The sequence below is a fragment of the Vipera ursinii genome (assembly GCF_947247035.1).
Source record: "Vipera ursinii genome assembly, chromosome: 1".
Classification (NCBI taxonomy): domain Eukaryota; kingdom Metazoa; phylum Chordata; class Lepidosauria; order Squamata; family Viperidae; genus Vipera; species Vipera ursinii.
Window position 1 is genome coordinate 96,157,136 of NC_139512.1, and position 125,528 is coordinate 96,282,663.

Here is a 125,528-nt window from a genome sequence, read left to right on the forward strand (position 1 = left end):
ACATTGATGAGTAAATCCAGCCCTGCTCTGGTTCCTAGGCGCTATTTCTTCAGGGGCATTCTTCATTTCGCAACAAGACAGCCAGCCTCCCCCTCTCTGCCAAGGAGCCATCTCTCTCACTTCTCCTGCCAGACGTGGCACCAAATCCCAAACTGGTGTTTTGTAGGAATGGCAAGGGAAGTGATGCTGGGCTCTTTAACATTTGTTCTCCCATCTGTGGGATCGCCATCATGAGAAGAAAGAAAGGGCAGGAGTCTCCCAATAGTAACGTTGCCCATCCAGGCCCAGCAGAGTAGGCATGCTAGTGCTTGATCCATGAAGGTAGAAGGGCACTTTTTTTTTTGACACACACCCAGTGATCTTGTGGAATAGGGGTAGGCAATCTCAGCTCTTTTATGACTCATGGACTTCAACTCCCAGAATTCCTGAGTCAGCATACCTGAGTCAGGAATTCTGGGAGTTGAAGTCCACGAGTCATAAAAGAGCCGAGGTTGCCTACCCCTGGAAGATTGATGGATATGTTTATGACATGGGACTAGCAGTCTTCCTTAAACTCAGTGTGTACAGGTAGTCCTTGACTTACGACCACAATTGAGCCCAAAATTTATGTTGCTAAATGAAACATTTGTTAAATGAATTTTGCCCCTTTCTTGCCCCAGTTCTTAAGTGAATCATTGCAGTTGTTAAAGTAGCAACACATACGGACTTTGCTTATCAGAACATTGAAAAAGGGGATCACAGGATCCCGGGACACTGCAACCATCATAAATATGAACCAGTTGCCAAGCATCCAAATTTTGATCAAATGGCTGTGGGGATACTGTGCAACAGTCATTGAGTGTGAAAAATGGTCATCATTTTAATTATTTAATTAGACTTTCCCCAATCTTTATTACTTTATTATTACTCAAGGCAACGAACATACCTAATACTTCTTCCTCCTCCCATTTTTCCCACAACAACCCTGTCAGGTGAGCTGGTCTGAGAAAGAGTGACTGATCCAAAGTCACCCAGCTGGTTTCTTTCATCATCTCCTGGTTTCTAGGCCAGCATCATAGAAAGTTCTAGGGATATGGGTTACAGTACATGGAAAGTTTAAAAAGAATAAGGACTAAGGCAATGGAAAACCACTTTTGTACTTTTGCCAGGAAGGAGTCTGAAGAAGTATTTACCATTTACTGGCAGAGTTTTTATCTAAAAAGATGCATTTATTCATTGGGAAAAAAGAGGAAAGTTTATTCTAATTTTTCCTCAGGAACAGACAACAGCATTTGTAACTTTCCCAAGGATGTGTATAATTTTTTTAAGGGAATTGCTATGCAAAGAACAAACCCAACCACTGTAATTTTATGAGGCCAGTTTCTTTTCAAATGGAATGTACAAAAAAGGCTGACCTTTTTAAAAAAAACAGTCAGGAATTCCTGTAACATAGATCTCTATTTTGAGAACTGGATGGCAAAGAAAAATATCTCATGGGATTCCTCTAAACTTTCCAGAAAACAATCGTAGTTGTCATTGACAATTTTGTAAGCATAGTGCAATTGGGCTGGGCTGCTGTTGTTGTTTTTTAAGTCCACATCACAATCAGCTTTAGAGATGTCTGTTCCTCCTTACTGTTCATTAACACCTTCCTGCTGTGGAACTTTTCCATATCTGTTTGCCTTATTGAGAAATTTAGCTGATTCATTCAATCTAACATGTAAAAATCAGTTTGTTTTTTTAGATTTTTATCCCACCTTTATTACTTTATAAGTAACTCAAGGCAGCAAACATACCTAATACTCCTTCCTACCCTCTTTTCTCCACAACAAGTACAACATTATGAATGGGTTGGGCTAAGACAGAGTGACTGGTCCAAAGTCACCCAGCCAACTTTCATGTCTAAAGTGAGACTAGAATTCACCGTCTCCTGGTTGCTAGGCCAGCACCTTAATCACTAGATTAAACTGGCTCAGGTCTTTCTCTAAAGGCCTGTGGTTCCTTGAGAGCCACTACAGTTGCAGAATTTGTCTGTAATTTTTCCCTTTGTACAACTAACAAGGACAAAAGGGAGAGGATCTTTCAATAATTGAAAGTGAAACAATCTATTTCCTTGGAAATCATCTTTGCAAGTAGGCAGAATAAAACTCAAAAATTGATCTCTAAGGGAGATGGGTAGTTAAGAAGTACAAAGATAGATAGATGATAGATAGATGGATAGATATATATATAGATAGATGATAGATAGATAGATAGATAGATAGATAGATAGATAGATAGATAGAAGATAGATAGATAGATAGATAGATAGATAGATAGATAGATAGATAGAAGATAGATAGATAGATAGATAGATAGATAGATAGATAGATAGATAGATAGATAGATAGATAGATGGATGGATGGATGGACGGACGGATGGATGGGGCTAAAGCTAGCATGGTTTTCTCAATTCTCTTGATTCAGATTACTCACTTCTCCTGATTCAGATGACATCCTAAGTTAAACTAACAGAAAGGTTCATGGAACAGTTGGGCAAAATGTAGCCTGTTAGTTGTGGTTCAGTTTCTGTGCCTACAGCCTCTTTTTTCTTTCTGTCATTGTCCCTGCTTTCATTTTCATTTTGCCCAGCAGAAGAAAGAGAAAGTCATTCTTGTCAGAAATCTGAATTCATTATTTGTGAAGAATGCATGAAGTTAGTCCAAACTCATTGGTTGGCAAAGCTGCCTTGGAGGTACAATGATGGCCTTACTACTGGTTACCCTATTATGAGATTTCACTTGCAGGTCTGCTCTTTCCTTCCAAGGCATCAGCCAACAACTTTTCTTCTAAGATCATTTTAGAACTTGCATTGTCCCACTCATTCCCATTACTCTTGTTTTCATTGCTACTTTGTTCTTGATCTATTCCATTCTATTCCATTTCTTTCATTATGCTGAGAGTTAAATGCAAACTGAAATGACAGGTTAAGACCATACATGCTGATGGTTTCTTTCTTCAAAATGGTTCAAAAATACAGTAGCTATGGGGAGAGATTAAGCGGAGTGAATTATGCTCTCTTTTTCCAAAACCCATTTTATTTTTGTAACAACTTTTTGAGATAGGTAGAGAGATGATGGTTGGCCCAAAATCACTAAATGAGCTACACAGCTGAGAAAAAGTCTTGAAAACCTCCTATTACCTATTTCTAGACTGATACTCTAATCTCTACATCACATGTAATAGTTCATATATCATACTAAGTCATACTTTATTATATAAATTGCAGTTAGCTAGATTTGAACTTCTTACTAAGCCATACATTGTGATTTACATAACATAATGATTTGATATAACAAGCTAAGCACACACACAAAAGCACATTGTGATGTCACGTGTTGTGCAAATTCTGTCATTACCAGCTTGGTTCAAGAAATAAAAGAAGTATGACTGATGGTTCTTTCTCCAATGAAGTGGGTCCCACTTCCACCTGTTCCTGCATGGTACGTTGATTTCAGGGACTTAGGGAAAACATATCTGGGCAACCACAAGTTGGCAGCAATGTGTTTTTTGTATCTTTTCTGACATCTTGTGGTCATTCAGATTTTTCAGCCAAATATGACAAACACTCATTCTTCCATCTGGCCAGCTTAATTTACTCTGAAAAAGTTTGGTGCCTCCTTATTTAAAACAAACAATAACAGTTCTGTGCTCAGGAACATGCTGATGGTCTTCATGTAATATTTTTAGGAGGCACAAGACCTGTAAAGGATAGAATAATTATACAAATTGATAAGGCTACATTTTGAACATGGATGAAGCCAGGATTTCAATAGTATTTCTTTGTCTTACTATTTAATGACATTGGCCTATTCTTAAATTTTTAATTCATTGTTGGCAGGCACAACAGAAACAAAATAGCAAGAGAAAGATACTCAATGATATAGTCCAGGGGTGTTAAACTGCCAGCCCACGGGCCAGATGCATCATAGTGAAACCGCGCCCACCCCATTGCCGGCAATGGCAAAAAAGTCACAATACATCAAGACATGTCACATGACATTGCGAGTTTGACACCCCTGATATAGTCAAAGGAGACCTCACTGGCTGAAAAACCAAGATTAGAAAGGTGAGATCATAGGTAACCTACCTAGTATATCTCAAAAACAATTCTTTCAAAATGAGTACAGATTATTTCTAGGTAATTGATATATATTACAAAAGTAAAAGTATTTCTTTATAGTAACAATGGATTAAACAAACCACTGTCCTTGTGTAAATAAATATCTTTGTAGGGAGGGAAATATCAAATATTTAAAATTTTCTTCTGTTAAGAAAACAGCGATGGTAGTAACTGGAAGTGGGTGGTTGAAAAGCAAATCTCGGAAAAGTAAGCATTTCTTTTTCCTGCTTCCAAGACAAGTAGGCACTGTCCAATCTTGAGACATATGGTAGGTGGCTAAAATCTGGATGACCTTTACAATCATCCTACTACAAGGCAAGCAGGAATTGCCACCAGACCAAGCCAGACACAGTTTTAAATTGTTGTTACTTATTTACATATTTTTAACTCATGAGGAATGCAGAACAAGGTTTTTTTGAACTAATTGTGTATAAATTTCTAAGAAAAGTATTTCATTAATTGTTTCAGTTCCTTTAAATTTAAATTCAGTGTAGCTTAACATACTGTACCTCTGCCATGGTTTTTTTGCAATTGTATACAAATTTGTTAGATGAATTTCTGCAGTGGGGTAGGCTATTTTTCATTTCCTACTTGTGCATGTGCTATTTCCAGACTTTTAGCTGATGCATGCATTTGCATTATTAGACAGAAGCCTTCTTTTAAAATAAAAAAAATCTATAATCAGAGATAATTTGCCACTTTATTTCAGAAATCGTAACAGCAAGATTGAATTGAAGTTATAGGGGTTTTTGGGGGGTGCATGAAAAAAATGAGAGTGTTACATTTAGAAAATTAATGGAAGGATTAGAAAATTCAGTTGTACAAAAGTTGTAGGACAGATACTGTATGTAGTAGTTATCCATTAGTTTACCAAGAGTAAGCTTGACTGATTATATGCCATCAAGTGGACATTGATTTTTTTTAAGGAGCACATAAATAGATTTTCTCCAGGAAATCCTAAATCTGGCCCTTAACAGTCTATCCCCCTATGCTGATCATCCTCTTCTCATACCTTTAATGTTTTCTTAGAATATTACAAATGCTCTTTTTTGCTGCAAAAAGTTACACTTTGTTTTAAGTAGTGCTCAGTATTATTGTGTGGTGTTTAAGTAGTGCTTAGGAAAGGATGTTATCATTCCAGCTCCTCACCCTTCTCTTTCAACCCAGCAGAGAGTGTTGTCAGAAAAATAACATTTTAGGGCTTTCAGAAGATAAACTTAGGACAATCTATGTGGGCTGAGTTCTACCCCAGAATGAAATGGATCTGGAAATAGACAAATGTCTAATTTTATTTCCAGATTGTTTAGCAATGAAGCCTTCTGGGATCTTTGGAACTCAGACAAAATGTTCATTGCAGCTGTGACTCACTTTTATTGACATCTCATTTCAGTAGAATTTTTTTTAAAAAAATGTACCAATGGGAATCACACAGATTGCTGTCTTACACCAGCAGCTGAAACAAAGATGCAGCCTCCATACCATTTCCTTGGAATGTACAAAGCATCTGTGATGTTTGCCCTAATTTTAAAAAGCTGAGCTTTTAAAGACAAACACAATTGTTTAAGAAAAAAACACAATCATTTTTCAGCTCAGTCTAGAAGGCAGCTCTATTTTTCTTTGGAATGTCTTGAGAACAGCCGTTGTAACATAGCATGTCGACCTAGAATGAGTCCTGACAGCTTGCCAGTTTCTGAAGAATCCATTAGCAGAAGGCACAGATGGATGATGCCGTCTATGCACATTGAGAACTTGGCTTCAAGAAAATCACATTGTTTGCCTTTACACTCAACCTCTTTTCAAAAGAGTACTTACCCTTTTAGAAGCCTTGTCACACAAGCATGCAGCTGGGACTTTGTCCAAGTGATTCACAGTAGAGCGGCAAGCCAAGCCAACTCTCTCCAAAGGGAGAGAAGCATGAAAAACATCTATTAATGCATTCTTTTTTCATGGTCAATAGTGACAAGCATTGGTTCATACAAAACAGGAATATATCCAGGAACCTGTATGTTGGATCCACCAACGTATTGCTTTTATGAATCAATTTAGAGTTGGACCTCACTACCTCAAGCTTCCTTTTTTTCTTATGCCCTTTGCTGCCCTCTTCCTTCTCGTCCCCAGTCCTCTAACTTCTTTCCCATTAAAACTATTTTTTCTTGTTGAGTGAGTCAGTTTCCTATGGTTTTTAAAAAATCTTTTTAACCCAATACTGTAAACTTGCTGTAGCTACGATTAAAGTACTGAGAGCATAAAAAGGAGATACATTCACACACAAAAATATTTCACCATCTTCAGTTTGTTGACTAGATATTATTACTCACCATGAATTCTTTGCTTGGTGTGAATGGAACTGGGATAGGTATATGCTGAAAAGGGAAGTTTGTGACATCTGTCATCATTGAAATACAGGGACCCTTTACTGCACCTTTCGTGAAGCGTTGTGCAGACCAATAGGTTTGAAGCATAGGTTTCCCACCCAAAGACCTACTTAGCCGGCTGGACACAACCAGTCTGGGCTGGCTAGCAACCATTACAACACACACGTGAACTAGCACTTCGCAATTGAATGCAAGCAGTTAGCAAGCAGTGCAACAAGAGCAAACACTTACAACATATACAAAAGGCCAATACATTACATCTTGTTTATCCCAAACTACTACTATATATTCCTTACTGAAATCTGTGTAGTTCTTGCTTCTTTGATTATTTTTTATTTATTTATTCATTCATTCATTCATTCATTCATTCATTCATTCATTCATTCATTCATTCATTCATTCATTTATCAAACTTCTTAACTGCCCATTTCCCACATAGAGGGGCTCTTGTCAAGCAATGTAGGGCTTGACAGCTATACAGTATTTATAGTGTATGATATACTTTCAGAAATGTAAAATATTGTTTATCGAGACTTTTCTAGGGAAATTCTCTCTTTGTTATTAGAAAAATAAAAAATCAAGTTTTGAAGCTCTATTTGTTTCAAAAGAGTAATTGCCTTTTGCTGATCTCAGGGTGCTTTTGAAATGTATATGAATAGTCTGGAAACTAGCAAGAACTTAAGAAAAATATATAATAGGTACTTTTGCTATTATTATTATTATTATTATTTAAAAAAAACCTATAAGGGTGGAAGACACCCAGACATTTTATTACTATGAATTGTCCTTGAAGGCTTTGGATCAAATGTGCTTCTTTACCTCCTAATTTTTATATATTTTCCTATTGTTAACTAAACTGATTTAGTTGAATAATGTTACTATATCTGTCTGTCTGTCTGTATTTCTATTTGTCCGTCTGACTAGTACAGAAGAGAGAGCTATTCTGATAGATGTATGTATGTATGTATGTATGCATGCATGCATGCATGTAAGTAAGTAAGCAAGTATTGATTACTTGCATTTTCTATGAATCAAACTCAAGATTCTTTAAAAATCACATTACACTTACTCATCAATGTAACATCATTTTCAAAAGTAGTTGACAATTATTAGTAAATAATTGATCCTATTTCCCAATTTGACCCCTGTATGTATTTCCCAATTTCATTACTCCTCATCCTCCCTAATTTCTAATACCATTATATTCCTCATCAAGATTTAGTACGTCTGTTTCTGTTTCTCATATGTACCTCATATAAGGTAAAGGCACCTACAAATCATGTTTGACACCTAGTGGCAGCATTCTTTTTGCTGTAAGTAGCTTGCCATTGCCTTCTTCCAATTTCTACTTCCCAATCTAAACAACAATCCTATCATTCCCAGTTAATCACTAATCCAAGTACTAACAAGGCTAATCCTGCTTAGTTTCCAGTGTCAGCCCAAGTATTTTCACTTTGGTATTTAGGATAACAGTGCCGTGTAACAGAGTGAGCGCCTGTTACTCGTCCCAGCTTCTGCCAACCTAGCAGTTCGAAAGCACATAAAAATGCAAGTAGAAAAATAGGGACCACTACGGTGGGAAGGTAACAGCGTTCCGTGTGCCTTTGGCGTCTAGTCATGCTGGCCACATGACCACGGAGACGTCCTCGGACAAGCGCTGGCTCTTCGGCTTTGAAACGGAGATGAGCACCGGCCCCTAGAGTTGGAAACGACTACCATGCATGTGCAGGGGAACCTTTACCTTTTATTTATGTATAATTCAGATTGCTGACCTTTGAAAAGCCTCCCACCCACCCATTGCAACATAGCTATTGCTCTGGAAATCATCAGAAAATATAACATAAGCTTGCTTAAAATTATCTATCTATCTATCTATCTATCTATCTATCTATCTATCTATCTATCTATCATCTATCTATCTATCTATCTATCTATCTATCTATCTATCTATCTATCTATCTATCCTATCTATCTATCTATCTATCCATCATCATCATCTCCTAACTGTATATAGTTTATTATGCAGAGATTTCTTTATCACTCGATAACATGATGTCCTATAGAAATTATAATTTTACCATCTGTTTTACAAGGAGGTAATGGGAGACATTATCTTTAAGCTTTGTTATATTTTTAATACTACCATGAGGTGGCAATAGCACACTATGAATTATAGTGACAGCCACGCCGGTAGGCATTTTAGAATATATTTTTCTAATGGTTTTTAATTGTCACACAAGATTCTAAAACACAATTTCCAACATTTAATCTTTGAAGCAAATGGCTACATGTAATAACTAGGCAATTCTAGAACACACACAGAGAGAAGATATTTTTTCCCAAAAGCAAATAACTAACAAATAATCTTAATAGGAAGTCAAGGAAATTACCAAGCCCCATGAAGCTAGCAAGACAAGGAAACAAAAGCAATATGGATTTCAGGAAGATTTGTTTAAATACAGAATGTTCAAGTAAGTTGTAAGTTGAATTTCTCAGCTGTAATTAGATAATTAAGGTGGAATCTCTTAATTTTTTTCCTCGGCCTTTTACTAGCTGGACTGATGCCTCTTTTGAGATAAACATTCAAATGGTTCTTTGCCTGTTTTCACACAATCTTTCATAAAAATACAGCTCAAAAGTTCAGTTTCCATTGATTTGAGCATCCGAAAGATAAAGTTTGTAGAGCATAGTTGTGAGCAAAATGACTAAGTATCAAGTATTTGTCATAGTGCTGAATTCCATTGTTTAGGAACGTAAAGGCAGAAAATCACCCCACACTATTGTGCATTTATGTCATTTGCGTAGTTGTCTGTGACGCAATGGCTCTGAGTCACTTCAACAAAATGTTCATTTAGGAGCAAAATTAATCAATAAGCTGTAAAAGCAAAAGAAAAGTATCTCAAAAGAACATTTTACATAATTCACATGCTAGAGACACATTTTTTAGAACATGGATTGTCCTCAAACATATGAACCACTTTAAAATCAGGGTGGATATATAGGTCTATGCCTAATCCCCCAAAGACCACATGATAAAGCTCTTTGCCAACATTGTTCCATAATGGAGGTAGAGCTTACTAATAAAAACACATATTTTGAGAATCACTCTTCCCACTTCCTTTAATACTGCATTGGAATAGAGCCTCTGTGGAGCAAAAGAAATAAAGTCATATTTAAGATAATTTGCTTTCCCTCTGTTTAGGAAATTCAGTATCTCTCTCTCTCAAGAATAGTTATCCTGTAGCGTTTAAACTGAGTCTCAGCACATCCCTGGATATCAGTTGCATTTGAAAACTGTGGTCTAACCCTGAGATCAAAATGTATCAGGTTAGCAATGTGCCAGACTACGTAACTTTAAACTACTTCCTTGCTTTCCCATTTTGTACCCTGGAATATGTAAGTCTGGATCCTTTGGGCAGCTGCCAACCATGCGTCCCTTACAATAGGAAAATAAGTGAACTATTGCCCAATTAAATACATTTATGCTCTAGAAAAATAGTTTGTAGTATTCTATTGTTCACCTGGTATTCTGAGCAATGTCATCCCAACATCCCTGCATTGCAAAGGTTGGTGAGTGCTGCTAATGAGACACCAGAATCAAGCTTACCTGAGACAGAGGGCATACTTAATTTCTTCCTCCCACTTGGATGTAATAGTGACCTGTGTAGATTTTTTTTATTTCAGTGAATAATCACAAACCAGGAAAAGAAGCCAGTCTGCATTCCAAAGAAGCTATGAAATTGCATTAATATTCTAACAACCCAGTTGTAAAACATAGTTCACTGGTCTGCATTCACAGTTCATTCATACTATTTTTTGTGGGTTTTGTGAGTGGGTGCTATACATTGGATCATACTGTGACAAGATATAGGGAGCACCCAGTGGTGGGATTCAGCCGGTTCGCACCACTTCGGCAAAACCAGTAGATAATTTCTTTGTTGCCCGGCCCCAGAATGGACTTCCGGAAGCGACATCCACATAGAGAACCAGTTGTTCACATATTTGAATCCCACCATTGGGAGCACCTATCTTCCTCAGAATTTTAATATAGGTATGTGTCACTCACCAATTGCAACTACATCATGAACTTTTCCTTCCAACAGCCTTTTCACAATTTGTTCTTTATTTCAGTTTTTATCATTGGAAAGCAATGCCTCATTAGACGTAGCAAATAGCAAGATGTAAAGATAAAAAGGCACTTCTAGAGTTTACTATGAAACATAGGAGTTAAGGGATTTAGTGTCAACAAGTCACTCTAGAAGTTTCTGCAAAATTATAAAACAATCCCACATTGTACTATGAGAGTCCCCTCTATGATCATTATTTTTTATTTTAGAAACTGGAAGACTGTGAGTTTTCCTTACTATTTTAAAGTATCCAGGACATTATATAATTATTTTAAAAATGCATCAAAAAGAGGAATAAGGTGAGTTTTTTTAAGAAAATGTATGAATTGGTAAATGGATGTGGTGGAAATTAGAATCAATCAATCTCTCTATCTTCAGTTATAGACTGGCAAATAAAATTCACAATTCACAATTAATTAGGAAAAAAAACCCCATAATTGTTCTAAAATATCTTAAAAGGATTAGAGTACATACTACGGCAAACTGAATAGACTTTGACTCTGGTCAAAGAAATAAAATCAGATTGATTCAATTAGCAGCTTAAGATAAACACATCATAACAGCCAGCATACTGAGTAAAAATGGAAATCATAATTCCTGGGGGGCATCTTTGTAAAAGTTCAGTACAGAATAATGTGTTCCATTGCTTCTATTATTCCTCCACTCTAAAATGAGCATGGCTGCAGGCATTTTTTCTTCTCATTCTAGGTTGCCACATAGAACAGAGGGAGGGGGTTGCCCAGGAGCTTTGTTAGTCCAAACAATCTTCTGTCTCATGGGAACCAAGGTCATCTGCTGCTCCCAAGACCAGGGACTGGGTATTGCATAAAAAGCCTGCCAAATAAAGTCTATTGGGAAACGTAGTGGCTGCAGCCATTTTTCCCTTCTTATTTCTAGTTGACACATAGCACAGAGGGAGGGAGTTTGCCAGGTGTTGCACTAGACAAAACAGATTTTCTCTCTTGGACTTTCTCTCATAGGAACCAAGGTCATCGGTTGCTCCCAAGACTGCAGGTTGGGCATTTCATGAAAAGCCTGCCAACAAGCTAAGTGGGGAAACATAGTTGCTTGTATAGCCTCGGGGTGGGTGGGTGTGGGGGGTGGATTTCTTAGCTTTGTATTGAGGAATTGTTATGCATATCTTCAGACTTGGTTTCACTTTTGAAGCACCAATACTCCATATCAATAAACGTGTTTGTTTTATTTGTCTCTGTCGATCGGAACCATGACATGTAGTTGCTTGCATAGTTTTGTGGGTGGGATATTATACTTTGTAATTGGGCAATTGTTATTTGTGTATTCAGACTTAGTTTCACTTTTAACCGTGCCAGTACTTTATAACTAATAAACATGTTCTTTCAGGAATTTTTAAGCCTCGGAGTTCTGCTTTATTCATCTCTTGTCTGTCGGAACCATGAGAGATAGTCGTTGTTCAAAGGGAATCATCTGGTATCTTCTTTCAGTAACATTGTTGGGAGGACATTGAATTTGGCTAAGAATAAGATCCTTCTGAATTTTGGAGTCATTGTGCAGCTAAAATAGCTAGCTGGTTGAAGAAGATGTGCCTAATGACTCAAGTGTTTCTGAGCAGAGCTGGAAAGCCTAGTTGCAGTTCTAAGTCAACGGCTTGATATTTAAGATCAGCTAATGCACGTTCATAGCCCATCAAAATGAAAGCTGGTCATGAAAAGCCGTAACATTGTACTTTTCCATGTACTGCCTGGAAGATTGATCACTGTCAACCATAATTAAAGGGGACAAGGAGATGGAAAAAAATAAGAGAAGATGAAAATCCAGGTAGAAATGTCAATTTTAAGTAGGGCAACTTCATGGTGAAAAGACAGTATTCAAAATGCAATGAATTGCTTGAAAATGGTTCTCAAAAATGTGGATTGAACTTTTTCCAGAGGAAGGAATGACCTCTAGGGGCCCAACGTAGTCCTGAAGCAGACCTGGGCTTGGATCTTAGCTGAGAAAACTTTAATTGCTGCAGGTATATGTTGAGCTCCTTTGGAGAAACAGAAGGATACAACACTGGTTTTTGTACATTTAAAATAACATAGTGAGCATGAGAATTACAGTGTGCTGTGGCAGGAAGTTAGAAGAGTTTGCAAGGATGCAAAACATGGAGAAGTATACTGAATGGTATTGATAGAATTAAATTACTTAGTTTGTCTTTTCTAATAGAAGAGAATAAACATCACTCAAGGATGAACTGTGGAGTCTTGGTATTATCTGACCTTGGTTGTCTGCTTGAAGATGTTTCATTACCCATCAGGGCTCCTAACATCTGCAAGTAAACAAGCATGCTCAGAGAGTACCAAGGACTCCACACTTTCTCTTGTTTCTACTCTTAGTTTACTTTCTTCTCTACTCCTCAGTCAGTAATTTTCCGTGTTCTGCATAATGCTGGTTACCACTGAGAAGGAATTGCATGATGGATGTGTATAGATTAAAATGTCGGAATGTTCTGAGCTTTAAATCATAATGGAATTGCCAGAAGCTAGCCCTTTGAGACAAAGAACTGTGCTGCACAAGTGATTAAGGATCAACACTATTGGTTTCCAAACTTGTATAAAAATGTGAGCCACAGTAATTCATTCAGAGGTGTCTTGTGGAGCTGCTAGAACAGACTTTAAAATGGGAAAAAAGATTAGTTGTTTAACAGGAATGACTGCACTCTTTTTTGTATATCTAGAGTACACAGAGTTTTATCAGTGACTTCTGAGTCCTGCCTATTCAGGTTCCTGACCTAAACACCATTTCCCAGAAGCACCAAACATTTCTTTCCCTGCTTTTTGCAGTTCCTGGATCAGTGACAAGGAAATTGTTACCTCACTTGGCTGTGTCAAAATCTGCTGCACGCTATCATATCAAAGCTGAGGTCTTGGCTATGTCGTTCAGAGTTCGTAGAGCATAAGAACAACTCCCAGCTAGCCAGGCCTAACCTGTGAAATGCTGCCTGTTGGAAGCCAACCAATCAATTTTCACATTCCAGAGTTTCTCTTAGACAGATGATTCTTGTTAGGACAGGCAGAACTTCATGGCCACCATTTTGACTTTCTTTGCCACATTCTGTGGACACTCCTGGCTAGGGATCAGGATACTAATAGAGCTCAAAAATATGTGCTTTGCTTTATACTATAAGATACTGTGCAAGCAGACTCAGTCACTTCCTTTTAAGTTGGTAGATGCATATGTTTGGTCTATTTTTATCTAAGTTTTGCTTGTATTTAAATAGCCACCATATATATTCACAAAATCAATCTGTATTATGTAGTAAAGACTTCTTCTATTTTGTGTGTATTCTGGTTGTACTTGGGCAATATTTAAAGCATGTTTTCCTTTAAGTCTTCACCTGTTTGCTAAATTTGATCTTATATAGGTTTTATCAAAGTATGCAGATTACCTACAGTAGTTTGATTCCTCTAAAGCAGACATGTCAAACACAAGGCCCGCGGGCCAGATCCGGCCCATGAAGTGGTTTCATTTGGCCCACGAAGCCATCCTGGAAACAGTGAGGGAACGGCCCCCACTGCCTTGGCCCTGGCCCAGAGACCCTCCTTCTGCCAGAGACCCTCAGATCTGTCCCACTCCTGCCCAGGACCCCATAGGCACCCTTGATGCAAACAATGTAGAGCTGGCCACGCCCACCCAGTAGGCCATACGCACTCAAGCCACGCCCACCCTGGCCATACCCACCCAGCCCCCTGAGGGCAACCGCAATGCTGATGCGGCCCTCAATGAAATTGAGTTTGACACCCCTGCTCTAAAGATATTTTATTATTCAATATATATTTTTCTTCTTACTTGTGAATTAAAATATACTTATGTTTCTGCATCTCCTCTTTCTTCAACCATATCGAAACATTTGGAATATTCTCCTGCTGGAGTTGAGGTTGACCCCTGCACTCCTGCCCTTCCAGAACAGCTTTAAACCTGGTCTCTGTCAGCTGACCTGGTGCCCCAATAGGGACACTCTAGGCTGGGAGTGGCTGATGGATAGAGAGAAGATCCCTATCCCCATGTTACCTGTCCTCATAGTTTTTAGTCTTTATTTAATCTATCTAAATTTTAATCATTTGGTGTTATGTTTTAAAATACTTTTATCATTTTGTAAGCTACCCAAAGTCTCTGTGTCAGATTATTATTATTATTATTATTATTATTATTATTATTATTATTATTAATTATTAATTTATATACCGCCCTTCTCCCGAGGGACTCAGGGCGGTGAACAGGGCACATATAAATAACAAATACAAAAATTAAAAAGAGAATTAAATAATCGCCCAATAAAACAATACAGTATAAAAACCAATTAAAAACCCTAAAATCCCCCCATCAGGCCAGGCCAGCTTGTTCGAATAAGTGGGTCTTCAGACTGCGTCGGAAGGAGCAAAGGTCCGGTGCCGTCCGGAGCTCGACCAGCAGCTGGTTCCATAAGGCCGGAGCGCCCACAGAGAAGGCCCTCCCCCTGGGGGCCGCCAGCCGACATTCTCTGACCGGAGGCACACTGAGGAGGCCCTCTCTGTGGGAATGCACAGGGCGGAGGGAAGTTGACGCCGGCAGCAGGTGGTCCCCAAGGTACTCCGGACCCATGCCATGTAGGGACTTAAAGACCATAACTAGAACCTTGAACCTTGAAAATAAATAAATGTCTAATAAATTAATAGATATTGGCAGTGACCTAGGAGGGAGGTGATTTTTTCCCACATCTTGTCTCTACAGGTTTCTTGGAAACATGAATCATTCTTGCCACACATATATTCATATCATAAGAATTGTTTAAAGTGATCAAAAGCATTGCCACAGTGTGCCTGATTGTGATGGCTTGGAAGGGAGAAGACTACATTTAGACAGACATGCAGTGCTTTTTTTGTAAAAGAAAAAGGTGCCGGAACTCACACATGTCATACAACCCGCCTTGCCTACCCTACAAGGTTCCATTCAAAAAAGGTGCCGGAACTCCGTTCTGAGCGTTCTATGAGAAAAAAAGCCCTGCAGACATGTGTCTTATCATGAATATCTGCTATACCGTAGGGGGATGTATTTTAATTTTGTAAGTTAAATAGACAAACATCCCTTTGGGATTTAGTCTGCATTTATCTCCTCTGGTCTAGAAACTCTGAGTGTAGAAAGCAGGTTAGTGCAGGTCATTCTACCGCATATGCCTTTATTTCTGTCTCTCTCTGTAGATATTTTGTGTAGGAGATAAAAGTGTATAGTTAAGTTGTACTACCAGAGTTTTCAATAAAAGCGTTCTAGGCTGCTTATTTGTGTTTTGGGTGTTGTTCGGTGTGTCAACATTCAGCAGTCATATAACTCTCACCTATTTCCCTGGCTAGGATTTTTGGGGAGTTACTAGGACAACGTGCTTAAATGAATATCTACAAACTGCTCATAAAACGGTTGGTTGAATTTCCAGTACTGCATTTCATAGTTGTTTTGTCCTTATGGTGTTAATGTAGCTGCCATTGTAAAATGGTTTTGTACATCCACTTAGGGATTATATTTTAAATAATGAAAAATGACTCATCTTTTCAATAAGTAACAGATTGTGTTAACATAAAGAGAGGGCACACAGAACAAATCTGTGAAGAACTGGAGTTATTTGCTGAAGATCTATGCTTCATTTATTTCTCTTACAAGACAGACTGCTAAACGTCTGGAAATGTATTTATAAGGATTTGCAGATTGGTTTGGTCAAACAACTTTGCTGATACCACTTCCTCGGATGTTAAGCATCATTGTTTGAACGCTTTCAGTACTGAAGTTAGCAGAAGGAGTGTCTCTGAATAGCAAATTTGGGATAGCCAAAACTAAAATTATACAAGAAACTGAGAACTATGACAAACAAGTTCAAGCTTTAAAGGAAGGTTTTCCTGGATCTTGTGTTCTACAACACTCTGATAATAATTAAACTATGCAATGAATTAAGTGAAAATGATTCAGAATGTGCTGTCACAGGAACTTAAGATTCACTGTCTCTCTTTGCACAAAATACCAAATTATGCTGTTGGAATATAAATCCTGAGATTTGCTGATTTTATCTCATCCAAGGACTAACCAGGCTTGACTCTTCAGCTTTCTGAGATCAGCCAATTAGCTAGGTGCTTTTCTAGCTAAGAAGCCATCAAAGTCTGAGATCTCCTGTTGCATTGCAATTATGTACCAACTGAAATCCCATCGTAGAACTAACATAGTTTGTTCCACCTAAGTAAATTCATGCACTGCCTGGTTATCCATACTTAAAATAGAACTGACATCTTCAGTGCGGTTCTTGAGTATCACAACCAGTACTGGGATTCAACTATGTGAACAACCGGTTCTCTGTTTGGATGCTGCTTCCGGAAGACGTGGGCAACAAAAAATTAGCTACCAGTTCTGCCAAAGTGGTGCGAACCGGCTGAATCCCACCACTGATCACAATGTACCCATCACTACTGTCTTTGTGCCTACTGTCTTGGACCATCAGCCTGGTTCTATTTTTTTTAGAAAAGATATTTTTTTTCACACCAAAATTGAAACTGATATACTAAGAGGTAAATTACCAATCTCCAAGTCAAGTTTCAAGAAACCACTTGGATTTCAAATGGGCACAACAAACCTTCTTAGAAAATAAAACGAGGGCACTTGGAAGGTTTCTGCTTTGTTTAGAAATGGGTACATTTGCTCTTATCCCCACTGTTGTGTAGTGGGTTCTTCGTGCAGGAAAGGAGACGAGGCAAGTGAGTTCAGCAAAGCTCATGGTTTATTGCTTGCAGGATCTGAAATGAGAACTGGGCTGCAGCTTGCAGCAATTTATAGCCAGGCCCCTAGGTGGCAGCCGATAGGTTTAAAGCAACCCATTGCCGCCTAGGGGCAGCCAATAGCAGCACTGGAGAACTGGAGTCTGGGTTGCTGGAGAGCCGTTAGCTGCTCCAGCTTACCACGTGGTGTTACACTTGAGCCCAATACATAACACCCACCCCATGGCAAAAAATAACAGAAATACTAAGGAGTGTACTGCAGATTGTGAGGGAGTGAAATTGGGGAAGATGGTACAGTAGATATAATTTTGGTAAATCTGTTCTTTATTATTGTTTATGTTTTCCATGACAGCTATTTTTGGAGTGTGCTGCAAGATACTGTTATAATTTTATTGTCATAAATCTTAAATGATTTTGGTTTTTTTCTCCACTACAGCAAAAGGCTGTTCAACTAGGTAAGTGTCATTTTGCTTTAACCAAGCTCTTACTACTGTATATTCTTCTCCTGTAAGGAGCGGCAAGAAAGAGAGAGGCAGCTTTTAAGCAGAGAAAACACCACAGGGGAAAAAAAGAAGTCATTTGGACTTCTTAAGATCCCTGAAGCCACATTTTTCCTTTGTAAATAATACAGAAGTTGATTACTGTACCAGTTATCTATTTTTGCAAGTCTTCAACTTCTCAGTCAAGCCCACAACCCTGGTATTCCTGGATGATCTCCTGTTCAAGTACTAACCAGGTCTGGCCCCGCTTGACCTCTGAGCTCAGGCAAGACCAGCCAGGTGCTGTCATCTGTTGAAATGTTGCCAAGAAATCACATGAAATTACCGAGACTGCAGCTTGGCTAGAAAAAGACCTTACTTGCATACATCAGGAAGAAATTGCACTTGGCTGAGTAAAAACAAATTTATAAAGAGGTTACAGACTTGGTAGAGAAAAATCCAACCACCATTTCTAGAAAGTGACTGATTTCGGTTGTTGACATATTGAAACATTCTTTACATAGTTATTGTTTGTTCCTGTGCTAGTTTTGTTCTACAGCCAAGCTTGAATATTGGCTAGGATAGCTACTAAGCTGGGGTTGTTTTCATTGGTTTGCCTGATCACAAGATTTCTTGGGGGGGAGGGGTGGGGGTTGGGAAGGATAGTAATTTATGGATATTTGCTTTAATGTATATAATATGCTCACTTACAAGTTAGGTAACCTTCCTGTTAATCCAGCACATATGTACTATAGGAGAATCAGAAGGCTCCAAGTTCTTTCCAACAGTCATCATGTGAGGCTAAAAAGCTATTATTTGTCTAGTTATTTGTAGAGCTAAAACATTATTTCAGAGCCTTTAATCTAGCAGCCATTATTAATTTACCTGTCTGCCAAGGCTCAATCAAATTCATCCTACAAAGAATTGAGCAACTCCCAGCAGCTTTTAGACTCCACAAAGAAGAGATTGTTGCTCCCATTAGCATCTGCCTCAAATATCATGCAGCCAGAATACAGCATGAAATGCCAATCCTCTTCCAACTATTTTAATGGGTAGAAAATAGATAGATAGGACCCAGATTGTTGGGGGCAATAAGCTGACTTTGTAATAATGCCGCTTGGGGGGGGCGGGCGAAAGCCCTAATAAGCAGGCATATACATAGGATGAAGGCTATTGCTAAGCACGTTGGTTTGTGCTTCTTAGATTGTAAGCCGCCCTGAGTCTTCGGAGAAGGGCGGGATATAAATGGGATTAAAATAAATAAATAAAGAGAGAGAGAGAGAGACAGAGACAGAGAGACAGAGACAGAGATGCCCACTAAGCACCTCTTCTAACCCTTTACAAGAACAGAAAACACGACTAACCTATTTTAAATATTGCTGCCCTTTCATGACACTCAAAATTAGCTGCTGAAGCAGCTGCCTCCCTGTTTACTGGCAGGACTGGCCCTGGGGAAGCAGTGAAAAAGGTTGCTTTTCTGTTTATCTGACAAGGTTTATCAAACCAGGCCAGGGTCAACTTCAATCAATTGATGTGCATTGCTCTTTGGTTCACGCTGTCTCCCTCACTGTGCCAGAAAGAAGTGGAAGGCAGAAAGGAACTAAAATTCCACATAACCAGATAGTTTTAATCGGTTTGGGCTTTCTGCCTTTAAGAAATAAATCTCAAGTCTGCAAACTGAGATGCCTGGCACTTTTGACAAAATGCCAGCAGTTAGCTTTGAGATCATGGGAGACAGTCATCTATAAATACTTCCTGTAAATATCTCTCACTCTCCCACACACCCACACCCATAGAGCCGTACACCACAAATCTTCCTTGTTCTTGAGGTTAGGAAATGGGTGAAGTCAATCTAATACAAATGACCAGAGAAGAAACACTTCTTGCAAACTTTCTGAGTGGCCACATTATGACCAAGATTGTGAATGGAAGCAGTCCATTTGACATGCCACCTTAATTATACTTTTAACTAATCTATGTTCAACACCTGAAAACGGATATTCTGATTGTCCTATCTCTACTTAGTCATGTCTTTTGAGGAAAAGGTGGTTTGTGGTGGGTACACTAAACAAGATGAAACATCTACAAGAAATGCAGAAAATGTGACTATTCTCCTCTAGGTCAAGAACTTATGGTTCTTTGAGTTGCTCAAGTGTTCCAACATTTGAAAAGTTGTTCTTCCTCTTTCTTTGCTTCAATGTTTTTCCACAATTTCCTCATTATTATGTAGGTTGTGCAAAAATGTTATATAAAAAGATTCAGAGAGAATTTTTGGCAGAATTCATGCTGGAAACAAATCTGGGTAAGAAATCAAGGTATTAGGAAGAGAGAATGTTCTGATTTATTCATTTACCACTTTAAAAAGCTGATCAAAGCTTTGCATGATATAACCTATCACACAATGCAATATTTGTTGAACAGGGCAACAGATGGCGGATTTTATGCTGTAATTATTGTAAACTGCCTGGAGTGAAGCTGAGCAATATATGAATGCATGCAAATACAATAAAATACATTTTAAGGTAAAGGTAAAGGTTCCCCCGCACATGCATGCTAGTCGTTTCCAACTCTAGGGGCCGGTGCTCATCTCCGTTTCAAAGCCGAAGAGCCAGCACTTGTCCAAGGACGTCTCCGTGGCCATGTGGCCGGCATGACTAGACGCCAAAGGCACACGGAACATTTTACACTTCACCAAAACAAAGCATTTAATTTGCTGCAGAATTCTGCCACATTTGGCTATGTATTAACATATTTCATCCCACTCATCCTGTGTGTGTTAAACCTGTTTCAGCAGAAAGCAAAACATTCCACAGGGGTCTTCAACCTTGGCCCTTTTATGACTTGTGGCTGGCTGAGGAATTCTGGGAGTTGAAGTCCACAAGTCATAAAAGGGCCAAGGTTGAAGACCCCTGCTATAGGGCAAATAGTAAAGGGGTAAGAAATAATATTTCTCTGTTGTTTCCAACTCTTCAAAACTTGGGTTTTTAAAATTTTCCTTTTAATAGTGAATGAATTTACCACAGTCCCTGAAATCCAGGCGCAACCAAACCAGCCACTCTCATCTTGAATCAATATTTACTTTCCACAGTAGCAAACACAGGAAGATACTGACCCTGCTGCCAGCACATCAAAGTGGGGGCAAACTCCAAGTGTTAAAGCTCTAGGTATGCAAGTGTCCAGCACTAGATCCAAGCCAGATTGTGCTATAAGGTGTGCCCTACCTCACTTTGAGAACAAACCAGCTCTGGCCACAAGCACCACATATCCCTAGGGCTGAATCACTGCCAAAGCACACTTTCATTCTCTCCAGGTAGCACAAGGGCAAGTTCTGGCAGCAACCATACCTTGGGATTGTAATTCCCCTCTCATGTTTGCTCACCCCTGGATTGTAATTCCCCTCTCATGTTTGCTCATGTTTGCCTGGAAAGCCTAACCCAGTTTGATAACTCCTATGTAGAACAGTAAGCAACATGGCAGGACACTGTGCTTGGGCTCCACGTTGCAACCAGCCATCTTTTAAAAAAATACTTGCCACATGTCACTTCACTGGTCTGATCCAAACATCGAGAGGATCATTGAACTTCCTACCCCTTATGCAGGTATACAGCATATTACAGTATGTTTAGTTATGATCCTCCTTGCATTAAACAAAGCTTTGAAATCCAAACTGATTATTTATTGAAAATGGACCACAGTTGTTTACAATTGTTGCTTTATTGTATAGATAGTTCTAGGTTAATGATGCTAATTGGGACCAGAATTTCCACCACTAAGCAATGAGGACATAAAGTGCAATGTTATGGTGGGCAGAGGGGTCTTGAAACACCCTGCAGTTGTAGAGGTGCGTGGATTGCCAAGTACCCAAATTTTCATTTCATGACCGCAGAGGTACTGAAACGGCGGTAACTTTTAAGGACTGGGCCTAAGGAGCATTCCTTTAACACAGTTGTAACTTTTAATACTGCTGAACAAATGGTCATTTAACCACTAGGACTCCCGGTACCACAGGCAGTCCGTGTGACTTGGTTGTATTAGAAATAAACTTTCCATTCTGCTCCCCATATTTCAGTCTGGATAACAGCCAGACGTTATGACACATCAAGTGCAACAGTGTCTGCAGTCTGCACTACCCAACTCTGGTCTCATTATCTGGTGATTCCCGTGGGAAAAACCCACAACTTAATAATTACTGCCAGAACACATACAGTACAATTCCCTCATATTGGATAGTGGCACTGGGCAGAACGCAAAAGTCTCCTGCCTTGACATACAGCGAGCAGATTAATTTTGGACTAGTCACTAACTTAATCCTAGGAAGAAGGCAAGGGTCAGCTGTTATTGAAAAGATTAACTATTTTTAAAATGGTCTTATGTATGGACTTAAAGGAATTTATTAGAGACCATTTTGCAGCAGTAGATAGCACATGCCAATTCCTTTTCTTGGAGCTTAGGCATCAAGGAATCAATCTAACAATCACATGTTAAAGAGTGTTAGTGATGAAACTAGAACTAGGGAAATATAAAGTATCAATAGTGGTGAATGTGAAAGTCTTCCTGAAAGCAAGCTTGCGATTGAAAAATAAATTTTTGTGTACTTCAACTCCCAGAATTCCCCAGCCAACCATGCTGGCTAGGGAATTCTGGGAGTTGAAGTCCACAGGTCTTAAAGTTGCCAAGATTTAGGGGCCTGATCTAGAATCTTATCTGGGAATGTAAGGCTGTGGTTTCCAACTGTAGATCTTTGTGATATCTTTCTGTGCAATTCAGTGTTTAATATTTTATTTGGAAAGAAACCCGTGTGGTTGTTTTTGTTCTTTGTGACTTTCACTTAAAGCCTTGTGCATTTATTTTTTTAATAGGAATATGCTACACTTGGTAAGCTTGCTTCTATCTGCATTGGTTATGTGTGTCTCTTTTCATCACTTGTGTATTCAAAAGCAGATGACACAAACCGGTGTAATTCAGATGTCAGCTGGAAATTAGAGAAGGGTGACACTGCTCTTAAAGAGGAAATAGATTTTTTTAACAGGTCAGGGGGAGGAACAGATATACTGTAGTTTTGCACTATTCAGTAATTGTTAACAGGAGCACAGAAAAGGACTAGGATTTTTCAACCTACAAAACTATTGTAGTATTATTTTTATAGCTTCTTATTGTTGCTGCCTTGCCTCGTTAAAAATCTTAGACCCCAATGCTTTGATAGTTTAAAAGTAAGGCTATAATTAGACATTATGTAAAAATTGCAATATGAAAAATAGTACATGACTTTATCTGTTTCTACCCCACCTGTTTCCTCTTTAAAATCAGTGTCACCCTTCCCTAATTTCCAGGATATGCCTCCAACCTGGTCCTTCAGGTCTTTCAACCCATCCCCATATATCTTGCTACTATGCTTTGTGTTCTTTTCCTTCCACTTTTCCTAGCATTATAAACTTCTCAAGGAAGCTAGTTTTTTGTATAATCTATGTAATATATCTTAAAATATAATTTGAGCTTGGTCATTTGTATCCCAAGTGAGAACTCTGGGTTGATTTATTCAATAATCCATTTGTTTGGGGTTTTTTGGCTACTTGTATTCTTAGCGAGTATTTCCAATACTGAAGGTTAATAAGTGTCTACCATTGTCTTCTTTCATACAATCATCCACCTCCAGCATTTTCCTATATCACTGCTGCCAAATATAGGAATCTATTTGAGATAGCCTTCAACCCTCGGGTGACTGAGTATCTGTTGAACATGCATGTACTGATATTCTTCACTCATTCTTTCAAGGAATGCACCTATCACTGTCACCATGATGAGGAAGTACACAGCAGGACTTGAATAAGCAAATCTAATTAGACATTAACTAAATTAAATTATACATTAGTCTATTAAATCAGACAATACTATCCTACACATGTATTTTAAAAGGTGGATTTGGGGAAGTGATCCAATAAGCAAAGCAATTCAAAATTTGATCAAATATTTGCATATTATAAAGTATCTGATCTCTATTATATGGAGTAAGTTATCTCTGAAAGAATAGGTCCAAGTCTCTTGAACGAGTTGCTGAAAGACAGCACTGACCTTGTTGCATGCTTCTAATATACTATGCAAAAATTAACCATATGTGAAACAGATTTCAATAGTCAGCCCTAGAGACTACAGAAGCATGGATGATAACTGACAGATCTTTCCATTTAAAGCATTGATATCCGACCTTTTGGCTTGCCAGGGCCACACTGAGTGAAGAGGAATTATCTTGGGTCATGTATAAGATATATAAGACAGCTAATGTATATAAATGACATGTTAAACACTAACGATCTTGTGGGCTGCATTACTAGCTGTGCAGGCCTGCATAAAGCCTGAGGTCCAGACATGCCTGATGAAAAGGATACAATCAATATTTCTGGTTCAACGGTTCTCAGAAAAAAAGTATTTTTACCTCTACTTTATTTACAATATAAAAGGCTGTTTATTAAAATTAGATATGACATGAGACATTTACTTTGGTTTAAGCCTGGAACAATACAGCTACTTGAAACATTCAGTGAGATTCCAACTTGGATAAATCCTAATCGATTTAAATTCTTCCATGTTGTGATGGGGTAAAATGGAAAACGTTCCAACCATGAGGAAAAATTGAAATCTGTCAATATGTTATTTGTGTTTTATTCCATGCCCCATTATCCATCCTACAAAAAAAATGGGATTAAAAAAATACCTTAAAGAAAACACACTCTATCTTCTTATAAGCACTCTCCTTATAAGGATAAAAGAATGTTACATCAGAGTTTTGATACATTTTGTAACTGCAGTATTTCCTCACATAGGCAGATGATATGAGTCAGTACATATTAATTGTAGCAACACCACAAAAAGATGTTCATGAAGAAGCAGAAATCTTGGCTGCAGTTTAAGGTAAAACAGAAGATATATCGTGACACAAGCCATTCAAAATTTGCCTTAACTAATGCACAGGTTTCTTTTAAAAAATGTGTTAAGTGGTAATAATTATAGCTAAAATGGGCTGAACACTTGTTTGTAAGTCAGACTTCTATTTATGTGAATGTACTTCTTTAAAAGCATGGTAAAACAATGTTTTAATGAAATTTCAGGCACTCCCTGGATTCAATGACCAATCTCTCTACTTTGTTTTTCCCTTTCAAGGACAGAAAATTGGTAATGTGCTACTTTTATCTTTGTCTCATCTTCAAAAGTTTACAAGTATACCACAAACATTTAAAGCAAAGCAGTAGTATATTTAGTTCTATTTCAGAGCACATGATACTTTCAATTAAGATTTCACATTTAGCTAAAGCCACCTGATAAATGCAACAAAAGCAATATTCAGGAATTGGTTTATTTTTGGTTTACAGACAAAGGCACCCAAATATTCTTTATTAAATAATTATTTAAAATGCTGTTTCTGAAATCTATTCTTATACTAGAGAACTCACACTGTAAAGGAATGCTGTTCTATAGTCCTAATTCTAAATTCTGGCATATTCAAGGGATCTGTTTCATGATGCCTTTTTCTCTCACTTCAAATTTGACAATTTTTTTGAATTTTGAAACTTTCCAGGCTAATATTCAAATTCACAGATTTTTCTTTCAGGTTTGAAACAACTAGTATTGATATTGCTATATTACAAGAATAGCATGACAATATTTAGATACAAAAAAAGCATGAATCAACTAGATGTGTGGAAGGCTGAAAGATTTGTCTCAAAAAATTTTTTATGGAGAGTTGTGTTATTTCTCAGCTGTATTTGTTTTAAGGAAACCTATAATTTATTCCATAAAACAAGATACACAGGAAAAAATGACTACCTAAGTAACATTCAGTTGTCTTACCAATATTTATTAGATCTGTGTACACATGTACACATGTACCCATACTATTGCATGTTAAGTTCCAGACATCTATTCCAATGTGCCAAACTGATATATGGTCATTGAGGAAGAATTTAGGGAGCAACGGTGACAGACAGATATAGTAAGGATGTTGCAAATAAATGGTAAAATGTTACATCACAAAGTTCACTATTTATTGTATTCCACCATTGCAACAGCAGTCTCATAGACTCTTTAAAAGAGTATAGTCCTTGACAATGCAAAATGTTGTATCCCTGTAAATATTATATGCACATTTAACTTTTGTTTTTTAAAAATCATATTTAACTATGAGAAAAATAGTTAAATTTTAACAAGGAAACATTCTTTTTAAAAGTAGAAGCACAATTACATGGAAGATTTTAACAGTGGCATAAAATTTAAATGTGGAATAATAAGTGTAGGACACATATGTCTTGTGCATAACACTTGTATGGTTCATTCACAATTTACTTAAGCATAGAAATAAAAATAGATATAATAGAAGTTGATCGGAGTATCCTATACTACACCTGTAAATGTGGATTATAACAAAAGCATATAAATTAACACAGAATGTAGAACATGTCATGAAATATAAGAATGTAGAACATGTCATGAGATATAAAAAGCATGTTTTAAATGTAGCATAATTCAAATCTACTTTTTATGGGGACAGTTGCAAATGGATGCTCACTCTAAATCAATTTAAACATATAGAAAAAGATATTAGCCCAAGTAGGAATTATTCAACAGTTTCCATGTTCTACATTTTTGTTTCAACTATTTCTACTGAAACTACTGAACTTATTTAGCATAAATATACTGACTCCTAAATGCTAAATAAAGCATTTGGTAATTCATTTTTAAATTATATAGGTAACACGGGGAACAGACTTTTTTCCTATTCAGATCTCAAGTTCCTGATCTGCAGTGAAAGTTTCTCTTGCTGTATCTTAAGGGACAAATTCACTGATTTCACCATTTTCTCTTTTATAGCCACAATTCAAAAAGCTTGAGATAAAACACTGTGTACCAATGGCAGTTTTTTTCTTAAAAGAAATCTGCCTTTTTAGTTGAATGATGGGCTTAAGAAATAGGTGAGGGAAACAAGTATTCTAATGCTTGTGTATAATTGTCAGTAGTGGACAGTTAACCGTTTCCTGTGGATTAAACCGCATGTATAGGTGTACTTGTAACAGCAGTTCCCTCCCGCACCCCTCCCCAAAAAGATTTTTGATTTATTTTAGTAATTTTTGTATAGTTAAGAGCCTTTGGAAAAGAGCTAAGAAGGAAAGATTAACAGAATGCCCAGTTTAAATAATTTACAAGGAATATTTCTCATAAGATTAACCATAAAAATCCACTGTGATTCTCAAATAAATTGCCACCCAAGAGAATAATTTGTTTACCTTATCTAAATGCGCTTATTTGCAATAAAAATTAAGTTTACTATGTTAAGGCAGATTTTAATTGAATGCATTCAAGAATTGCAGTTACACTGGTCCATGGCCTAACATTTTCCTCATACAGATATAAATCTGCTTGGACATTTTACCTACATATTTGCCTAATGAGAGATTGATTCAGATTAGCCATATAATCTTCACAGAAATGCACAATTAAGCATCACATGAACTGTATTTCACAATCCAGATCTAATATTTCATGTTTTTACAAAAGACAAGATGAGTAGGTATATTATACGGCTTTGTGCCATTAGACCACCAAATGCATAGATGTCCTAATGCTGGAATTGTCATCTCTAGTATCTCATAGTGCTGGATGCTCTGAAGTAAGAGAGGAACTTGTAACATAGGCTAACAACAAAATACCAGATGTTTCTTGCCATTTGGGATCTTGCAATGAAAATTCGCCAGATGAGAATTACAAGTACTGTATTGAAGCCATACCGTATGTTCCTTAGCCTAGAGATAAATCAAATCAAGAGAAAGAAAAAAGAAAAGAAAACAAATGTGGGAAACTTAAGAAAACTGGCAAATAAGAATATAACAACTTGAGGATGAAACAAAACATATTCTTTATCGCGTTTCTATTTGATTGGAAAGGGATTTTTATAGTAGTGTAGTGTACAATTTTGTTATTGATAATACAACAGTTTAGTTCTAAAAAATGTGCTGTTCTGCAGTAGAGATTTCATATCATAGAATTCTCCCATCATACATAAAATATTTTTGTGCAATTCATATGCTCTCTTCCTATAGAGTACATATATTAATAATTACAAGATAACTTACATTTGAAAGACTGATACAAACAGTAACATCACTTCCCAGTTTCTCCCCAATTTAAAGGATTATCAAAACCCAAATATGTAATCTTCAGACAAAAGAGATAAGCAAGAAATGTAGGGAGTCTTTATGTAACTCACCTAAATTATTTTACCACACCTGTTTAGCGTTTTTTGAAATGATTACAATATCAGTTGAGTATTTTAATATTTAATGTTTAAATATTAATACAAGAGTTAGTGTGGCATGCCTTCCTACATTTTTGACACTCACAGAATTACATCAATCGCAATAGCAATAGCACTTAGACTTGTATGCTGCTCCATTGTACTTTTCAGCATTCTCTGGGCAGTTTAGAGAGTCAACATACTGCCCCCAACAATCTGGGTCCTCATTTTACTTACTCTGGAAGGCTGAGTCAATCTTTACCCGGTCAGGATCAAACTCCTGGCTATGGGCAGAGTTGGCCTACAATACTGCATTCTAACCAATTTGCCCCCACAGCTCATTTTACATTCAGAATAATTAACATAAATATGTATTAATTTATGAAATAAAGAAGTCAAGTCCACATACTTATTTAAGTGTTTCCGAGCTGCTGGGAGACCAGACATTTCTTCATTCAGTACATACTTCTTTGTTCCCATGCAATAATTTTCCATATATTCTGCCCAATGTAACTGCCGAACGTCAAAATTAAATACCTGGTGTAAAAATTAAACAATGTATCTATTTCTAACAAAATATAGTTTTAAATTCAAATCAGGAGTACAATGGATAAAACATTGTTTCTTAGTAAAAACAAATAAAACATCAGCTACCTACCCAACCTAAGGATTAACTTAACTTCCACTAATGATCCATAATATTGACTCCACAAATAAATTCAGACTCTTGGATCCCTTATAATAATCACAAGCACAATTACATAAGAAGCATATTGATACCAACAGTCTTGCAGGTAGGGATGCTTTACAGGAAACTAACCTGTCTTAATAATCTCTGAAAATATCAGTAAAGAGAAAAACTCTATAGTCATCAATATTTTAAAATCACCTTATTTTAATATTAAATATATTGTTTAAATGACCATTTATAAGTCTACTGTTACTGTTGTGTAGTGGAACATCAAAAAAGTATCAGAACAGTGATCTCTAAAGACCCTTATGAAAGTTTTTTTGCTGCACTTTAGACACTCAATCTGTAACTCAGCTAAAATGTTAAAAACCAACAGCATTTATCTTGCAATATTCTTGGAGTTATTCATAACAGCAATTTACAAATCAACCCAGGACCTTCTGTGTTATTAATATATAAAATTAAATGAGTTTGCATGTGGATCATATGCAAAAAAAGGGAGAAGGATCACTACTAAATAATCTTGTGCTACTTCACAACACATGCTCATAAGCAAATGGTTGCCACATACACAAAGTTATGTTACATAAGCACTGAACAATTACATGCATATATCCAAAATGCAAATAAATAAATAAAGTTGCACAGTATTACTATGAAATACATAGTATATTGTCATTCCAACTATTATGGAAGACATTTGTTTTGAATGAGGTCAAGGGATTTGTTTCAATATCCTTTTGCTTTTGATTGGAAAATTTGAAACTTTTAAATTTTCATTCCAGTTGAAAAGAGCCAATTCAAAGTGTATGGCAGAATGCTTTGAGTTGGGTTGTTTCATTCCTAGCTCAAAACCAGTTTTGAGTAATCAGATCTATCTCTAATTACATTTTAATTTCTATCTTAGACAGACAAGTTATATAAAATATCAACATCCTTAACTAAACTAAAATGCACGTAAATTTGGAACATTACCTGCAGCACATTAATTTGTACTTGATATATCATTCTTAAATGGCTATCAACCTACCTTAATGCTAACACTTTAATATGTATGAGTTTTTATTTTACAACTAAAACTTTTTTTTGTACTCTATGGAAAATATACTACTATATATAGTAACTTTATCTAGGTTTATCAAGGATTCCAATGCAGCACATACAAAGATATATCTGTATTTAATTGCGCTTATTATTAAAATGAGCATACTGAACACATCTGGCATTTTATTGTTGCTTCAGAAAAAACTACAGTAGACCAAAGCTAGGAACTATGGAAGGGGATCATGCTATAGTTTTATCTTTTCATTAGTTTCTTATGTTTTCATTTTGCTCCTTATTTGAAATGCCGTATGTTCTATATTATTAGCAAGCAAAGCAATACAAATTAACTTGCCTTTTTGTCTTCAGGACTCAGCTGGCTCATAAGCATATTGACATTGTCTGTGTTCCATTCCCAAGAATTACTTGTGAAGTACTCTAATAGCACCATAGCTCTGTGAAGACGTGTTATTGTTTTCATCATCCTATAGCCCAGGAAAACATGTTATTAAAGAAAATCATACTCACAACTTAAATATGACTCAACTTTTTAGAAGGAAGGTTCCTCCACGGGATCCTTCAGTTTGCCAATTACACCATTAAAACTTGAACAGAATTTTCAAAAATAGAGTATTTCTGCATAGCATGTTAAATATTTTTTTTTGAAAGGCTGAGGTCCTTTTCTTAGGTAGTGCTGTGAATACAAGAATCTATTTTATGAATTAGGGCTATGCAGATATGAAGGGAACATGTAACATCAGTTGCAGTTCCTTTAAACCAGTGCCTTTTTTGGGGATTACAATGCACTCCAAGTCATCTTTAACCTTTTGAATTTGAAGCTCTGCACAACTCTAATCAACCACACACTATAAATCACAAATAGTTCCGATTTGCATGGAGATACTCCTTTGCCCATTAATTTAGAAATTGAAAAGGTCGTGGAAGAAATGTTTCTTTATAAAACCATCTTTTTTTGAATACTGGTTATAAATGATGCTTTGCATCACACCAGTTCAGATGTTTACTACTTATTATGCAGAAATATTCTATTCGTGTTTATTGCCTGTCAGTCAACAGTAAATATTTTGTTTGAATATAGTGCATTCTATTAGTAGGGTCAACTTGAAAAATAGCTTTAAAATACTAGTATCGCTGAACTTGAATTTAGTAAACTCTGTTGCACTTTTTCTTGGTGCCGCTATATCCAGCAATACAAACCCTAGAACCTTATTTGACAGTTATTCTGACACTGATTCATTTCAAGATTGAACCTTACAATAGAAAGCACTGATCACCAGGAAGATAAAAGGGTGGAGGAGGAAAAGAAAAATCACCATGAAAAAAAGGTTGCTTTAGACATATTTCTTTTGTTCAGTTACGATAACTTGCTTATACTGCGGATAGCCAAATGAGAGTCTATTGAAAATAATAAGTGCATTTCTTAAAAGGAAGACATACATCTGAAATATAAATAACAAGCCTCTGTAAAGATAATTCAGAACAGTGAAACTATATATTATAAGTTTCTAATTTTTCCCCCCAACGGATCTTAACAGCTTCTGGGCTATATTAAGAGAAATTGTACATTTCATCCATGTTATAAAGTAGCTCTCCCCAACCTTTCTGGCACCAAGGACAGGTTTCGTTAGAAAAAATTATCTTCCATAGACTGGGAGGGGAGGGGAGCGGAGGGGAGGGGAGAGAAACTGTTTCAGGTGCAACCTAGATCCCACACATGCACAGATGAAGCTTTGCTTGCTCACCTGCCACTTGCATGGCCTGGTTTCTAACAGGCCATGGTCTGGCACCGCAAGAGGGTTGGTGATCCCTGTTATAAAGTACTTTTTTCAAACATTTATAACCATAACATCTAGCTCAACCAAACGTATTAAAAACAAGAGTCCTTAATGATCTAAAATTCATGAGGAAAATATAACTAGGTTTATGGAAAGGACACTAAGAGGCATCCTAGATTGTTTCTCAAAATAAATGTTGCACTAAGGTCTCAGGTTGAACTCCTCAAGTGTGTGTGTGTGTGTGTGTGTGTGTGTGTGTATGTATGTATATATACACACACACACACACATACACACACACACACACACACACACACACATATACACACACACACACACACACACATATACATACATGAGTATATACATACACATATACATCTTTCCTGGAGAACATTTCATTTTTTAAATCTGATAGGACTTCTCTTTCAACACTGTCACGATTTATTTTTAGAGGTTAGTTTGGTTTCATTTTATTGTCTGATCGCTGGATAGTTGTGATTTTAGTTTATGATACTCTATCTAGCTTCTTCTATTGTTTATTTATTAAAGCACTTTTCTAAATATTATCACTCTGCTTTAAATATTTTCAATCCTTTAAGGACAAGGTTAGGGACAGTTTTTCATGGAAAAAATGTATCTGATTGCTAAAAATCAATTTCAATTCTAAGAAACATAATTCATACAAATTATATAAACAAATAAGCACATTTTTTCTTATTTGTAAACTGCCTCAGGTGATACCCTATTTAGTTATAACTATTATACAAAAGCTAGCAACTATATGAACAAAACATTTCTGTTTTATGGCAATAAATGATTATATTAAGCACATTATGCTGTAATTGCCAAGCAATAACATAAGGGACTTAAGCCAAAAAGGCATCTGCTCTTCTTCTACTCATGTGAATCTATTAAATATTTCTCTTCTCTGAAACATATTCTAACAGCAAAATCATTTCCTAACTTTAGAACATTTTGTAGATATCAGTTTATACCTAAGTAGTACAATTTTCATGAGCTGAAAACACTCACAAACAGCCTTTCTTCAAGGAATGTTCCCCACAGAGCTTTTCTGCTTAAGAACCACTGTACATTTCCATGAATATTCCAATGTTGCAGTCCTTGTGGAATTATTAGTGCCTGAGTTGTTATATATTATTTTTGTCAGACAGATGAATTACATAATACTATTAGACAACCCAGAAAACACTCAAATCTGTCAAATCACAATCCTGCAAAAACTGAAAGACACCATAGAATATATTCAGCCTTTTGCATTCCAAAATGGAAAATCTTTATTAATGAAACAAATTTCTTAATCAGAAAAAAATCCAGCTTGACTGAACTTCCACACATTGCTATTCTCGCAAAAAAAAAATCCAGAATTCTTTGGTGTTCCTTCACAAAAGTTTGTAAACTAAAGACAGGTCACAATGACCTTTCATGTAGTATTTAACATTCATAACATCTAATATCTTAGTTCCATCCCATTATTACAATTTGTTCCAGGTAGAATATTTTGGTATCTCAGCTGATACCAGTTGCTGCACCTAGGCCACGGGTTGGCAACCCGCAGCTCCGGAGCCGCATGTGGCTCTTTCAGCCATCTCCTACGGCTCCCAGTCCTCTGCCATGTGCAGTCCCAAAAAAAAACAAAAACACCTGGGACTAAAAACGCTCAACCAATCAATTCAAACTTCTCATGGAAAAAAAACTTGCGAAGCTTGAATTGATTGGTTGAAGTTCTTTGGCTTGTGGGACTGCCCACAACCCTCTTTTCTTCCTCAGACTGCACATGGCAGCAGCGGAGGAAGAGACAAGAGGACTGCTGGAAAGGTGAGTGGGTCGGTCAGTGAGTGGGTCGGTCACTGCTGGAGGGTGGAGGAGGCTGCCCATGTTCAGCTTTAGCGGAAGCCAACGACATTAGTGGTGGAGGCGGTGGCGAGAGACACGGGAGGTCTGCCAAATCCCTGTGTCCGCTCTCATGGCAGCAGTGAGCCCCAAGGAGCGGGCAATCGCCTGTTGTTTTGCGCATCCTTTGCAGCTCCCAGTTTTTTTCTTTTGTGAGGGAACCGGTTCTGAGTGGCTCTTTCACTGTTTCAGGTTGCTGACCCCTGACCTAGGCTATAGATTAGGACTAATTATAATAGCATGTTATTCCTGAAGCCACTGACAATAACTTACAAACCCTACAGTATATTATTTGGAATCAGGTTATTTGGAACAAAATACTTTCTCTCTTTGAGATGCTTAGGATTTAAAATAATTGAGAATTATTTTTACTTTGATCCTCAGAGTTGTTGGGAGAATAACAGAAGAAAATTGTTGGTGGATGCTTCTAAACTCTGAAACTCCTTACTTTGGCAAGGAGCTCTCTATTAATATAATACATTAAAGTAGTGTATTTTTCCTATGGGTTTGTTCATATTTTTACTGCTGCATTCTATTTTTGTTTTCAGTTTTTTATTGTGTTACACTGTTTCCTATTTTATTATTATTAATTGCTAAATACTATGTCTGATTAAAAGGTAACACAGAAATTATGTAAATAAAATAATCTTTTCTAATACTATTTGACATCTGGAAGATTTTTGCTAAAGGGAAGCTTCTACGTGTTGTTTATGATCAACACAGAACAAGATCAATTTTAATGGATTATACTTCTTGTTTACAATCCCCTCCTTTCCACTATTAGATAGCATAACAACATAAAGTTATTTGATACTGCAGACAAATTGTATTGCAAGTTTAATTATGGATCTGGCCTTGGATTTTTCTATACCCTACATTTCTATGCTCAATTTGTTTTATTTTTAAAAAAATCATATTGTAACATGCAAAACCTCATTTTGTCTCATATACAACTTTGTCAACAATAAAACCTCAAATAGCCAAAAGCCTGAAAGTTGCCAGAAGAAACGACTGCTAGACTAAAAAATAATCTAGTCCCAATTTTCATTATAGAAAACTACACTGGATTTCTTTGCCAGCAAAGAAATGAAAATGTACCATATGAAATGTCCCAACGCTTGACAAAATTACACAATATGCCGTGTAGTGAACAATTAAGCAAGTACTTGAACTAAATTTAATCAAAAGCCACAAACATAGCTTTCCTAAACAGGACAGGGAAGTTATTAAGGTATTGTGATCATAAATTTGTTGATTTCTTAAGAGGGGCAGTCAGGCAACAGCCTATTACAGATATTGCTGAGCTAAAATTCCAAATATTTTCTGGAATGCTGAGAATTATAATTATAATTGAGTAACATTGGGAGTACCAGATCGCTTTTATCCCATTTAGCAGGCAACTAAAAATATATTCGTAATGTTTCTCCGGCCTTTTATTTTACTCTGATAAATGTTAAGATAAACTAATTCAGCATCTTTCATAAATAATAGAAGCAGAAATTGTCTCCTTCTTGGATCTCTAAATTATACGTTAAAACACAATCTCAAAGGAAGTGCTTTTTCCCCATTAATGGCCTATTTAAAACATACTTTGATATTAAAGTTTAAATAATGGTCGAAGCTTATGAACTAACTTGGGTGTACATATTCTACCTGATGTAGATTGTTATTATTACAGATCATTAGACTGTTTTATTAAACCATTTCTCATTCCTCCTAAAATGTACAAATACAGATATGAGGACTGCCATTTGGTCACCAATGATGCTATATGATCCTAATGTTCTGGAGAGATGGTGATTCAGTTTTCTGATTCCATGGTTCTCAGTTCCAAAATGTGTTAAAATTTTAAAATAAAAACTTTTTATCTCATAGAAAATCATTACATCTCAGCTCACTAAAAATAATTCTATATTAGAAGACATTCTGAAAGACAGATACTACCTAATTTATACAATGAACCACGTTTCCTTTCTTTGATAGGATTCCAGTGTAAACAAGACCAGAAACAAACCATTTTATAAGTATATGTGTTCATCATTAAATAGGAATTTAATTTTCTTTTTTAAAATATTTTTTATTAATTTTCTAATTTTACATTTAAGTATTTAAGCAACGTGGTGGCTGGGTTAATCAATAGTTCAGCAACATACAAAATCTTTTAGTACAAATCTCAAACTACAACCTCAAGTATTTCCTCTCTTTTCCCCTTAATATCTACTATCTCATATTTACGCTAATAGAGTTCTTATTATATCAACTAAATAAAAACATCATTATTAAATTTATCAATAAACTTTTAGCTTATACATATCTTAATTACTTTTACACTCAATCAAAGTCCTGTTATTAGTTTTTCCCAATCTTTAACTTCCCATCAATATTCAAATTTAACATTTGATATATTTTCCAGGTTTTAGGTAACCAAAGTTTCCTTTATCTCAATTAATAACAATTTAATGTTCAAAATACACATCTTATCTATTTGGGTATAATCTTGTTCTATTTCCTAAAAGTTATCTATTTATTAAGTAATCTAATTTTCTTGTAGCAGGCAGAGTGTGCAGAGTTTGTGGGATAAATTATCAATTCATGGTGGTATGTTTTTAAAAGATATATCAACCAGTTAGTATGCAAACATGTTTAGGAAATACAAGCTTCGCTGGTAGGAAACTTTTTTAAAAATATTTTAATCCCAAATCCACCTTTCCCATGATAAAAGTCAAGGATCTAAAAATGACCTCAACTTAATATAAGCAAATCCATGTATTTTTCGTGTTAACACTATGGAAGTAGTTTTTCAGGCATATTCTTTTGGCATATTGTTTTTCAACTACCTACAGCTCCTGCCATTTCCTGGTGGTCTTCTATTAAAGAAGGCCTAACCCCTGCTTAGATTCCAAACCAAAACAAAGTCATTCAGGTGATGTAACCTACTAAAGCATGTTTTACAAAGTTCAAATACAGTACATTAAAATGTGAGTTATATCTGAAAGTTGCATTACATAATGGCTGGGGGGAAGGAAAGAGAGAGTAGTGTTTCTGAGGGGAGAGGAAGAAAGAGAAGAGCTTCTGGGAATGGAAAAAAATGTTCTCTTCTTGAGAACTTTCTTCTAGGAATGTAGAGAAGACTACTAAAATGACAACAATGATACTAACAGGTTATCAGTATCCTTTATGGGAAAATTTTTCTGAAGAATAAAGTTGCTGTGTATGGACATGGGAAATATTAGACTCATTCAACTGCCTTTGCTTGCTGCCTATATCAAGGTGCAAATGAAAGCTATTGCCTAAACTGTTATGAAAAAAAAAGTAAGAGCTGTGTCTGCTAAAATTATTTCTATCTCTTGGAACAGGATGTTAATACTGTAAGAGAAATAATGAGTTTCCAAAGTCATAGTTATTTTCTCATAGGTGTGTGTGTGTGTGTGTGTGTGTGTGTGTGTGTGTGTGTGTGTGTGTATATATATATATATATATATATATATATATATATATATATATATATATATATATATATACAGTATATATATTACTATTTCTATACCGCCCTTCTCACACATATATATACATATACAGACACACATAACTACAATCTTTGCCTTTGTATGTGTGTATGTGTACTTATATTTATAGATATAGATATATAGTTTCCTTCTCCTCTCCAAATACTAAACTACTGAAATAATGTAACAACATATCTTCTGTTCTTTCACTTTTGGGGGTGGAGGCTGTGCAGTATGAGCAGCAATTCTGCAAAAGAAAGCTTGAAAAAGTTGCCATTTTTAAATGTTAAGATAGAGAAAAAATATGTAGATTTGAGCAGTAAAAATACACATTTCGCCCACTTAAAAAACTCCTAAACCAAAAGAATTATAAGCCAAATGATGGTGATATAAAATATGTCCTAAATTATCTAAACAATCTATTTAAAAAAACATGTGTACCATAGTTTTAGTATCTCTATCCCCTTTCCCTTCCCATTCATTTTAGCTTATAATTTTCAATAACAGTGCTAGAGTAGGATGATTTGAAGAACATAGTAACTGCATGACATGGACCAAAGACTCTAATAAAGCAAATGTCAACCAGTCACTAAGCCCCCCAAAAAACTTCCAGCTCTTTTACTGTTATTGTTGGTTCCTCCATTAGTAAATCTAAGATAAAAAGCTCATGCCATTGATCTAAACTGCCACCAAGCTTCCATCAGTTTTAGCAGGAAATTAGCCCTTTCTTTCTTACCACGGTTTCTGACCTGTCAACCTGAGAACAACATCGTATAAGAACGCAGGAAGTATGTGACCGACTGTAGTCCAATAATGATGAATAAAGGGGTTGGACTGGATTTTAACATTGGGACGCCTGATTGCTTGTTCTAAAGGATTCCTCTTGAATATCAAATTTAGGTAACATTCTGTAGGAAAAATAAGGGTCAAAATGTTCTGAGTAGCTCTTGTTCAAAAAGTAAATCTAATCATCTCTTAGAGATCCCAATGGGTTAACTACTCCATACTACCCCATTTTCACTGTTGCCGGAAAACAGCAGACTTGGAGTCGAACGCTTCTATGGATTTAACATTCCATTCAACCATAATTACGGAAAAGGGAAAAAAAAGTGTTAATTGTATTAAGCATGGGTTGTAAAAAAACCAGAGGAACACAAAGCAGAACTAGTCACCATTACCTTGGGTTTCTTCCTGTAATCCTGAGGTAGATATCATACAGGAATGCTGGGGCCTTATGGCTTACAGCAATCCAGTAATGATATAAAAGGTGATTGGATGTTAGATTTACATTGGGCCGTCTGAAGGCCTGTTCGAGAGGATTCCTCTTGAAAGTGGATATTACATGGTATTCTAAGAAAGAAAAGTTGTGTAACAGCTTTGATAATAACCATGTAAATTTACTGGACTTCGATGGACATCACAACAGATAGTACTATTCCCATTGATTTAAACCACATTATTTCCTACACATACTTCATTAACTAACAAAGTGAAAGCAATTTATTCAATTAGACTGTAAAATTACAAAACTTTCTTATTGGACTTGTTTGCATACCTAAGGATCACTTTTTAATTTTTCTCCCTTTTTCTTTTTCTTACTTATGAGAACAGAGTTTCATAGGCTTAACTTCCTATAATTTACATAATCATACAAGACCCAGGCATGTTACATTAAAGCAACATTTCAAAATTAAGATATACTGTATAATAAATTCAAGTAAATATTAACAAACTCACTACATAAAATAGATTCTTTTCTTAAGGATCTGAACTGGTGCTTTCTCTACCTTAACCTTTATTAGTAAAGTCAGCCAATTTTTTTTTAAAGAAATAAGTCAATAGAAAAAAATACAAGCTTTCCTTTATCCACCCATAAAATCTAACCGAAGAACTGTAAATGAGAGAGATTACCTCTAGGCTAATGCCTAGATTAGACAATTTCTTAAGTTTCAAATGACTTCTGGGAAATACAAAATCAATATACCACATGGAATCTGAAAAGTTTAGAAACTAAAACAGTAGGCTAAATCTCAAATATTGGATGATGAAATTAGATGTCAGTGATAGTATAAATTTCAGCATAATACAGTGGCACCATATGAGCTAATGGGACAGAAGTAAAATTTGACTTTTTTTTCCTCAGCTTCCTGATATGTAAGGGACATCAGCAAATATTATACAGTCTCAAAACATATTTCTTGTTTTTTAGTATTGTTTTGTAATATGTCCTAATCAGAAATGCTATACAGCCATATATCATAATTCAAATGCTAAGTAAAGCCACAGATATATGAACACTGTTCCAAAAATTGGTCTGTATCAGTGCATTTCTATCAGAAAAATGAAGTTCTATGACTTTTATACAATATGCAAATTTGCTTAGTTTTCTAGACTTTTTAAGGCTATTTTTACTACACCTCTGAAACTGCAGTATGTACACAGGCAAATAAAGCTTGTGTAACCTTGTATTTCCTATTAAAGATGCAGCTATGTGATTTACCCACACTGATGTAATAATGATCAAATATTGAAGTTTTTCACTCTTAAAGTATTCTATTCTATTGAGTATAGTTTAAAATACACATAACAAATTAATGAGAATACAACTCTGATTCAGTTGTGTACATTTTTAAAGAAATGGATCATCTATTCAGCGAAAGAGCAAAAAACAAAAAAAGTCCTTCAGATGTATCCCGATAAAAGGGAAAATATAGCAGAATTAAGGAGAATCACTGCTATTTTAAAAAGTAATTCCAACTGAGTCTAACTTGATCATGGCTATCTATATAAGCTATTTTTAAAATGAACTATGAGAGGGAAAATAAAAGAGGCCTACCAACTTCACCCCAATGAAAGGGATTAGAGCCACCCGTCGTACAGTTGTATACCATAATATTTCTTGGCCTGAAAAAATAAAATTATATTTTTTCTATATCATCAGTATAAAACAATTTAGGCACAGTCAAAAACAAAGAGAAGCAGAACAGCAGAAAACTGGCTGAATAATTATAAAAAGTAGAGCAACAGAAATACAAAGCAGCCGCCAAACAATCAGTTAACACTATATTTACAAAATATTTAAATGGGATTAGGATCCTCAAAGAAAGACAGAATAGAAATTTTGATACATAGCCATCTTTTTAGAAAGGTAAAAGGCCCCCCCGCCTACAGGACTACAGAAAATATATGCCTCTGGGTTTTTTAATTTAAAAACTTAGGGCTTATAAGGAGGCTGTGGTTTTCAACTCATAATTGTAAAGCATATTCTCACAACTTGCTGCAAATTTTGCCAGTTTTACAGGATTGACACTGACTACTTAAAACGTCTTGCCTTCATTTCAATTAAAGAAAATGCTGTGTGTATGTTAAAAAAAGAACTTGGCCAGGGTGTGCAAAACAAACAGAATAGTCTGCCCGTATTTATTTGGCCAGAACTAAAGTAAATCATGGTTTCCCTGAAATCAGATTGTTCTGCTGTCACCAAAACATGCACATTTTATTTGAAATAGTCAGGATCTAGAAGGTAGTACCATCCTTAAATCTGGGACAATATATTCAGATAATAGTGTTGCCAGATATTGTAAGGCCATGTCTTGCTAAAGTAAACAGCTGAAATCCTCTAAAGCAAGTTAACATATAGTATGTTCTGAAAAAAAAATGATTCGTAATGCTGATATTTGTACCAGCATTTGACATTACCTGCTGCCTTTTGGCATTTTAAGTTCTGTACACCAGAGTTCCCCAACCTTTTGGGGTTGGCGGCCCAGAGTAAGGGGGGAAGAGGGAAAAAACAGATGGTTTTGTGGTGGAGTGAATGCATGCACGTGTACAAATACCCATTGCTCGCATGAGTTGGGCTGCAAACTCCCACTACGCTCATGGTGATATTTGTGCAAGTGGGGTTCTGTGCATATGCACACTGACCAGCCACTCACATGACCCTGTAACCAAAAGCCCAGTCTGGTAGTGAGCTCCGGCCCACAGGTTGGGGACCCCTGCTGTACACCATAGTCAATATTTTATTTTTTGGCTTTTAGATTGTTGCAGTTTCTTTTCCAGATTGTCTCTTGACGATATAATTCTTTTAGTGTGTCTTTATTAATGCACAGGTAGACTTTGATTTACAGCCACAATTGGGACCAGAATTTCCATTGCTAAGCAAGGTGGCTGTTAAGTGGGACATGACCAATTTTCCTACTTTTCTGCCACAGTTGTTAAACAATTCACTGTGGTTGCTAATTAAATTATGTGGTCGTTAAACAAATCTGGCTTTCCCAATTGATTTTGTTTTGCTGGAAGTTGGCTGGGAAGCTTACAAATGATGATCATATGACTCCAGAATGCTGCAAACATCATAGATGCATGCTGGCTGCCAAGCACCTAAAGTTTGATCATGTGACCCTGGAGATGCTGCAATGCTTGCTAAGTACAAGGACTGATCATAAGTCACTTTGTTTCAGTGCCACGGTAATTTCAAACAGTTGCTAAATGAGTAAGTTGAGAACTACCTGTATTCTATAAGCTTTCTAGAGCTGCAACAGACTGGGACAGCCCATATATCTCATAAATAACAAATAAATAAAGGTTTGCAAATATCTTCAAAGAAAGAGTGCTGTCAAAAACTCAAGCATATCTGAACAATTACTTATGTTCAGAACAATGAAAGATCATACACTCCCTAACCTTGCATCATAAATTTCAGGCTAAGGATAGTGGATGTGGTGAGTAACTCAGATGAACTGGGCAGAACTGCACTTGTTATTAAAGCCTAGACCTGTCTATAAGTTGAAGGAGCCTAATGGGTGTAAAAACAAACACAAACAACATCAATATTCTGAGAAACTTAATATTATATAACTTATAATTTAATATTATAAAACTATTGCTTAACCTATATAAAAAAAATTGTCACCTGTTATACCTATTAACTCCTGAATACCAAGCAGCAGCTATTGTTGCATTGATGACTACATCTACAGGAATAAGATCAGCAACTGCATTATTTGAGGCTCGCATTGTTCTAAGAATTCCTTTTCCTGCCTTAAAATAAAAAATAAAAATACACATTAAGAAAGCCATTTCAAATAAATTCAGTTTTTAAGAGGAAAAAGACCTTCATTTAACTGTTACTTACAGCTATAAAAAGGCCACTGGGTCCATTAAAGTTATCAATCCATCCCTGTTGAGAAATAACATAATGAACAATGAAATATTTTGTATTAAATTGTGTTTTAATAGAACTAAGTTTTTTTAATCAAATGTCTGAATATCTAATATTATATTACATTCATACCTGAAACATTCCGTATGGTTAAAGAATGTGCTTTTTTAGAAGAGAAATGTGTAGATAAGAAATGACAAATGTTAGTTATGAATACCAACATGTACCGTATTTTTCGGACCATAAGACGCACTTTTCCCCTCCCAAAAGTGGGTGGAAAAACGAGGTGCGTCTTATGGTCCGAAGGTAAGCGAAAACACTTGTCTCCCGTTCAGTCAATGCAGTCCATCAGCTCCATTGGAGAGACGTGATTGAATAAAGACGTGGAATTCTCCACCCGACCCTGTGATTGGTCAGCAGGGGAGGAAATACGGACATGCCTGCCATGCCTTCTGACTGCCCCCCCCTCCCTGCGCGCGCACATTTTCTTTCTTTTACCTTGCTGCTAAAGAAATAGTTTTTGCTAAACTAAACCTCATAGGTGACTTGCCCCAGCAAAGCCGTGAGGAGCTGTCCCTGCAGGTTCCTCTGCGAAGTTTATTGGAAGTGATTTCCCATTTGCAAGATAATACTGCTAATTTTTTGAAATTGCTTCGGCATCTTAGAAAACCTATTCAGGGAAAAGAAACTACCAGTACCTTTCTTTCTTTCTTTCTTTCTTTCTTTCTTTCTTTCTTTCTTTCTTTCTTTCTTTCTTTCTTTCTTTCTTTTTCTTTCTTTTCTTTCTTTCTTTCTGTCTCTCTCTTTCTTCCTTCCTCCCTCCCTCCCTCCCTCCTTCCTTCTCTCTCTCCCCTCCTTCCTTCCTAGTATACCGGTACTATTTGGTTCAGAATATTTTTTTTCTTGTTTTCCTGCTCTAAAAACTGGGTGCGTCTTATGGTCAGGTGCGTCTTATGGTCCGAAAAATACGGTAGTTGTTTTTAAATATTGTTTTATTTTAATTGCTGTATGCTGCCCAAAGTCACTCACTGTTTGTGCAATGGGGCAGCTATATAAATTTGCTAAATAAATAAACATATACATTTTCAAATGGCTTAAGAAATAATGATTTTTTTAGCATAACTATGTTTATAGAGCAGTTTTTGATCCAACAGATAAAAAATCTTATTAGACATGAAAACTGCACTGACTGCTTTATCAATAGGTATCTTCTTCTCCCTCTACTCCCCAGAGCCTCATATATTACATCTTGTTGTTAGCCGCCCTGAGTCCTTCGGGAGATAGGGCAGCATATAAGTCCCAAAAATAAATAAATAAATAAATAAATAATGGTAAACTGGGATTTTGGAAGATCTTATAAATGAACTTTTACCCCAACCTGGTTCTTGAAGCTAGCATGAATAACTCAACAAACCATAAATTGTCTTTTTTAGCATTCTGTTTAAATAGGAATCCTAATCTGTCCCTCCCAACCCTCTCTCATGTTTTCAGTCTAAGAATTAACACAGTTTGAGGATAGAGTTGGAATTCAGAGTTTGAACAATATACAAATATATCACTTTTTGGCTTAATATATTGTACAAACCTAGTCAATAACTCATGGTAACATAAACCATACCTCAATACAACTTGAAAACTTCTTTAATAGAACTATTTCCAGTTCAGTTACTTATAATGGAAGAGCTAACCAGGAACAAGGCAAGCTCCAAGAACTGATACATTTGGGGTATAACCGAAATATCAAGAATCCTGGTTTACCTTGCAAGTCAATATATCCACTGCTTAAAAATATACATCTGTGTGAGTTTAATACAGTTGTGACACTTCAGAAGCACAAATTACAGGAATTATATATCAAAGGAGTCGTCAAATTTTGAATTACTTCAAATTTTATCAGCAAAAATAGGGGGGGCGGAGCCAGCTGTCAGAGCGGGCGGCTGTGTGAACGGAGTTCTCTTCACACACAACCTCTCACCCAGTGTTCGCGGGGGCTTTTCGGAGCTTCAGGAGGTCCTGTAGGGACATCCGAAGTTGCAGGCAGCCCGGAGAACCTTCATGAGCGGCGGTTCGTGTTGGAGATCCGGAGAAAGTCTGATGCGAGCGAACCGGGGAGAAGGAGGCCAGTAATGGCCGACATGAAAGATCTGACAGAGGGACGGAGCTAGCACGAACTCAGCGGGACAACAGTAGAGCGGAGCTGACGGAAAGTATATCCGAATATTTACTTTTGGAAATAATAGGAAGCGCTAAAGAGATACTGGTTTGAAGTGGGTGCCTCACGGAGAGGGTACAAGCGGCGATAGAAGGGCTGAGGGAGGCGTTAGGCGAGAACGGCAAGAAGAGGAAACCGGGAAACCATATGACTGCATTCTAGCTGGGGATATTGCTGTAAATTAATGTAAGCTGTTAATCTGTCGCGAAGCCAGGCGAATCGATAAAATACAACAGGTCAAAGCCTGATCTTGGAGCCTTGGAGACTGAACTCTTGAATATCGGGCGTGGAAAGTGACTAGCCTGGTTTACCCTGGTAAATTTTGAACTTTTGAAACTTTACCCTACTTGTTGCGGGCGGCCATTTGACACAGCAATTTAGTAATTGAGGTCTGTATAGTGGGACACCTACTGGTCTTTGACAGTAGAGGAAGACAAAAAAGGTGTTAATCTCTGTGCCGGAAACGGAAAAAAAAGAACGTGACTTTGAATATATTCAGACATATATATTACAGAATTCTATTATATAATTTGCTTAGTTGGTAATAAGTATCTGGTTGTAACTGTTATACATACTTTTTGTCATAGAGCTAAAAGGTTCATATAAGATTAAGGGTATTACATATTGATAAAACGCGTTTTACAACCGGGAAAAACATGACAAGTATTTTGGGAGTAACTAAGCCTAGCGCTGGCAAAAAGGCGGCAACACAGGGACAAGGGATGTCCTCAAGTCCCTCCAATCAGAAATCCATAGAGGATATGTTGCAAAGGGAAAGATCTAACTCAAATTCTTTTAAAGACCTACATGCCCTTTTGCAAAAGTTACACGAGGCAATGGCCAAAAACCACGAGGAGATGAAGAGAGAAATAGGCCAAATAAGAAACGATACTGGTGAACTTAAGGGGAAAATCCAAGCAATAGATGATAAATTTGAAGGGATTCAACAACAATTAGTTAAAAATGAACAAAGACTTCAAGATATGGAAGCTAGAATGGAAAAAGAGGAGAAGAGAGTAGATGATTTAAATGAAACACTTCTTCAGGCTAATAAGGAGTTAGAGACAACAGTCATTTTTCTGGAAGCAGAAAAGGCTGCTCATTATCTACGCTTCCAAAATGTTCAAGAAAAAAGGGGGGAAGATTTGTTGGTTATGATGGCAGAACTAATGGCAAAGGCACTCGGTGTAGGGAAGGAGGAAATGTTGGCGGAAATTGATGAAACATACAGGGTCCAAACTAATTATGCGAGGAGACACAACCTCCCAAAAGAAGTACATGTAAGACTAGTTAAAAAATCAATTCGGGATGAGCTTTTGCATAGATCTAGAGAGGAACCATTAGAATTTCGGGGTCAACCAATTACTATCCTTAAACAGATACCTAAAAGGATGAGGGATCTGAGACGTGGCTATCAATTTTTAACATCTAAATTAATTAGGGAAAATGTAAACTTTAGATGGCTAACTCCAGAGGGTATTCTAGTCACATGGCAGGATAGAAGGTATAGACTGGACACGATAGAGAAGGCAGAAGATTTTTACAAACTCCACTTTCATAGCCAAGAGGAAGCAGAATCAGAAGATCAAGATGGAAGGGAGGTAAGAGAAAGAGATACAATACGAGTAGCAATGGATGGGAAGGTCTTAGCAATAGAGGATAGAAGGAATAAATCTGGAGAGTTAACAGAGAAACATGGAGCCAGAGACAAGGAAGAGAGAGAGCCCCGAATCACGAGATCTACAAAAACCAGAAATAAGTAAGATGAAGGGAGGTGAGTGTAGTATTATGTCTGTAAATATTAATGGACTGAACTCGCCAGTGAAAAGGCGGAAATTTTTTAATAGGCTTATTCATCAACAATTGGATATCGTTGCAATACAAGAAGTCCACATAAAGGAACAACAAAAATACTTGTTAGTACAACCAAAAATAGGGAATCTATTCGTTTCCTTAGACCGACACAAGAAAAAGAGAGGAGTGGCATTATATGTAAACCCAAAATTGATAGCAAAACAAATCTATAACGATAAAGAGGGTAGAATACTGATAGTTGAGGTTGCAATAAATCATAGGAAGGTCATGATGGTAGAGATATATGCTCCAAATCATAACCAAGAACAGTTTTTCAAAACACTCCACAATAAGATATGTAGCATTGATTATGAGGAGATCTGCTTAATAGGAGATTTTAATGCTATCCTAGATACGAATTTGGATTATATGGGTAAGACGATTAGGAAAAAGAAAAGAAGAACCTTACCGAGATCTTTTCTCAACTTGGCTAATGACCTAAATATTCAAGATGTCTGGAGGGAGAGAAATCATAAGGCAAGACAATATACATACTACTCCAATCGACACAACTCATGGTCTAGAATAGACATGGTATGGATGACAAAAGAAATTAGTTCTGAAATAGACGAGGTGCATATTGTGACAGGTACTTGGGCAGACCACAATCCTATTAAATTTAGCTGGAAAGGCTCCAAAAAAATATCCAGATGGACGTTACAAAGAGCAATCTTAAAAGAAGATGAGTTTAAATCCAAGATGGAGAGAGAACTAAGTCTCTCCTTCAAGGAAAATAAAGCTATAGACACCTCAGTACAAAATAATTGGGACACAGCTAAGGCAATAATGAGAGGGGTAGCGAGGGCATATATGATAAATAAGAACAAGGGGAAAAGACAACAACGGGAAAGGTTAGAAGGGGAATATAAAAGTTTAGAAGTTATACTCCAACAAGACCCACAAAAAGAGAATATTAAACAATCTATTGACTTGATTAAACACAAGCTTAATATCTTAGATAAAGAGAAATTAGCACAACAATTGAGAAGCACGAAACAAAACTTTTTTGAAAATGCAAACAAACCGGGCCGTTGGCTCGCATATAAATTGAAAAAACAAAAGGAAAAAAACTGGATTCGCAAATTACGAGATGAGGAAGGGAGAATATTCCACCAGGAAGAGGAGAAAAAAACTATAGCCCAGGAATTTTATGAGCGTTTATATAAAGAAGATAGTCAGGCAATTGTGGAGAAAGTGGAGGAATGTTTTCAAAAAGCCAAACTACCCAAGGTTACAGAAGATACCAGAAATATGCTAAACGAGGAAATTCGGTTATCTGAGGTGATAAAAGCTATTAATGCACAAAAGAACAATAAAGCATCGGGCCCTGACGGTCTCCCGTCAGAAATCTATAAAGAACAACAAAATATCTTAGCACAACCCCTACTGGAGGTATTTAACGCAGTATTAGAAGGCGCAAGAACGCCTAAATTTTGGTCTGAGGCAAACATAGCTCTCATCCCGAAAGACAATACGGATCATACATTAATCCAAAATTATAGACCCATATCACTTCTTAATTCGGACTATAAGATATTTACATCAATTATAGCGGAACGACTGAAACGATTTCTGAATGATTTCATACACGTAGACCAGAATGGTTTTCTCGCTAAGAGACACACTAAGCACAACATTAGAATAATATTGGATACGTTGGAGTATTATGAACTACATAGTGGACAACAGATGGCATTACTTTTTTTAGACGCCCAAAAGGCATTTGACAATGTTAAATGGTCATTTTTGCATCAACAACTTAGCTTCATGGATATGGGTGAAAAATTTATAAATATAATTAGGGCAATTTATACTAACCAGGAAGCAAAAATAATTATTAATGGGGAAGCATCTAGGAAGTTTCAAATTCAAAAGGGAACACGGCAAGGTTGCCCTCTATCACCATTGCTGTTTATATTGACACTTGAAATATTAACGAGAATTATTAGAAATGACCCACAGATAAAAGGATTAGCTATTAAAAAGGAAACTTTTAAACTTCAAGCATTTGCGGATGATCTGGTTTTTATTATGGAGGATCCATATCAGACAGGACCAAAACTATTGGAAGAACTATCTAAATATGGTGAGGTTGCCGGACTGCGAATAAACAGAAATAAGACCAAGATGATTGTCAAAAATATGACTAATAAACAAAAAGAAAATTTGGCTGGAATCATGGATATAGAAATAGTCAAGAAAATAAAATACCTAGGGATTAATATTACGGCTAGATGCACCTCACTCAAAAAAGATAATTATGATAATGTAGTGAATCAAATAAAAGGTGATCTGGAAAGATGGGGAAATCTGAAACTTTCATTATTGGGGAGAATCGCTGTCATCAAGATGAATATCCTGCCCAAAATTTTGTTTTTGTTCCAAAATATCCCAATACAACTCGACTCTAAGTTTTTCCGAAATTTGAATAAATTATCACTAAATTTTGTTTGGCAGGGGAAAAAATCAAGAATCAAATTGAAATATTTACAGGATACGAAGGAAAACGGGGGTTTTGGATTGCCAGACTGGGAATTATATTACCACGCCGCGGCTTTGAATTGGATTAGAGAATGGGTAATTTTGAAAAATAGAAGACTATTGACTTTAGAGGGTCACGATTTGCAATATGGCTGGCATGCTTTTTTATGGATGGAGAAACAAGGTCTATTTTCACATTTTCAAAAACATCGGATTAGGCAAGCATTACTTAATACCTGGAAAAAAATTAGATCTCACAATTATACTAAAGTACCGGTCTGGCTATCCACCCTCGAAGCGATTGTTTACCCAAATCTATTTGATGTGGGTAACATAATTTCGTATAAGGATATTATGAATGAGGAGGGGGAATTGAAACTTAGAAATGAACTAGAATCACAAGGTATAAAACTCGATTGGTGGGCCTACTTACAGATCCAATCAAGATTTAGGAAGGATTAAAAAAGAATGGGGGATATATACCTCTGAAACAGCATTGGATAAAATATTATTGGGTCCAGATACCAAACAGATAAAGAAATTATACAATTTGCTCTTGGGATACAAGCTGTTTGAAGAGCAAGTGAAGGATTCCATGTTGATTTGGGCTAACAATCTAGGACAGGGGTCGGCAACCTTGGCTCTTTTATGACTCGCGGACTTCAACTCCCAGAATTCCTGAGCCAGCTGGCTCAGGAATTCTGGGAGTTGAAGTCCGCGAGTCATAAAAGAGCCAAGGTTGCCGACCCCTGATCTAGGACATGGCATTGATTTAGATACATGGCAAACACTCTGGGACAGAAATAAAAGAATAACACTGGCCTCATCTTATAAAGAAAATTTATTTAATATGTTCTATCGATGGCATCTTCCCCCAGCCCATTTAGCCAAAATGTATACAACAGCATCTCCCAAATGTTGGAAGTGCTCTGAAGAACTAGGCACATATTTCCATACGTGGTGGTCTTGCAGTAAAACACAAAAATTTTGGAAAATGATTTGGATTTGGCTGAAAGAAATACTAAAACAAGATATTGAGTTTAGTCCAGAATTTTTCTTATTGGGAATTACGAAAGAGAAATATCCTAAAGATGTGCTGTATTTGATGATCCATATTATCACAGCAGCTAGAATGTCATTTGCTCAAAAATGGAAAAGGAATGAGATTCCAGGAGAAAATGAGGTTATTAGGAAAATTTGGGAATGCGCAGAAATGGATAAACTAACTTTGGAACTAAAGAATAAAGATCAATCAGATTACTATAGAATTTGGAACAAATTGTATCTTTGGCGGGAACAAAAGGAAGGTCTCTATTAGGTTTTACAGACTGGCTCACTGTTTTAAATATTGTGTTATTTCACCGATTTGTATCTTAAGTGTATTTAAGTGTATCTTTGATGTACATATATACATGTATATATATATATATATATATATATATATATATATATATATATATATATATATATATATATATATATATATGAACATTGTAGACAAGAAGGCTTGTCAGCCCGCTGGTACTGTGTCCAATGTTTTTAAACAATAAACTTAATAAAAATATAAAAAAAAAATTTATCAGCAAAAATAGGTCTTAGAACAAGGAAATAATTCTGCTTAGTTCTCATTACGATAAAATGAGCAGATACTAAAATTTAAGGATTTGAATTAGTATCTCCTTAAGCTGATACTATTAGTACTAATATGCTATGAATGCAAAAGGCTCTGTAATTACTTTCACATACATATCAAGGCAGTAGGAATGTTTTCAAGAGCTTTTTTAACAAGGTGTTCCAAAGGAACAACTGCAACATGGTGGGAGCGGTAGCTTAAAATATAATGCTAGCATTTCTGAAATATCCTGTTCAACAATGTAATTATTAGTAACATGTTGACCAATCCTTGTTATTGTAATATAATTGAGAAGTATAGGTTCTTGTAGCTGGATATATGAATTCTTTACTAGAGAGAAGCTATAATTTAGAGGCAGGTACTTGCTTTGCATGTAGAAATACCAAAGTTTGATCCCTAGTTTCCTCAAGTACACATTAAAGAAAACCCAAGTGTGAATTTCTGAAGACTCCCAGTTAACAGAGATGAGGTTGACCTTGAAGAATCAATTGTCCAAAATTATGTAAAGCAGTTTTCTATATCCTCTTGTATTTTGGATCAGCAAAGACCCACACAATCACATGCTTTTCCTTCACAAAAGAAATTTAAGGCAGAAAGCACAGGCAGGTCAGCCTACATCCAACTTTTCACATAACTCTTTCCAATGTCTGACCAATAAAGATAGCTCAAGGTTCAACAATAGATACTAATTACAAAATATTGATAAAGAAAAAACACTGACTTACAGGGAAAGGCTCCTTCCAGCTGGCACCCACAATTGATGGCCTCACAATGACAATGTTTAATTTTGTACCTTCTTGCTGTACAATGTATTCTGCTAAGGCTTTTGTATATGTGTAGGTATTGGGTCTATCTCCAATTAATTTTGGTGTAATATCATTTACTAGACTGTCATCCATCCACCTGAAAAATAAAATATAATACGTTAACATATAAAGTATCACCACTTTCAAGTGTCCAACAAGCATAATATATCTTGTAACAACTTTATTTAGAAATTTTATATCACTGCCCAACACAAAACCCAATACTATTTCCTACCAATTAAATTAAGCTACCTTTTTTTTATTTCAGAGCTAAAGCACTTCAAAGATAAAAGCATTTTTTTTGCTAAAAATCTAACACCAGGTCCACTTGTAACTAAGAGTAGTTAAACATGTCTATCTTCTACAGTAGAAAGTCAATTTGAAAGGACATTTTTTTTACTGTAAGAGGCTTAATTAAGTTATTTTAAATTTAAGATTTGTCATTTTCGAGGCATTGGTTTTTAGTTTCATTTTTATATGATGAAAATTTGTATCAAAAAAGTAAATTTGTAGCTGCAATTAGTAATAATTTCATGGAAGGAAAACCTAATTTCTTATACCACTGTTTAAATCAGGGGTTTTCAAACTTGGCAACTTTAAGACTTGTGGATTTCAACTACCAAAGTTCCTCAGCCAGCCATGATGGCTGAGGAATTCTGGGAGCTGAAGTCCACAAGTCTTAAAGTTACCAAGTTTGAAGACCCCTTGTTTAAATCATTAATAGTAAACTTAATTTGTATTAAGAGTGCAATTCTAAAAGTCTGATGAACTTTACAAGTTTATTCCTAAATACACAGAATTGCAGCCTTAGGTGTTCTTCAAATCTACTGAAACCAACCTGAAAAATGTAATTATGTTAACTCACTTCCATTCATTTCAATAACTTACAATGAAGTTATGTCTGGACTTCAGACTTAGAGAATAGCAAATGGGGATAACTAGGAGAAAGGTCACACTAAAAGAAACAGCTAAAAAGCTTAATTTCATTAAGATCTTCCAAATTTAAAAGATAAGATAACCTTGTCATTTTTTTACTGTGGGCACAACGACACACATCAAAAATAAAATTTAGTTGCCCAGTCTCAAAGTGAACAAATACATGACACACACCTAAACATACTATATACAACATATACATACTATATACAATATATGTATAGACCTACACCCCTACATATACACACAAAAGCACGTAGCTCGTTCATTCTAACTGAACAGCTATCACACCCCAGAAGAGTGTATTTATTAACAATTATAATACAATTTACCACCAACATTTCTATCTGAAAACCAGAAAAACAAACTTTGGTTGGATCCAGAATTTCACTCTATATGAGCAGAAAAGAAAAGTGCGATCTTTGCCAATCTTCTCCCTCTGAAATTTCCAACAGCAGTTTTGTATTTTATACAAACCAATATACTGGAGCAGACTTTCAGAGGGTACATTAGTCCTCGAATTATGAACACAATTGGGTAGACCTTCATTTATTAACAAATAAATGAATACATTTCAGTTGCTAAGCAAGATAGTTGATAAGTGAGTTTCTCCTGATTTTACAATCTTTTTTTGCTATGGTTATTAAGCAAATCACTGTAGTTCTCTGGTGAACCAAGCAGTCATTAAGCAAATCTGGCTTCACCCACTGACCCACTGTTTGTCAGAAGTCAGGAGGGAAAGTTGCAAATGATGATCACATGATCCCAGAACACTGCCAACATCATAAATATATACTGGTTGCCAAGTGCCCAAATTCTGATCACGTGACTGTGGGGAAACTGCAATGGTTAAGTGTGAGGACTGGTCATAAATCACTTTTTTCAGTGTCATGGTAACTCTGAATAGTCATTAAACAAATAGGTTGTTAGACAAAGGCTACTAGTATAAGGTCTGAAATGGAAAATCTACAAAAATTATGTTTTACCTTTCTACCTACAGAAATGATCTGCTGGATCAAAAGTACTTCAAAGAACCTTTTCTAACAACGCTAAGATCTAACCCCCTTATATCTAAATATGCAAGTTCATTGTAAAATATTATTGAAAGTACCAAGCAATTATATATGGAGTTAATTCAAACCAAAAATGATCTTAAATTAAAGCCCAACTCTTAATCATCTCCTAATATTCTCAAAAGAAAAAATAGAAAAGGAAAAATGTTAAAGAATTCATACTCTAAGGAATCTATTAATTTCTTAGGATCAACAGGAGGTGGATAAACAACTTCCTCAATATGTTTTCGATTACAGTATGCAAATGCTGTTGAAACATGGAGAAACACATCTAGATTCTTCATTTTCTGAGCCAAGAGGAGAAGCTGTTGTGTTGCAATTACATTGAGCTGAACAGCATCCCTGTTGAAGTAAAAGAAAAAAAACATAAGAGCTAAAGTCTTTGTGCCATAAACAGCAGCCCAAGAAAGAAAATGCCTAGTGTAAAAACAAAGCGTGTAAATTAATAGAGAATTCAATAATTTTTCTGAGACAAACTTAAATTTCAAATTACACATTGTCGTACTCTTTAATTCAATTGTAAATTAAGCAAGTATATTTTTAAGTCTTAAAAACAGTAAAAAGTACAGGTAGTCCCCTTAGTGACCATTTGTTCAGCAACCATTTAAAGTTATGACAGTGCTGAACAAGGAGACTTATGATTGGTCCTCAAAGTTTGGCTATTGCAGATCACTGGTCACATGATTGCAATTCAGGTACTTGACAACCAACATGCATTTACAATGGTTGCAGCATCTTTTGGTCACCATTTGCAACTTTCATAGACAGCTGCCGACAAGTCAACGGGGAAACCAGCAGAAGTTACAAGTTATGCTCATGCGATTTTGCACTTAAATTGATGATTTGCGTAACAAACACAACTGGACTAGCGGAACTGCATTCATAAATCACGTATATGGTCATGTGTTCTTACACTTTATGACTGCATCTCTTAGTGATGGAATTGCTGGTCCCAAATGTGATTGGTGACTGAAGACTACCTATGTAGTAAATGTAAATTAATACATTCATTCTTACTCAGAGCCAAGACATTATGGCTTGACAAAGTAATACATTTTTTCTCTTTAAAAGTTTACAAAATCAAGACTTTACACCAAAAATACTAGAAACTGTGTTAGTTTTAATAAAACATACTCACCGTAGGCTTTCATTGAATCGTACAGTAGCAGCACAATGAAATATAATATTAACATAATTTAGAATATTCTTCTTGTCTTCCTCACTAAGGGCCATTTCTACTTCTGTAAGATCACTAGCAACTGGAACAATTTTCTGTTTAAATTCTGGTTGCTCATCTCGCAATCTATCAAAAAGCTATAAAAAAAGAAGCAGGACAAAACATTTAAACGAGACAAAAATAGAGTGCTCATACAATTCTCAACACTAATCTATAATGGGCATGTTACTTATGTTTAAGCAACATATTCCACGTTCCAGGCAAGAGTTTTGATATGTACATTTCATAAAGATGGGTTGTGTAACATTAATTATTCCAGTAATAATTACATAATCATTAATACACTGATGTCCACCTTGTTATAAACTGCTACTCTACATAACAGCCCACAATGGCAGTATGCAACACCAACATCTTGCTAAATGTCTTGAGAGTGTAAGGCTTTGGATGGGATAAATCAAGTTGGAATTTCCATTAGCCTATCAAGTTTTCTCCAATGGTATCTTTTGAGAGGGCAGTATTGGCCCTGCAAGAGCAAGTCTATTGCTTTAGGTTCTGCTATATTCATAGAACTTGCTAGATGGGTAGGCGGAAGCCATGGCCAAGGATGTGTCTGCCTAGCTTTAACTCATAAACCAGTTACAGCATCAAATTAAATTAATAATACTAATTTAAACATTTTTATGCCACCCAACTGCCAGCTGACAGTTGGGCATATTTGGCTGACATGGGAATATTTCATCTGTATCCTAGCCCTCCCCTTGTCACTCACGGCCTAGGAGGAAGCTGCAGGCTGTTGGGGAAAGCAATGAGCACGGGGTTAAGAGATGCTATACTGGTCTGCTAACAACTTGGGGGATGTTGATGGCCCTGCTTTTTGGCTCCCTAAATGAGCCCTGGATCTTTGCCACCAGGGCTTTGCTTGAAACTCAGGGGTGTGTGGTTTCCCTTTCTTTATCTCTGGGGGTGTCATCACCCTCATTTTGGTGGGAGGGGAAATTTACTCTTTCACTGAAGAGGCTTTCCCCCAGTTTCCATCAAATGCTTGGGTAGGTGAGGCCAAAGGGTGGTGAGTTCCCTATAGCGGCTGTTAGCTTAGTGGGAACAATGAGTTCAGTGCATGTGGGGTCAGTTGATGTGAGATTATGTACTTAGCCTGGGAAAAAGAAGTGAAAGATGGGACGCCAATGGGCAAATGGAAGTATGGTAGGAACTCAGGGGCAGGAGCTTTTTGAAAGTGATCCTGGTGTGTAAACCCTCAGACAAGGCTATTAGATGCTTGGTGGTCCTAGGCTTCAGATTCTGCTTTTGAAGACCAGGACAGTATGTAATAAAGTGTTTCTCATTTTATGAATAAGGGCATTAGCCTGGCATTAAAGGGGAAGGGGGGAGGAGGTGTGGCTTTGGTCATTCATGAATCTTTATGTGGTCTTAGAGGCTCCGCTCCACAGTTAACCATATGTTGAGGTGTTCTGGATGAGGTTGACTCTAGGGAACAATTGAGATGTTGCTAGGGTACCAGCCTCCCAGCTGCCTAGCAGCATCACTACCTCCACTGCTAAATTCTTTTGTTGGGTTGCCAATAGAGTTGCAAAGGCTGTTGGTGCTCAGGGATTTCAATCTGCCACCTGATGACATTTAATCTGAAGCAGTACAGGAGTTTGTGGCCTCCATGGCAACCATGGAACTGTCCCAAGTCATCAATGGTCAGACACATACAAGCATCTGGACATTGGATCTGTTTTTTGTCTCAGGACAGGATCTGTTTTTTGTAGAGAATATTACAATCAGTCTACTGCCTTCTGACTAGCTGGTGTAAAATGGGCCCTATCTCCCTGTAGGGATGTAGTCTCATTGTGTGATCTGAGATAAGTATGAATGAGTATTCCCTCACTGAGAGAGGGGATAGTGCCTACATCCTCAAAAGGGACAGAGGTATGCCCCTTTCTCAAGAGGTCATCCTCAGAACCAATGCTCCTAAATAACCATCATCCCATCTCCAATCTTCCCTTTTCAGTTAAAGTTGTTGAAAATGTCAGACTGCAGTTGCTGAGAAGTCTGGAGAAAGCAGAATATCTTGCTCAGTTTCAGTCAGCTTTTAGTAAGAGACAGCCTTGGTTGCCCTTGCCGTTGACCTGTTGCATAGCCTGGATGGAGGTAATATACTCATCCTTGTGCTTCTTGGTGTGTTGCTAGTTTTCAATACTGTTAACCATAATATCCTTCTGGTTAGGCTCTGGGGTTTGAGAATTGGGGAAAGAATTTTCTATCTTCTTTTGAGGTTAGTTCCAGTTGGTATTGAGGAAGGCAAAAGAGATCATGCTGTTGGGCCCTCTTTTATGGAGTACCTCAGGGTTCAATGTTCTCTCCCTCCTATTCAAGATCTATATGAAACTGCTATCTGTTATTCAGCACTTTGGCATTCAGAATCATCAGTATGAGACCCAGTATGATGTATTAATTAAGGCACCAGGCTGGAAATTTTGAGTTCTAGTCCTGCTTTAGACACAAGACAGCTGGGTAACCTTGAGCCAGTCACTCCCTCAGTCCTAGGAAGAAGGCAATGGCAGATCACTTCCCAAAAGTTTACCAACAGGGATGTGCCCAGGCAGACCCTAGGAAGCAAAACTGACTTGAAGGCATGCATTGTGCATAAACACACAGAGAATGCTACAATATCCAATTTAAGCCAAGCCAAGCCAAGTACTTAGAAGCTGTGTGGATACGTTTTCATCCCAACCCTATCAAAACTAAATGGATGTTATTAAGGCCAGCTAGATCCAGGGAGATTTCAACTTTGATATAGGGTAGGGTTGTCCTTTACCACTAAAGGATTGTCTGCAATCTGAAGATAGCTGTCAACACTGCTAACATCAGATGTTCTTGCTTTGACAATATGTGAAGATGCAGCCATTTTCCCCTTAACTTGTGTGTTACTTTTAGAGTTAGAATTAGATAATGCTGTGGGGAAGGAGGAAGAATGTGTATGGGCATTAGTTAGACATAATGTCCTAGTAGAGTGTTTTTCAAGGTTGTTTGAAATAAAGAGATGATAAGAAATGGCAGGTTGGAGAACTGGAGGGAAGATCTGCATTTCAAACTAATTGGAGAATGTGATATATGACTGTTAATTAGAGGAGGGAATTGTGCTTTGATACTATGTGTTTAGGGGAGAATTCAGATTTTGGCTTCGACCATGTCCATGCCAATGCCATACTACTCAAATAAAGATTCTTTAAAGTAAACAATGCCTCGAAGTTCTTTGAAGAGTTTCATCTGACAGAACCATGACAATAGCCTTGAACACCCAGCTCCTGCTCAATGAGCTCTGCTGTGGCTAAAGGCCTTTGCACAGTTTCATCTGAGCTGCCAGTTGCACCCTTGTGGTAGATTGGCATACTTTGGGCCTCTTCTATTAAATAATGTCATCTTTTGAGATGCAAGAGAGATACTTTCCCTGCTTCAGCACTTGCCCTCTGGAATGAAGCTGCCCTGGAATATGGAAGGCTTCCACCCTGATAGCCTATTCTGAGGATTTTCAGGCCTTGGGCTGAAAATTTTCAGGCCTTGGTTTTTATTTGCTTTCTTATTTGTTTTCTGCTGGTTTGTTTTCAAACTGTATTGTATTTTATTTTTTCTGTTATAGTGTAAACTGTTTGAAATTTGATGGTATCTCAATTGTTTGTTGTTTGAAATTGGATGGTGTCTCAATTAATTAAATTAAATCAATTGTATGTATTTGATTTGTGTATCACCCGTCATCTAGAGGCAACTAGAAATTGAATTTTCAGTTCAATTCTTTAATATCTTATTAAGATCACTCCAAATATTGTTGAATATAGAAAAATAAAATTTTGTACCACTGGCAAATTTTATAAAATGTTTCTCCACCTTTTCACTCAAATACCTTTTTACGACCCCATAATACCTTAATTTGGGGTAGATTCAAATCATTAATAACAAATTTGAAAATTATTAGATCTGGACTCCTGTGATGCTCAATTCATTTTAGACCAATGAAGAGTCATTGATAAGCATTATTTTAGTATCATTTCAAGCCACCTAATATATTAGGCATATTAGCCAGCCCAAATTTAACTATCTTGATAAACAGAATGTTGTGGCTTACTTTGTTAAATCCTTTGGTAAAATACATTACATGAATAACATTTATATATTCTACTAATGAGCTACGATTAAGACCGGTTTTTGAGAAAACCATGCTGACTTCTGTAATAGCTATTATTTTCAAGGTGCATACAAGCTTTTATGATCTGATCTTCCCAAGTTATGTCAGATTGATCTGAATTCCCTGGATCTTTTTTTCTCCTTTTCTTCCTTCTTTTGGGGGTGGGGATGGGGGCAATAGACAAACATTCTCTACCTGTCATTTAGTACTTCACCAGACTTCTCAAATGGAGAGAGGTTCAACATGTTTCTTCACTATCATACAATATTTCTGAAATTCTAATCTCACATAAAGTCAGTAGGAATCCACATTACTATATTCTCAAGTTCAAATCACACTTCTTCAATCAGTATTTCACATTTAACAGAATAACAGAGTTAGAAGGGACTTGGAGGTCTTCTAGTCGAACCTTCTGCTCAAGCAAGAAATCCTATACTATTTTAGACAAATGGTTGTCAAATCTCTTCTAGCCTGGTATAACACATATCCTCGTCGCTATGTAAGTCAATATAAGAGTACTTCTATCTTTCCTTTGCATTCTTTCGCTATAACTACTAAATACCTCTTATATTGTTTCCCCATTTATTTGAAGACATATTTTATTGTTCTTCATATTCCAAACTCAACTCATTCTGAACTTTAACTTCCTGACATTTTTCAGGGCACCTATATGTATTCTTCTTTGATCACCTGCCTCTTGTCTTTCCACCTTCAACGTCCCTTTTGTTTTCAGATTTTCATGAATATTTTTGTGCAGGAACAGTGAATTATTTAGTTGCCTCTTCTCCACCAGAATCTGCTAATGGTCTGACACCAGTAGGTTAAAAAGAAATGTCTGACATTCAAGAATGACAAAAGTTTTTGGCAAGAAAGCAAAATAGCCTCTAAATAAACTCAAACCAGACGTTTCTTGCACCTTCTGTAGGTTTATGTTAATGATAAAAAATGAGTACTATATAGTCATGTAGTAAAACATTACTCCAACATGTGTATTCTCTTTTAGTCAAAACACACTTCAAAAGTCCTAAAAACATTTTAGTAAACATGTTTTCTGAAATCATACCTTGCGGTTGATCAGTTCTTCTACTCTTTCTTGAGATGTCTTTCCTGATTTATATCTCACCAAAACATATATTGCCTTTATCTTTGGACAGGATCGTAGTAGCTTTTCTAGAAGAACTTTTCCCATGAAACCGGTAGCACCAGTGAGGAGAACATTCTTGCCTTCATAGTATTCCGGGATAGATACCATTATGATCTGAAGAGAATTTAATAATAAGTTATGGCCTGCATCCATGCTGTCGGTCAATTTTATTTTATTTTGTTTTCACAGGATTAGATACCAATTTTCATTAGTACAATGTATAAAATCCTCCCCAATGTAAGTGAAAGAAAACCAGACTTCCTGTCTTCTATTTTCTTTATACTCAAATAGTACAAAGATAACGTATGTACATACATACATGCATGCATACATACATACATACATACAAAATGGGAAAGCCTAAACTGTAAATGTATAAATGTAAATTAAAATAACAACCCTTAGAATTATTACCTGTTATCTGGAACAGGCATTGCATAAAATACTGAAATTAAATTAAGAAATACAAGAGGAAATAAGCAAAAAACCTGCCACCAACCATTAAAAAATATTAAAAAGTACTTAATATATAATTGCTGGCAAAGTTGCCTAAGACATCATCCAAAATGATGACTAATCAAAAAAAAACTGGCTTTTTTACCCATCATCTAGCATTAATGAATGTCGCTTAATGGTTAGAATTGGCATATAGCAAGAAAAAACAGAATATCACAGTGTTGATAGAAAATATCTAATCCCATTTGATCCATCGTCAATATGGTCAAGACAATCACTCAAAGTTGTCTTGCTACATTGGCAAATATGTGTGTGAGTTGTTTCAGATATATAACCCTCATGGTAACTGGAGACATACTGAGAACTTCTGGATAAAGTACTAATGCATTTTTCTTTAAAAGAACAAAAGAAAAATAATTTCAAAGCAATCACTATCTGCTTATAGGTAAAAGCTTTGTGTGGTAAGGAAATGGCTATACTCCTCAAGTAAGTAAATAGATTTGCTTTCAATTTCTTTTCAGTATAGCAACTGAACTTTTTCTCTGAAATTAAACTATGTTTATTCAACAAGTAGCAGTTCTTTTTCCAACCAAGACCCACTTATTCTAAATGGGCTCTTTCCCTTGTCTTATCTTTCTTTTCACTCTAATTTATCCTCTCTCCTTCTCCTCCAAATACCTTGCCATTTCATTTCCTTAGTTAGTTTACAACAGTGTACAGATAGTCCTCAGCGTATGACAACTGAGCCCAACATTTCTGTTGCTGAGTTTTGTCTAAACTCACTGAGTTTTGCCCCATTTTGCAACCTTTCTTGCTACAGTTTTTTTATTATTATTTTAATTCCATTTATATCCCGCCCTTCTCCGAAGACTCAGGGCGGCTTACAAGCTTAGCAGTAGCCTTCATTCTATGTATATGCCTATTAGGGCTTTCACATACACACACCCCCAAGCAGCATTATTACAAAGTCAGCTTAATTGCCCCCAACAATCTGGGTCCTCATTTTACCTACCTCGGAAGGATGGAAGGCTGAGTCAACCTTGAGCCTGGTGGGATGCGAACCTGCAATAATTGCAGGCAGCTGGTGTTACTTAAGGAGGCATTAGCCCACTGCTCCACCAAGGCTCTACAGTTGTTAAGTGAATCACTGTAGTTGTTAAGTTAGGAACACAGCTAAATGAATCTGACTTCCCCATTGACTCTGCTTGTCAGAAGGTTGCAAAAAGTGATCAGAGGCCACTGCTACTATCGTGAGTCAGCTGCCAAGCACCTGAATTTTGATCATGTGAATGCTGCAATGGACCTAAGTGTGGAAAAACAGTCATAAGTCACCTTTTTTTTTAGTGCTGTAACTTTGAACGACCAATGAACTGTTGTAAGTTGAGGACTACCTTTTTGTCATCACCATTTCATTCCCCTTGCCTTTTCCTTCATATCCACTGTTTTTTTCAGTCTCAGTGGTTTGCCTTTCTTGCTGCTTGCTCCTTTCCTGCCTTTGTTGTAGGCTTTTAAATCCTTCCATCCCCTTTTGTAAATGCAAACATAAGAATCTAAGTGTCATCTTTACATTTGGAAGTACAGTAGCTTTTCGTTTTGCTGAGATGAAGTGGGAGACGCATATCACAGGCACCTCCATTTTTACATTGCTGCACCTCTCTTACAGCCTACTATCAAGATACAGGGTTTTATAAATGTCTTGCTCAGACATAAAACTTTAAAGCAGCAGGAGAATACAGCAAAGGAGAGGAAAACTTAGAGCCAAAGACAGTAAGAACTTCCTGACAAAATGTATTGGTCAAGAGGATGAGCTATTAAGAAATATTAAGGGCGATAGAACACAATTCAGAATCCAGTGAGATCTAAGCTCGTAACAAAAGTTCTTAACAAAAACATGAAATTTAAACAAGGCATTTTTTGTGATCAGGTAAAGGGTCAATCTTAGCTGAGCTCCATCTGAGAGACTTAATCTGTTTTTTTTCTGTTACCAAGCTTACTTGAACATTCTACTTGTATTGTCAAAGAGCTTTGCACTGCAAACTTGCAGGAGAAAGGTTGCTGGAATCCTTGCAAAATGCAGCTCCTGTTAATTGAGACTAAAAATAGGTCCTCATGTGTCTCATCACTACCACTTTAATTAAACTAGCACTCCCATAAAGGAGTGGGATTTTGTTAAAACCAGTAAGTCTTCTTCCTATTTAGTATCAGGCAACCCTTAGTAGAAATTCCAGGTCTATTAAGGAAATTTATGAACTGGGTGAAAAAACAATGATACTTTAAATTCTGAAATAGCATCTCTTTCCTTACCCTGATTAAACCTCTCGTGGTTTTATACATTTCAGACTTACAACCATATGATTCACTTAATGACTGTGTTATTCACTTAACTGTGGTGACTCACTTAATGACCATCATAAAAACAGTCATAAAATTGAGTCTGATCATATGTGATTCAACTTATGATGGCAACGTATAACCAATCTTCTGGGCTCAATTGTGGCTGTAAGTTGAGGACTATCTGTATATAGCTTTCACGCAGAAGAACTTTGCTTTTTTTAATGAATAAGTCACTAACTGGTTGCAATGTTATTTAATTGCAATGCAAATCCAGCTGCAGTAAAAACTAAAAAGATATTCTGTCACTGTGCCAATAATCAGGACTCTGATAGCATCTTTTCACTGGGTAATATGATTAAGTTGAAGAGTACCTATATAAATGACCAAATTATTGTTTCAGGTCTGTTGCAATTAAGAATCAACAAAATGTAATTAAACATTGCAATATCAATTCATTCGATGGGTTTAAAAAGCGAATACTTTGCATTCAATTATTCTGTACAATTTTTGTTTTATATGTAATTATGTTAGCATATTAATCCCCTTCATTCATGCTGCTTTATGATGGTGGAGGGTGTTCTAGGGAAAGATGACTGAAGAACACTTGGAATCCATGTCAAATGTATATATATTGTTAGCAGGATCACCCCAGGAATAAAGGTCATCACATCTGCCCAGCCTATATTGGGCAGCAGCAATATACAAGGATGCTGGAGGAAGATGATCACTTAAGTGCAATGACAAAAACATTAATTCATACTGCACGTGAGCAAGCCATGCCTTATTGCGTATGCCTTATTGTCACTGTAGCATTTTTACAAAAAAAAAATCCTAAGGCAGAAATTATAAATGACTCACATCACACCAGATGATGGGCCCCTCAGGTTGGATGGCACTCAACATGCTACTGAGCAAGAGCTGAAAACCTTTTGAAGTATTAATTGTGTTTACAAAGTGGCTAAATTAAACACTTTGGGATTTCTAGTTAATATTGCCATACAGGAAAAGAATCTGATGCTGCAAAGATAGAATTACAGTAGGAATATGGAATGTAAGAAGCATGAACATGGGAAAGCTCTACACAGTGAAAGATGAAATGCAAAAACCACAAATTAACATGTTAGGCATCAGCAAACTGAGATGGTCTAAGACTGAACACTTTGTCAGAAGATCATATTATTACTCAAGATATGAAAGACAAAAAAGAAATGGTGTTGCTTTTTTATTTTATTTTTTTATTTTAATTCCATTTATATCCCGCCCTTCTCCGAAGACTCAGGGCGGCTTACAAGCTTAGCAGTAGCCTTCATTCTATGTATATACCTGCTTATTAGGGCTTTCACACACACCCCAAGCGACATTATTACAAAGTCAGCTTAATTGCCCCCAACAATCTGGGTCCTCATTTTACCTACCTCGGAAGGATGGAAGGCTGAGTCAACCTTGAGCCTGGTGGGATGCGAACCTGCACTAATTGCAGGCAGCTGGTGTTACTTAAGGAGGCATTAGACCATTAGCTTTTATACTGTAGTTAGGAAGAGGATAGTAAGGGCATTAGTTGGCTACAATGCAATCAATGACCCAATAGTATTATTATAAACCATGGACAACCATTTAATCTATCAGCGGTTCAAGTCTATGCTCTAACCACAATGCAGAAGAAGAGGTTGATGAATTTTAGGATTGAGTTCAATGTGAAAACAATAGAACATGCAAGTAAGATGTGCTGTTTGTGATTGGAGACTGGGATGCAAAGGTCAGAAATACTGATGAGGAACATGTAGTTGGATTGTATAGCTTAGGAAATCAAAATGAAGGAAACCAACTTATAAATGTTTGCCACTTCTATTGCTAAATGTATTCATGAATATAAGTCAAGAATTTTAGGTTCCAGCAGGAGGTGGCTGCTGCTGGGTGTGAGAGGGTATGCCAGTGGCTGCTGTGGTACAAGCTGCGGGAGGGTGCACTGGGCAGGATACTGCGGGTGGATGCATGTTCTGGACTATGAGATCCATGGAAACCTGTACTTCTTTGGCCAGGTTCCTCAGGAGAAAAAGTTATAAGGGAGACTTACAGGAACAGCTTGCAACCTTCCCTGCCAGCTTCCCCATTCTCTTTGCTTGTGGAAAGTTGACCAGGCAAAGTTGCAAATGGTAATCACATGTCTGCAGGACACTGCAAACTGAAAAAAATGGGACTAAAATTAAATATAAAGACCACCAAGTAAGAACTGGTATAGCAACCAGCCTTAGAATTGGCAATGAAGATAAAAGAGGTAAAGTAGCTTCTACCTTTTAGGATCAACCATCAATACTAAAGAAACAAGCAGTTAAAATGGATTGTTGAAAAGCAGAATACCTCCAAGTCCTGACGATGGCTTTGAACTTTGGTGTTTGACAAAGACTCCCGAGAATACTGTGCACAGTCAAGAAAACAAACCAATGGAACATAGGACAAATCAGCCCACAGTTCCCACTTGAGGCACAAATGATCAAGCTCAAATTATCCTTCCTTGAACATTATGTGAAGATCTAGCTCTCTTATGCTAGCAAAATGAAAAGAAAAGGATGACCAGCAGCAAAGTAGACAGACTTAATTACAATAGCAAGGAACGCACTATTGGAAGAGTTGAAGGACCAGGTTATCAGATCATCATGATTTATATATATGGCTGCTAAGGGCTGAAAACAACTTGATGCCACATTATCAATTAATCAATCACCATCCATTGTCACACATAAGCATACTCACACATGCAACCACGTATAATCAGAAGACAAGAATCTTAATACAGAGATTTAGTATTACACACATTTGTGCACTGGATGAAGGAGATGATGAAGCTGAGACCGAGGAGGCGTCAAGCACATCATGAGTCTCGAGTACCTTTGCGCCCACAAGAGATCTAAGTCCAGCCCACCTTGATTTCCATTGTTTTTTCTCTACCTATTTGACCATTAGTAGTTCAGATTCTTGATTGTCAGCATGCAATACACCTGTGTTCACCTTGATTCCTGATTTCCTGCATTTTACATTGTTATTGCATTAATCTAAGATCTACCAGTACATTCAAGTCCTTTTCAGATGTGCTCGAGCCAGATTTGTACATGTTTTTTCTTACCTAAATCCTAACTTTATAATTCTCCCTGATAAATTTCATTCCATTTGTTTCTGTCTACTGTTTTTAACTTACCTTTCTGAATTTTCCCTCTCTCCTACAAACTATTGGCCACACCTTGTAGCTCTGTATCTATCCGCTACTGAAACAAAATAAAATCAATGCAGATAGTAAACTTACACAGTACTAGTATGAGCCAATATTACATATATCTGATGTCCTAGCTCATTAAATAACCCATACACTACTTCACTGTAAAAGCTCTACAGGTAGTCCTTGAGTTGCAACTGTAATGGAGTCTGTTTATCATGGTCATAGCTCATGACAAGCGTAAAATGGGTCAGTCACATGTCTCACATGATTTTATGATCTTTTTTTCTGGCAATTGTTAAGTGAATGCCATGGTCGTTAAGAAAACTCATGGTCTGCTACGAAGTGTTTTGCTGAAAACTGAAAGTAAACACAAAGTTTCATCAAAACCATCATAAAAGATAGTCACATGACCACAGGACACTACAAAAAGCTGTAAATGTGGCCCAGTTGCTGAGCATCTGAAGTGTGGTTACATGACTTAGAGACACAACCATTGCAATTTTGAATCTGGGTTGTAAAAAAACCCCATATACGTTTCTCAGAACTTTGAATGGTCATTAAGCAACTGATCATAAATAAAAGATTACCTATAGTATAGATCAGGGAAGTCAAACTGCCGGCCCAGGGGCCAGATGCATCACAACAAAACCGTGCCCTCCCCACTGCCAGCAATGGGGGAAAAATTGAGATACGTCACGCGACATCACGTGACATCGCGAGTTTGACATGCCTGGTATAGATGAACGTCATATTATCAGAATGAATATTGTACATGATTTCAGGGCATTTAATGAAGCCAGTCAGATATCTAACAAAAAGCTAAAACCTTCTTCTCTGAAATGGTAATATAATCAGAGTAGATTTCATGTTGTATAATTTTATTGGTCTATTCCAGGTGTAGGCAACCTCGGCTCTTTTACGACTCGAGGACTTCAACTCCCAGAATTCCTGAGACCCAGGAATTCTGGGAGTTGAAGTCCACGAGTCGTAAAAGAGCCGAGGTTGCCTATCCCTGGTCTATTCCATCTGATCTGAAGAAAAGAATAATGTCAACTAAAACCCACGAATGAATCTAATATGCTATACCATAATTGTGTAACCAAATTACAGTATTGTTTTTGATCACAGATAGGCAACACATATAATCCATGCAATTGCTACAAAATGGTAAAGGAATGCAAGCAAGAATTTATGTGTGAGGAGGGTAAGAGGATCTTACCTGAGGTATTAACCAGTCTAAGAACTGAGGGGGAGGGGGGCTAAAACAAAACGGATTATTTTATTCTAGAGGAGATCTAGTTATATGGTTCTAGAAGAGTTCTATTCTACGGAGAGAGAGAAAAACCTAATAAGTTTGCTCTTTGATAAATGAGTGTTTTCTGGCTTGCCACCTCTACCACAGCCATTTTGTGAGTCTCCAAATTTCAAATGTGAGACCGGCATAAAAATGTTGAAAATCTACATAATACAGCTAGTTTGTATATTTAACAATGGCTTATAATGTACAGTTGATTACGATTAAAATAGTATCAACTGTGCCAACTCTTTTCTTCAACAATTTTCTAAATTATTTATGCAAAAACTAATGAGATTCTGATTTATTAGTGGACATGACTGGCTGTACAAAAACATGTTTGTCTTTGTCTACAGAATTTACTGAATGACTTGACAAGCAAGGTAAAAATATTATACATAAAAGGTAAAGGTTCCACCGCACATGCGTGCTAGTCGTTTCCAACTCTAGGGACCGGTGCTCATCTCCGTTTCAAAGCCGAAGAGCCAGCGCTTGTCTGAGGACGTCTCCTCACGTGGTCATGTGGCCGGCATGACTAGACGCCAAAGGTGCACGGAACGCTGTTACCTTCCCACCGTAGTGATCCCTATTTTTCTACTTGCATTTTTACGTGCTTTCAAACTGCTAGGTGGGCAGAAGCTGGGACGAGTAACAGGTGCTCACTTCGACCCGCCAAACTGCCGACCATCTGATCGACAAGCTCAGTGTTCTAACCCACTGAGCCACCGCCTCCCTGTATAGCAATGTGAAACTGCGATTCTTCAAAGCTGCAAACTACAATAATGCTGTGCTATAATCCTGAATAGTTGAAAGTGCACCAAAAATGTTTTAATAAGCCAAAGATAAACTCAATTTTATTCTTGAGGCAACTGTTCTCATTATATTTTTTGCCTTTAAATAGGCTATAAACTATTTTAGATGAAATACATATTCATATGCCCTTGATTGCAGATTATTCATGATAAAAATGTACCAATTATTGTAAGTGAACAGTTTTGGGAGAGATGCCTTGCCTTTTGACAGAAATATTTGATCACACAGTGATTTTTAAAAAAATTATATGAAACACAGAGCAACAGTTCTAGTACTAGAGCCAAGATGTTATCTCAATAAAATGTGCCATTGTCTAAAGCTATCTGAACACCATTGTCATATGCACAATAGTTGCTCTGTTAGAGCTCCTGTACCATTTCATCTCTGATTTGTTGAAATATCAGCTTTACTAGCTGTTTTTTTTTCAAAACCCAAGTTTTTAAAAAGAAAAAGGGGTAGAAAACCTGAAGAAGAGAGAATCACTATAGATGAAATTTGAATTTCTAGCTAAGCTGTTTTGTTACAATAATATTTTAAAAAACGTGGGGCTTTTCAAAGTGCAACATATTGTGAGAATTCAATACATTTTTGCTGTTGTGTTAATGGTGACATTGTGTGCTTGCAACAGATGGTATTACCGATACATCAAATATAGGAAAAATATACCCCAAAAATGACATTTTGGTTAGCAGATTTTCGAGCATATTGTTCCAAAAGTTCTATCACCCAGACAATGCAAGTCAGCAGTATAATTCAATAATTTTAATACAGCAAAGTTCTATTGAGCTAAAATCAAGTCCTTGCCTCCAAGGCGTAAGGGCTGGAACAGAGCGATCGACACATTTTACTGCTACAGGCAATATATTGCAAACAGAGCAAACCTTATGTCTCCACCTGCAGCTCAGAACTGATAGCTCAGGAATACAACAATATGGTTCTAGGCTTAACAAAATACTATATTTCTGCTTTTGCAGAACCCTCTGGACTTATTAGCCTCACCAGAATCTAGGTCTTTTAATCAAAAACAAGATAATGGAAGCAAGAGCATGGGCTTCTCTTTTTATGTACAATATAAATCTTTATTGAAGAACAAGTTATTGGCTGCCCCTGCCTTTGCACAAATCAGAAAATCTGAAGGGCAACATTATCTATATTACCATTGATATAGCCAGACTAAAAAACCCAAATAATTAAAACCAGCAAATATCTTATAATTTAGACATCCATAGGTGGAACATCAATGGTCTTGCTTTTTAACCCTTATATGACATCCAGAATATCTAGATATCGGAAGGGGGAAGCCCTATAAATTACTTAAATTAATAACACAACAAATAAGGAGTTTCAATTTATGTACAGTATACTATAGTTTCTATACAGGTTTTTCTTGCCAGAACTTTAAGCAGCTTGCCCATTTACAACTGTACCTTACTAAGTGATTTTCCAGAAAGGTGCAACAAGTTAGACCATTTCCCGGTGTTCAATTCAGAATGGAATACTTTTTTTAAAGCAATTAAACCAAGGGCTCTACAAATGTAACACAACCTGATCATTATTTGCTACAAATAAACCATTTGGAAATATGAATGATTTCAACTATCTCAGAAAAACTAAAATCATTTACAAAAATCATTTAAAAAGGAAATGAATTTATGTAAAGGCTTTGTAATAAGAACTCATCCAACATGAATATTTTCAGTTATAAACAGGATATTCAACCAAGTTTAAAAGTATTGCTATATCCTAAATCTGCCATGGAAAGCATTATGTGCTTCATTTTAACCACTATACATAGACTGAACTATTTTGTACATGTAGATATTTCAACATACAGTGAAAAATACTTGTAACAAAAAAATCCCTCTTGAATTTCCTACGCATGCTTGTACTGTAATTGGAAGACAAAATACCATACTTTTTTACTGTCCCCTGTCATAATGAGTAGTGAAGAGTGAGGATTTTCTTCCTTGCTGAAATCTCATAACTCTGGACAAGTGTTGATATTCCAGGTTACTGTGGAGCTCAGCAACCTATTTATTTCCTCTGCTGATATTAGCCATGTAGGTGTTTCTTTTACTATGTTGCTATTTGTATGGCCTCTCTTTGAAAGTCTTTCCATCCTGACTGTTTACTTAGGTGTTGCTAATACTTTTCATATGTGCACTGCTATATCCTTACCAGTAGAAAAAGTGGTTCTTCACCATGAGCTTGATGAAGGAAATGTTCAGTCAGTCTGTCCTTTATTAAGACTGGTGATCAGAATCAGATTTTAAATATAACAATTAAAACATTAAAGGGATAAATAGCCAGTCATTATGACTGGTTACAGTGTTGTTGTTGTTTTTACAAAAAAAAACCTCCCTGGACAATAAAGCCAAATGACCTGAAAATGTAATTAGGAATGATATAAAAAATATGTTGTTGTTGTTAGCTGCGAATTCGTGTCCCACCCATCGCAACCCTATGGACAACGTTCCTCCAGGCCTTCCTGTCCTCTACTATCTTCTGGAGTCCATTTAAGCTCATGCATTTTTATAACATGGGCAAATGCATCAATTCTTTCAATGTCCCCTTTGCCTTAAGGGATTTTTCTGAACTCTGGCTTTTGGAAGAGAGTGAAAATGTAGTAGAATTAGTACTATCCTAAATTTAAGAATGGCTCTTTGGTTTAATTGTTATTGATCCAAGAGGCAGACCAATTACGGGGGACCTCTAACGAGGGCTGACAAATCTGATTGCCATTCGCTGAGTATTTCCTCTTGGGAATTCTTTCCCTCCAATAAAACTATATGAAAGTGCCCATTAAGAGGGTATGTGCCAATTTGGCAGAGCTAATTTAAGAGTACAACACCCCCCAGTGCCAGATTTTAAAGATATTTAATGTGAGAGACTGCAAAAATAGGTAATAAAAGGTTGCTCTGTTGCTCTTATTTTCTCAGTTAGGCAAGAGCTATTCCAGAACAAGTGGGAAAGGGAGGGAACCAGTCACCCTTCCTCCAAAAAGCTCATAAAGGGAATTATTATCTTCCTTAAACCTCCTCCTATTCAAGATTCTCCTCATATATTTCCTCCATCTTTCTAATTACTTAAATAGGACAAAAATATGCAAAAGAAGATTCAATCACTGCTCAGGAATTTTCTATGAATCATTTTAGGTAGTTCAAAACCTCAACCAAATCATGGATTCAGCCATTTATTATGTACCTTCTTAAAAATAAAAAACCCAATTGCATTGTGAACTGTCAGTACTTAAATATAGCAATGTATTCTCACAACAATAAATAATTTTCAAGCAATCATTAAACTGTTGACAGCTCTCCAAGAAAATTTTGTGGATTTTATTTTTTTCTCCTCTCAAGAGAAAATGACTAAGTAAATTAAATGGAAATACTGAATTGTTCCCATGTCTTCTAATCCTGGATATATTGATAACACTCCTTTTGCAAAATTAAGGCATTTTTAATTTTGAAGTTGTAATCCTATATGTTTTTTCCTGGAAGTAATAATAAAATAATTAAAAAAAAGTTGGAAGGTACCTTGGAGGTCATCTAGTCCAACCCCCTGCTCAGGCAGGAAACCCTATACCATTTCAGACAAACGGCTGTCCACTCTCTTCTTAAAAACTTCCAGTATTGGAGCATTCACAACTTCTGGAGGCAGGTTGTTCCTCTGGTTAGTTGTTCTAACTGTCAGGAAGTTTCTCCTTAGTTCTAGGTTGCTTCTCTCCTTGACTAGTTTCCATCCATTGCTTCTTGTCCTGCTTTCAGGTGCTTTGGAGAATAGCTTGACTCCCTCTTCTTTGTGGCAGCCCCTGAGATATTGGAACACTGCTATCATGTCACCCCTCGCCCTTCTCTTCATTAAACTACACATACCCAATTTCAGCAACCATTCCCTATATGTTTTAGCCTCCAGTCCCAATCATCTTTGTTGCTCTTCTCTGTACTCTTTCTAGAGTCTCAACATCTTTTTTACATCCTGGTGACCAAAACTGGATGCAGTATTCCAGGTGTGGCCTTACCAAGGCATTATAAAGTGGTATTAGTACTTCACATGATCTTGATTCTATCCCTCTGTTAATGCAGCCTAGCACTGTGTTGGCTTTTTTGGCAGCTGCAGCACACTGCTGGCTCATATTGAAGTGATTGTCCACTAGGACTCCGAGATCTCTCTCACAGTTACTACTATTGAGCAAGGAACCACCTATACTATACCTGTGCATTTGGTTTTTCCTGCCTAAATGTAGAACCTTACTTTTTTCAGCACTGAATTTCATTTTGTTAGATAGCGCCCAGTGTTCCAGTCTGTCCAGATCCTCCTGTATATTAAGCCTATCTTCTGGAGTATTGGCTATTCCTGCCAGCTTGGTGTTGTTGGCAAATTTGATGAGTTCCCCATCTATCTCCTCATCCAAATCATTGATGAAGATGTTGAAGAGCACTGGGCCCAGAACAGAGCCCTGGGGCACCCCACTACACACTTCCTTCCATGTAGATGCAGTTCCATTGAGGACCACACGCTGAGTACGGCCGGTCAGCCAGCTACGAATCCATCTGGTGGTGATGCTATCTAACCCACATTTTTCTATCTTATCAAGTAATAGTTTGTGATCTACTTTATCAAATGCCTTACTGAAGTCCAAGTAAATTATATCCACAGCATTCCTCTGGTCCACTAATTTTGTCACCTGGTCAAAGAATGCAATAAGATTTGTCTGGCATGATCTGTTTTTGACAAACCAATGTTGGCTTTTAGTAATGACTTTGTAATTTCATTCAATATCTCAGATCAAATTTCAGAGTAGAATTTACTTGGGAGACAAAATATAAAAAAGTAATCTGCAAATTTCAGAATTCTTAAGACCAAAAGATAAATAAAATTTACATAGCAGAAATTACTCTTCACTTCAGTTCCACTTATTTTGGGCCATAAACATACCTAAGATCTAGAAACAATCTCTCAAGTAAGCTCAAGATACAATAATTTGACTTTGTTAAACAGAAACAAGTGGCCTAGACACAAACCAATCTCTAAGGCATTTCCAAGCTTGCTTACCAAATAACATAAGCATTACTTGGGGAAAAAGAATCGATGAAACTTTTTGTAGCAAAGTTCATTAATGGTGTGCAAAATTGTTTCAGGTAAAACGGTTCAGATTTAGGTTCATTTTAATATTCTTTCTAACATAAGATCTGTTTAGTATAGATTTTGTGCAAAATTAATACTTGAAACTAATAAAAGTATACCATGCTTCTAAGCATCTTCATTAGGGCGAGGGAAGAATAACCTTTAGCAAATTTATGTAACTCAAATATAAATACAATTTCTTTGAAAGTGGCCAGTGTAAATACTGTAAAATATACTTGCTATTCTATTAGCAACAATTGTTATAGCACTTCAAGTATTGTTTTGGCTGGTTTGCCTGCTTCAATAAAGCCATAACAACATGGCTCTGCGCCCTTGCTTGGGGCATGCAGATGAACATGCAGCTATGGGGTTGGTTGCAACCCAACCTGGAAAGTCCTCCCCCTGCCTCCTAATTCTTAAGATCTCTTTTCTTAAATTTTTTAAATTTTCGATTTTACACACTTTTTTTAAAAAAATATTTTATTGTACATTGCCCAGAGTCCATCTGTGAAGAGATGGGTGGTTTTTAAATCTGACAAATATTAAATACGCTCCCAGGAAAGTTCATATACAAAGCAGTAAAGGAATATGAAGCAGGCAAATGTGCTTTAAATCCATTGTCTGTACCTCTTAGTAGCACATTACAGCAGACATGTCAAACTTATGACGTCACGTGATGCCACATGGCGTATCGGAGCTTCTTCCCCATTACCAGCAATGGGGTGGGCACGGTTTCCTCGTGACGCATCCAGCCCGTGGGCCAGCAGTTTGACACCCCTGTATTAAAGCAGGGCTTTTCAACCTTTTCATCCATTGTACCACTTTCAGGATATGGCAACATCAGACTACCACCAGTCGCCTAGCAAGGTGTCAAAAACTTGATGACCAAAAAAAAAAGGAAAAAAGTGATCAAGTACAGGTAGTCCTCGACTTACAACAGTTCACTTAATGACTGTTTGAAGTTACAATGGCACTGAAAAAAGTGCCCCGCAAGCCACAGCCGAGCAAGACACCTGCCCGCCCGGCGGCGCTCTTCCTCCTGTCCCTGTGGGGTGGGGGGGTGTTTGGTTTTTATCCCCCCCCCTCGTCTGCTGGGTGGTTGCAACAGGCTTGGGTCACTTCACATGAGCCTGGGACACTGTGAAGTGTCCCTTCACAGTGTCCCCTTATGACACCGTCATAAATATAAATCCATTGCCAAGCATCTGAATGTAAATTACAAGACCCTGGAGATACTGCAACATTCCAGCTGATCGGCGCTTCTTATGGGCTCAGAAGCGCCAGGATCAGCGCCGAGCTCCAGCTGGAGCCTGGCGCTGATCCTGGCACATCCACTGAGCCCTGACAGCCCCGAAGCGCTGATTCTTGCGCTTCCGCTGACCCCTGACAGCCCTGCAGCTCCAGCCATCTCTCGCTCAGGCTTGTGCCGTGCTGCCACTGGTTCAGCTCATTCCCCTCCCCAGCTACTTTTCTAGGATGGTTGCGTACCACCTGCCAGGTGCCAATGTACCACAGGTGGTACCCATACCACTGGTTGAAAAGCCCTGCATTAAAGGAAGCCATAGTATGATAGCTACCATGCATGCTCAGGAAAGTTCCTTGCCTCAGATCCGAATATTCCACAGTTCAACTCATATACATGTTATAACTTCTAGCCCAATATACCAAGATGGATCAAGATTATTCTAGTATATATTATTCCTGTTCTTTTCAGATAGGAAAATCTGAGATGGTGCAGTAATCTGCTAGCACCACCAAGAATTCTTATCTCCTCATCTCATTCCATTTGTCACAGCATTGACAAATTTAGTTAAAGGATCACTTAATTATAATTATATTCCAGATATCTTGGAAATAATTCCTGCTAGTTTAGACAATTAGAAATGCTACACAAATTATCTCAAGGGAGTTAAGACATCTATATATCTGATGTAATCAAATTTCTCATAAGGGAGCAAATCTGTAGCACCTCTTTCTAAAGATAATCCACACTCTTTATATAAGAGTATACAGATAATCCTTGCTTAGTGGCTGTTCAAAATTAGGATGCTTAAAAAAAACTTAGTAAACAGCCCTCACATTAACAACCTTTGTAGTATCTATTTCACTTGCTCAGTCACGGATACCAAGATGTCCTCAAAGAAAAAGAGAAAAAAACCAAGTTCAGTTAAACAAAGTGGTAAGAAGCAAAGGAAAACTGAAGTGAAATCATAAGCACAGTTGCAGTCACATAATTTTCACTAAGCATACTCTCTGCTTAACAACCAAGTTGTTAGTCTCAACTTCTAAATTAGGACTACCTGTACCATCATTTGTGGCAGTGTTTTTCCTGATTAAGCAGCCCATAACTGCAAAAATTATCTTGATAGTCATCAAAGAGATCTGAGAACTATCAAAATTATTTGATCTGCTTCTTTAATAAATCAATGCATTTTTACATTTTTATACAAATAATCAAAAGCAGGCAAAAGAATGCCGTTAGGTTCGTTTTTAAACTTCTCACAGTTAGGTTCTAGTCATCGGCAGTTATGCTATAACAACACTTTGGGGCACACTCCAGATCCTTAAATTCTATGCCAGAATTACGGTAGTTGGGAATTTGCCAAAACTTTTGGAAAGCCACAGCCCAATACATGAACAGGTTGATCTGTGGTATACACACTTGCAAAAGCACTACTGAATTAAATCAGTATTACTTTCCTGAATTTATTGAAACATTTAGAATTATATCCTAGGTTGAAAACCAGAGGATTAAATCACTTGTCTTAGAAGCGAATCTTAACACTCAATAATTAATTCATGGATTCATATCCAGCAGTAAATCAGTTTTGTTTTTCAAAAACAGTAAGATGTAATAGTTTGTCTATTTGTTCACAAAAATCTTTTTTACATTAGTAAACTTGTAACACTAACAACTAGTACATATATGCACACATGTACTATATTGTGAGCATTTAAAAAGATTGCTCAAATATATTAATAAAAAATGTGAAGTGTAATGCCTTTCCTTTGACATATGGAATCAAGCAAGATAAGAGCTCTGAGTGTCCCAAAGAATAATTAGGAAGTCATTACAATTACGTTCCCAATGCATTTATTTGGATGAGAAAACATTAATATAAATATAAATGCAGAAACATCCACTGATGTTCAATTACTGAAATATAGTACAAACTGCAATTAAAATTAGAAAACAGACACAGACCATAAAGACAGAGATAAGGGGAAAAAAAGCTAATAAATGCAAGCCAAATTTGGACCTGGACCTACAAATAATGAAAGTATGTTCTTTCCAGAGTCTCTTTTTACCAATGTTCAACTACTTTAGTAACTGAGTAGTATTTCATTTTAGGTTTCCTATGTTACTACGGAATAAGAGGAAACCATTTTTCTCTCCTTCATAAAAACCAGTTTTAGACTAATTTAGTCAATTATTTTCTTTTATCAGTTTTTTTACAATCTTCTGCTTTTTCATATTCATTCCAACATGGTACTTCTTTCTTGTGTAATATACATTTACTATATTTGCAAAGTCTTCTGGATAAGCAAAGCATCAATAATCTTTAATGTTTTCTTTTTGGTATGAACACCATACACTTATTTTAAACAAACTGATTATACATAGCATATTAAATAATTTCAAAACATTAGGGGTAACTACCAAAAAACCCCCACCCCCCACCAGATTTTTAGTACATGTGCACTCTATTATTCCAAGTGTTTCCTTTCTACAGATCTTACTTAGCATATGAAGTTAGTGACATCATCATTTCTGACTTAAGAGATACCGTACATCCTCTTTCTGGCATCCCACAACTTTTTATTTTCACAATTGTTAATCATCACTATGGCAAGAGACAGTAAACAGCCGAGAACAAGTTTAGAGTCGCTTTGTACCCTAAGAACACCGTGTATTGGACCTGGCTCCACCCGCAGGAAACAAGAGAGATGAGGATGATGAAACAATGTTCTTTACAAGAAAATGACATTATCTGCAAACGTGAAACAAAAGCTTCTGAAAGGGGAGACAGGAAAATCTAAATTAATGCTGGCAGAAGAAACAAGATGTTGACAAGACGGCCTCAGATGTATACAATTCTCCTAGCCATTCTATATATCCAGTCTCTTCCTTCTTATCCACTTTTTCAAAGCAACTTCTCAGTACTTGCCCAACCAAAGCCACAATTTTTTTTTCACTTCTGTCTTCATTTTTATCCTTGCTAAGAGGAAGAATATAACAGTCTGATGTGGGGGGGAGGGAGGGAGAGAAGGGTGTGACACAGACACAGAAACACACACACTTCAGGGCCATTTGATTTGTATTTATATTCTAACCTTATTACCCAAAGAACTAATCTCCACGGGAATATGTATACAGAACAAAGTAAAATTAACGCCCCACGCACGCACACACTCACACACACCCCGGGCTAAAGATTCAATACATTTCAAGGACACCGGTTCAAGCGAATCCACGTAGCTCAACCCTTTTTCTCCAGACGCAAAAAAAAAAAAAAACTCCTGCTTGCAGGAAATCAGGGGAAATCCCACCATATAGAGCAGGGGTCTTCAAACTTGGCCCTTTTGTGACTTGTGGACTTCAACTCCCAGAATTCCTCAGCCAGCCATGCTGGCTGAGGAATTCTGGGAGTTGAAGTCCACAAGTCACAAAAGGGCCAAGTTTGAAGACCCCTGATATAGAGTAAAAAAAAAAAGGGGGAACGTTACTCGCCCGCCCCCACCCCACCTTTTCACTCCCAACGCGCTCTCCCTCTTCGTCCTCCTTGGAGGCAAGGAAGGCGGGTCAACAAGCCCTCGAGAAACCTGCTCACATGCAACGTCCCCTTTCCCGAGACACCCCCTTCCCCATACACACACGCGCGCGCGCGCGCGCACCGGCGTTTAGGCCGGAAGCGCTGCGTTCTCCCTTCAACCGAGGGCTCACGCACGACTGGGGCTCCACAGCTTGAGGTCGGGCGCCTCCTCCTTTCCCCCCCCCCCACCCCCAGCACCTCGGACGGATGGTTCCTCCTCTCCCTGCGCGATTGACGGATAGCAGCGGCAGCAGCAGATTCCGCTAAGTCTGGCCAGCCGCCGCCGCCCCTCCCCGCCATTAATCCCCTCCCCTTCTGTGTCCTCGTCTGTCCCCCGAAGTCGGACCCCACCCGCCCAGGCACCGCCGCGAAGGAAGCCGCTTACCCAGAGATTACTTATCGCCTCTACCGGCGCCGTTGCAACTGCCGCTCTATCCTACAGCGGTGCTGGGCTGGGGAGGGGGGGGGGAGAGAGAGAGAGAAAAGCCTCGGCGGGAGGCCGCCTCGCACAGGATTGACGGCCAGCACCATAGGGCGCCGTGTACGCCACTCTGACGCGCGCCAACTGCTGAGCTTGTTGATTGGGCGAGGGTTTCCACCGCCCCCCCCGTAGAAGATCCATTTATAGGGGTGGAGCTTGCTTGCCTCCAGTTGCAGAGCGCGTTTGGCCAATAAGAAGGGAGAGGGAGCGAAGGGAACGGCGTGTTCCGCTGCGCCCGCCTCGCCGTGCCCGTTATCTGAGCGCTGCCGCCGCTTCTCTCGCCTATACATTAGGAACCCTTGGCCAATAAAAACCGTCGAGGCTTCGCCCGGGCCTCGCTGGTGCGTTCCGCTGCGTTAATGTTTTTGGCTAGCTCTTGTTTTCTTTTTTTTAAAAAAATGGATTATTTTTTATTGGATTTTCCACGCTCCAGACTTCCGTTTTTGTCAAAAATAAAAAGTCAAAAGTGGGTTCTTTCGCACCAATGAGTTGGGTGTGTGTTTGTGTTTGCGAGCGCCACGTGAGTGAATTGTTCCGTGGGGCGTGAAACCGTGGTCGGCTGGGCTATTTTTCGGGACCTCCACGCTGGACTCCTTTGCTTTACTTTAGCCTGGGCTTGCGTGGGCTGGGCGGTATTCAATTCAAGTCTTTCTTGACGGTCTTTGCAGTCTCTGCGTGAAATTCTTAAATTAGTGGGCGATCTCCGTGGAGCACTCAAAAGTGCTTAGTTGTCCGGCTTCTTTTTTAGATAATTTGATTTAATTGATTTAATTGGGCGAAACTGCGTCTCAAGGTAACAATTTTGTTTGCCATTTCCAACTATACTTGACAGGTTCCTCCTATTAAGTCGGGGGCAAAGCTGACAGAAGCATAAATTCATTTGTGATTGATAGTGTTTCTAGCAGCTTTCCACAAGCAGACACTTTGCTTGTGGGAAACGCAGGGAGCGTTGGCAATGGAGAAGCTAGAAGGGAAGGTCACAGGTTGCTCAGTTAAGTCTCCCCCACCTATGCAGTGTCCCCAGCCTCTCATGCTATGCTAGACACCCTTGCACCCCAATCACTCAACCCATGCTGCACTCCTGCATGCCCTCCCTGATCCACTCTGCACCTCATTTGTACCCCATGCTCACCTTGCTCACCCTCCCTGACCCATGGAGCACCCTTCTCTGCTTACTCTTCCTGATCCATATTGCATTTGGGAGAAAGGTGCCAGACCCCGTGCACCCCAACACAACCTTCCCAACCTATGTTGCATGCCTACATGGGGGTCATAAGAGGTGTCAGATGGGTTGGGAGGTTACATAAGAGGTTCCATGCAGATCAGAGGGTGAGTAAGAGGTAGTACGCAAATTAGGGAGGCTGTCTAGGTGTTGCAAGTTGGGAGGATACATGGTGATGTGCAAGAATGCAAGGCAAATAAGACCTCAGAAGTCTGCACACAGGTGCACAAGTGTTAGGTAAATATCTCTGAAATGATGACCCAATGGGTTATGGGTTGTCTACTTAGAATTATACATATAAAAACTAATACAAAGTACAAAAAATAATCAACTAAAAACAAAAGATAGTGGAGGAAAAAAGAAAAAATAGAAAAAGGAAAAAAATAAGAATATATCAACCCCCAAATAAATAAATATATAAGAAAACATTCCTCCATTATCATAAGAGGCATAAACAAATTTAATAAATCATTAGGTAAAGGTAAAGGTTCCCCCGCACATGCGTGCTAGTCGTTTCCGACTCTAGGGGCCGGTGCTCATCTCCGTTTCATAGCCGAAGAGCCAGCGCTTGTCCGAGGACGTCTCCATGGTCATGTGGCCAGCATGACTAGACGCCAAAGGCGCACGGAACGCTGTTACCTTCCCACCGGAGTGGTCCCTATTTTTCTACTTACATTTTTACGTGCTTTTGAACTGCTAGGTGGGCAGAAGCTGGGACGAGTAACAGGTGCTCACTCTGCTACGCGGCACTTGGGATTCGACCAGCCAAACTGCTGACCTTCCGATCGACAAGTTCAGCGTCCTAACCCACTGAGCCACCGCGTCCCCAATAAATCATTATCTTATATTAAAATACTACAATATATAGCAAACAAGTCTCCTGATACCTATCTATAAAGAAAGTCCTGATCAGCAAAAATCCCATTAGAGGTTATCGGAACAATATCTAGCTTAACCTTGATCAAATAAGCCAACTTTATATTCTTTCCCTTTTAACAATCTTAATCTTTTATCCTTTCAAATAATGTCTCGAATTTTTTTTTCTTTGACCCTTCTCACCAAGTCTTTCAAAACTTCAATCTCTTTGGAAATCCAACATCAGAAAATTAACCAAGGAGTCTTCTCCTGAGAACATTGCAAATTGACATTCCTGGAAGAGTCAGATGATACTCCAGTTGAAAACGGCAGCCAGATCCTGTATCCAGGCTGATGAAAACTCTCCAGAGAAGGAAATCTTGTGAGACTGCCCACACACAAGGAACCTAGGTTTCGCAGTCAACTTGCAAGCCGCTGGGACCATGCTTAGAGTCCTTAATGTAGCTTATATGGACTCAAGATTTGACCAGTCCTCATTTCTTAAACACTTTGAAATTTTTTTTACTGTTTTAGAAATGTTCAGAACCTTCTGGTTGACAAATCTTATATTCACTACCTGAGTTTCTTTCAGTCCTTTAAGAAATGTTTTAAGTACGAGTTTAAAGATTTATAAAAATGGGCCAGGTGGGTATGTAGCAAAATAGTGATTAGAATGTTGATTTTAAAAAGTTTCAAAGTGATTAAATGTGCAAATGGGCTTGAAATAAAATTTTGAAATTAAGTTTTCACATTTGGGGAAAAAACACAAGGGAATTTGAAGTTTGGGCACCACGGGGTATAGAAGGAAATCATTCAGTCAATTTTAAGAATATTTACAATTATTCATAGACTAAATGATGTTACGGAAGAGGAACAAATCTTACCATATAAGACTGAAATTGATTTAAATTGCAGACAATAATTAAATCAGAAGAGTGGCTTGGCTAACCTAGGACATTATTTGAAGAGACAAAAGACTAAGATTGTTGGGAGTTTGGGGACAGTATATCAAGTCACTTTATTTGATCAAGGTTAAAATATATAGCTTGCTATTTCTGGTCATGTTTTATGGATTTCTGCAGATCAGGATCAGATGGCAACATTTTAAAAGTTTTGTTTACAGATAAAGTATGAGATAATTGGAATTAGAATTCATTTGTTATATTTAAGTTTACCCAATTAAGGTTGAAACAGTTAAAGGTAGTCATTGACTTATGATCATTCATTTAATAACTGTTCAAAGTTATGGTGGTGTCAAAGTTATGGCCATTGAAGTGTCCCCATGGTCACATGATCACAATTCAACTGCTTAGAACCTGCCTGCACTAACAACCCCAGAGGCACTTCAATTATCCCAGTCTCCCCCCATTCACCCCCTTTTGTCTTCCTGTACTCCGCAAACCCCTGCCACACCAGTTGACCTTTCCTGCCTTCTTGTGCTCTCACTGCTGTGCCTGGGGCCTGCCCCTCGGCAAGGCAGTCGCTGGCTGCAAAAAAGCTTTCCTTTCCAAAGTTATGTATGGCAGTTTCCTTGTGAGAAAACTAACTAAGGAAAATGGCTTCACATGGCCAGCAGCTGCCTTATGAAGGGTCAGGGTGGGTGCACTCCTTCACCAGTAGGAATAGGAAGACAACGAAGTTTTGCTGGGGTAACAGGCCTTCAGAGTGCAGGGTGACAAAGGTGACTGTAGCTGGGCGTTGGCTGGGATAGCTGAGTTTTCCCAAAGTGGTTGCAGCTTTGTGCCACATTGCTAGGGCAGTGTGAGCTTCCTGCGATGCTGCAGCTTTGTGTGGTGCTACTGGGGTTTCCTGTGCTACTGGGGCAGCTGAGGCTTCCTGGGGCGGCTGCATCTTTGTGGTTTGCTGCAGCTCAGAGGCTTCTTACAACCCCAGAACTACAGGGCTCCAGGAAGCCCATGAGCTGTTTTCAGGGCTGCTTGCCATCCCACAAGGTAGGGTGCAGCTCAGCCAAAGGCAGGGATAGCCGGGAGACGGGTAACGGGGATTGGAAGAGGACGTGCTCCCTTACCAAGAGTCAGGGCTGGGAGGACCAAGCTGAGAATGCCTTTGACTGGGGTGGGTCCTTGGCTAACAACTGATAAAATTCAGCTGCTGATGGCAAAGGGGAGTGCCAGGATTGCTGTCACTAAGTAATGTAATATCATGATTGTTATTTCCGATAATGTTTATTGGATTTTTACTAAGTTTGAATGGTGAGTTTTGGGGAATTTGTTTAAAGATAAAAAAAATCTATGTACTAATAAAACTCTCATTACTGTAATCTTTAACTGAGTGAAACAGTGCAAAATGTTTTTTTAACCAAAGTACCTCATATAGGCTACCTTACAGAATGCATCCAAAATCCAGGACCCATGACTCCCAAGGCAATGAAATTTGGGGAAATTGTGACTGCTTCAATGCTGCTGGGCTACTGCTACAGTCATGTTAAATTCATTTTCAGTGTCCCATGATAGTTTCCTAACCAGACTTGCAATCCCTCGCTTCCTCCCACAACCAATGGCAATCACCTACGAAGGAAGGAAGGAAGGAAGGAAGGAAGGAAGGAAGGTAATATTTAATAATTTTTTTTATTAAAAACAGAAAATTATCCAAGTTATTCTTCTAGTTCATTATTTATATGTCCCTTTTAATTATTAAAGCAACAGCTGGTTTCATTTGTATATCCAGTATATCAGCTTGGAATTTATTTATTTATTTGTTTATTTTATTAAATTTATATACCGCCCTTTCCCGTAGGACTCAGGGCGGTTTACAGGGCATAAAAAACGTCAATACAAAAATTAAGAACAATTAATCCCTGAAAAATATAAAACATATAAAACCCTAGTTAAAACCCCAATTAAAACTCAGCCTGGGCCGGAAAGCTCAAAGAGCCAGGTCTCGGCGAAATGATCGAAGGTCGGGGGCAGTCCTAAGCTCCATGGGCAGCTGGTTCCAGAGGGCAGGCGCACCCACTGAGAAGGCCCTCCCCCTGGGTGTTATCCGCCGGCATTCTTTTACCGGCAGCACCCTGAGAAGGCCCTCCCTGTGGGAGTGCACAGGATGAAGGGAACTTGATGCCGGCAGCAGGTGTTCCCTCAGATATCCTGGACCCAAGCCATTTAGGGCTTTATAGGTCATCACCAGCACCTTGAATCTCACCCGGAGGGCAACCGGAAGCCAATGCAGCTCACGGAGCAGAGGTGTTACATGGGAGTAACGGGAAACCCCCATCACAACTTGCACGGCTGCATTTTGCACCAGCTGAAGCCTCCGGGTGGTCCTCAAGGGCAGCCCCATGTAGAGAGCGTTGCAGTAGTCTAAACAGGAGGTCACGAGCGCATGAGTGACTGTGCGTAGGGCATCTCGGTCCAGGTAGGGTTGCAACTGGCGCACCAGGCGAACCTGGGCAAAAGCACCCCTGGTCACGGCTCCTATGTGATCTTCAAAACTGAGCCGCGAATCCAGGAGGATGCCCAAGTTGCGAGCCCTATATAGAAATACAACAATCATCTAAAGGAGAAATGCAACATTTCTAATATTATCCAGGAAGGTATTTGTACAGACCAAGCTTACACTCTTAGGAAACTCTTTGTTATTACAGATTAACCGTTGAGGCCAAATTTTAATAAAGTGATGCTTACAGTAACTAAAGCAGATCTTCAAAGACTATCAGGGTTTTTCTCAGACTTTGTAGCCTGTCACTCCACAGTTAAATCTGTTTCAGTCCTGTCTGTTAGAACTTGTTCCTCTTTCATAGCATCATTTACCCACAGTGTATGTATGTGCGCTCTAAAAATTAACTTTTGATTCTATTGTTCATAAATATCCTTCAATAAATCCAGGGTTAAAATATTTTGCTCCATTTTGTGTTAACAAATTTAAGTGTACTACTTTTATTGCCTTCTGGCTCCCAGTGTCCAGCCTTCAAAGTCCCATCCTATCATGTTTTTTCCCCCTTGGAATTCAAAACATAGGAAGGATTCTTTTAATCAATTTTGAAATCTTAATTCAAGTCCATCTGGACCCTTAAGTCCATTTGTAACTTTCCAATGCAAATCTTTAATCGCTCTTTTTCCCATTAATTCCCCACAAAGGATTTCTAAGTTCTTAAACTTGTAGCTAAAACTTTTGTTTGTTAAGGATTGAAGGAAACTCCCCAGCGAATGCCATAAATCTTGCTGTTCCAAAACAAGAAAAAGTAGTAAATTAATTCCAAGTGTGATTAAGCAATAAGGCTTGGGCGGTTCCGGCAGTCACTTCATGAAACACAGTTGTCCAGAATGTTGTCCAGAATGTTGACAAACATTTTGAAAAAGGTTCCAGAGAGGTGTTTTGGAACTGGGGCAAGTGCAGTGTCTGTTCTACTACTCATCAAAGTAGTTAGATGGCTTATTATTGAACAGAAGAGAGAAGATGTATTAGCATCCAGTAAAGGAGAATATTTGTAGCTCAGGTTAAAATGAGGGGTCCTTGGTGCTCTCTGAGCTTGCTTGTTTTCTTGCAGATGTTTCATTACCCAAACTAGGTAACATCGTCAATGCTAGTCATCATTGCATAATGAAACGTCTGCAAGAAAACAGGCTCAGAGAGCATCAAGGACCCCTCATTTCAACTCTGAGCTATAAATATTCTCCTTTATTGATAAAGCTTAAGGTAAGTCTTAACAGTTGCCTCCAGTGAGATGGGCAGCATACAAGTCTGATGAATAAATAAGCTTCCTCCTCCCTCTCCTCTTGTAACTTCCACTAATAATCCTTATGCCTCAATAGACTGGGAAGTGGATGATTGCTCTTCCTTTGAAGATGAGGTTCTACTATGAAATGGGGAGGAGGATGCTGTTTATACTGATGACCCGGACTTAGGGGACAGTATCAATTGTGAATACGTGCAGATGGCCCCGCTCTCTCTGGCCACTTGCAGACCCATGATTGCAAGGTCATGAAAGGACAGCAAAGGAAACACCCAATATTCTAACGCACCCAGGAACATATGGTGTCTTGGGGTGGGAACACCCAAAAGGGAACATACTAGCTACTTCTGTTTTCTTCTTTCTTATCTACAGTGTGCCAGCCTTAAAGGGCGACGTCTTACGTGTGTCAGCTTTGCTGGGTAAATTGCTTATGTAATCAAAGTAGGTATAAAAATAAGGCTTTTCTGATATTTGGGGCTTTTTGTCTCTTTTTAAAGAAGCCCGTCTTTGTTCAGCTGAATAAACACTTAAAGCTTGAAGGCAACTTCTGGTTTCCTGTGTTTTTTTTTATCAAGCAAAACCTCAGAACCTGCATATCAATACTAGCAGTTTTTTAAATAGAGACTTGGATTTCCTTACTATGATTTGCCTGCTAACAGCTTTAAACAGTTATTGCAATATTTAATTAGCTCTGGGATGCCAATCAAAAAATTCAAGACTTTAATAGAAAATAAGATTTCCAAATCAGTTATGGGACCAAATAGCAACTCACGTATTTCAAGATGAACTTCTAAGCCATTGATTTACAAAGGTTCCTAATTAAAGAAGTATCTTGGGAAAAGCTAATTTTGCAGAGAGTTAGAAGTTGCTAATATTCCTTTAAATGAGGGCAAGGAATATAATAGGCAACCAATACTGTTGTTAAAATGTATGGGGCATACAGTTATTGGTGCAAACAATACTATGAAAATTGACAGATTCCCAATACAGTATTCCCAAATATAGAACTGGCTGAATCTCAGAAGAAACATTTCGGATTGCACAGTTGATGAACTATATCAGTGTCTCCCTGTTTCTTGTCCAACTATCTCTGAAAACAAGTTAAACAGGTTTTAAACAGATTTTTGGATATAGAAGTTCAAAAAGAGAGAGTAAGATTAGTAAAATAGATATCCTATAAATGCATCTTCCAAATTGCCAAATATTTAAACATAGAAATGCCCGAGCATCTTGGGGGGTATTTACTCAAGCAAGATTTGAACAGCAGGACACAACTGTTAAATATAGAAGGTTTAACTAATTTATGTTGAATATACTCAAATTTGTAGAGCCCCAGAGACAGAAGACATAGCACATATATTATTTGAGTAGGCTAGCTGTATAAGAAAGAGAGAGATCATTATATTGGACCACACATTAGATGAATGATCTATTGGGATCCTTACATTAAAACAATATATTTCATGTGTGGCCAGAACTTCCAAGTTACATATGTCTCTTCATCTGAACAAAATAGTACAATTGAGAAACTGGATGTGAACATGATTAAATAAGCACAGAAATATGATTTGCATTTTCTTTTAGTTACGTCATGTACTCTATTCTGTAATACATTGTTGTGCTGTTTTGTATTTTATATTTTGTACTCTGATTTGGCCTAATGGCTAATCTCTAAGGCAGACACATCAAACACAAGGCCCGGGGGCCGGATCAGGCCCGCAAAGTGGTTTCATGTGGCCCGCGAAGCCATCCTGGAAACAGTGAGGGAACAGTCCCCACTGCCTTGGCCCTGGCCCAGAGACCTTCCTTCTGCCAGAGACCCTCAGATCTGTCCCACTCCTGCCCAGGCCCCCATAGGCACCCTTGATGCGAATGATGTAGAGCTGGCCATGCCCACCCAGTAGGCCATACGCACTCTAGCCACGCCCACCCAGTAGGCCATGCCTACCCTGGCCCTACCCACCTGCCCCCCTGAGGGCAACTGCAATGCTGATGCGGCCCTCAATGAAATTGAGTTTGACACCCCTGCTCTAACGTATTATTTATTATTATTATTATCACCACCACTGACCTCTGCAAATCAATGGGAACCTTAAGATCTTCACACCTAAGGTCTAGTAGTAATCCAGCAGGCACTGATAAGAGTTTCTTTGTAGTATAGGAGGAGAATTCAATTTGAAGTTCACTGGTAACTGGAACAGAGAAGTGATCTCCTGCTGCAGATAAGAAGCTCCAGTAGATGAAATAGTAGAAATGATGCCTGGAACAATGATTAAAGTAGGCAAAGAATGAAAACAAAACTCAAGCCCATTTCAACTTACACTATGATGAAAAATGAAGCAAAACATTAGTATTTCCCTGCTCTCAGTGCACTGATGATGTTACCTAGCCTAGCAATAAGACATATGCAGGAAAATAACCAAATTTAGAGAATACCAAGCACCCCATAGTTCAACCTTGAGTAGGTGTATGATATTTTCTACTATTGCAACCTTCATCTTTAAAGAAAGCAGTGATGTTGCTTCAACTGAAGAAGGCAATGATCCTTTTGGTTGGAGCACATGTGGATAGAAACTGCACTTGTTAGTTTTGGATAACTTCCATTCAAATTTAGATGGCAGGAATGCAGTCTCGCTGGACCTATTAGATCTTTAAGCAGCATTTGTTATAATCAGCTATGAGCCATGGAAAATTATCTCAATATATGAGAGTAATCTGTGGTGAGATGACTATATGCACAAAGTTAAAAAGATTCCACATTACCCACCGTGGAGAAATGATTGGTGAGACTGACAGAACTGACTGAAATGGAAAAACTCTCTCTTTTAATTAGAAAAAGGTTATCACTGACGTTCATCAAGGACTAGAAATCCTTTCTGGACTTTTTACTTAAGAAAGTAAATGATTTTGTGACATCTGGTTTTGATGACCAGAAAAACTAGGACCTAGGTTATAGAAAGAAGGGAATTATGATGAAACCTTAAGAGAAAGACTTTTGGTACAAGAGGCCTGGGAGTTTCAGAGTTCTGACTTTGTTCCTGGGATCTGTTGGAGGCATTCTCCCAACATAGGCATCATAGCCCTGAACCTCCTACCATCATTGGGATCACTTTAGCCTTTACTTTCCACATCAGTTCCTCCTTCAGGCCCTAGTATTTATCCAGCTTCTCATATTCCTTCTTCCTGATGTTGCTGTCACTTGGCACCCCTACATCTATCACCACTGCTGTCTTCTGGTCCTTGCCTATTACCGTGATGTCTGGTTGATTGGCCAGTATCTGCCTGTCCGTATGGATCTGGACGTGTCACAGATTTATTCTCCACGACCTTTGGTGGAATCTTCCATCTGGACCTGAGAGGCTCTAGCCCATACACTGTGCAGATGTTTCTGTACATAATGTCAGCTACTTGTTTGCCATGTTCAGTGTATGCTGTTCCTGCCTGCATCTTACAGATAGTCCTTGACTTGCAACCAGTCATTTAGTGACTGTTCAAAGTTATGACAGACTCTCCAGGGCTGCTTAAGACCCAGATTTGAAGTTCCAAGGCTACCCACTGTGTGGTCACATGATCACATTTCGGGCGCTTTGTACCTAACCCATAGTTACTGCTTTTTGCAGCATCCCACCGTCATGCATGTGATCTATTTAAAAAAATTTTTTTGCCAGAAACTGATCTTTACTTCTGGTTTCCAGCAAAAGAAAATGCTCCTTGCAGATGTTTGCTTAATGACCATGATATTTCATTTAATAACTGCTGCAAAAAAGGTCATAAAATCAGGCACACCCATGTGATGTCCCCTTAACGACCGGCACAAATTATGTCCATAATTTCAGGTTCAAGTACAGTTGTAAGTTGAGGACAACCTGTATGCTCTGCCACTATGCGTTGGACTGTCTCCAAGGCCTCCCTGGGTCCTTCCTCCCTTATAGACCATTTATATATGATTAGATATGCTTTCATTTGCTCCTCCTCTAATGTGGATACCAGAGAATGAGGTGGCTGGATGGAGTCACTGAAGCAGTAGGCGTGAGCTTAAATGGACTCCAGAAGATGATAGAGGACAGGAAGGCCTGGAGGAACGTTGTCCATAGGGTCGCGATGGGTTGGACACGACTTCACAGCTAACAACAACAACAACAATGTGGATACATGTCATCTGTATCCTCTTTTGATTCTAGGGAGGACACATAGGACAACTATGCAGAAGACTTAACCAATAAGTCTGACATCATGGCTCAGTAATAGCAGAGCACTTCAATCTCTGAGAACACTACCACAAATCATAAAGTGACTTGTTTTGTAAAAATGAGACTAACAGCATGACTGAGTGAGAGGTTACTGCACTCACGTACAGCAAAACGTTTCAAAAGGTCTGGACCGTTTCAATAGGTTTTTAACACTTCCTTTTGCCTTTGAGTCAATATTGACTTTGGCAACTACCTGAACACCTGGCTTTGTGCCCAAAGTGGGACTAAAACTCAGTCGCCTGGATTCTAGCCTAATGCCTTAACCACTACACCAAAATGGCTCTCTGTTTACACAATACAATTGTTAATTTCTAAGTAAGGTATTCGCATCCTGTCTTGCATGCAGTCTTTAATTCCATAACCAAACTATCTTCCTCTCCCTTCCCATCCCCATATCTCAATTTGAGTCCCACATCAGTTCAGTCACTCTATGCATCAAATAAAGTGAGCTGCAGCTCACAAAAGCTTATGCATTTTAATACAGTGCATCAGTTGAAAATCTGCTATATGACTCCTGCCTTTTTTATGCTTTCCTCCATAGTTATAAACTTGCTTCATTAATTCTTGTTTAACTATTTAATTTTTTCAACAGATTAAAATCCAAATTCCCCCTCCAAAAAATTGAACAGAGAACAAACAAAACTAAACAGAAACATTGAAAAAATGTGAATTAAAAAAAAAGATAAAAACACATATTATCCCCCCTAGTTGAACACTGAGAAATCAATGACAACATTAATAGCTACTCTCTTTGCAAAGCAGGTCCAGAATGTATAGGTTTGTACATCTATTTGCAACCCAATTGACCCACCATACATGATATATCTAAAAAAATATCTAACAGGTTAAAATAATTCTTCATTAAATATCAGCTTTTTACATTAACATTAACACTGGTATAGAATCAAGATCATATATTTATCACATAAAGTTAATATCATTTTATAATGTCTTGGTAAGACCACATTTGGAATATTGCAACCAGTTTTGGTTACCATGAAAAAAATGGATGTTGAGACTCTAGAGAGAGTGCAGAGAAGAGCAACAAAGATAATTAGGGGGATGGAGACTAAAACATACAAAGAATGATTGTAGGAATTGGGTATGTCTAGTTTAATGAAAAGAAGGACTAGGAGTGACATGATAGCAGTGTTCCAATATTTGAGGGGCTGCCACAAAGAAGAGGGCATCAGCCTATTTTCCAAAGCACCCTCCAGAAGTTGTGGGTCTTCCAAAACTGGAAGTTTTTAAGAAGAGATTGGACAACCTTTTTTCTGAAATGATATAGGGCAGACATGTCAAACTCGTGACGTCACGTGATGTCATGCAACGTATCGGAGCTTTTTAGCCATTGCCGGCAATGGGGTGGGCACAGCTTCAGTATGATGAAACCGGCCCATGGACCAGCAGTTTGACACCCCTGATATAGGGTTTCCTGCTTGAACAGGGTTGGACTAGAAGAACTTCAAGGTCCCTTCCAACTCTTGTCTTTCAGGAATGCTTATGTACACATCCTTTATCCTTCAACTTCCACACCTCTTTACTAAATTTGATAAAATTTGCAGGTAAAATTATTTATTTATTTGTTTTTATTTGTTTTTATAAACCGCCCTTCTCCCGAGGGACTCGGGGCGGTGTACAGAATAAGGTAGGTATACAGAATGAACAATAGTGAAAAAAAAACAATAGTAAAAAACAAACTGGGACCCCAAAATTAGAGCTATCAGGCCAGGCCGGACTGCTGGAACAGGTAAGTTTTTAAGTCGCGCCGGAAGGTGCGGAGGTCGGGGGCCATCCGGATTTCGGTTGGTAAGCTGTTCCAGAGGGCTGGCGCACCCACTGAGAATGCCCTCCCCCTGGGGGCCACCAGCCGACATTCCTTGAGCGGTGGCACCCTGAGGAGGCCCTCTCTGTGGGAGCGCACAGGACGGTGGGGTGCTGACATTAGCAGAAGGTGCTCCCGTAGGTAGTCCGGACCCATGCCATGTAGAGCTTTGTATGTCATTGTTAGCACCTTGAACTTCACACGGAAGGCAACTGGAAGCCAGTGCAGCGCACGGAGGAGAGGTGTGATATGGGAGTATCGGGAGGCTCCCAAGAGTGTCCGTGCCGCTGCACTTTGCACCAGTTGAAGCTTCCGAGTGGATCTCAAGGGCATCCCCATGTAGAGAGTGTTACAGTAGTCTAGGCGAGAGGTCACAAGAGCATGGGTGACTGTACGTAAGGCATCCAGGTCCAGATAAGGCCGTAATTGGCGAACTAGTCGAACCCGGGAGAAGGCCCCCTTGGTCACAGCTCCTATGTGATCTTCCAGGGAGAGCTGCGAGTCAAGGAGGACACCCAGGTTGCGGGCCCTATCAACAGGGGGTAGTAACTTGTCCCCGATGTTAAGGGATGGGATGTTCTGAGTATCCTGGCTTGCCGGTACGTACAGCCATTCAGTCTTGTCCGGGTTAATTAAAATTAAAGGGAGGAGAGTAGATTATAGTATTGTTAACAATACTATATTGTTAATAACTTCATACAATTAGTTATGCCTTCACATCACCTGACAGAACCTTGTTTAGAATCCTCTACCTCAGTCTACATCAGGGGTGTCAAACTCAATTTCATTGAGGGCCGCATCAGCATTGCGGTTGCCCTCAAGGGGCTGGGTGGGTATGGCCAGGGTGGGCGTGGCCTACTGGGTGGGTGTGGCTAAAGTGCGTATGGCCTATTGGGTGGGCATAGCCAGCTCTACATCATTCGCATCAAGGGTGCCTATGGGGGCCTCGGCAGGAGTGGGACAGATCTGAGGGTCTCTGGCAGAAGGAAGGTCTCTGGGCCAGGGCCAAGGCAGTGGGGGCCGTTCCCTTACTGTTTCCAGGATGGAAACATGAAACCACTTCGTGGGTCGGATCCGGCCCCCAGGCCTTGTGTTTGACATGTCTGGTCTACATTATAATTTCTCCATTGGTCAATTTTATTTTATTTTTTGATATTTTCACTTTCAGGAAAATAAAGATTTAATATTGAAGCAATAAGCAATAAATCTAGACTGATCTTTAAATATTTTTATTCAATATTCTTAATATGCTATTTATGGTTGAATAATCTCAAATAGATTGTGCATTTCTATAGATTCAGACAAAGCCATTTATGCACACCACCTGCTTGTCCTGTGCTCTCAATAGAAGCAATCCATCCCTAAAGGGATATACACCAGTCTGTAATGCAAGTTAGACAGCTGGCTTGACAATAGAGTTGGCAAGTCACTTTGTTCATTAGAGTTTTGTAAAATCTTAAGCTTTCCTTGGTCTTTTCTTTATACAAAACAAAAAATATTAGTTGTCTCTGCCATTCATTTAACATCTTCAATTCTTATTGGAACCACTTGAATTAAAAAGATGATCCCAATTACTGGTGGTGTTCTTCCTAGCCAGGGCAATTTTAACTTTTTCCACCTCATAAAGTATTTGCCATTATTCCAAATCTATAAACAGTCCCACTCATTTATTCATTTTTCTTAAGTAAAAGTTACCATTATTATTAAGCGTATGATGAGAACATGATAGTAAACTTACACCTACAACGTAAAAGTTATAAATCTATACTACTTTGACATTGCTGTATATGCTCTAAATTTAGGTTCCTAGTAAACTTTTTTTCTACTTCCTTTGTGTGTTTTTCTTTTGTTTCTATATTTTTCTTTTTAAAATACATTGAAATAAACAAGTAAATAACAACAACAAAAACCCCAATCCCGTATATCAGATTGGAGTTGGAAATATTTTTCTGTATTAATATTAGCGCAAATAAAAAACAACTTCCATGATAGTTGGAAAAAACAACTCATACTTTCTGTGTTGCAACTGGAAATATTGAAGGGTACACATAAGCCACATAACACTGAAGTTTAGATCATAGGCACTAGCTGAAGCAATTTCAAAACTTAGATATGTATCTTTGACACACTTTTAATAAAGAAAATATTTCTATTTGTAAGAGGGTTCTGTGTATATTCTTCTGCTACTCAAGGACCATTTCCTTGTATTTCTGATTTGATTTAGTGATATGAAGCCTCAAGCATACTTGCAAGCACTTTCTTTGAAACAAACTTTTCTTATTAAAAGTACTGGTGGAGTACCTTCAAGGTCAGTCTAATGAATTTCTTGCAGCTCCTTCAAAAAAAGAAATGATGGACATGGTGATTGTGTTTACATTTGACATCTATGAAATCTAGAAATCTCTTATAGTTTTGTCTTGGTGTTCTTGGGAGCAAAATGGCTAGAATTCTGGAAGATCTGGAGGTATCAGTTTGGGGAAGGTTGATGTACACAATGTTCTTCAGGCTCAGAAAGTTCTTCTGCAGTAACTTCAGCTGAGTCTGAGATATTAGATATATGTATGCATGTATGTATGCATGCATGTATGTATGTTAGTATTGTATTCCACTCTCCCACCTCAATTTCAATCATTTCTATTGATCTGAAGGTCCACATTGAACACATGGAAGTAAGTTCTACATAATAATAATGGTAATAGAGTTGGAAGGGACCTTGGAGGTCTTCTAGTCCAACCCCCTGCTCAGGGAGTCAAATTGCTGTCCAGTCTCTTCTTAAAAACCTACAGTGTTGGAGAATTCCAAGCTTCTGGAGTCAGGTTGTTCCACTGTCAGGAAATTTCTTCTTAGTTCTACATTGCTTCTTTCCTTGATTAGTTTCCATCCATTGCTTCTTTGTGGCAACCCCAGAGATATTGGAACACTGCTATCATGTCACTCCTTGTCCTTCTCTTCATTAAACTAGAGGACTTCTGCCTGAGTGATTATCTAAGGGAGGGGCTGCTTGCTTACTTGCTTTATGTCTAAGTTAGCACTTGGATTATTAATACTTGGTTAAGAGAGAGCTCCACAGGTTTTGTGAATAATGCATGAGCACAGACTATTCTAGCTTTCTTTTTCTGGGAATATCAGTCTGTGGATCAGGCTACTTGTTGGGGTACAAAAATCAATTTGACCACTACAGCAAACTTTTTTTGCATCTCTTTGGATCATTTCCAACCTGCCATCACATCCAGTATGGCTTGCAGGCATATTTAGGGCCCCCCAAAATATGCTCTCTCCTCCAAAGCCTCATCTTCTGTCATAGAAAATAAGAGCAGCCCTTGCAGAACACTAAGTGGAGCATTTGAAAGATCACTGTAGTCCACCAAATTTGCATACAGAGTTGAAAACAAATTTTTGTCCTAGACAACCTGTGATTGGATCCTATATATTTGAGAAGTACTAAGCATTCATTATCTCCTCAGACCATAAAAACTGGCTTTTTGTCAAGATGCCACACTAGTCAGATAGACAACCAGTGAGATTCTCTCTTCTCTGTCTCCCTCCCTTCCACCCACTTATGTCCTGATAATGGTTTTGTTGACCAAGTTAATTCCTATTACTGAATTCAGGAACAGTGTACATTGTGTTTTGATTACTGGAATTTATTAACTGTCCACCTAGATGACATGCAAGAATGTTACACCACGTAAAACAGTCAAAGAGTTGCCAAGAAAAGGATTGTGGCAGGTGTATATCAAATTGGAGAAGACATCAAAGCTATTAAAGATATTGTTAACAATATAAGTCCTAGTGGATTTAAAAGTATCAAAACAGCAGGCTTTAGAGGGACACAAAATTGAAGAAAAAACAGATGAGAATGTTAAAAAGATAGAAATGCTATTACAAGAAAATGAAAAATTAGAGAACACTATTCAGATGTTAGCGATGGAAAAAGCGGAACATTATTTAAGATTTCAAAACCTTCCTGAGGATAGAGAAGAAAACATAGCAGAGGTGATTATTGATATCTTGGAGGAGATTTTGAAAGCGGATAGAGGAGAAATTCAACTTGAGTTAGATGAAATTTTTCGCTTCATTTCAAGTTATGCAAGAAGAAATAAATTGCCAAGAGAAGTACATGTACAGTTTACAAAGAAGATAACGAGATGAAGTACTATGGAAAGTTAGAGATGAACCAATACAATATAAAATGAAGAGATTGTGGTTTTAAAGCAGATACCTAAGAGAGTTAGAGATACACGAAGACAGTATCATTTTTTACTACGAAATTGATTGCCAATGGCATAAATTTTAGATGGTTGATGCCGGAAGGTATCTTAATAAACTGGAACAATACAAGGTATAGACTGGATTCAATTCGGAAAGCAGAAGACTTTGAATAGGTTGATTCTAGATGAAGGAGTAAATTTAAGTCAAGGGGAGAGTAAGGAGCAGAAACAACCAGAAGAGAGGACGCAAGGAGCAACTGCACAAACAAAAGAACAGAAAAAGGAAGATGACCAAAAGGGTGAGGATGAAGTACTTGCTAGAGAACAAAGGACTACTAGATCTGTTAGACCGAAATATAAATAAATAGACATGGATACAGAAAATGGAATCTTCTCAGTAAACTTAAATGGACTGAATTCTCCAATTAAAAGAAACAAGATCTTTAGGAAATTACGGAAATTGAATTTGGATATAATTTGTTTGCAAGAAACACATAAAAGTACAGCATCATAAATTATTGGAATATTCAAAAATTGGGAAACTTTATTATGCATCAGCACAACAGAAAAAAAGGAGTTGCTTTATAAAGAGACAATAGATTCTAAAATGGTGTATTCAGATGAAGAAGGAAGAATTTTAATGGTAAAAATTTATTTGCATCAAAAGCAAATATTATCAGTGGCAATTTTTGCACCAAATAATAATCAAGAAAAATTCTACAAAAACTTACATAGAAAAATAATAGAAATGGAGTACCAAAATGTTTGCTTACTAGGAGACTTCAATGCAATAATAGATGGAAAAATTGATTATAAAAGTAACAAAACAGGGAAAAAATGGAAGAGGAAGATTACCTAAGGCATTTTTTGAAATGGCGGAGGAAATTGGAATTCAAGACGTTTGGAGGGAACTGAATCTACAAAAACTGCAATATACTTTTTATTCAAATAGTCAGAAATCCTGGTCAAGGATTGATATGATTTGGATGACTGCTGACATGAGAATGAATGTTCAGGACATTGAAATAGAAACAGCCATATGGGCAGATCATAATCCCTTGAAAATGACCTGGAAAGGAATACAAAAAGGGCCAAGATGGACTTTAAATCATTCCATATTAAAGGAAAAAGAATTTATAGAGCAAAAAAAAAAAGAAATGAAATTCTTCTTTAAAGAAAACAGAAAAGAAGATAGTACTGTACAAAATTTATGGGATACAGCTAAAGCGTATTTCAGAGGTATAGCGATAACATATATGGCAAGAAAAAATAAACAGAGAAAACAGCAATATGTATTATTAAAAGAAGAATTTGGAAAGTTAGAATTAGAACTGCAGAGAAACCACAAAAAAAGTCTTTAAAAAGAGAAATGGGAAAACTCCTGGTCCAGATGGACTTCCGGCAGAGTTATATAAGAACTTACAAGAGATGTTTCCGGTGGCTCCGCGGCGCCGGAGACAGCCTTCCCGGGCTGCCCGCGGCTCAGCTGTGTGATTTTTCGCCCGAAACAGCGCCGATCAGCTGTTCGGGCGAATTTGAAGCCCCCTCCTCAGGAGAAGAGGAGGGGGTGAGCCCCCAGGTAGGGGTCGAGTTCTCCGGGGCCGCCTGAGCTTGGAGCTTGGGCGGCTGAAGGATTGAACTCCCCCGTAGCCTGGGCTGCTCCCAGCTGGCTAGCGTCTCTGCTCCAGACTTCATGGAGCAGAGCCAGGTGTCTGCGACCATCCCTGCTTGAAGGAGAGACTATGAAAGGAAAAGAGCAGGCAGAGCAGTACAAGAGGGAAAGATGAAGAGATGAAGAGGATTATTTTATTTTACTCTCGAGCTTGATGGACTTTGCTTAAAACTTAAAGTGAAAGTGCGTCACAATTGTAAGTAAAAGATGGCGGCCAAACCTCCCCCTAGAACTTTTCGGAGTGCTGGAAATTCTCCGGTGCAACAACAATCATTACTGCAGGCGTTGCATTCTCCCGATGTATTGACATCGAAGGATCTTGAAAAACATACCCAGTTAATTTTGGAGTCAATGGGTGTTAAATTTGTACAGATGGAGGAGAAATTGGAGAAATTGGAGCAGAGAATGGAAGAAAGGATGGAACAGAAATTCAGAGAGATGAAGGTAGACATTTTGTCCTCAGTGCATAAAGTAGCTAAATGTGTGGAGGTGCTGGATGACAAAGTGGAAGATTTGACTCAAAAGAATGCTATATTAGAAGCAAAAGTATTGGAAATTGAAGATTTAAAAGACAAAATGGATAGCTAACTGAGTCTGGCTCAATTTTACCAGATGCAGTTTGCTGTTAGAATTAGAGGCCTAAAAGAGAATATTAAGGAAGATTTAAAGCAGCTGGTTTCTGAGGCTTTTGAGGTGGTATTGAACCATCCAGCATCTGAAATAAAACAAGGCATGGACAAAGTGTTTCGTGTGAACTCGTGGATTGCTAAACAGAGAAAGTTGCCTAGAGATGTGGTGGTTTATTTTGTAAAAAGGGAAATTAGAGATGAAGTTATACAAGCTGCCTATGATACTAAAGTTGTGATTGCTGGTCAAGAAGTTTTGGTTCTAAAAGAAATTCCTCCAAAGATTTTAAAGAGAAGGAAGGACTTTATATTTCTTGTGCAAGAGCTCAAGCAAAGAGATATAAGGTTCAGATGGGAGATCCCAGCTGGGTTGAGCTTCATGTATGAAGGCAAAAGGTACTGTTTGGGTACTGTGAAGCAAGCGCATGATTTTTACAACAATGTCTTAAAAGCAATCCCATCAACACTTTTGGAAGCTGCAGAGGGATCTGGAGAAGGAGAACATCAAGAGGATGAAGATGGACAGATAGACGAGAATGGTACAGGAGGAGATCAAGCTGCAACTCTTTTGGATGATCCTAGAGAACAGAGGGTGACGCGTGCTGCCTTAAAACGCTCAAAAAAGATAAAAAAATAAGACCAGTAGAAATCTATGGAACTTCCACAATATACTTACAGTCAAGTGGTAGTTGTGTTTTTAAGAGTTTTGGGATGATATGTATGGTAACAGAATCTTCAATTTGTAATTAATGGACAATTTACTACAGAGGAAGAGGAAGAAAGTTTTGTGGGTTAATGCGGGTTAATTTGTGTAAGAACTATCTATTATAGCCTATTTTGGCTAGAGAGGTTAATAGGGATAGATTGTGGAAGAACATAGATGGGAATGACGCTAGTTTTCTTTTATTTTAGTTCTTTATACATATTTAGTATTATTAAGGATTGGTTTACTCTATATAAGCTAGAGAGTGATGGATTTTAGAGTTTATAATTGTTAGTATATGATTGTTTATGATTGCTTTTTAGATATATACCTTGTATCTTGCTCTGGGAAGTCGGGGGGGAGGGGGGAGGAGGGGAAGTAGGGGGGGGAGGCAGATCTTTTCTTAACTTGGCTGAGGAACTAAATATCCAAGATGTCTGGAGGGAAAGAAATCGTAAGGCTAGACAATATACATATTACTCCAACCGACATAACTCATGGTCTAGAATAGACATGGTGTGGATGACGAAAGAAATTAGTTCAGAAATAGACGAGGTACATATAGCGACAGGTACTTGGGCAGATCACAATCCTATTAAACTTATCTGGAAAGGTTCCAAAAAAATATCCAGATGGACGCTTCAAAGAGCAATTTTAAAAGAAGACGAATTCAAATCTAAGATGGAGAGAGAACTAAGTTTTTTCTTTAAGGAAAATAAAGCTATAGACACCTCAGTACAAAACAATTGGGATACAGCTAAGGCAATGATGAGAGGGGTAGCGAGGGCATATATGGTATATAAAAATAAGGGGAAAAGACAACAACGGGAAAGATTAGAAGAGGAATATAAGAGCTTAGAAGTTACACTCCAACAAGATCCACAAAAAGAGAATATCAAGCAATCTATGGATCTGATTAAACACAAACTTAACATTCTAGACAAAGAGAAATTGGCACAACAATTGAGAAACACGAAACAAAATTTTTTTGAAAATGCAAATAAACCGGGCCGGTGGCTCGCATACAAATTGGGAAAACAAAAGGGGAAAAACTGGATTCACGAACTACGAGATGAGGAAGGGAGAATATTCCACCAGGAGGAAAAAAAAAAATTATAGCCCAGGAATTTTATGAACGTTTATATAAAGAAGATAGCCAGGCAAGTGTGGAGAAAATGGAGGAATATTTTCAAAGAGCCAAACTACCTAAGGTCACAGAAGATACCAGAAATATGTTAAACGAGGAAATTCGACTATCTGAGGTGATAAAAGCTATTAATGCACAAAAGAATAATAAAGCATCGGGACCCGACGGTCTTCCATCAGAGATTTATAAAGAATTACAAAATATCCTAGCTCAACCCCTAGTGGAGGTATTTAACGCAGTATTAGAAGGCGCAAGGACGCCTAAATCTTGGCTAGAGGCAAACATAACCCTTATTCCGAAAGATAACACAGACCATACATTAATCCAAAATTACAGACCCATATCACTTCTTAACTCGGACTACAAGATATTTACATCAATTATAGCGGAACGATTGAAACGATTTCTGAATGATTTCATACACGCAGATCAAAATGGTTTTCTCGCTAAGAGACACACTAAGCACAACATTAGAATAATATTAGATACATTGGAGTACTATGAATTACATAGCGAACAACAGATGGCATTACTTTTCTTAGACGCCCAAAAGGCATTTGACAATGTTAAATGGTCTTTTTTGTGCCAACAGCTTAGCTTTATGAATATGGGAGAAAAATTTATAAATATAATTAGGGCAATTTATGACAATCAGGAAGCAAAAATAATTATTAATGGGGAAGCATCTAGCAAGTTTCAAATTCAAAAGGGAACACGGCAAGGCTGCCCCTTATCACCGTTGCTGTTTATATTGACTCTTGAAGTATTAACGAGAACTATAAGAAACGACCCAAAGATAAAAGGATTAACCATTAAAAAGGAAACCTTTAAATTGCAAGCTTTCGCGGACGATCTAGTTTTTATTATGGAGGATCCATGTCAGACGGGACCAAAGCTATTGGAAGAATTATCTAAATATGGTGAGGTTGCCGGACTGCGAATAAATAGAAATAAGACCAAGATGATTGTTAAAAATATGACCAATAAACAAAAAGGTAATCTGGCCGAAATCACGGATATAGAAATAGTCAAGAAAATAAAATATTTAGGGATTAACATTACGGCTAGATGCACTTCACTCAAAAAGGATAATTATGATAGTGTAGTGAATCAAATAAAAGGTGACCTGGAAAGATGGGGAAACCTAAAACTCTCATTATTGGGAAGAATCGCTGTCATTAAGATGAATATTCTGCCTAAAATCCTGTTTCTGTTTCAGAATATCCCAATTCAACTCGACTCTAAATTTTTTCGAAATTTGGATAAATTATCACTAAATTTTATTTGGCAGGGGAAAAAACCAAGAATTAAATTGAAATATTTACAAGACACGAAGGAAAATGGGGGTTTTGGATTGCCAGACTGGGAATTATATTACCACGCCGCGGCCCTGAGCTGGATTAGAGAATGGGTAATCTTGAGAAATAGAAGACTATTAACTTTAGAGGGTCACGATTTGCAATATGGCTGGCATGCTTTCCTATGGACGGAGAAACAAGGTCTTTTCTCGCATTTTCAAAGACACCGGATCAGGCAAGCGCTACTCAATACTTGGAAAAAAATTAGATCTCACAATTACACCAAAATACCGGTCTGGCTATCCACCCTTGAAGCGATAGTTTACCCAAATCTGTTTGATTTGGGTAACATAATCTCATACAAGGATATTCTGAATGAGGAGGGGGAATTGAAACTTAGGAATGAACTAGAATTACAAGGTATAAAACTCGATTGGTGGGCCTACTTACAAATCCAATCGAGATTTAGGAAGGATAAAAATGAATGGGGGATATATACCTCTGAAACAGCATTGGACAAAATATTATTGGGACCGGATTCTAAACAAATAAGGAATTTTTATAAATTACTTTTGGGATATAAGCTGTTTGAAGAGCAAGTGAAAGACCCCATGTTGATCTGGGCTAACAATTTAGGACATAACATCGACCTAGATACTTGGCAAACAATTTGGGATAGGAATAAAAGGATAACACTGGCCTCATCGTATAAAGAAAATTTATTTAAAATGTTTTACCGATGGCATCTTCCCCCAGCCCGCTTAGCAAAAATGTACACAACAGCATCTCCCAAATGTTGGAAGTGTTCTGAAGAGATAGGCACATACTTCCACACGTGGTGGTCTTGCAGTAAAACACAAAAATTTTGGAGAATGATTTGGATTTGGCTGAAAGAAATATTGAAACAAGATCTGGAGTTTAGTCCAGAACTTTTCTTGTTGGGAATCACGAAAGAGAAATATCCTAAAGATGTGCTATACTTAACGATCCATATTATCACAGCAGCTAGAATATCATTTGCGCAAAAATGGAAAAAGAATGAGATCCCAGGACAAAAAGAGGTTATTAGGAAAATTTGGGATTGCGCTGAAATGGACAAATTAACTTTGGAATTAAAGAATAAAGATCAATCAGACTATTATAGAATTTGGAACAAATTGTATCTTTGGATGGATAAAAAGAAAGGTCTCTATTAGGTTTTACAGACTAGCTCACTGTTTTAAATATTGTGGTATCTCACCGATTTGTAATCTAAGTGTATTTAAGTGTATTTTTGATGTACATATATACATGTATATATATATATATTTAAACATTGTAGACAAAAAGGTTTGTCAGCTCGCTGGTACTGTGTCCAATGTTTTTAAATAATAAATTTAATAAAAAAACAAAAACAAAAACAAAAAAGAGTTTTGGGATGATATGTATGGTAACAGAATCTTCAATTTGTAATTAATGGACAATTTACTACAGAGGAAGAGGAAGAAAGTTTTGTGGGTTAATGCGGGTTAATTTGTGTAAGAACTATCTATTATAGCCTATTTTGGCTAGAGAGGTTAATAGGGATAGATTGTGGAAGAACATAGATGGGAATGACGCTAGTTTTCTTTTATTTTAGTTCTTTATACATATTTAGTATTATTAAGGATTGGTTTACTCTATATAAGCTAGAGAGTGATGGATTTTAGAGTTTATAATTGTTAGTATATGATTGTTTATGATTGCTTTTTAGATATATACCTTGTATCTTGCTCTGGGAAGTCGGGGGGGGGAGGGGGGAGGAGGGGAAGTAGGGGGGGAGGCAGGGGAGGGAGGAGGGAGAGGGGGAGGGGGGGAGATAGGGGGGAGGTAGGGAGGGGAGGAGGGAGGGGGAAGGGGGGTTTTCTAAAGGAAAACTGCATTTTAAAACTTTTCAATAAAAAAAAAAAGAACTTACAAGAGATATTAAGCGAACCGTTGAAAGATGTTTGTAACAGACTTTTATTAGAAGCTAAAATGCCAATGATGTGGGTTGAAGCAATATTACTTTAATACCAAAAGAAGATTCAGATTACGAACTATAGAACGATTTCATTGCTCAATGTGGATTATAAATTTTTTACTTAAATAATGGCGGACAGATTGAAAAAAATATTTGGTTGAATTTATACACCCAGATCAAAATGGGTTTTTTTTTTACCAAAGAGACAAATTAAAAATAACTTAAGAGTGATAATAGATGTATTGGAATACTATGAGCTGCATCCAGGGAAACAAATGGCATTAATATTTTTAGATGCTCAAAAAGCATTTGATAATCTTTCATGGCAATTTATGTTTCATCAATTACAAATGATGGACTTTGAACAGAATTTTATAATGGCATGGGCCCGGATTATCTAAGGGAGCACCTGCTGTCAGCGTCAATTTCCCATCGTCCTGTGCGCTCCCACAGGGAAGGCCTTCTCAGGGTACCGTCGGTCAAGGATTGCCAACGGGCGATCCACAGGGGGAGGGCGTTCACTGTGGGCGCGCCTGCCCTATGGAATCAACTGCCAACGGAACTCCGGACTGCCCCCGACCTTCGTTCATTTCGCCGGGACCTAAAAAACTGGCTCTTTGAGCTATCTGGTCTGGACTGAAGGGTTTAATGTTTTTAAATTGTGATTTAATTTTTGTGGCTAGACTTAATTTAATTTATTTTAATTTTATATTGGATTGTTTTTAAATTTTGCCTTGTAAACCGCCCTGAGTCCTTCGGGAATAGGGCGGTATATAAACTGAATAAATAAATAAATAAATAAATAAATAAATAAATAAATAAATAAAGTAAAAACAATATATAACAAACAGCCAAAGTGACTGTAAATGGAGATTGCACTGAGAGCTTTGAAATAAGGAAAGGCACAAGGCAAGGATGCCCTTTATCCCATTATTCATCTTCACTTTGGAAGTTTTAAATCAAAATATAAGACAAGATACAGAGATTAGAGGGTTAGGGATAAAGGGTGAAACATATAAATTACAAGCATTTGCTGATGATTTAGTATTTATTTTGGAAGAACCCTTGGAGATGATCCCAAAATTGTGGGGGAAAATAGAACAATATGGTGAAATAGCAGGATTAAAAATAAATAAAGAGAAAACCATGATACTAGTTAAGAATCTTACGGATAAGCAAAAAAGCCGAATTTCAGAAGTAATAGAGGTACAGATAGTAAAAGGTAAAATATTTGGGTATATATTTATCAGCTAAGTGCTCAACAATAAAAGAAGATAATTACATAAGGTTATGAAACAAATAAAGCAAGATTTGGAAAAGTGGAAGAATTTAAAATTGTCATTATTAGGAAGAATTGCTACAGTTAAAATGAATATATTGCCTAAGATTTTATTTTTGTTTCAAACAATTCCGATAAAACTTGGGAAAACTTTTTTTCAAGAGTTGAATTCATTAATTTTGAAGTTTGTATGGCAAGGAAAGAAAGCTAGAATAAAGATGAAAACCTTGCAAGATACTAAAGAAAATGGAGGCTTTGGCCTACCTGAGTGGGCTTTGTATTATCAAGCATCTGTATTAAATGGGTGAAAGAATGGATAATGCTTAGGAACAAAAGGTTTTTATACTTGGAGGGACATGATTTACAATTGGGGTGGCATGCTTTTTTGTGGTATGGTAAAAACAAAATTCATAAATATTTTCAAAATCACTGTATTAGAAATGCTTTGATAACAGTATGGGAAAAATTAAAACGAAAATATATGTAAAAATTCCAGGGTGCTTATCAACAATTGAAGCTTTTTCACACACAAATTTGTTAGATTTTGAAAAAACTTGGACTTATAGAGATATTTTAAATACTGATGGGACATTAAAATCAAAAAAAGAGCTGGAAAATCGGGGTATCAACATGTCATGGTGGACATGCTTACAAATACAAAGTAGATATGAAAAAGATATGAAACTGTATGGATTCTATAAAGATCAAACTGTATTTGATAAGATATTATTAACTTCTGATGAAAAATTAATTAAGAAAATGTATAATTTTTGTTAATTTTAGAGATGGAAAGTGAACAAACTAAAGAGACAATGATAAGGTGGGTGAAAAACTTTGGTTATAATATAGAATTAGAAAAATGGGAAGAATTATGGGAGAGAAATTATAAATTGACAATGTCAACTGCATATAAAGAAAATCTCTATAAAATGTTTTATAGATGGCACTTGCCTCCAGCAATATTAGCAAAAATGTTTAAAAATGTATCAGGTAAATGTTGTAAATGTAAACATAATTTAGGTACGTATTATCATATTTGGTGGACATGTGACAAAGTAAAGGCATATTGGGGAAAAATACATGCTTGGCTAGAAAAAATATTAGGAGAACAGGTAGTATTTAATCCTGAATTTTTTTTATTAGGTATAGTACCAGAAAAGATTAATAAACAAAATCTATATTTGGTTTTTCATATTATAGCCACAGCAAGAATAAGTTATGCACAATGCTGGAAGAATGAATGAATACCTTCAGAAGAAGAAGTAATAAAAAAGATACTGGAATGCACGGAGATGGACAGACTAACTATGAGGTTGAAAGATAAAGAAGAAACAGAATACTACCAAAGGTGGAATTTATTCTACAAATGGCTAGAAGAGAGAATCAAAGAGTAGGACTTGACTTTGTATTAGCGTTATATGAACCCAGATCACACGCTGTTTGAAAAACTAACATATGTACTGTATGTAGAAGGGAAAAAACAATAAAAAGCTTATATATGAAAGACCATTGTAGTCCACAAAATTTGCATACAGAGTTGAAAACAAATTTTTGACCTAGACAACCTGTGATTGGATCTTATATATTTGAGAAGTACTAAGCATTCATTATCTCCTCAGACCATAAAAACTGGCTTTTTGTCAAGATGCCACACTAGTCAGATAGACAACCAGTGAGATTCTCTCTTCTCTGTCTCCCTCCCTTCCACCCACTTATGTCCTGATAATGGCTTTGTTGACCAAGTTAATTCCTATTACTGAATTCAGGAACAGTGTACATTGTGTTTTGATTACTGGAATTTATTAACTGTCCACCTAGATGACATGCAAGAATGTTACACCACGTAAAACAGTCAAAGAGTTGCCAAGAAAAGGATTGTGGCAGATGTATATCAAATTGGAGAAGACATCAAAGCTATTAAAGATATTGTTAATAATATAAGTCCTAGAGGATTGAAAAGTATCAAAACAGCAGGCTTTAAAGACAATAGAAACCTCATGTGTGATCATGCAGGTAGAGACTGGCCTGGCATCACTAACAAGACATGGATAGGCATTGAGTGAAGGAAGGTGGAAATGTGGATTTTGAATGTGGTAATAACCAAGATTGCAGAGCAGAGGTGATGGCATAGCCGTAGCCATAGTCATTCAGGAGACTCTGATAGCTTCCAGACACTGCTCTACAGATAATCAGATGTGAATTCCTATTTATGAAGCTTGGTGTTGCCATTTGTGTACCAGTTTCCCTGCTTTTCAGGGAGTTGTTTGAGTCCCTTACTAGGCTATGTAATAGTATGTGAGAATGATCCTGGGAGCAGAGAGAAGAGACACAGCCAGGGAAATGGTGAGGTAAAAGAGAGCCTTGTGTGGTAGTTCATAAGAAGTAGAGCCAGATGAGCTAATTCTACCATATTTAAAGTTGCATTAACAGAATCTTGCAAGTCTGAAACTACAGTTCTCCCCCCCCTGCCCCCATCCCCTTTACAGCACAAGAAACTAGGGAGCCTTTGCCCTGCCCCTCTTCCTGTTGTGGGCTAAGTTGTCTTTCATATGAGTGTTTTTTTGGTTGTATCCTTCTCCCTGTCACCTAAGGTCATTCCCACATACCATTACAGGCTGGCAGTGGAATTCTCTATCCTGGGTGAAATTCCAGGTGCTGGTGTATTTCAACCTTTCTTTGCTTGACTTACAATTAGAGATATGCAGGAGTCCATGGCCTTCATGACAACCATGGACTTAATCCAAATTACTGATGGCCTGACTCGGTGATGGTCACACATTAGATCTAACTTTTATCTTGGGGCAGTGGCAATGTGATCTGGATGGGGAGCAGTTGTCATCAGTTCCTTGTCTTGGATAGATTACTTCTTGTTAGCCATTTAGTTTTCAGTGATTGTTCCCCCACTGCAAGGAGAAGGGACCTATTTGACCAATTCACCCATATAACTGATGGATCTGGTAGGATTCCAGAGAGAACCTGGTGTAGTTCATGAAGCTCTCATGCATTGTTCAACTAAGGCCTTAGTTGCTGTTGGGAATGAGTAGTTGATGGCAGCCTTAGTTTGGATTGCGCTCTCCATGAATGGGAATCCCAAAGGTTCCCCCTGATGTTCAGATGAGTTTTGGGAGATGAATTTACTTCAGACATGTCTAGAGCACTAGACATAAAGAGTAAGGAAGATGACCTTGAGATAATTAAATTAGATTCTTTACCAAGCAACATGTAAAAAAATATGGCTTAAATCCAAAATAAGCAAAAATATATAAGTGGTTCAGATACTTCTTTAATTCAGTTAGAGAATTGAATTAGAATGGTTGTAAATATAGGTGTACAACAGAGAAAGTTCCTGAGTCCCAAAAGATCACAATGCTTGATTGAGGGGGCCCAGACTATGTTAGCTTTGTCAACTCATACAGTTCAGAAAGAAAGTAGATAGTCCCTCAAATAATAGGGTCCTATACCATGTAGGTCTTTATAGATGATAACCAGCACCTGGAATTTCATCCAGAAGCATACATACAAGCAATCAGTGTGGCTTGTAAAGGGAGGAAATCATGTGGGCATAGCAAGGCATGTCCACCACTGCTCACATTGGTGCATTCTGGAACAATAGCTTATGAGTGCTCTTCAGTGGCAATCCCATATAGCACACACTGCAGTAGTTGAGCTGTGAGGTGATATGATGATTATCTGGAGGGCTACCAGGAGTCTTTGCCTGATGTAGTTATGCAAAGTCACTCTGGAGCCAAGGCTCTTTTAGCAAGAGCTGTGAGTCCCAGAGGACTTCCAGACTGTGCACTATTCCTGAATGGGAGAAGATCGTGAACGTAGGTGGTCTCAGCAACCACAGTCACTAGCGCTTTGTAGAATTAAATTGGAATTGGTTTCTCTCTGTCCAGATCCTCAAAGACTCCAGGGACGGGGTGTTGACATACTTATAACACAAAATAGAAATTTTATAACACAAAATACAAAAATTTGCTATGGCAAAGTTAAAGATTAAATGATCAAAAGAGTGCAGAACTTAAACAGGACAATGGGTGTATTGATGGAAAAAAACCATTCACTGTGAGTAATATACGATGAGGAAATCAATACAATACACTGCTCCAGAAGTGATTATTAATAGGGACAATACATATTTAGAAAATTGTTGGATATGTACAATCAAGTTGGAATGTTTGATCATATCTAGTGGAAGCATCATAAATCTCATCTATTACATGATTTGCTGCATAAAAATTCCTAAAAGCTGACACGTAAAAGAACAGCATCATAAATTATTGGAATACTCAAAAATTGGAAAACTTTATTATACATCAGCACATCAGAAAAAAGGGGTCGCTGTATACATCAAAGAGACAATAGATTCTAAATTGGTATACTCAGATAAAGAAGGAAGAATCATAATGGTAGAAATATATCTGCACCAAAAGGAAATATGTAAAATCAAGTTGGAATGTTTGGAAGCATCATAAAGCTCATCTATTCTATTACATGATTTGCTGCAGGATAAAAATTTCTTTTTTATTGGTTACTTTCTATTAAAATACCCACAAAATGCACTGTTAACTGCTGCCAGGATACTTTATCCTTTTAACTGGAAATCACAGTTAATCCCTTTGTTAAGCATAGCTGAAACTATAGAAGTTCTCATCAATATCTGAGATAAATCATATATGAAAAAATTGTCCTATTTTAGTTTCAATTTATTTTTAAGTATACTTACAATGTAATTATTTGAAAGTGCTAAAGTATTAAACTGTCAATATGTTTTAATTTGTTGATATCTAAGGATGAAAGTAAGAAATTTATTCAATTAAATCTTTTATACTTTTTTATTTATGTTATATTATTCTACTTTTTCATATACTCTTTATATTTTGCAATTTTTATGAATCTGTCTTATACATAAAACCTATATCTGTCTTTCCCTCTGTCTTATTTTTCTTTTAACATAAAAGAAGGAAGAGGAAATGTTTCATTTACTTGACTGGATTTCAGATTTTCGTACTGTATGATTCACATGAAAGAGGGACATAAATATTTATTTACCTTGGATATGTGCTATGGAAAATCTGGATGTCCCAGAGGTTGGCAAATGTATGAATCATACTTTCCTTGATTTTCTTTTACAAGTTGATTGTTTATTCAGATAAACTATTGATTCATTCTGGGATCCTCTCCTCCCTACTGATCAAGTCTGAGCACTTTTCTATTAATAGAGTCACCAGGTGTGATTGAATGTACAAGAGCAAAGATGATGGTGGGGGATACTTTTAGCAAAGAGCTTCCCCAGAAAGAAGCCCAGATTACTCAGTTCCATACTGGATATGGGTGAGCAGGAATGAAGACACACAGCTGAAGTATTCTAAATGGAACAATACTTGAGCTTGGGCTGCACCCAGCCCCAAGCCCTATGGTAGCAGCCAATAAGATTGAACCCGCGCTTGCCACCAGAGGCTGAGCAATTGCAGGCCCGAAGACGGCCTGTCTGGGTTGCTGGAGAGCCGTTAGCTCTCCAGCAACGCACGTGGTGTGGTACCCAAAAGCCCAGTACATAACACTGTCCATTAGATATAAGCAAATAAGGAGTGGACTCAATTGGATCTTGCTGTCTTGTCTCTGGGTATGGGCTTCACACTGGGTTAAGCTAGAAAAGTCTGCCTTTGACCTGCTTACCAGTACAATTTGTGTTACCTAGTTAGCTCGTTGGGTGATGAAACGTCTGCAAGAAAACAACCAAGCTCAGAGAGCACCAAGGACCCTACAGTTCAAGCCTGAGCTACAATTATTCCCTTCTATCATTACATTAATTTGTTGGGGTATCATTTTCCTTGGGAAGAAAACCAAAAGAACTAAGGATCTGTTCTGGGAGCCATCACTGACAGTTACAGAACACATTTGAGGGACTTTGCTAATATTCATCATAAATTTATTCCCAATTTTTCTGCACTGATTGCATCATTAATTGATCTTATGAAGAAGGGAGTTCCCTTTAAGCGGAATCACCAATCTCAACAAGCTTTCTACTATTCATTCACTTTTCTCACTTCTTCCATCCCCTTTGTGCTTTTAGGCTGATTACTAGGGTTACACTTTGAGAACTGTACTTCTACAAAACATTCCAGAAGTTGAGAATAACCTCTTCTGTAAATTCCAGCAAAATTTTACCTCCCATCCCCATCCCCAAATATAATATTTTTAATGAGGCGTCTTTGGTCCAATAAGGCAGCTTTTCAATATCGGTGCCTTCTTCTCAAAGGTAATGAATGCCCCATAGTTATCTGAATACATCACAACAATCAGGAACATTGACATGTTTTTTACAAGTTCACATGTTGCAAGGTAAGGCGAGGACATTATTTTTCTCACGTTAACTTTCTAATCACTTACATTTCTGGCTTGCAGAACAGGCATGTGCTGGTAAGTTGAGTGCAGCACAGATGGAACACTCCAGAAGTTTCTGTAATAAGGCAAGAAACAATATAGTCAAGAATGAATAAGTCCTGACTGGGGAAATGTTTCTTAGAGGGCATCTGCCCACATAGCACAGCCTGCCTGACATGCTTCAGCAGTGCCCTGGGTAACAAGATGGGGGCTTCATTGTGATGACATGTCCTCAGCAAACAATTTGTGAGGTGCCTTTGCATTGTGGCGAACAGTAAATGAGCCCCTTGAAAAGTTAAATCAAATCTCTCCAGGTTGAGTTTTGCACTTGGTGAGTTCATGAATATACACTCATGTAAATTTGCTTACTACAGTACCAAAGTGATTTCCTATTTCCAGGATCTTTTTCAGTTTCATAATTTAGCCTATAGTCTTGGCATTTTCCGATAGGCTCCCTTCAAATCAGATGTGACTCTGCTTATTTTGCTAGCTCAGAGAAAGCCAGTCAGGTGCTGCCACCTGCTGAAGTTATCAAGCTATATATTGTTCAGCAAAATTTAGGATGTTGTTTCTTCTTATGGATCATCATGGTCACATATAAAAGTATGTAATTTTTTTTCAGTAAAAAATGAGGTTGATGCTCACCATCTTCTGTGCAGAAGTCAATAGAAATTTCAGTTGAATTTTAAGTGCAACAGGACAATCTTCTCTCTTGCCTCTGAAGGCAACATCCTGTTACATGCTGGCAAAACAATGAAAGGGCTGCAGGGCTTTCAGGTTTTGTGGCTTTGGCTGGTTATTTTTCTGTGTTTATACTCAAACAGTCAATATTCTTCCTGCCAGGATCTGGGCATGAAGAGACAATATGCGTATAGAAGAATTCAGGTGCTGCCTACATGAACACGATTCCCTCATTTTACTTAATGGTACAGTACAGTACCCATTAGTGTTTGTTGAAATGGGGAAGGGTTTATACTTGATCAATACTTTCTGATAAGCCTTGGATCCTTTTTCCTTCAAAATATATTTTTTAAAAATTGCTAGAATTCTGCTAATACTGATATGATAATAAAATGTCCTAAGAACATACTGTACAAGTAAATGTATGCAAGTACAGAAATAGATAGATAGACAGACAGACAGACAGACAGACAGACAGACAGACAGACAGATAGGCAGGCAGATGATAGAGTTATATTGTCACCCACCTACCAAGTAACTCTGGATGGCTAACAAGTGTTAAAAACCTCAATACCAGAAAATGATAAAAAATATAGCAAAGTAAATTGAAATAAACATCAAGATAGGAAAGAGAAAGTAGGGAATCTGGAGGAAAGCTAGGTTTAAAATAACTGAGACAATACAAAGAGAACATTTGGAGATGAATAATACTGCTACAATATTGAAGAAGGCTGAAGTCCTGCCTTGGTTTACATACTGTGTTAAATCATGGTTTCTGTAATCATGTACCATAAGTAATTTTGTAAAACATATTAAACCTCAATGGCTTGGGTTCTCACAGCATGTTCAGTTTAACTAAGGAAGCATATTGTTGCATAGTGCAGGGTGTGAACTCAGCCATACGGTTCCTGTGTAATTGTACATTACAGAGAAGAGCAACAAAGATGATTAGGGGACTGGAGGCTAAAACATATAGGGAACGGTTGCTGGAATTGGGTATGTCTAGTTTAATGAAGAGAAGGACAAAGGGTGACATGATAGCAGTGTTCCAAAATCTCAGGAGCTGCCACAATGAAGAGGGAGTCAAGCTATTCTCCAAAGCACCTGAAGGCAGGACAAGAAGCAACAGATGGAAACTAACCAAAGAGAGAAGCAACCTAGAACCAAGGAGAAATTTCCTGACAGTCAGAACAATTAATCATTGGAACAACCTGCCTCCAGAAGTTGTGAATGTTCCAACACTGGAAGTTTTTAAGAAGAAATTGGACAGCCATTTGTCTGAAATGGTATAGGGTTTCCTGCCTGAGCAGGGAATTGGACTAGAACACCTCAAAGATCCCTTCCAACTCCACTACTACTACTACTACTACTACTACTACTACTACTACTGTTGTTGTTGTTGTTATTGTTATTATTATTCACACATACAGCCATATTACCTGCTACTTTCTCCAATCAAAACTGGGGCAGTGAACCAAACCACAAATAGTTCCCAAACATGTTATTAAAATGCAAGTGCCAAAAACAATAGACTGGTGCATTTCCACCCTAATATGTTAGAATCTAAACAATTAGACACTAACACACTAGACTACAGACCTTGAACCACCTGTGTTTTACTGTCACTGAATGGTCTAAAACATTAAGGAATGTTGGTGACAAAGTAATAATCATACTGATTTAGTGAGCTAATACAGAACAGGGTCTTATTACATGGCAAAAAGAAGGCAGGATCCACATCAGTAATAACAGCTGTCATTGTATCCTGCTTAAGCAATGTGAAGCATGAAAGTTATGCTGAGAAGTGTTTATGTTGAAAAGCTGAGTTCAGAGAGACTCTTCAAACCTTGGGAGTGGGAAGGTCTACACATAAACTAAAGCAAGGTAATAAACTATTATACTTAGCACAATTATTATCATTGTAACATATATTCTCTCTGACCTACTCCTGATAATCTGTCTTTGAACAGGTATGCTATATTATAGGACAGTCCATTTCACAACAGGAACAATAAAATTGTGATGAGTGAATGTGATTAAGGATTTTCTGATGAAAATGGTTTTAGTTGTACAGGTAGTCCTCAGGTTATGAAGGTAATGGATCCTGCCCATTCCACTCATAACTCGAGTATTCGTATGGGTGAATCTTGTACCTTGAATGAGATCACTCCCTGCTTTCATCCATGCATTTGCTAATTGAATGCATGGGCAAATGAGTGGTTCGTCAAGCGCACTTGAGGTATCTCAGGGTGGGGAAGGCCATGGGGGCCTAGTGATAGAACAGGCCCCCAAGGCCTCCCTGACCCACTAAGATACCGCATGCTTCCCCTTCTTTTCCTGCCGCTCCAGACTCACCCTGAAAAGATCTGTCTCCTCTCTGCAGCAGTTTCTGCCTTTGAGAGAGAGGAGAGTGGATTAGCGGCAGGAAGGACGAGGGAGACGCGTCTTCATTAACAGCCTTTATTAACTTAGCCCGGACAAACAAGAACAGTACAACATGCCTTATATAGGCAGCTGTCAAATGGGACAGCAAATCAGCTGCGGGAATTCTTCCCGCCGAGGAACTGTGTGCCAATGGGCCAGCTGGGAGTTTTGACATTTCCCCCAGTGATAGCGCAAGCGCGTTAGCTGGGGGGAATCCCGTCAGCTGGTTTTGGCGGGCGGCTGGTGTTTTGACAGCTAGCCGCTGTCAGGGCGCATGCGTCAGTTTTGACAGTTAGCGGCTGCTGCTGTTGACAGCCCGCGGTTTGACAGCTCGCGGGCAGGGCGCATGCGTGGCGTTTGACAGCTGTCAAAAGGCCGCGTGTAGACGGTCTTTGGCAGGCCGCGGGGTGCAACTGCACATGCGCGATTCCTTTGACAGCTGTCAGTGCGGCCGCGTGAAGCGGCCTGTGACAGCTGTCATTATTATCGTGAATATGCTGCACCCCTTCCCCCCCCCTTGGTAGAACACATAACTTTGAACTAAGTAATCAACTGGTGTTGGAGCGTGTTGGCGAGCTCCCGGCCCATTCAAAGTCCGTCAGGTATGCTGGAGGCTTCTTCAGTCGAGTGGATCTGCGAGCTGGTGGTTCTATGTTTGTCACGGGGGCCTCCTCGGGGGTGTCGGGTTGGAGATCGGTGGGAGTAGGAATGTCTTCCGGGTAAATGGTGCTGGGGGGGGTCGGGATTTTCCGACGTTGGTTCTGGCGCGGTGTTGGTGGGTGCTCTGGGCCGAAGTTGATCCGCGTGCCTTCGCAGTGTGAGTCCTCCACCAATGTTGATGGTGTAAGACAAAGGGCCGGTTTGATCGAGAACTACCCCCTGGGTCCATCTATCCCTTCCCCCATAATTGCGAGCCCAGACATTTTGTCCCTGAGTAAATGTTTTGTGTGGCAGGCCGTTCGGCTTTTCTGCTGCTGGCCTGTCAGGGTGCAGCCTGTCAAGGCGAGTCACCAGCCGGCGACCCCATCTGAGTTCTGCGGGGGATTTCCCGGTGGTGGACACGGGAGTGGTGTGGTGTGCGAGGAGGAAGCGGGCGAGTCGGAGGTGCCAGTTCCCGACGACAAGTCTGCGGAGAGAGTCCTTGGTGGTCTTCACCATGACCTCTGCGAGGCCATTACTCGACGGGTGGAATGGGGCCGATGTCGCATGCCTAATACAGTTGCTCCTCGTGAAGATCTGAAAATCACGGGAGGTAAATTGAGGCCCTTTGTCAGTGATTATTACATCTGGAAGACCATGGGTGGCAAAAACTCCCTTTAAGGCTTGGATGGTGGCACTTGTGGTGGTGCTTGAAACCGGGAGAACCTCCAGCCATTTGGAGTAGCTGTCTACAATAATCAGGAAGGTCTGACCCTGAAATGGGCCGGCAAAATCGAGGTGGATGCGGGACCAGGGGTTGGTTGTGATTTCCCATTTGTGTACTGGGGCATGGGGTGGGGCAGGTCTGGTTTGCTGGCAGAGATAGCAGCCGGCTACATGTTGTTCTATGTCCCTGTCTAGGGAGGGCCACCAAACATAACTACGTGCCAAGGCTTTCATTTTAGTGATGCCCGGGTGGCCGTCGTGAAGGGTTTGGAGAACCTTGGTTCTGTGGCAGGGTGGGACTATCACCCTGCATCCCCAGAGGATGCAGCCTAAGTGGGTGGTGAGCTCATGGCGCTTTGTAAAATATGGCTGGATGGAGGGGCTGGGGCAAGAAGATTGCCAGCCTGATGAGGCCCAGGATAGTACCCTGCTGAGGGCGGGATCCCTACTTGTGGCGTGGGCAATGTCCTTGGCTGTCACTGGGCATTCCGTGAGTTCTTGTATGGCCAGGATTTGGCCAGCTGGGGCTGGGTCTGGGTCCATTTGAGGTAGTGGGAGCCTGCTGAGGCCGTCAGCATGGGAAATTTCCTTGCCGGGCTTGTAAACCAGCTGATAGGAATATACGGATAGAAATGTGGTCCATCGCAGCATGCGCGGGGACAAAATTTGGGGAGTTTGACGGTCCCATGTGAATATTCCTAGGAGGGGTTTGTGATCCGTGTAGATTGTGAAAGGTCTGCCGTAGAGATAATCATGGAATTTTTTAATTCCAGCTACTATGGCCAGGGCTTCCTTATCTATTTGTGCATAGTTACGTTCGGGCTTTGAAAGGGTCCTGGAGTAATATGCTATTGGAGCTTGAGTGCCGTCGTTTAGGGAGTGGCTGAGGACTGCCCCAATGCCATAAGGTGGCGCATCGCAGGCGATGCATAGGGGTTTGGTTTCATTGTAATGCGATATGGTGGTATCGCTAGAGAGCAATTGTTTCAGCTGTTTAAAACTGTCATTGTGCACTGTGGTCCAGTGCCAGGGGGCTCCTTTGTCTAACAGCCTATGGAGGGGCTCCGCTATTGTGGCTTTGCCAGGTAAAAAGGAGTGGTAAAAGTTCAGGAGCCCTAGGAATGACTGGAGCTCCGTTTTATTTTTCGGGGGGGGGGCGGCTTTGATTGCTTGTATTTTGGAATTGGTGGGGTGAATACCCTTGCCGTCTATCCTATATCCTAGAAAGTCTGTAGAGGGAACTCCGATTGAGCATTTCTCCCATTTGAGTTTTAACCCAGCTGCCCGGAACCTTGTGAGGACTTCGTGCAGCCTGGTTGCTAGGGTATGGGTGGAGTCGCCCGCGATGAGGACATCATCAAAGTAAGGGCAGACTCCTGGGATGCCTTTAAGGGTTCGTTCCATGACTTCCTGGAATATTCCAGGTGCCACGGAGATGCCAAACTGGAGGCGGTTCACTTTGAACGCCCCCCTGTGAGTCACTATGGTCTGGGCATCTACCGTCTCCCTAGTTAGTGGGAGTTACAGGAAGGCATGTGCTAGGTCCAATTTGGCGAAAATGGAGCCGGAGCCAATTTCTGAGAGAACATCTCTCACTGATGGGACTGGGTACGCGTGGGGGTTGAGCGCGCGGTTCAGGGTCGCTTTATAATCCGCGCATATTCTCACTTCCCCGTTTGGTTTGACAGGCGTCACGATGGGGGTTTCCCAAGTTCCGCTGTCAGTGGGCTCTAGGACTCCTAAATTGAGTAAGCGGTCTAGCACTTTGTCAATTTTTTGTTTTAAGGCGAAAGGGACTTTCCTAGCCTTTATTCTAATTGGTCCTATCTCAGGTTTGAGCTTGAGGTCGATGGGGGCCCCGTTGTATTTGCCCAGTGACCCGTCGAAGACATCTGCAAAGTTTTTGCAGATGTTTTCTAGCGAATGGGCGTGAATACGGTTAGTCCCTTCGAGGCGAATGCCTAATGCCTCGAACCAGTCCAGTCCGATGAGGCTGGTTCTGGGTTGTTTAGTTATTTGGGCTGTTAGGTGTCCTAAAAAATTTTTAAAATCGACCTTCAGGTTGGCTTGTCCCTTTAAATCTATTTGGGCGCCCTGGAAATCTGCCAGCATAACCTTGGAGGGTTGGATGGGGATGCGGTGATTGGCTTTGCTTGCTATCCTCTGGAGTGTGTCCCCTGACAGGATGGAAACGGAGGACCCTGAGTCGACCTCCATTTCGCAGGGGATTCCCTGGATTTTGACCCAGGCTCTGACTTTAGCCCTGGTGAGGTGATTTACGGGGGATTTGGTTAGGGAAAATACAGACCCTACAACCCCCTGGGGAGGGTGGGGAAGGTCAGTCCTACCTGTGGGGATCTCGTCAAGGTCGTGGAGGGTCTCCCGGTTTAGGCTGCGACAAGCGGAGCGGATGTGGCCGGTCTTGCCACAGCCGTGGCACTTCGCATTCCTAAACCTGCAAGTGGCCCTGGCATGGCCCCCGCCACAGCTCGCACACTTCGCCCTGAAACTGGTCTGCGGTTTCTTCGTGATGGGGGCTGTCTGTCGGTCTTGGCTGCGGTTCCCTTCACGGCCGGCGACCATCCGATTGAACCGGGAGAGGATTGCGTCGACCCTTTTGGCAGCTGTCAGTGCGGCCGCGTGAAGCGGCCTGTGACAGCTGTCATTATTATCGTGAATATGCTGCACCGAGTCAATGGAATCTCCTGCGTGCTGTAACGTTGCACAAGTTCAGGCATCCATCTTCTTTTGCAGAGAATGGGTGCCTGAACTCTTGAGAAATCGCCGATCTCAGAAACTTTCATTTTCAGTGGAAAAAGTGTTTACAGTGCCTGTCTCCTGCTCCCCCCAACTCCTTTCTACCACCACCAGTACAGTTTTCACCCAGACAGAGATCTTGAGGAGTCTGGAAGCTCCATGTGCATGCAAATGGGACACTTGAAAATGCAGTGATTCGCTGTGTTTTTAAGCACCCCATTTGCTCACAGATGGAGCTTCCAGTCTCCCCAAGGTCTCTGTTCAGGCAAAAGTATTTGAGCGCTTATGGGGCACTTGGAAACGCAGTGATCTGCTGCATTTCCAACAGTCCCATAGGCACTCACACACTTTTTATCAAAATGGAGGCCTTGGGGAGAATGGAAGCTCTGTCTCTGTGCAAATTTTAAAAGGAGGTTTATGAAAAACAGTTATCTGTCCGTCTATCTATCTATCTATCATCTATCTATCTATCTATCTATCTATCTATCTATCTATCTATCTATCTATCTATCTATCATCTATCTATCATCTATCTATCATCTATCTATCTATCTATCTATCTATCTATCTATCTATCTATCTATCTATCTATCTATCTATCTATCTATCTATCCCACACCCACAAAATGCAGAAGTTGTTTGATATAGTCAAGGTGACCTGTTAGTCACCTTCAAATGATAGCTTCATGGTTTATCATAGATCGATATTGTTGATAAGAAGCAGATTGTCACATGAACGCTAGCAAGATGTTATCCAAGTACTGTTGTTTAAAAGACATTTCAAGGTCCCATGCTTTCTGCAAAGCCTGCAGATGAATAGATAATTTCTGCCTAGATGTTCTGTAGGTTGATGTGACCACACTGGATGATAATAAGCACAGAGGTGTTCTCTAAGGGAATTATACCGATTCACACTTTTTGTTCAAAACATAGTGTTCCTGAAATGGCAAACTCAGCCATTTTTAGCCACTGTTACAAAATAATTATCTAGTAATCCTGTATTGTTCAAACTGAAATACTATTTATAAGAAAACTGTGAAAGCCAGGCAATTAAAAATGTAGCATTTTATTTCAAGAAAACACACAAAATAACTCAACCATCATGACTACACCCTTAACAGTATTCAGTAACTTTTTCAGTATCTCATTTTTATGTAGATGTCAGTTTGATGGTCCTGCTGTGGCATGTCATCGCTTTCTTTTGAACTTCCAACAATAAAGTAAAAGCAGAAGAATAGCTTCATGGAACTAGGAAGACTAACAGCACCAGTTGACATATATGCATTTCAACTCCACAATTATCCATTACATCAGAGGTCCCTAATCCCTAGGTCATGGACCGGCACTGGTCCACGGCCCGCCACTGGTCCATGGCCCGCCAGGAATCGGTCCATGCAAGCAAGTGAAGTACTATCCATACATGTCTGGGATCTAGTACTACTACTCCCCTGTCTATGGAAAAACGTCTCTCCACAGAACTGGTTCCTGGTGCCCAAAAGATTAGGGGTCGCTGCATTAAATAGTCTCCCATGTTCACTACCAAAAAAAGCATCAAGAAACAAACATCAAGTTTTGGTGACCAAAACTCATGATACCATTCTGTTGAGTCTTCCCCCACCCCCATGTACTATGCACAAGCACACAATTTCACTTGTTAGATGTCTGAATAACCCAAGTAGAATCAAAGAGAATATTTAAATTTTTAAGTAGGGGAAAAACACTTGGAATCCTTTACAAAAGGCTTAAACAGAGATAGAGTAGCATATGCATGAGAATTGGAGAGAGATGGGGGGAGGGAAATGAGAGGGGGAAAAAAGAATCACTCTTGGAGAGGATGTTAGATTTTTGCAAGAAAAATAAAAGAAACCTTAATAGGGAATTAGAAACAGACCATCACCCTATGAGAATGCAAATTCTCTATCCTGAAAAATCTATTGTGATACAAGATCTACAGCCCTGTTAATTGCGTCTTCCATTATGAAAACAGCTCAAGTGCGTAAGACAGGGATATCAGATCCCACAGCCTTTCTTGGTTAGCCTGGTGCCTTCAAAATTATTAATACTCCTAATTCTGAATCAACAGGACTTGTCAATTTGGAATTTATGGAGCTGAAGCTCAATAAATGTGGAGACTCATCTAGCTAGCATTTGTAAAAGAAAATAAAGTAACAGAGTAACAGTATTACTGAAGAATAGATTGCTGTTTTTTGTTTTTCTATGAAGCCTGGGTACCTTTGAATAACAACATAGAATAAAAGGTTGTATCTTTCCCACCCATTGCATCATTCTAGCCTATTATATTTTGGCATATCACGAACTCCAGAAAGGCAGGGGGGAAAAAACCCCTCTAAGAACAGAGCATAGCAAATTCAAGTGGAATAGCTGGGTTTCCAAGAATTCCTGCCATTGCTTTAGACAAAATTCACATGGTTGGGAAACATATCCTTTTTTACTTATGGTTAATTGTTATCCCTCTTAACTACTATAATCTCATGACCATTTGCATTATTATTGTAAAGCTAGAATTAATTAAAAATTAAAAGTAAGCTACCAAAACCATCAACAATTAAAATGCGTTAAAATACTTTTTAAAGTCTTTTATAAATATTTGAAATAAAGCCAGTTTTCTATATTTAATAGGGAATGTCTCTCTTAGAAAAGGACTGTTATTTTTCCTCAAAGACACTGAGTGACTTTTTAATTAATTACAGATAGAAGAAAAGTGGGGACAAAGAAACTGCCTTGATCTCTTGGAATAATACATCCAGCAAGCATGCAAACAAACTGCTGATTATTAAATTGTTGAACTATAACTAAGAAAGAGAGTGGTCACTGGCTAATATTTTTATGGTTTTTGAGACTCATGGGAAAAGCAGTGATGTCAGATCTAGGCTAGAAAAGTCCAGTGAAGGTAAATCAGTCACTTCTGGGCAGATGAGATAGATATATAGGTAAAGCAGGCCCAGGAACCAAACTCAAAGCATGGATTATTTGCTGATGATGCAATATTTGTGTTGGACATTATCTAGATTTCAGAAGAACCTAATCTAAAGCTGGTTGTCTGGGTTGGACTAGATGACCTCCAAGGTCCCTTCCAACATTATTATTATTATTATTATTATTATTATTATTATTATTATTGTTGTTGTTGTTGTTGTTGTTGTTGTTGTTGTTGTTGTTGTTCACCCAATGTGGACAATTGATGTGTTAATACATTATACAAACTCAGAAGATTGGGTTAAAAATTGAATAAATCATGGTTTACTGGGAGTTGATATCATGTACAGTGCTGATATTTATGATTGAAGACCTTTGGACAGAAAACACTGGCAAACAATATCTTAGGTAGATCCAGGTGAGTTCTGAGGTTGAAGCTGTTCCTGCTGAAACAACTGATTTCTTTCAAGTAACTCACTGAAGCCAAGTGAATTTGGGTTAAGAAATACAATCTGTAATGTGGTCACTTTCACTTCTTATGAAGAGCTATCTTAATAAGCCTTTGTCAGTGTTGGAATATTAGACCTTTGCAAGATTAGGAAAATGGACTTTCTGGTGGAACCAGGAATCAAAGTATAATATTATTTCCTCTGGATAGGAAGTTCCTAAAAAATGGAAGCACCAACTTCTTCATTTTTTGTTGCACAGTGATTAGTCCAAAGATCTACAATGTGTGTGTTGAGAAGCTTTCTGTAACATTCCTCAGGATGCAGAATAAATTGAATGGTAGACATAATTCTCTTCTAACTTCACATAGCCATTTACTAGAGGCGCTATCTCACTTTGCCTTATGACAGAGGCAGGCTGAGAAATAATTAGGCATGTAAACTCTGCCCTTACTTTTTTTTTAATTCAGCGCTATAAGATAAAATATAAAATATAACTTCTAACATCTTCACTTGCTGTTGTGAGCCAGTCACTTGTATGGCATAAGTATCTATTAGTATATGTTGAGCTCATGAACACTTATCTTTGTCCCTAACAGCATGACTTCTTGGAATCTTGAAGACAAATGAGAAATATTCCAGCATGTAAATAAATACAATTGGATGTAAGATGCTTAATATATGTTGGTCATTGGATTGTGTCACATATTTACAGCATCTCAGTAATTGTTTTGTGACTGCACAATGGCTTTCCTGCTACTGATCACTAAGGTATGTCTCTTGAGACAAATAAGATGACATTTATCTTCATAACTTTAATTGCATTCTTTTAGACAGCTCCATCCTGCCTGGGAATTCCTCTCATTGTTATGATGACATAACCAAGGCTTCAGAACCAATATGTAATGCTGTATGTAGCTCTTGAAGAGAAGGCGTGAAATAGCATACAAAAGGCAGTGATTCATACACCAGCTAGTCTTCAGAATATGGCCTATCCATGGCACTTACACATAACCAGCACAAGTAATTTGGAGTATGCAGGATCTGGAATGAGGTCATTATGAGTTGGATTCAAATACAATTTATTGCATTTTGTTCCTATTGAAATCAGTGAGACAAACCAGGATAAATCATGTCCTGGTTTACCAGAGATTCACAATAGAATAAGCCATCAGGTTAAAAAGTGTAATTATTGGATTTATAGTCAGTTGTTGGAATATGAGATTTTTATGTTTCCAGTGAAGTAAATGTGATTCTTAGCTCTTGCACAATTTATACCTTCCTTAACTACAAGCCTCTACTGAGGCCAGGTGATAATAAATAAAAAGATTCAAGACTGAAATATAAAGGAGGAAATCAAACATTCAAAAATAACTATACAACACTTTTTGAAGATGCTCATGTACTAGGTACGTGTGCTGCTGGCAATCACTTGCTGCACTCCCCATGCTGAATAATATTGTAGTATGTATGATACACACCTGGGTAATTGCCATCTGGAAGATGGGCTGAAGTATGAAGCCCATAGACAGGAAACTATGTTCTGTCATATTTGTGCTATGCTGAGATATTAATTCATATTTTGATATTTTTGATATTTTCTCCTTCACCTGTAGGGAACTGAAATTGTCACTGATTTTTTTTTTGATGAAAAACATTCTGGTATAATTTTGAAGGATAAGGATGAAAGATCATTTCACTTGTATGATACCTAAGAATTTGGTGTAAGGTATATATCATTCTAAGATGTCTTGCTTTCACAGTGCAATCAGGTTTTCAGCAATCTGAGCTTCCCTGACTTTCCATATTTCCATTATAAGCTAAATGAGACACCTATCACAGGATTTCTTCAGGCTAGCAAGCAAAATGGCTGTGAGATGGGAAATTAATGCCTAACAGAAATATAACAATATTAACAACTATCAGGGTAATAAAGTAAGACCAATAACTCCATCAAAAGAAGCTCTAAAATAACCTAAGAATGAAACAGAATAACACAGACTTCTTTTACCAGGAAGATATCCTTCAGGAAATGGATGGCCTAATTTAAACAGAAAAATTGAAAGAGGAAACAATAGAATGTTTCTTTAGAAAATATTTGTTCAGTTAACCTTCTTCCTTGTTTAGTGCACAAACATTATGCTGATGTTTGGGAGCACTCTTAATACGTGTGGTATTTTAGAGTTCAAAAGTATAAAGTCATCTTTGGTAAATACTTGATAAAGACTTACTGAGATACTTATTAGGAGTCTTTTAGTACAAAAGTACTTGTGTGGTGTTTATCCTTCATCAAGAGGCTTCTTTTAGCTGCTAGCGTAGTGCAAAAGACACCTGAGGCTGTATCATGATGATTATGCCATTGACTAGGCATCCTGCTATGGTATTTAAGAAACCACCAATCTTGTCAATCAAACGAAGATCTAAAGGTTTACTAGCAATCTTCAGATTTCATTGTGTCAGGAGAGAAACATTCCTTAGACACTTTTAGCATTATTGCCTCACTACAATCATCCACTGTGTCACCATTTACTACTTGCTATTTTCAGGGACCCCTTCATGGATTACTGCCTTGTCGTGGCGAAGGGGCTTGCGTAATTCAATGAAGCTATGAGCTATGCCGTGCAGGGCCACCCAAGACGGACAGGTCATAGCAGAGAGTTCTGACAAAATGTGATCCACTGGAGAAGGAAATGGCAACCCACTCCAGTATCTTTGCCATGAAAACCCTATGGACAGTACCAAAAGGCAAAGCAATATGATGCTGGAAGATGAGCCCCTCAGGTCGGAAGGCGTCCAATATGCTACTGGGGAAGAGCAGAGGGCTAGTACTAGTAGCGCCAGAAAGAATGAAGCGACTGGGCCAAAGCCGAAAGGATGCTCAGCTGTGGATATGTCTGGTGGTGAAAGGAAAGTCCGATGCTGTAAAGATTTTTTATCCATAGGAACCTGGAATGTAAGATCCATGAATCAAGGCAAGCTGGACGTGGTCAAACAAGAGATGACAAGACTGAACATTGACATCTTAGGTATCAGCGAACTAAAATGAACATGAATGGGTGAATTTAATTCAGATGACCATCAGGTATACTACTGTGGGCAAGAATCCCTCAGAAGAAATGGAGTAGCCTTCATAGTCAATAAAAGAGTAGGAAAAGCAATACTGGGATACAATCCTCAAAATGACAAAATGATCTCAGTTCGAATCCAAGGCAAACCATTCAATATCACAGTAGTCCAAGTCTATGCCCCAACCACCAGTGCTGAAGAGGATGAAATTGACCGGTTCTATGAAGCCCTACAGCACCTTATAGAACTAACACCAAAAAATGATGTCCTTATCATCATGAAGGATTGGAATGCTAAAGTAGGAAGCCAAAAGATAACTGGAATAACAGGCAAGTTTGGCCTTGGAGTACAAAATGAAGCAGGGCACAGGCTGATAGAATTTTGTCAAGAAAATACGATGGTCATAGCAAACACTCTTTTCCAACAACCCAAGAGACGGCTCTACACATGGACATCACCAGACGGTCAACACAGAAATCAGATTGACTATATGCTCTGCAGCCAAAGATGGAGAAGCTCTATACAGTCAGTAAAAACAAGACCAGGAGCTGACTGTGGCTCAGACCATGAGCTTCTTGTTGCAAAGTTTAAGCTTAAACTGAAGAAAGTAGCGAAAAGCACTAGGCCAGTCAGGTATGAATTAAATCATATCCCTGTTGAATATACAGTAGAGGTGACAAATAGATTTAAGGAATTAGATCTGATAGACAGGGTGCCTGAAGAACTATGGACAGAGGTTCGCAACATTGTACAAGAGGTAGCAACCAAAACCATCCCAAAGAAAAAGAAATGCAAGAAAGCAAAATGGCTGTCTGAGGAAGCTTTGCAAATAGCTGAGGAAAGGAGGGAAGCAAAAGGCAAGGGAGAAAAAGAAAGATATGCCCAATTGCATGCAGAATTCCAGAGAATAGCTAGAAGAGATAAGAATGCCTTCTTAAATGAACAGTGCAAAGAAATAGAAGAAAACAATAGAATAGGGAGCACCAGAGATCTTTTCAAGAAAATTGGAGAGATGAATTATGCAAAAATGGGCATGATAAAGGACCAAAATGGCAGGGACCTAACAGAGGCAGAAGAGATTAAGAAGAGATGGCAAAATTACACAGAAGAACTATACAAGAATGAGCTTAACATCCAGGATAATCACAATGAGGTGGTCACTGACCTCGAGCCAGACATCCTAGAATGTGAAGTGAAGTGGGCCTTAGAAAAGCTGAGCAACAACAAAGCTAGTGGAGGTGACAGTATTCCAGCTGAGCTTTTCAAAATCTTAAAAGACGATGCAGTAAAAGTGCTACACTCAATTTGCCAGCAAATTTGGAAAACTCAACAGTGGCCACAGGATTGGAAAAGATCAGTTTACATTCCAATTCCAAAGAAAGGCAGTGCCAAAGAATGTTCAA

At 38.2% G+C, this 125,528-nt stretch overlaps 1 protein-coding gene and 1 long non-coding RNA gene across 5 annotated transcripts; one reads left to right on the forward strand and one right to left on the reverse strand.

Annotated features, from left to right (window-relative positions):
* Positions 1 to 24,517: 24,517 nt before the first annotated feature.
* On the reverse strand, positions 24,518 to 78,323 carry FAR1 (fatty acyl-CoA reductase 1). 4 transcript variants are annotated; one of them, XM_083366887.1, is made up of 12 exons: positions 78,202 to 78,323; positions 59,687 to 59,881; positions 54,396 to 54,571; positions 53,420 to 53,599; positions 51,168 to 51,345; positions 42,236 to 42,280; positions 42,014 to 42,141; positions 39,938 to 40,005; positions 38,280 to 38,451; positions 30,241 to 30,370; positions 28,563 to 28,690; positions 24,518 to 27,662 (listed from the first exon to the last, which is right to left on the reverse strand). In XM_083366887.1, exons 2-12 carry the CDS (start codon positions 59,873 to 59,875, stop codon positions 27,500 to 27,502), a joined length of 1,557 nt encoding a protein of 518 aa, XP_083223013.1. In that variant the 5' UTR covers positions 59,876 to 59,881; positions 78,202 to 78,323; the 3' UTR covers positions 24,518 to 27,499. The 4 variants fall into 4 exon arrangements, with proteins under 4 accessions (XP_083223013.1, XP_083223014.1, XP_083223011.1 ...); XM_083366888.1 differs by lacking the exon at positions 78,202 to 78,323 and adding an exon at positions 65,751 to 65,784; XM_083366885.1 differs by lacking the exon at positions 78,202 to 78,323 and adding an exon at positions 63,416 to 63,451.
* Positions 78,324 to 79,233: 910 nt separating this feature from the next.
* LOC310642981 lies at positions 79,234 to 105,573 on the forward strand. The gene is made up of 3 exons (XR_014493000.1): positions 79,234 to 79,967; positions 104,843 to 104,879; positions 105,260 to 105,573. It is a non-coding gene; the product is annotated as an uncharacterized lncRNA (long non-coding RNA).
* Positions 105,574 to 125,528: the final 19,955 nt, after the last annotated feature.

What these genes read in the sequence shown, in the direction of transcription:
- FAR1 (XM_083366887.1), bottom strand. Translation starts at nt 59,875, where the DNA reads ATGGTATCTATCCCGGAATACTATGAAGGCAAGAATGTTCTCCTCACT. An exon ending in AAGAACTGATCAACCGCAAG is followed by an intron (nt 54,572 to 59,686) that starts GTATGATTTCAG and finishes CTTTTTTTATAG; the next exon opens with CTTTTTGATAGATTGCGAGA. An exon ending in GCTCGGAAACACTTAAATAA is followed by an intron (nt 27,663 to 28,562) that starts GTATGTGGACTT and finishes ATTTATCTCTAG; the next exon opens with GCTAAGGAACATACGGTATG.